We start from the raw sequence: 139976 nt of genomic DNA, 5'->3' as shown, positions 1-139976 counted from the left end.
CTCGATTTGTAGACCAGGCTGGCCTCGAACTAACAGAGATCCACCTGCCTCTGCCTCCTGAGCACTGGGATTAAAGGTGTGTGCCAACACACCTGGTAATAAATGATTTTTAAATTGTTCTTTTGATGCCAGGCTCCAGGCACTTCAAATCCACTGCCTGAGAGGAGAATACCACCATTCAGCTCCCTTTCCTCCACCTGTTCATGGCACTCTGGAGGTCTAATTAGAAAGCTACATGGAACAAGGGAACATGTATGTATTCATTCTCCTGAACCACTCTGGCTTGTCTGGAGTCAGAGAGTAATACTAGAACAGACAAACACAGTTGATTTCATGGTTGAGAGCATGAACTCTAAAACTACAAGGATCCAGGTTCAAGTACCAACTTAATCACATAATAGCTGTGTGACCTTGGCCATGTTACTCAGCCTTTTTAATCCTATTTCCTCATCCACAAAATGGAGATGATAAGCCTTTTCCTTATAGGGTTAGAAAAGGATTGCCTGGGAGAATACCTAATGGCCCAGCTAAGGTCAGTGACACTTACGTCACCCTATCACAAGGGTTTGTTTACACTACAGTGGGAGTCCCGCCCTGCTCCATAGTACTTTGGGCTTGCAGCAAAGAAAGGAATCAGTTTCCTTCTTCCCAGGATCTCAGGTCCTCTCCTTCAACGGGAGGCCAAGACCAAGAAAGAAGCCCAGGCCCCACCTTGTCCTGGCCAAGAAAAGACAGTTGGGGGGTTGCTTGTTTTTCCCAGGGTACAGCCCTGTGTGAAGGGGCCCAATGCTGGAGCCAGGCTTCCAGACTAGCCGGGTTCCCAAGAAGGCAAAGGAACCCTGCACTGAGCTCAACCGTTTTCTGCCGTTTATGGTTCCTGATTCTCCCTAGAAACTGGTAACAACAGTGACAGAAAAAGCCTGGAGCAAGAAATACAGGGTAGAAGCCAGGCATGGTGGTTCATGGCTGTTGATTCCAGCATTCTGGAGATTGTGGCAAAGGGAATTCAGAGTTTGAGGCCAACCTAAGCTGCCTAGGAAAACTGCCTCAACATTCCCCCTCCTGGAAAAAAAAAGGGGGGGGGATAAGAAAGGGAGAAGAGAAAAGAGAGCTTGAGGGTAAATACGGAATAGGTCAATCTTCATTCTTAACGACAAGGACCAAAAAGAGGACTAACGAAAGTCCAGTGGAAGTCTTGAGCTCATCCCGGGATAGCAGCCATGAGTCAAAGCTCCTTCTATAGCCCCTACCCAGGATACTTACACTTCCTCCATACACTCCGGAGGCTGTTTCAGGCGGTTCCCGCCGATGAGGTAGTTGTAAATCTCAGCATTTTCAATGCCAGCATATGGCGTCTGCCCACGAGTCATGATCTCCCACATGGTCACCCCGAAGGCCCACTGGTATAGAATCAGGGTTGGGGGAGAATGTTACCAGGTTTCCTGAGTTAAGCAGAGCCAGATTTTAGGATTCTGGGGTCTCATAACTCGGTAATCGAAGCTCAGAGAGCAGAGCTTTGCTGGCCCTTTCTGGGTCCTGCAGATCCACCCACACACTAATCCACCCTGCTCACCACATCGCTGTGCACAGTATACAGGTTGTCAGCCAAGCTCTCCAGGGCCAGCCATTTGACAGGTAATTTGGAGGCGCAACCCTGACGATAATAGTCCCCACTGTAGATTTTTCGGGAGAGTCCAAAGTCAGCCACACACACCGTCATGTCCTCTGCCAGCCTGCGAGGGGTGTTGAAAGACAGTCAGTCTTCCCCATGTTCACAGTCTTACTACAGCCAGGCTATCCCCATGCATAGGAGGTTCCATCCAAGGCAGGGGGTGACAGCAGCAAGTGCCAGGAGGTCCTGGCTATCTCACACCCACCAGGCCACCAGAATTCCTACATGCAATTCCGTGCTGCCAGGTCTCGGTGGATGAAGTTCCGGGAGCTCAGGTACTCCATGCCACAGGCAATGTCCACCATAAACCGGACCAGAGTCTGGAGGGGCAGGTTCTGGTAGGCAGACAGGGCAAGCTCAGGTTGGACCTTCCCACCCCTCGGGGACAATGAATGAAGTTCCCTGGCCAGAAAGCCTAAAGACTGTCTTAAGAATCCCTGGAAAGGGAACCAAGGGCCTTCCAAGGAAGCTTTGGCAAGCCTGAGAAAGAGCTAGAGAACCAAATGTCTTCTTCCTAAAAAGGTTTTTACCTGACCTAAAATTCCCAGCAGGGCTTCCAGAGGGCAAAGGAAGTCAGTTTAAACACTGTCGGGCTCTGAACCCTTCTCTTCTGATGGCTCCCTGAGTCCTGCCCACCAAGCCTCTTCTCGTGTGCACGCGCGCGGGTTCTTCTGTCCCTTTTCCAGGCATCACTCTCCCACCCATTGCCTCCCGGCCATCCCCACCGGAGGCACTCACCAACGGGTTCTCCCCAATTCGGGAGGCGAGCAGAAAGGCATGCAAGTCTCCATGCTTCATGAAAGGCAGGATGACCATGGGGATGGGGAGGCGGCCTTTAGCCCTGCTCCGGAGGCTCACCCCTGGGAGACAAGGGAGAGTCAAGAACTGGGCACAGAAGGCAGAAGGACAGCGGGATGCTGCCTCAGGCCTACCTGCTGGCTTCCATCCCTTGTGCCGTCCTCATCATCTTTCCCCACTGCACTTTGGCTCCTGCCTGGGTACCCACGAAGGGCTCCACCTGCTGCTCCTGGCTCCCGTACATGTCTCTGTCCCTCCTCCGCCCACATGAGCAGTTCTGAGCTAAGCTCCTCACAGCCAGATTTCAGACAGGACCTCACTCACTCACTACCTGCCTGCTCACTGGGTATCCAAACTGCTCTCCTCCAGGCTGCCCTCTCGCGCTGGTGGAGCGTATTTTTAGCCCTATTCTATATCTGCCTCCCCCGTTTGGGCTCACCAACAAGCTTGGCCACGTGTGGATGGTCAAACTCCTTCATGCAAGCTGCTTCTCTGAGGAACTCTTCTATGTCGCTTGAGGCAATGATGTCAGCTGGGAGAAAGGAAGGGGGAGGAAGGGAAACAAGATTCACTCCACATCCTCCCAAGACTCCCAGGACCGGTTCCTCAGAAGCCCCGGGCTTCACAGGGGAATGATGCTTTCCAGCATTTTCTCTGCCTGCTCATGTTCTCCTGTTCACTTTTTTTCTCGTTTGTTTGACAGTCCAGCCTGGATTCAAACTTGTGAGCCTCTGCCTTACCCCTCACAAGCACTGAAGTACCACTCCAGGCCTGAGTTTTTAGGCTTCTCTTTTAGGTCTCATTTCACAGTTCACGCTGGCTTGGAACTCACTACGTAGCCCAGGCTGGCCTCAAACTTCTAACGATCCCCTGCCTCTGCTGCTCCAGTGCAGAGATGACTGGCCGCTCCCTTTGGTTTGGACAGCCCCTGAGCTCCACCAAGCACAGCTGTCATCACCCAGGAGTGAACCGTGAGGACTGTCACCGGCAGAGAGCAAGGCGAGGGCACGACTCTCTGTGTGGGTTTACGCTTCTGAATTATTCACATGCTGCAGTCAGCATGCCTGCTGCTGGAGTGGAGCCTGCTCCAGGATCTGCTGCTCCCTTTACCCCTCCTCCCCAGCAGGCAACAAATCCCACTGTCCAACAACTCACCTTTCAGCATCTTCACAGCCACTTTCACGAAGGAGCCATCCTCCTGCTTCAGCTGGGCTTCCCGCACTGACCCAAACTCTCCTAGGCAGGAAACCAGTGGAGGGTGAGACACCTCAGGCTCCCTACGCCCTTCCCTTTCAGGTGACACTGCCTGGGTCATAAAATCATCACCTAAGGCTCTTAGAGGAGGCTGTTTTGGGGATGGCTCCCCGTCCGCCCTCCCTGCCTCTAGCCACCATTCCACGGAATACCCCCAAATCAGGCATCCATAGGTATATCTTGTTTATAGGAGCTGACCTAAATTCACACACCCTGGAAGGGACAGGAACAACACATTCAGAGAGGGCAGACTCACTCCAGTCCCCACAGAGCCCCCACACCTTTGCCCAACATCCGGCCGAGGGTGAACTGCTGCTCTGGGATAAGGACATCCTCCAGCTTGTCCTTTAATTCATCGCTGATGCCCAGGCTATCCACTGCGGGGAGGGGGTGAGAAAGGAGCAGGGCTGTAGTCAAACCCACACTCCAGCCTGCCATCTCCACCCAGCTCCCTGTCCTCAGCACAGAGCCTGGATCCCCACACTCCAGCCTGCCATCTCCACCCAGCTCCCTGTCCTCAGCACAGAGCCTGGATCCCCACACTCCAGCCTGCCATCTCCACCCAGCTCCCTGTCCTCAGCACAGAGCCTGGATCCCCACACTCCAGCCTGCCATCTCCACCCAGCTCCCTGTCCTCAGCACAGAGCCTGGATCCCCACATTGTGGTGATAAGCTCCACCAGGGAATTTGGTGTCTTTGCTGTTACTCTGGGACTTGTCAGGGTTCAGATGCTTTAGCTGGATTAATGAGTTGGTCAAAGGTAGGGTCACAAGATAGCCCTGCCCTTTCTCTTCTATGATGCCCCACCACTCACGTGTGGCCTCAATGCGTTCAGGCCTTTCTCGATTGAAAGACCGAGCTGCCCGGAAGTGTACAGCTGGCTCCCCTCGGGCCATGACACTGTCAAAGGCTTGCCTAAAGAGGAATCCAGAACTTCAGGTAAATCACAAGGCCTTGTGTTACCACCTACTTCATTCACTCTCCACGGTCCCACTTCCTTACCCGAACCGTGTCTCCTTCCGTCTCTTCCGAAGCAGGATGAGGGCCAAGGCAGCAGCAGTGATCAGGGCGGTGAGCACACCGAGGACCACGGGCACCCAGGATGCGCGGCTGTGGGGAGGGCCCTGCCTTCCTGTGGGAAGGAAAAGCAACGTCATGAGCCAGGATGACACCAGAGTGTCCTTTTAGAACTTCCCCAGGATGGCCACCTCACACAGCCTTGACAAAAGACTTCCTAAGTCAAGAAGTGAAAAAGATCCCAGAGTAAGATCCAAGAGTTTCTACCTGAGTTGTGACAGGCCCTGGCTGTGGTGACTTGCAGTGTGACCAAAGTAAAGGGAGGAAAACCAAGCCAGAAAGACCAACCCCAGTCTCCACTGCTGGGCTCTTTAATTTGGGGGCGGGGAGGGGGCCCATTGCCACCTGCCTCCTCTTAGAAAGCCTTGATCCCTACCCCACCAGCATGCCTTACCTGCATGGTCATGAGAAGACACTACCAGTGGCTGACTCCAGGGCCCATAGCCAACTGCATTGGAGACACACACACGCAAAATCAGGTCCTTCTGGGGATCCCAGCCGGTCAGATTGGCCCTGGTCCCTTCCACCATCAGCTCATCCTGCAGCCAGGAAAAGTCCCACCCCCACACTGAGTCTGGGGAAGCCTCCAGCTGGGGTAGGAGGGCAGAAAAAAGTTCAGCTAGGAATCTGGGAACCTTAGGGGCACAGTGAATGATAGGGGCTGTAGGACACAACCTCCTGAGAGTCACCACCACGTTCCTGCCCTGGAACACAAACAAGCCTCATCCCTACAGAAGGATGAGAGGAAGCAGAGCTGGGGCTGGGGACAAAGCTTTATCTGTGCTCCAGACCCTCCCCCTCATTTGTAGGGGCAGGCACAGGCTTCCTGCTTGGCATACAAAGTGGCCACCGGGCCATCCCAGCGCTAGAGACAAACCAATGAGACAGGGAGCTTGCCTTTCCAGAAGGTGGAGGGTGTTCCACCTCCAGCACAGCAAGGCAAGCAGAGGGGCTGTCTCCCCTTACCTGGGTTCCGTTTTCTTGGACCCAGGACAGCTTATAAGGTCCCAGGGGGCCTTCCCCAGGGTCCTCAGGGATCACTTCTTCCCATTCCAGGATAAGGCCTGAGTCGGTACGAATGGCATGGAGATTCTGGGGAGCTCTGGCTGGTGCTGTACCCAAAGAAAGTTGTTAGGATCCCTACCTTTCCTACCATCATTATCCCACACACACCAAGAGCTAAACAACTCAGAAAGTAGAAAGGCTTGCCTCCCAGCTGCTAACATCCCCCTGGGCTGGGGAGAGGGTAGCCTGGGCAGGACAGAAGCGGCCCAGCCCCCACATCTACAGCGTGGCTCTTCATCACCCTGGTACGGCTTGGCCCCTCCCCCACCAGCCTCTCTTAACAGAGGACTGCGAGCAAATTCCAAGGCAGTGTTCTTTGACTTGCTGTTGCACTTTCCCATAAAATGTTCACATGGCTCCTTCTCATCCTGCAGACCGCACTCAGGCCTCTGTCCCCCAGGCCTTTCCAACCCACAGCCCAGGGTTCTTATGAATGAACAAAATCATAAACACATTTAAACCACGAGTTCTCTTTTTTAACTAAATTCTGTGGTTCTCCAGTCGGAGCTTTATAGATGAAGGGTGGCCATCTCAAGGGGATTTTTTTTTTTTTAAAGAGATACTAGGGATTGAATCTAGGCCCTCCTGAATGCTAGGCCAAGGGATCCACCACAGAGCTGTATTCTAGCCCTCTTTAGAGGATTCTGCTTGCCCCTCCTCGAGTTCTCTGACCATACTGTCCCATGGTTTCCAGTTTGCTTATCTATCGGTTCCTCCCACAAGAGCTAGATACAAAGTGGTATGCAGTAGCATGTAGTAGGTGCTCAATAAGTGCTGACTGAATGAAGCCTTCCCTCCCTCTCCAGTCTCGCCCCTCTGGCTGCATTCCTTACCTAGGCCCTTTGTCTGAAAGGGCACCCAGTCAGCGTAGGGGGAAGGCCCCAAGGCGTTGGCACAGCGCACCCTAAGGCTGTAGTTGGTGGCGGGGGCCAAGTCCCGAAGCAGGCAGGTAAAAGGTGGTACAGGGACCACGACAGCCAGAACCTCCCAGTCTCCTGGGGCTAGTGCCACCTTCAGAAAAAACAAACCAGAAATGCACAAAACTGATGACAGAGGTAAGGTCTCCCAGGTGAGATGGAAGACAGGGTAGGTATGGCATGGGAGCTTGAACAAATGTCTCCTCTGTCTGTCAGCAAACACCTGCTCCAACTCGTCTCCACCACCAGACCAAACCAGGTTCAACCTCTTTACTTCACAGAAGCTGTTCCTGACCTGCTGTTCCTTGAGGAGTCCTACTTATTCTGAGACTGAGTACAGGCACAGTAGTAGACTGTTCACGGGCAAGGCCCTGAGTCCGATACCCAGCAAGGAGGAGTGGGGGTCAGGACAAGTGTCCCTTTTGGTGTTGTTTTTGAGACAGGGTCTCACCACATAGCTCTGGTTGTTTTGGAACTCACTCTGTAGACCAGGCTGGCCTCGACCTCAGAGATTAAAGGCGTGTACCACTACGCCAGGCTAGTGTTGTTACTTTCTTGATATCTCAGCAATTCTAAAAACTCTGCCTGCCTATTTGTACTTAGTGCTTAACTGTTTCAAAGTACCTGCCATTTTTACTTACTCACCCCAAAGCTCAGCACTTTTCAAGGTAAGAAAAATGGGGAGCACAGGGCTCCATGAACTAGCTTCTCATTTTACATTTTGGAGGCCCAGGACAAGAATACAAACAAAGGCCTATGTGAGTGCCTAGGGATACAGCTCAGTAGCCAAGTAGTCACTTAACACTCATTAGCCCTGAGTTCAATCCCTGGCATTCCTTCACACATATACACAATTCATATACAACATGGTTGAATCCTTAAACATTAAAAAATCACCCAATCCATCTGTTTACTTATTTATTTAGAGTGTTGGGGATCAAATGCAGGCCCTCATGTATGCTAAACAAGGGCCCTTTTACTGTACCACATCCCTAGCCTAGTTTCTTTCCCTTGTCATATTCCCTCTCTCTCTCCCTCCCCTTCCTCCGAGAAGGCCTCAAGTAGCTGAAGCCAGCCCTAAATTCATTCTGTAGCCAAGAATACCCTTGAGGCAGGCAGTGGTGGTGCATGCCTGTGATCCCAGCACTCAGGAGGCAGAGGCAGGCGGATCTCTGTGAGTTCCAGGCCCCTGGTCTACAAAGCAAGTTCCAGGACAGCCGGAGCTGTTACACAGAGTAACCCTGTATTGAAAAACCAAACCAAACCAAACAATAAAAAATAAAAAGAGAATATCCTTGAACCTCCCAAGTGCTGGGATCAGGAGTACAGTGTGGCATAATGCCTGATTTAGTTTAGGTGGTGCTAGGGAGGGGATGCAGGACTTCCTCCATGCTAGGCAAGCATTCTACCAACCGAGCTACATCTCCCGGCATTCCCCCACTCCCCACTACCTTTGGAGGGGGGGGCAGGGACAAGGTCTTACAAAGCCCAGGCTGGTCCTTGAACTCCTGACTGTGCCTCCCGAGAGCTAGGATTCTAGGTGTGTAACACCATGCCTGGCTCTACGTTGCTATCTTGACAAACAAATCTTCGAAACCACCTGGAAGGTTGGGTTCCCATTCATAATCCTCCAAATCCTTGAGTATGGTAGTACTGGAAGAGTTGGACCTCAGAAATGAGTCTACACCATGAGGGCCTTCCAACGCATGGTTATGCACAATGCTGGCTGCTCCCACCCACCTACTCCCGGTGGTTACCATTAGACACACACATCACAGCAAGGTCGACCTTTGGAAGGATGGGCCAGAGGAGAAGCCCACACACACCCTGGACTCAGGCCCAGGGCAGCCAGGGCAAGACATTCTGAATGTATAGAGTGTTATGTGGTAGTAAGGATGACCCAGATAAGCTTGTTCCCTTGGCCTTGCAGACTCTGCCCAGGGACAAAGGGCTGTGGCCAGGGTGAAGCCAGGGGAGAGCCCATCCTGGCTTGGGGACATAATTAGAAGAGTTTCAAAGGTTCTCACTAAAGGACAGGGAATACATAGTCACAGAGTGTTTGCCTAGCATGTACAAGGCCCTGGGTTTGTCCCCAGCACAGGAAAAATAAATAAACAAACAAACAATAATAATAAATAATAAATCCCCTTTGAGTAAATACAAAAGCAAGCAAGCCTGCCCTGGCTCTTAGTTGTGGTATCAACCCTGCCCACCTTTTCTAGTCAGCAGGGTTCAGGACCCCTTCTGGTCCTCTCATTCTCCTTCGGGACAGTAGCAGGACATGAGAGGGAAGAATATCAGATATGTTAAAACTCTTAGAGCTCGGCGGTATAGGGCTTGCCTAGTGAGAAGCCCAGGTTTGATCCCTAGCACTGAAAAGGAGGAATAAATTGAAAGAAAGAATAATCTTCCAGCTGGGCGGTGGTGGGCATGCCTATAAATCCACCACTCAGGAGGCAGGAGCAGATCTCTTGAGTTTGGGACCAGCCTAGTCTACAGAACTAGTTCCAAGACAGCCGAAGCTGTTACACAGAGAAACCCTGTGTCCAAAAACAAAAACAAAACAAATGAAGGAAGAAAAAAAAAAAAAGAGAGAGAGAAGAAAAGAATCTTCCAGATACCCAAGTCTGCTCTGGACCTGCTTTCTAGCATAAAGAAGGCCCGGGATCTGAGCCCCTCTGTTACAAAAGTAAAGGACAGAGAGACAAGAGCCTGGGTTCTTTCTACCAAGCAGCAGCATCTGAATAGTGCTTCAGACCCAGAGTCCCAGGCAAGCCTAGGAAGTGTGGCAGCACTGTCACACAGTGCTGCCTGACCGAGCAGTCGGTCAGAGAGAGCCTGTGTGGTCATCTCAGCCTACCTGCACTGTACAGGAATGGAGCAGAGCTAAACCATCAGCACCTGGCACCCAGGCCACACTAGCGTTGCGGCTGGAGATCGTTGTCATTGTGATGTTGAAGGGGGCTGCAGGCGGTGCTGTGGATGGAGACTTAGTGTCAGCGCCCAGTAAAAAGATTCGGAAGGGAAGCAGCACAGCAGTCAAGCCTTGGCTTTGTCCTAGGGCATGGAGCACCCCCTGAAGATGGCTACTCAGCATGTCCGAGGCACAGGGGTGCATAAACCAGCTTCCAGTAGAGCACTATTATTCATACCTGGGAGAGGGCCTAGGCTGGGCAGAAGCTGCCTACCCCAATCAAGGACACTGGACCAAAGAATAAGGTGGGGGAGGGGTGTTCTGGGGCAACAAAAGGTGAAACAGGCAACCGCCCAGCTTCTACAGATAAGTACCTTTGCATACTGGCTTCTCTCTTCCTCCCTCTCTCCTCCCCCTCTGCACCAACACTCTGGGTAGCCTTTGCCATCTGCTAGGCTGCTGCCCCCACCCCCTTCCCCTCCACGCCAGAGACAGAAACAAGGTTGAATAAAAGCCTTGACCACCTCCTGCTGGCTCCATCCTTCCCTCCCTCCCAGGGACTCTGCTTCGTGATGGGAAATCTGCTGTGACGTCAGGTTTCTATTCTTGTCTCTGCTGTAGCAGGGTCTCAGGTGCTCCCACTAGGCATGGGAGCTGCGCCAATTACCCCTCACCTGGAGACTCCTGCAGAGCGGACGCAAGCTGGCCAGCCAGCCAATTCTACCGCCGGACAGCTGGCTGAGACTGCCCCTGTCCCCCCCCCCCCCCGCACGCCCCGCCCACCCCCCATCCCAGCCTGTGTCCCCCTACCTTGAAGGCGAACAACAGCTGGTCGGGAAGTGGCCAAGCCTTTTATGTTGTGAGCTTCACAAGAAAACTCTGTGCGCTGAGTCACACCTGGGGCCAGAAAACCTTAGTCAGTCCCCCAAGCAGCAACCCCCACTGAGTGAGTTTAGGAAGAAGGGTCTTCAATTCAGGTTCTCCCCAGAACATCTTTGCAGTCCCTCCAGCCAAAGGAAGGGGTTGGGCAGCGGGGTATGATAGTACGGAACAAGGGCTTTGGAGTCTAAAAGGCTTGGGTGGTATTCTATTTCCCCATCTGTCGAATGGGAGAATTTTAAGAATCAGGTAATTGATTTTAAAGTGCACAGTACACAGTGAGAGCTCAGAGAAATGTTATAACCGTGCCTCCCACCTCAATCTCATCTCCCACAAACAGCACAGGGCGCCTCCCTTCTCTGGCAACTCCCTGATTGTGCATACCAGAGCCTTTTGTTTGTTCTGACCCGTCGCTGTCACATTTGGAGAGTCTGAGCTCCTCGTGCATGTGTCCTGTCTACCCAACCATCCTCAGTACTCCGGAGGCTGGAAAGGTGGCTTCTACCCTTTTGTTTTCCTTCGGTTCCCTCTGTGCCCAGCACAGTGTGGTGTATGCAGCAGTTCAGGAGTTCCACTGAGAGCTTATTATCACAGGGCTGGCTGCCTGAGGCACCTAACCACGCACATCTGGAGGAGAGCTGGAAGCTGCGAACCCAGCCTCCTCTCTGAACAGGTCCTGCCCTGGCACCGGCAGGTCCCTAGTCCCTCCATCAAGATTCAGACTCCTGGGGACTTCCCTTTCATGCATCTATTTTGCACAGTTCAAGCCTCAGCTGGGAAAAGTACACTTAGTTTCACAGATTGGCAAGTCTCACAAACATGCGATGTGTATGCCCAGGATCTTGAGGGTCTGGGAGAGCGTGCAGGTGTGACTGCTTGGGGTATAACTGCATATGGGATATGAACAGACTGGCAATTTTTCTAGAAAGGACCATCAAGGGAGGAGGCCCTGTATTTTTATGCTGGCCTCCCTCTTCCCTTTACCCTCCCCCATTTCCCTTTCTATAGCCTGAGCCGAGTCTTCTTCCAGTTTGCCAGACACTCCTCCCTAGCTCTGCGTGGGCTGGTTTCTGGCTCCTTCCCTGGGGAGGGGGGAGGATGGGTACCCCTGATCTCACACAATTCCTCTCTCAGGGCCAGCTGTGCAAGGACCAGGCTGCCGTGGGTGAGGGAAGGAGGCCCCAGCACCCTCTTTAAGCACACACAGCAGGATCACACCTAATCAGCCCCCCTAGCCAGCACAGCACACCTGACTAATGAGCTTAGCAGTGGCATGGCTCACGCACCCTGACACTGGCGTTTGCTCTGGACGCCCAAGCCACAAACTCAGATTTCTGCAGATCCCAACTCTATAGTGTTCCCTCCAGCTCTCTCTTCTCACAGCTCCCTCCTGAGGCTGCTCACCTGTCACGTTTAAAATAGAGGGAGAGGGGGCAGGTCCCCCAACCTTAGTGGGTCCTCTCCACCAGAAAATGGTTACAGGTTCCGGAGGACCCACGGCCTCACAAGACAGTTGAAAAGGGGCATTGGGTGGCACCGCCAGATCTTTTGGTTCCACCGTGAAGAATGGCACACCTAGGGAGAAAAAAAGGAGGGGGAGTTAGCCCTGCCACCTCTCAGCTTCCTACTGCTCAAATCACAAGTTCATTTCCATTTGAAGTACTCTGTATGGCCAGCACCACAGGACCCTTAGGAATGGGTCAGCCGCAAACGGGCACCAGGTGTGGGGAGGGGGCAGCGTGGGCTTTGTTTCCATCCTCTTCCTTCTCTGCTGCCCGCTTAGGCAAGGCAGACTCTGCTGCCAGCCCCCACAGTCCCTTCCAGACCCGCTCTGACAGCCCTTCAGTGTACTGGAGAGGCCGGGGTGCGGAGGTGGGGGAGGTGCACCCCGGGAGGGGGAGTGGGTGGGAGCTTTAGCAGAGTTCTGCTGGCAGGCCCCGGCTCCCGTTCAGGGCCCTTTGTTACTTTCTTAGTCACTTTGTTCTCCAGGGCTGAACAGCTCTGAGCTCCAGCAGCTGTGGAGCCTCCTCCCCCTCCCCCACCCCCTCCCCCTTTCGGTCCTTCCCCTCCCCCAACCCCTCCCCCTTTCCGTAGGTCCTCTTGGCAGAACAAGGTCCAGCTTCTGATGAATGCTTGACAGTTTGTTGCTCAGAAGGCTGAAACAGACTGGACGTCAGAGATTGTGGGGCCTAGTGGCCTCCTTGGTTCTTAGACATCCAGACTCCAGCAGGTATGGTCCCTGAGGTCTGGATGCGCCTAGAGTAAGGTTCTCAACATGTGGATCACGACCCCTTTGGCAACGATTAATATCCATAGCAAAATCACAGTTACGAAGTAGCTGTTGTACCCGTGTATGTCTAGACCTTCACAGTAGCCATGAAAACAATTTTATGGTCGGGGGTCACCACAACATGAGGAACTGTACTAAAGGGGCGAAGCGTTAGGAAGGTTGAGAACCACTGGCCTAGAGCCTAGGTCACAGGAGACAGTAAGGCAGTCCAGCTTGCCCCGAGTTCTCTTCTGTAAAGGTACAGTTCTTATCCAGCTCCAGCCTCCTCACCTTCCACGGTGAGCCATACTGACTGAGAGGTCTTGGTTTCTTCCCCATCCTTCACTTGGCACCAGTACAGGCCGGCATCAGACCGCTCCACTGACTTCAGGCTGTGGAGACAGGAGATCAGGCTTACTTCTCAGAGTCAAGAGAGGTAATCCCAGCACCCTAGAGGCGGAGGCAAGTGGACTGTGAGTTTGAGGCTAGACTTGTCTATATACAGAGAGTGATCTCCGAGCCATCCAGTGCCACATGAGACCCTGACATTAAAAAAGAAAAAAGAAAAAAAGAGGGGCAGCAGCTCTGCTGGGCAAACTTAAAGGGCTTAGCGTGGCCAGTTTCTAGAAAGTTCCACAGTTTGCCAAATTTTAAAACCACAGACCTCTAGACACCAGCACAGCCTCAGCTCCCAGGCCCTTATGAAATGGGCACAGGCTGTCTGTCCCCGGCTGTCATCCCACACCACAGTCCTGCACCTGAGGAAGCCAATCCAGTACTGCTCGCTTATCGAGAGGGACACCTGGCTTGCATTCTGGACCACAGCCCCGTCCTTCATCCAGTGTATGTCAGGGTCCTCCATCCCCTCCACACTGCAGTTCATCTTGACTGGCTGCCCCTGAGACACTGTCATCTTCGCTGGGGCTCCCATGAGCTTCAGGCCTGAGGGAAAGACAACGCATCAGTCTGATTGAGATAGCCCATGTCTCTGGGAACATCCCCCCTTCTCTTCTAGAAAGCAGTTTCCATGCTAGAGGGCTCATTCTCAGCCGGTGCCAAGGAGCAGAGACAGGCTTCTATGAGAAGGAAGGCGGCCTGAACCCAGGCTGGGAGAAAGGGCACGACAAGACCTCCAGGTTTCTGTCAATGCCCAGTTCCTTTAGCACTAAGGACCTCTTCCCCATAGCTCCCTATTGCCCAATCACCAGAAGGCAAACTGAGCTGAAACAGTGGAGACTTGTCATCTCCTGGAGCCGGTACTGCCCTGGGAATGACGCCTCTTCCCAACCAGTGCAACAGGCTGCCAGCTCTCTGCCCGGGGTGTCAGTCAAGCCCCGAGCTGCTGCCAGTACCCCTGCACCCCACCCTGCCAAATGAAGGGAGGCCGAGGGAGGAAAGGAGGGAGTGCTCCCCTGAAGTGGGGAGCATATGGTAACAAAACCACGTCAGATCAAACACATGGCAGCCTTCCTGGCAGCCGCCTGCTCTATTAATACCTGAATGTGTGCAGGGGCGGGTGCTAGGAAAATGGGAGGCAGAAGGGAGGGGTGGGGCCCGAAGCAGGAGCCTAAGACCCCCCCCCCCTCCCCAGCTACTGTGGCATAACAAGGCCCACCTATTGGAATCTTACCCTCCTCAGGCAAGGGTGGGGACACACACACACCTACACACACCCTCCTCGAATATTTTTAAACTGATGGGCAGGTGAAGTATCTGCATAAATGAAATCCGGACCTGTTTCTTCCAGCGCTTTACTGTGTAACCCTAGGTAAATTCCTGGGCTCTCTGAGCACCAGATACGCCCCTCGAAGCCCGTAAATACTTTCCACCCTCTCTCTTCCTATTCCCCTCCTTGAGAGACTGATATAGCAAAGAACTCAGTTTTGAGAAACGCCAGGTGGATGGCTGCTGCCCTGCCCCATCTCTACCCTACTCCGTTCACCCACACGGAACAAGGAGGAATAGCCTCACTCACACCCCTTCTACACCCAGTAGTTCCAGATGTGTGCAGCGTGAACTTGCGAACAAAGGTGCTGCCCTCCTGCCTCGGCGAAGTGTCTCAGTGGCTATGTGGCAACATAAAGCTAATCCTCACAAGGACCAGTAACCTTCATCCAGCCCAAGCTCTTCGACATTCGGGTTTCCGGGAGCGCGAAGGGCCACAGGAACTAGAGTACGGCCAGAGGTATTCTAGAATCCGGCCCCTTCACAGCCCTGGGTGCTCAAACCCAGACCCTGTAGTTTCCGAGTGGGACCTTCGGGGGTGTGCGGAAGGCAGAATGGGTCCTCGGGACTGGGGAGAAGGGAGCGAACTAACTAGGAAGATAGAGGCGGGAAAACACAGTCCTAAGCACCCCCGGCTGCCCACACCCCCCACTCTCTTCCCTTGCACCGAGCCAGCCCCGGGCGCGAGAAAGTTGGGGGCGGGGGGGCCGCGGCCGGAGGTCTGGCAGCCAACCCCCGCTGCGCCCTAGCCTCGGCCTTCCAGCCCCGGCCACCGACCCCAACCTCTGGCCGGCCCAGGCCCGGGTCTGCCCCGCTGCCGTCCCTGGGCTGCGCCGCTCAGCCGTGCCGCTCAGCAGCCCCCCCCCCCCCCGTTTCCCGCCGCCTCCCGGGCCACCCCCTTACCTGCGGCCGCCGACTCGGGGAGCAGCAGAGAGGCCAGCCCCGCCAGCAGCAGCGGCGGCGGGAGCCCCGGCCGCCCCATGCTCCGCCTCAGCGCCATCGGCGGCGACGCCGCACCATGCCGGGCCCGGCCCGCGAGCGCCGAGAGGAGGGCGGCGGAGGAGGGGCGGGAGGCCCGCGGGAGGGGCGGGGGGCGGCGCTCGGTCGGGGCGTCCCGGACCCGCGGCCGCCGCGAGCCGCGGCCACCGCCGTCAGCAGCGAGGAGTCCCCGGGGCCGCGGCTGGGCCACCGCGCTCCTTCCACAGCCGCCGCCGCCGCCGCCGCCGCCGCCGCTGATTCATGTTCTTCTGCGAGCCGCCGCCTCCTCCCGGCCCGCCCTCCGCGGAGCTCGTGCCGCCCCCCCCTCCCCCCGCGCAGCCCCGGTGGCGCGAGCCCAGCGCTAACCTCGGCCGCGGCCACCCGACCTCCCCGCCCACCTCCAGACGGCGCAGCCGGACCCGCGCCCCGGCCACCGCACGGCCGCCGCGGAGGACCTGCCCGGCTCCCTGGACAGGCACCCGGCCACGCCCCTCCTTTCCCCCAAATACTTTCCAGTCTCCAGCGTGGCGCCCCGATCCTGTCCTCAGAGCCCCCGCTGGAAGCCCCTGCCACACCCCAACACTGTTCTAGACCCGGACCTCAGAATCCCGCACAGCCCTCTCAGAACGTAAAGCACCTACTAGACACCGAAACCCTCATGTGCCCCCCGGACGGCTGTGACAGCTCCCCACCAAGATCTGCGAGCATCCCTGTTCCAAAGGGTTGAGTTTTTCACCCCATTTTTTCTTTATTCCTTCTCCGTAGCCTACCTTTTATCGCCAAGTATTCTCCTATCAGAAAGACCATTTTCTTTTTCTCCTACCCACCTTCCTAGGGTGTTTTCCAATGTGTTGTAGGTCTAGAGTTTTCCAAGATCTGTTTTTCTTTTTCTCCTACTCACCTTCCTAGGGTGTTTTCCAATTTGTTGTAGGGCTAGAGTTTTCCAAGATCTGTATAGGAATTGTCAACTCTCCATTCCCACTGCCACCCTACACAGGCCAAAGCCAAAACACCGTGTATTTGGGGGCTGTCATTCTTCCTAATTGCTTCCTCTTTCTACCTCCCACTTTCTAGGACGTAGTGTGAACACGGGCGTTGTCTTCATAGTAGCCAGTGAAACATCTGCTATTATTGATAGACCACCTTGCGCACAGTCGACACCCATAGAAAAATAGGCAGATCCTTGTTAAAGGAGTGAATAATTGCCTGCTCCACCACTAGTAATCACTGGAGGTGGCCCTGCCCACAGTCATCCCGTCAGGAAGATGCAGAGCTGGTTCCAATTCACACCTGCCTGCTTGTCCTCATCTCTGCTTGCCCCCTGGAGGCCAACGCACAAGGCCCTTTGCAGAGGTCCGGGGATGGGGAGAAGGAATTAACCAGTGAGACGTCCCATGCGGCACTCTCGCTGGATCTTTCCAGGGAATCCTCCTTCTCAGCAGCAGGAGCCTCCCTCTCCCTCCACTTGGCCCTATCCTTGCTTGTTTATTAATTATCTTAATGATAACAGCAGTGCTGGCGGCGGCCTCAGACCCAGCTGGGGGCGCCCCCAGGCGGCAGCCCAAGAAGATCTGTCAACAGTTGGAGAGCAGGGGCCTGACTTCCGCTGAGCTCTCTGCCAATTTTCTTGGAAACTCTTAGATGGCTCCAGGACCCTTTCCTGGAGGAGAAAAGAAAAGGAAAAAAGAAAGCCCACACAAACCAGCTCTTTCCAGAATCCATTGCTTTGGAAGTTGGAGTGGAAGCCAGAATGGCTGGGCTGCTGACACCTTCATTACCCCTCACTTCTCAAGAGGGGACTTCTCCAGGAAGAGGGACTCTCTTTATTTCTGCTGACATTGGAAAGAGTCTTCCCGGAGGATGTTAACCTAGAGGCAAACTCAGCTCTACCTCATTCCTGACCTGATACAGAATTCTAGCCCAAGGGTTTACACTTTGTTAACAGTCAAACTGGCTTTTTCGGCAAGTCATGGATGTGGCTTTATTCTCCACTTATAGAAATTTTTCATCCTAGCCGCAAGCCTCAGACATTACAATCGTGCCAAGGAGCACACTTTCCCTGAAGGTCAGGGAGCCCTGGCTCTGTGCTTTCTCCCTAATTTCACTCCAAGGTCCCTCCTGGCTCTCGGTACTTCTACTTACAGGGCCAAAGTGGCAGGGAGAAACCTGTGGGATTCTGGTCTGCTTTTTCATCTCCTATACAAGGGTGGCTAGTTCCTGAGTTCTCACAACCCACTCAGCCTGCCCCGCATCCCCCACCCCCACCCCAGCATAGCGTAGGAATGTGCTTCTAGGGGTATGTGAGCAGGTGTGAATTTTGTGGGAAGAGATGTGTAGGTGGGTGAGAGGGTGTGCATTGTGATGTATGAGGGAGGGTGTGCATTTGTGCAAATTCTAAATGTGACTGACGCTTTGTGGGTGGATGGGGAGAAAGTGTGTTCGTGTGTGTGTGTGTGTGTGTGTGTGTGTGTGTGTGTGTGTGTGTATGTGAGACTGGAGGAAGAAGGCTGCCTGGGCAAATGTATGCCTGCAAAAGTTCCCTTCCCCCTGTAAATGCATTGCTTGGAGGGAAACTAATCAAATCAACAGGAAATGTATTTGACCTAACAGAAGCAGCTGTCCCTGGAGTTCCTGTCCTCAGGACAGAACCAGAGCCAGCTCTACGTGTCTCAGGGGAGGAACATGCTATTGCAAGGGTAAAGGAATAGCATGGAAGAGAGGAAGGGGCAGTGGCAGCCTCATATTGTGGGCAGGTTGAAGTTGGATCACAGCATCTCCTTACTCTGCTGAATGGTAAAAATTGGGAGTAGTGAAGTGCCGCAGTGGTCAGGCACACGTGTTCCTCTAGCAGCAGACCCCCTGGTTTGATTCCCAGATCCCACATGATGGCTCACAACCATCTATAAGTCTAGTTCCAGGGGATCTGACATCCTCTTCTGACTTCCTCTGGCACCTGGCACACTCATGATGCACATACATACGTGCAGCAACACTCATACACAAACCACTGCCCACAGTAGCAGGACACTTGATGCCAATTTCCAGGATCCCCGGAAGCAGCTACTTCAGCTTCAGACTTGAGGCCTCTCTCCCCACAGGGAAAAGGAACCAGTCTGGCGGTGGTGGCGCATGCCTTTAATCCCAGCACTCGGGAGGCAGACGTAAGCGGATCTCTGTGAGTTTGAGGCCAGCCTGGGCTACAAAGTGAGTTCCAGGAAAGGCGCAAAGCTACACATAGAAACCCTGTCTCAAAAAGCCAAAAAAAAAAAAAAAAGAAAGAAAAGGAAAAGGAACCAAGGTGAGATGTGGGCGGGGCATGACAGTCTCCTTGACTTGTACCCATCGACCAGTTCTTTCCTAACCACTGGCTCATGAGTGTTGGCAGGCCCCACTCAAGGAATGAGGAAGACCACAGACTATGGTCTTTATCTCTTCACAGGCAAACAATGTTTGCTTTGGGGATTAATAGGAAAAATAATGCCTATAGTTGAATTCCAAGGGTGCTGGAAACTGTTGCTATGCCTACCAAATGCTAAACAGGAGATCATGCCACTCCTTGCCCCACAGAAGATGAAGCAGAAAGGTATTCCCCAGAGGAGACTACACTTTCCCTAAGAATCACAGGAGAAATCTCAAATGATCGGTTTTCTCCCCAAAACAGATTTAGAAATAAGAAGAAAAAAGGTAAGCTTAGGGTTTCTGAAAGTGCAGATGGGTCCAAACTGGAAGAAGAGAGGAGAGATGACTCAGTGTGGTTAAGAGTACTTGCAGAGGCCCCAGATTGGTTCCCAGCACCCGCATTGTAGCTCATAACTCCCTGGAGACACCCTCTTCTTGCCTGCTTGGGCACCAAGTATGCATGTAGTGCATGCACATACATACAGGCAAACACTTATACATATAAGAAATAAAAATAAATGTTTTGAAAACAATTTCAACTGTGGAGGGGAGCCCTTGAGATTCTGGAAGAATTGCATGTTCAATTGTGTGTCTTATTAGTCCTTTAAAAAATATTAGTGTGTGTATGTATATAATATGGGGGGGGGGCTCTTGGACACAGCCTGTGTGGCCATCAGAGCAGGACTTTGTGGGACTGGTTGTTTTTTTTTTACCACATTTACTTGAGTTCTGGGGATCAAACTCAAGTTTCCAGGCTTGCCAGCCAAGCACATTTATCCACTGGGCCATCTTTCTGGCCCCTTGATTCTCTTTAATTGTGGCCTGGTAGGTGAGGTTTTTTTCATCTTTAGTTATTTACTCTATTTATTCACTTATTTGGGGGGTTTGTTTGTGTGTGCAGGTTCCTGTGTTCACATGTGTACACATGTATGTAGGCCAACCTCAAATGTTATTCCTCAGGTACCATCCACCTCCTGGACCCCCTTTTGAGACATCATCTCACTGTGCAGCCCTGCCTTACCTGGAACTCATGATGTAGACTAGGCTAGCTTCAAACTCTGAGATCCACCTCCCTCTACCTCTGAAGTGCTAGGATTAAAGGCATGCACCATGCCCAGAGTAAATGACTCAGTAGATCAGATTTGCTAGTTAGCAAGGGATATGTTTGTCTCTGCTTTCCCAGCAATGGGCTTAAAAGTCTGTTCACGGTGGTGGTGCACATCCTTAATCCCAGCACTTGGGAGGCAGAGGCAAGTGGATCTCTGTGAGTTTGAGGCGAGTCTGATCTACAGAGCAAGTTCTAGGACAGCTAAGGCTACATGGAGGAGAAATCCTGTCTGGCAAGGGGAGGGGTCTGTTCACTGTTGTGCCTAGCTTTTCAACATGGGTTATCAACTGTTCCTGCTGCCAGGACTTTGCTCCCTGATCATGGAGTTTAAGCCCAAATAAACACTTTCTTTTGTAGGTTGCTTTTGTGATGGCATGTTGTCACAGCAATAGAAAGGTAACTAACATAAACAAACAAAGCTAGTCTGGATATTAAACAACTATAATTCCAGCACTGGGAAGGTAGACACAGGAAGATTGCCACATGTCCAAAGCTAGCCTGGTCTAGATGAAAACTTCAAGGCAGCCAAGGTGACAAAGACCCCGTTTCAAAAAAATCCCAAACTAGTGGGCTGGAAGGATAGCTCAGTGGTTAAAAAACACTAACTGCTCTTCCTGAGGACTTGGAGTCAATTCCCAGCACTCACATGAGGGCTCACAAACATCTGCAACTCCAGTCTCGGGGGATTCTTCTGATCTCTGTAGACCCTGCACACACCTAGTACATGGAGAGACATACAGGCAAAATGCTCATACATAAAAGTCAAAACAAATAAAAAGTCCTATAGCCCAAATTGAGCCCTTTGATATATGCCTGTATTTCCAGCTACTCTTGGAGCTAGGCAAGTAATTCACTTAAGCCTAAGTTCAGTATCAGCCTTAACAACAGCCTGAGCAACAAAGACCTTGTCTCAAAAAACAAAACCAAAAACCTAGAACCTAAGTCTAATCCTGAAAGAAACGTCAGAACAATCCTAAATGGAAGTGATAACATGGCTGCTCCTCAGTATGGTTGGAAAAGGTAGATTGTAGAGAGTTCAGCCAGAGGCCTCTGGAAGGGTCCAGACTGAACCACGTCATGAGAGGAGATGGGGCGGGGATGTTAGGGGAGGAAGAGAAGAGAGAGAGAAGAGAGCCAAGAGGGCAAAGAGGAAGCCAGTCAGGAGCCAAGAGAGCACAAGGCCAAAATGGTTGGATTATATAGGAGTCAGAAGCTGGGGAGGGAAGGCCAGCCCCGGCTGGAGAGGTTTAGGGTAGGGGGCACAGTAAGAAGTGTTGGGAGGAGCCACAGGTACTGAATTAGACTTGTCCCTGGTTTCTTTGGGACCTGTCAAATCCTAAGAAACATTCTACAATATTCCCTACCAGTACTACTCTAAACTGCAAAAAAGCTAACAAAACCCATAAAATATCTAGAAAATTCAACTGGGGATGCGGCTCAGTAGTAAAAAGCATATTTATTATGCTCCAAACCCTGGGTTCAATTCTCAGCAATCCCAACTCCCAAAATACTTAAGAAATTGTTAGTTAGCAGAGCAGTGGTGGTGCATACCTTTAATTCCAACACTCAGGAAGCAGAGGCAGATGGATATTTTTGAGTTTAAGGCCAGCCTGGTCTACAGAGCTAGTTACAGGACAGCCAGGGCTACTCAGAGAAAACTTGTCACAAAAAAACAAAACAAACAAACAAAACCAAACCACAAAAGAGCACACACTGCTCTTCCAGAGGAAGAGTTCAAGTCCCAGCAACCACATCAAGCAGCTTCACAGCTACCTGGAACTCTAGCTGCAGGAGTATCTAACACCTCTGGCCTCTAAAGGCAGCATCACTGACATGCACGTACCTCCAAAGACAGGCACACATATACAGAAATAAAATAATAACAAAAGGCCACCAGTGGGTTAGTGGCTCATAATCCCAACACTCTGGAGTCTGAGGCAAGGGGATTTCCAAGAATTTGAGGCTAAACAACTTAGTAAGTTTCACGGGAGCCTGGGCTGCCCTGTCTTAATGAAGCAGCAACAGTAACGGACACAAATAAGGACCACATATTCAGTTTAAGATAGCTCCTTAGGTAATTTTAAATCTACAAAAGATTCTCCTTTCTCTCCTAGACACGCAGTTAACAAAAGAAACTGGCCACTGGTTTATTCCCATATTTTTTATCCATAATTGAATTTAGCTAATTGTATTGGGTCATTGTATATTATGTTCCTGTACTGCTATTATTTCGTACTGCTAGGTCCTAATGCTTGGCTGTATTCCAATTTTTTTTTAAACTTTTTATTGACTCTTTGTGTATTTCACATCATGCATCTGATCCCACTCATTTACCATCCCCTCGATTCTGCCCTCTGTCCTTGCGACCTCCCCACAAAACAAAATTTAAAAGTAAAACCAAACCAACAGACAAACCAAACAAACAAACAAAATCTCAGCGTGGAAGCTGTAGTGTGGACCAGTGAGTCACACAGTATATCCCTTAGTCCATATATCTTTTCTTGTAAATGTTCACTGCAATGAGTCATTGATCTGGTTCAAGGCCTCTGGCTTCTGCTACACCATCGATACCGGGCCTTCACTGGGGCTCCTCTTGGATGTCCTGTTGTTGCCCTGTGTCATGGAGATCCTGCAGCTTTGGATCTGCAGATCCAGCCCCTTCACATGCTCCAGCAGTTTATAGATGAGGTGGGTGTTGAGGTGAGTTTTGTTTTGTTTTTCAAGACAGGTTTTCTCTATGTGTAACCCTGGCTGTCCTGAAACTCGCTCTGTAGACCAGGCTGGTCTTGAACTCACAGAGATCCACCTGCTTCCTGAGTGCTGGGATTGAAGGCATGTGTCACCACCGCCCGGCTCTATTCTGATTTTTTGGGACAGGGATTCTTAGATGTTTGGTACTTCCAAGCCATCATCACATCAAAAGAGGAGTTGTGTGCCACTGTCTCACCTTTATGATGCTGAGGCTTGTCAGTAAAGGCTGGGAGTGGTGGCTCCCAACACTGGGGGGTGGAGGCAAGAGGATCGGAAAATTCAAGGTCATCCTTGGTTTCACAGTAAATTCAAGGCCAGCCTGAGCTTTACATTAGACCTTGTGAAGATTAAAAAACAAACTGACCGGGGTGTAGTTAGCTGATAGACTTGTTATGTACATTGGTATTTTGCCTGCATGTATATATTTGTATGAGGGCATCAGATCTTCTGGAACAGGAGTTATAGACAGTTGTGAGCTGCCATGTCAGTGCTGGGAATTGAACCCGGGTCCTCTGCAAGAGCTGCAGTGCTCTTAACCACTGAGCCGTCTCTCCAGTCTCTGGATCCGTTATCTCACTGAGCTATGGTTTCCTCCTCTCTTTCATTCTGCAGTCTCTGTGCCAGTCCCTTCCCCCACCTCCAGAACTTCCTATTAGGTCTCGTACTGTTTGAAATCTGAAGGCTGGCTAAATCCTAGTAGCCGAAGTTCACAGTGTGGAGAATCTGTGAAGGGTTACACAGATTTGAGGTCACTCTTGACCATCAGCACTACCTGAAAAACTTGTTAGGAGTACAAACTCTAGGTCCCATTAGAGGTCTAGTGAGTCAGAAGCTCTGAGGGTGAGTGAGGCTAATCAATGTGTGTTATTGTTTTCGTTTGGGTTTGTTGTTGTTGTTTATTTGAGACAGGGTTTCTCTGTGTAACAGTCCTGGCTGTCCTAGAACTCACTTGTAGACCAGGCTGGCCTCAAACTCACTGAGATCCACCTGCCTCTGCCTCCTGAGTGCTGGGATTAAAGGTGTGTGCCACCACTGCCTGGCAACAGGACTTTTTATTTTTTATTTTTTTATTTTTTTTTTGTTTTTCGAGACAGGGTTTCTCTGTTTAGCTTTGCGCCTTTCCTGGAACTCACTTGGCAGTCCAGGCTGGCCTCGAACTCACAGAGATCCACCTGGCTCTGCCTCCCCCGAGTGCTGGAATTAAAGGCGTGCGCCACCACCTCCTGGCTCAGGACTTTTTATTTTATGAAAACAGAGCCTTGGGCTAGAGATGGGCTCACCAGTTAAGAGCACTTTTGCACTTGCAAAGGACTTAGGTGTGGCTTCTAGCACTCACATAGGGAGTTACAGCTGTCTGTAACTCCAGTTCCAGGATATCCAATACCCTCTTGACACCCTCTTTTTAATTCCTGGGGCTTTGGGCACACAAGTGGTAAATATACACACATGCAAGCAAAACACTTATACACTTATACGATTAAATGAATACATATAAAAACATTATTTTAAAGAGCACCTGTTGCTCTTCCAGAGACCTGGGTTTGATTCCCAGCACCCACATGGTGGCTCACAACCATCTGTAACTACAGTTCCAGGGAATCTGACTCTCTCTTCTGGCTTCTCGGGGCACCAGGCATGCACATGGTACACAAATATACATACAGGCAAAAAAATTGTATATTTAAAAGATTTTCGTCTTGTTTTGAGACAGGGTTTCTCTGGGTAGCCCTGGCTGTCCTGGAACTCACTCTGTAAACCAGGCTGGCCTCGAACTCACAGAGATCCACCTGCCTCTGCCTCCTGAGTGCTGGGACTAAAGGCGTGAGCCACCACTGCCCGGCTTAAAAGGAAATAAATAAATCTAAAAATAAAATACAGGGTTTCAAAAACAGGTGGTGGTAACTTATGTCTTTAATCCGAGCATTCTGGAGGCAGAGGCAGGCGGATGTTCTGCATAGTGAGTTCCAGGACAGCCAAGGCTACACAGAGAAATTCTGTCTCAAAAAACCAAAAAGATAAAATAAAAACAACAACAACACATACAGGTCACACTTTGTAGCCGAGGTAGACCTTGAATCTGTCATCCTCCACTATCAATCCCCCAGGTACTGGGATTACACAAACCTTCCATGTCAGGAGGCTGAAAGAACTTCTCTCGTGAAAAGGTAACCAGTAATTGTTGCAGCCTGCTATGTAAGTGATCAGAGCAGGTGCTTAGATTTCAGACCATCCAAGTTCAGTTCAGTGAGCAGACCTGATGCGTAAAGGTTTTACTGTTGACCCTGGCTAGACCTTAAAGGGGAAAGACTTTTTGGGAGGGGGTGGCAGGGGAAGGGGGTTGAATTCCCAAGAAGGGAGACTGGCATGAACAAAGGCAAGATGCTTAGGAAGCGGGTAACCTTGATGACAAGGTCCTTTTCTTTCCGGTCTTCTCTCCAACACCCCAATTCTTACAGCGCTCTCTGGGTGTGTTGCATTCTTTGTGTTCCTCTCACGGTTGGTTACCTTCTGGCTGTCAGCACACTAGGGAGGTCACGTTAGCGTGTGTGCAGGCTTTTGTATGCTGACTGCGAGCACTGGCGCTGGAAAATAGGATGCAGTTAAGCACGGTGGTGAGTGCAGAAGGACATCTGTGCCAGCATTTGCCTCTGCCAGCAGTGCTGTGTGTGTGGAAAGGCCTGGGTGCAGTACACCAAACGCGCGTGTTCCAAGTGTCTGTACAGAGATTAGATGCCGCAGGCTTCGCTGCTTGGGGCTCAGGTTCAACGCGGGACAGGGAGCCTTAGAGCGCCAGCGGCCAAGCCAGATCGCCGCAGGCCAGGCTGCTCGGCGGAAGCTGAACTTTAGCGGCGGCGGAAGTGCGGCTCCGCACGGGCAAGATGGCGGCGCCCAGGGTTTCGTCGTTGGAGTAGGTGGCTGGCTGCAGAGACCCGCTTCAAGTGGCTCAGGCGGAGAACCCAGGAGCAAGGTGTCAGATTATTTGTCATAACCTGCTTGGGAGTCTTTGCACAGCAGTGGCTGAGACCCCTGTGTTACACAGACCCGGGGCACAGCCCTTCATTTTCGGTGGCTGACGGGTGTGACCCAAGATGCTTGGCTAGAGTCTTAGGCGCAGTCTCCGGACAGGTTGTGTCGTCAAAGTAAAGGCTGCGGTGTAAGAAGCAATTCGAAAACCCAGTAAATCCATGGTTAGTTTTTCCTTCGCTTCCGAGTTAATTTGTAGGAACTATCCTTATTGTGATTCAGGGTGTAACGTGTAGCACAAATTGATTTTACACAAATCTCTCCTGGAGATTGTGGGGGAGTACATTGGCTTCTTTCCGTAGCACGGAACTAGCTATTTTCATTCACCGGGGTTTATATAACAGGTACTGTGGTAGGCACGTTTCGTGCAATAATCTTTTGCTGTTGTTGTTTTGAAAGGTTTCATTTATCCCAGGCTGACCTGAAACTCCTGATCCTCCTGCCTCCACTTCCCAAATGCTAGGATTACCGGTGTCCCAGCCCTGTGCATTTTACAGTTGAAACTGAATTTGGAATAGCGTAAATAATTTGCCTAATTTTACTCTAATAAGTAGTGGAGCTGGTATTTGATTTCTGACTTACTGATTTCTAACACTACTGCTAAACTACCCACAACAGCCGTGTGTGTGTGTGTGTGTGTGTGTGTGTGTGTGTGTGTGTTTACTGCACAATGAAACCAAGGCCTTATGCATACTAGGCAAGCACTATGTTACTGACCTACACCACACACACACACACACACACACACACACAGTGTCTCCTAGCCTAGTAGCCTAGTCTAGCTCTTTTTTTTTTTTTTCCCTGAGATGGTCTCACACTGTCATCCAGGTAGTCCTAGAGCTAACTATGTAGACCTGGAGAGCTGTGATTATAGCTGTGAACATTTATAGACTTTTGTACACCACTCAGCCCAGAGAAAACTCAAAAAGTTTTTTAGGGGTAATATTATTTGGTTTTGTTTTTTCCTTTTTTGGGACAAGGTTTTGTTATATTATCGCACAAACCGTCCTAAAGCTCTCAATCCTGCTTTAACCTCCTGAGTGCTGGGGTTATAGGCATAGCCAATCACAGATGACTTTTGGTACTATCCTTTAAGTTACACACTCACGTGATTGTTTTGACATTTCTGTCCCCTTTAGCCCTTGTGTTAGGGATGTTTTCTATACTGGCCTCATAACTATAGTTATCACATCTGATCCTGCATAGCATTGGACGAAGAGTAAAGGGAATACATTATTGTTCGGCAGTGTTAGGATCTGATCTACCTGGCTAGTATCTCCTTGCTTCTTATTGCCCTTAGCTGTTAGAAAATGGCTAGCATACTGGGCTCTCCCATGTGCCGTATTTTTACATTTATTTTTATTACATTATCTCTTTAATGTATTTTGTGGCAATAGGCACACATGCCAGTGTACTTGTGGAGATCAGGGAACAGCTTGCAGGAGTTGGTTCTCTCTTTAGACTGTGTGGGCTGGGGATTGAATTCAGGTTGCCAGGCTTGGCAGCAAGTGCCTTTCTTTGCTGGTTGAGCCATTGAGCATTTGTTGATTTATTTGTTTATTTTCTTTCTTTCTTTTTTTTTTTTTTTTTTTTAAAGATTTATTTATTATGTATACAGTGTTCTGCCTGCATATATGGCTGCAGACCAGAAGAGGGCACCAGATCTCATTACAGATGGTTGTGAGCCACCATGTGGTTGCTGGGAATTGAACTCAGGACCTTTGGAAGAGCAGTCAATATGCTTAACCGCTGAGCTATCTCTCCAGCCCCTATTTGTTTATTTTCTTTGACAAATTCTCTCTGTGTAGACCAAACGAACCTCAAATTCATAGAGATCCACCAGCCTTTGCCTCCCTAAAGGCACGTGCCACTACACCTGGTGAATTTAACTTTTTTTTTTTTTTTTTTTTGAGCTGAGGATCGAACCCAGGGCCTTGTGCTTGCTAAGCAAGCACTCTACCACTGAGCTAAATCCCCAACCCCGAATTTATCTTTTTAAAGTACACAATTCAGTGGCTTTTTAGTACATATGTAAGATTGCTACCAATATCATCTAATTTGAGAATATTTTGAGAATTTTGTCACCCACAGATTGTATATAACCTAAATTGGCTATATATCCTTTTTGGTTGTTGTTTTGGGTTTTTTGTTTGTTTGTTTGTTTTGGTTTTTGGTTTTTTTTGAGACAGGGTTTCTCTGTGTAGCTTTACGCCTTTTCCTGGATCTCGCTCTGTAGACCAGGCTGGCCTCGAACTCACAAAGATCCTCCTGCCTCTGCCTCCTGAGTGCTGGGATTAAAGGCGTGCGCCACCACCGCCTGGCTGTTTTGGGTTTTTTTGAGACAGGGTTTTACTATGTAGCCTTGGCTGTCTTGGAACTCACTAGGTAGACCAGGCTGGCCTCAAACTCACAGAAACCCACCTACCTCTTCCTCCCAAGTGGTGCACCACCACGCCCACTCTTGTTTGTTTTTTGATACAGGGTTTCATGTATCTCAGGCTGGCTTTTGAACTACTTACTGTGTAGGCAAGGATAACCTTGAACTCTTTACCCTCTTGGCTTCACTCCCAAGTGCTGGGGTTCCAGGTGTGTGCTGCCACCCTTGTCTTGCCTGTAAATAATTTTACTGGATTGTTGGCCGGGGGGTGCTGATGGAGGAGGAAATAGCGATGAGGAGTGGGTTCACATGAACTCATGAAAACCCGAAGATGACCTGTGCTCAGTTATGAAGGCTGTTGTTTTATTGCTTTCAGGGGTGAGTGAGAGTGAGTCTCCACTCCAAGAAAGCCGTACTGGAAGGAGTCATACAAAGGGTAGAGCTTGAGAGCCATGATGCTGTCCAGACCGAAGCCTGGGGAGTCTGAGGTGGACCTACTGCGCTTCCAGAGTCAGTTCCTCAAGGCTGGTGCAGCTCCAGCAGTGCAGCTGGTGAAAGGAAGTCGGAGACGTGGTGATGCTCATCCGGAGCAGCTTCCGCTCCGGGACCACCGGGATGTGGTGACCCTGGACAGTGAGTGCCTGCAGGCATGGGCGTGAGGAGAGAGGGGTCAGCCTGAGGGCCCGCTTCTACCCTGAGGTGGCTGAATTCTGCTCCAGCTGTAACCTCTGTTGCTGAAATTTTGTTTTATTTTTGTTTTTTAGTATTCTATTTTGTTTGTGAGAAAGGGTCTCACTCTGGGGCTCGAGCTTATTTAGAGCTCAGTATTTAGTACAAACTGACTTTGAACTTGTGGCAATCTTCTGCCTAAGGTTGCAGATACTGGGAGACCAGCTGTGCACCACACGCAGCTCTGCAGCTCTACAGCTCCATTATATAGATGAAGAAACTGAGGTTCAGAGAGGTTAATGTCATACCCAAGATAGCACAGCTTGAGCCAGGGCCCAGAGTAGCTGTCTTGTTATTTGCGGCTGCCTCCAACCCAGATATCTTCTTAGAAAAGTGTGAATATACTCAATATCTGGGTTCTTTCTTTCAGATCTCCCGGATTTGCCCCCATCTCTGGTGCCCGCTCCTGCAAAGAGAGCTAGAGCCAGCCCTGGCCACCCGCTGCCGCAGGATGAAGACCCTGAGGAGAGGCTGAGTAGGCATGACCAGCACATCACCGCTGTCTTGTCTAAAATTATTGTATGTGTTAGCCCAGCTGGGTGGGCAGGGCATCCCGTTTGGGGAAGAAAGGGGTTTATGAGCAGAGGGTGCTGCAGAAAGGTAGACTTTTCCACTCTGCAGTCAGGGTTAGGGCTAGGTTAGAACTACCTAGAGCAGATCCAGCGTAGGTTCCTGAACCCCTGGAGTGAGGGTCCTGGGGCCAGTGGAATAGGGTTCAGCCTGGAGAAACCTGTGCGTCTTCATTCCTTTGTGTTTTGTTGCCACAGGAACGAGATACAAGTTCAGTCGCTGTGACTCTGCCCGTGCCCAGTGGTGTGGCTTTCCCCCCTGTGTTCCATCGCTCCCAGGAGAGACAGGTGAGCAAGGGCACCTTAGGTGGGTCCAAGTTAGGGTTTCTATTGCTGCAGCAAAACACCATGATCAAAGCAGCCTGGGGATGAAAGGGTTTATTTTAATTACCTTTCCATATCATAGTTCATCAGTGAAGGAAGTCAGGACAGGAATGTAAACAGGCAGGAACCCAGACGCAGAAGCTGTTGCAGAGGCCATGGAGGAGTGCTGCTTACTGGCTTGCTCCTTATGTCTTGCTCAGTTTGCTTTCTTATAGATCCCAAGTCCACCAGCCCAGGGATGACACTACCCACAATGGGCTGGGCCCTCCCCTATTAGTCACTGATTAAGAAAATGCCCTATGGATAGATTTTTTTTTTTTAAGATTTCTTTATTTAATGTGCACTGGTGTTTTGCCTGCATATACTCTGTGTGAAGGTGTCAGATCCTCTAGAACTGGAGTTACAGACAGTTGTGAGCTGCCATGTGGGTGCTCTTAACCCTGAGCCATCTCTCCTGCCCGCTACAGATGGATCTTATGGAAGCATTTTCTCAATTGAGGTTCCCTCCTTTCAGATGGCTCTAGCTTGTGTCCCTTGGCAAATACTATCCAGCACAGGTAGTGCTTGGAGAGTGAGTGAGTCTCAGGATAAATCTTCTGTAGGTACTTGGGGAAAGCTCTTTTTTATTTTAAAACTAAGCTGGATGTGGTGGTACACACCTTTGGCCCCAGCACTCTGGAGGCAGAGGGAGCCGGATCTCTGTGAGTTGAAGGCCAGCCTGATCTATAGAGCATGTTCTAGGACAGCCAGGGCTACACAGAGAAACACTGTCTCAAAACAAATGTTTTTTTAAAGTATGTGTATGGATGGATGAGCATGTGCACACAAGTGCTGGTGTCCACAGAAGTGAGTTATCAGCTCTTCTAAGCTGCCTGAGGAGGGTGCTGGGGATTGAACTTGAGGCTTCTGGAAGAATGGCGAGTGCTCTTAACTGCAGAGCCGTCTCTCCAATCCTCTTAAAAATTTCACTTTTGTCTGTACGGGTGTTTTGCCAGCATGCATGTATGTAAGTACACCACATTCAAGCCTGGTGCCCATGGAGATCAGAAGAGGGTTTTGAACCCATGGAACCGAAGTTAATGGATGGTTGTGAGCCACTTTGTGGGTGCTGCACTCAAGCCCTCTACAAGAGCAGCAAGTGCTGCTAACCACTGAGCCATCTGTTCAGCCACACCCCACTTTTTTCTCTCTCTCTCTTTTTGGAGACAGTTTCAGTAGGAGGCTGGCCTCAGACTCACAGGAATTTTTTTTCCCTCAACCTTCCTAAGTGTTGGAATCACATGGTTTCTTTTGCAGTGCTGGGAACTGAATGCAGTGTACTTCCTGCTGCTGGGCAGACAGTGCACCCTGATCTCTGTCCACTGTCCAAGTCCTGCTTCCTTCCTTTTTCTGTTGGCGTGAGAGTGTACATGAGTGTCTGGTGTGTATGCACACGTTTGTATGTGTGAACTCTGGAGGTCGGAGGACCACCTCAGGCGTCTTTCCCTGCCTTCTAATCTTCGTTGTTCCCAGCTTTGCATGTCAGACTAGATGGCCTTTGGGCTTGTTTTGTGTTTTGAGACAGGGTCTCTATGTAGTTTTGGCTGACCTGGAACTCACTGGATAGACCAGACTGGCCTTGAACTCACAGAGATCCTCCTGCCTCTGCCTCCCAAGTACCGGGATTAAAGGTGTTCACCACCATACCCAGCCTTAGATGGCCTTTGAATTTCCAGGGATTCTTTTGTCTCTATTCCCCATCTTGCTTTAGAAGTACTGGGATTGCCGGGCGGTGGTGGCGCACGCCTTTAATCCCAGCACTCGGGAGGCAGAGCCAGGCGGATCTCTGTGAGTTCGAGGCCAGCCTGGGCTACCAAGTGAGTTCCAGGAAAGGCGCAAAGCTACACAGAGAAACCCTGTCTCGAAAAACCAAAAAAAAAAAAAAAAAAAAAAAAGAAGTACTGGGATTACAGATGTGTGCTAATTGTGCCCAGTTTTACATGGGTTATGGGGAGTTCAAATTCAGGTCTTCCTGTTTACAGAGCAAATACTGTTTTTTGAGACAGAGTTTCCCTGTGTAGCTTTGCGCCTTTCCTGGAACTCACTCTGTAGCCCAGGTTGGCCTCGAACTCACAGAGACCCGCCTGACTCTGCCTCCCGAGTGCTGGGATTAAAGGCGTGCGCCACCACTGCCTGGCCAGAGCAAATACTTTCACTTAGTGTGTGTGTGTGTGTGTGTGTGTGTGTGTGTGTGTGTGTGTATGTGTGTGTTTGTATGTGTGGTGTGTTCATACCTGGGTATAGAGATCAGAAGAGAACTTGTGGGAGTCAGTTGTGTCCTTCCAACCTGTGGGTCCCTGGATCAAACCCACGTGGTCAGGCTTCAGGTCCCCTTACCAGCTTAGCCATCTTGCTGTTCCTCCTTTTTCTTTTGACACAAGGTCTCACCTCTCAGTCTGGCTTCAGACTTGCTGTGTAGCAGAGGATGTCTTGAACTCCTGCTCTTTCTGCCTGTACCTCCAGAGCGCTGGCTTTTAGATGTGTACCACCATATCCCAGAAGTTCTACTTTTTCTGAGAAAGTTTCTTTCCTCTTTTTTTTTTTTTTTTTTTAAATTTATTTATTTATTATGTATACAGTGTTCTGCCTGCATGTGTCCCTGCGCTCCAGAAGAGGGTGCCAGATCTTACTATAGATGGTTGTGAACCACCATGTGGGTGCTGGGAATTGAACTCAGGACCTCTGGAGGAATGGGCAGTGCCCTTCACCTCTAAGCCATCTCTCCAGCCCCAGTTTCTTTCCTCTTTGTTCCAAAGCCTTGGTTAAGGAGCTAAGGAAGAGCAGGTAATTAATATCAACAGCTTAGGTTTTTCTCTTTGTCTTGTAGGGGAAATCGGCAGCATCGGGTAAGAGGAGCATCTTTGCCCAAGAGATTGCAGCCAGGAGGGTGACTGAAAACAGGGTCCCAGCAGCTGGGGAAGTCGTCCCCAGCCTAGACCCACCAGAGGGTGAGTGCTGCTGAAATGCTTGCATTTGGTCTTTTTTGTCCCTTATAAATATACTTTGTATTTCTGCCTGTGGTGGGATGGGGCAGAGGTAGGTCTGATGGATTCCAGTCTGAGCTCGCCTGTAATGGAGGATGACTTTAAAATTGTGCCCCTCCTGCTTCCCATGGCCACCATGCCCAGTTTATACGGTTCAAGGGGTCAAACGCAGGGCTTCGTGTATTAGTAAGGATGTGCATGTTAGCAGCAGAGCCCCAGCCCCAGCCTCTCAAATGTACGTTTATTTGTTCTTTCTTTCCTTCTGTCTTTTTTTGCAGAGGTCCAGGTTCAGTTCTGAGCACCTACATGGTGACTCACCACTATTCATAACTCCAGTTCTAGACTAAATAAATCTTTTTTTTTTTTAAAGATTTATTTATTTATTATGTACATAGAAGAGGGTGGCAGATTTCATTACAGATGGTTGTGAGCCACCATGTGGGTGCTGGGAATTGAACTCAGGACCTCTGGAAGAGCAGTCGGTGCTCTTAACCTCTGAGCCATCTCTCCAGCGCATAGACTAAATAAATCTTAAAAATAAAGAAAAGAATTATTTTTATTAGGTGTTTTGTTTTTTGTTGTTGTTTTGGGGTCTTTGTTTGTTTGTTGTAGTTTTTCTTTGAATAAGCCTGGCTATCCTGGAACTTACTTTGCAGACCAGGCAGGCTGGCTTCTTCTTTTTTTTTTTTTTTTTTTTTTTTTAACAGATCCTGCCTCAAGTTTATTTGTAAAAACAGCATGGGGTCCTGATCATCTGCAAATAGTGTGTAGGTGTGTCACACCAGTCCATCTGTCTGGCAGACAGAAGCCTTTTCTATGGGGCCTTCACAGGGGCCTGGGCACCTTTGGGAGCCTGAGCTGGAGCTGAGGCCTCTGCCTTGGTTTGAGCCTTGGGCTTTGGCTGGCAGAGCCTACGACCCTTGGCCATGTAGCTTCTAATCCATTTCCTGAGCTTGGGGTGAGCGATGAAAGCGAGACGGCTGAGCCTGCGGCTGGGGCCCTTTGGCATCTTGGGCTTAACCGCCTTGGGCTTCACAAGGGCCTTGGTGGCCTCTGCACGCGCACTCACTGCCTTTGCACACGCACTCACTGCCTGTGCGTTATTGGCCTGCATCTTCTTCAGGCCTTTCTTGTTGTGCTTCTTGGCAAAGCGCATGTTCCTCAGGAACTGAACTTGGGGTCCACCCCCTTAAGAGATTCGTATCTTTGTGGCCGGGGTTTCTTGATACCATTTCTGTGCCATTTTCGAGATTGGTTGTGTGTGGTGTGGTTCTTGGACTTGGCCATGTCGGAACAGTAACCCGCGCCTCCCGAAGCGCCTGGGACCGGAAGAGAAAGAGCGCAGGCTGGCTTCTAATTCACTAAGATCTGCTTGCTTCTGCCTCTCAAATGCTGGGATTGAAAGGATGTGCCACCACCACCTGGCAAGAATTTTTTTAAATAAAGAAAGAATAACTAACAGCTGGGTGTGGTGGTCCACACCGTTAGTCCCAGCACTCAGGAAGCAGAGGCAGGTGGATCTCTGAGTTTGAGGGTAGCCTGTTCTACAACTCCTTCAAGCATACTTTTAATTGATTTCATATAGAAACTACTAAGGGAGGGCGAGTAATTAATTCTGCCTCTAATCCTTGAGTGCTACATCATCTACAGTATTAAAAACCCAGGCACTGGGGCTGGAGAGATGGCTCATTGGTGAAGAGTGAGTATTGGGGGTGGGTGGGTTAGAAGTGTCTGATAGAGACTGTAAAAGCTATTGACCAAGTTTTCATTAATGATTGAATTCCTAGTGGAAGAGCCTGAGGTAAAGTGGTGATAGGTGGCTATGTCAGGATCTGATGGCTCGGAGGGAAGTCTTCCCATATAAGTCTTAAGTGAGGAATGAATGAGAAGCTACCACCTTGCCTCTCCAGAAGGCCTGGACTGCTGTGTGGTTTCCATTTTGTGTCCAGTGGGACTAGCTGCCTTACTGAAGAGACCAGAGGGTCCAGGGAGAGCCAGGAGGGCAGAGTAATAAAACTGTACACTTCTTTCAGGTGCTGTGCCCTCTGAGCCACCCTCCTCCAGGGACAAAGGCAGCCAGTTTCTAGGGGGCAGCCATGACTTCCACAGATCGAATCTGGTCACAGGGAAGGGGCTGAGGAGCCAGGCGGCTGAGCAGGAAGTCCAGACCATCCACGAAGAGAATGTCGCAAGACTGCAGGCCATGGATCCTGAGGAGATCCTGAAGGAGCAGCAGCAGTTACTGGCTCAACTTGGTATGGGTGCTAGGTCTTCTCGCTGGGGCCAAGCTAAGGAAGAGCTGTCCATTGTTGGGGAAGGCCTTCTGTGAGGGCCAGGCACTTCGCTGTGTGTTTGCTTGTTTATTTTGGTAGTTGGAATTGAACCCTGGTCCTTACATATTCTAGGCAAATGCCATACCACTGAACTGTACCGCCAGCTCCTAAAGGAGGGAAGCAGTGAGCCCCTAAAGTATGTACAAGTATAGGTCAGACGTGTTTCGAATACTTACTTACTTAGTGGCATTGGAAACTGATGTGCTGTATGATGAATACTTTCGTGCATTTCTTCTGTTTTGTCCTTAAACTATTCCTCTACCCCTGGGATAGATACGGTATTAACTTAATTTTACTAATGGAAAAAAAAAAAAAAAGCTGGGCAGTGGGACTGCACACCTTTAATGTCAGCATTCACGAGGCAGAAGCAAGTGGATCTCTGAGTTCGAGGCCAGCCTGGTCTACAGAGTTCCAGGGCAGCCCAGGCTACACAGAGAAACTCTGTCTCAAAACCAAAAGCATCCGTGACTCTGCTGCTCAGGGTGCCACAGGCCTTTAACCCCAGCGCTTGTGAGGTGGAGGGAGGAGGACCAGAGTTCATGCCCAGCTCCATGGCTAGTTTGAGGCCTGCTGTCTCAGTGAGACCCTTCCGCTTCACCTACAGAAAACGTGAAGCTTCTGAGATGGCTCAGTGGGTAAGGGTGCTTGCTGAGCAAGCCGGATGACCAGGGTTTGATTCCTGGAACCCTGTGAAGGTGGAAGAGAGAACTGATCCCACTAAGTTGTCCTCTGACCCCACATGTGCACCATGGCACAGACAACCTCCCCATATCTCCTGTGACAACTTAAAACAAAGAATTCCTCAAAAGGGGAAAAATATGAGCCTCAGAAATATAGGAAATTCTCCACAGGTCACATAGATGGTGAGGACTGCAGAATGGATTGACTGGGGGGACGTAGGGGAGTGCTGCAGTTGAAACCCGAGTCTTGCACATGCCAGGCAAGGTGCTTTATACGTCTGGTCCTGTGGATTGGATTAAGACACAAATACAGGATTAAGTATAAGATTTAGTGCTTCTCACTGGTCTAGCCCCCAGCCCCATTATGTGACTGTTCTGCCTGTTGTAGATCACGCTGTGCTTTATTACAGCCATACTTCATCACCTGGTGTAACTACAGTATTCCTGTTGTACATGATAGGGTGGTGTGCTGCACCTTTCTCCTAGTCAGTCCTGTTCCCCACTGTATATTGAGCACTTACGTAACATATGTTCAGTTTTAGTAAATGTATGTGCAAACTGACTGAGAAAAAAATGAAAGAAATGGGCTCTATTCAACATCCTGTAAACCACAGCTACTTCAGACTTGACCTGGTGGCAAGCTGAGGCTCAGGCATGGGAACCGGGACCAAAGGACTGGAGAGCAGGGGCTATGGGGGATAGTCAGGCCCCAGGGGCTGTACAGGTGTGGGCTGGCAAGGTCATTAGAGAGCCACAGGAGAGTGCGGGGGTCCTGGGCTGTGGGGGGAAGCAGTTTGTCTTGTCCTTGGCACCCAGAGCTGGGAGACTTTAAGCAGGTGTCAGGTGTGCAGGAGGCTCAGGAGTACCCACCCTGCTTCTTACTCTCTCCACCTTTACCCTAGACCCCAGCTTGGTTGCCTTCTTGAGATCTCATGGCAATGCCTTGGAGCAAGCAGGAACAAAGGCCACCAAGGAGCAGAGCCCAGGAAGTCCCACAGTTCCTGTCACTAAAGAAGAGCCCATCGTGTCAACTTCTGCCAGTGAGTCCAGGAAGGAGGACAAGCTGGAGCTGAGAGCCCCAGGTGTGGAGGAGAGATAACATCTTTTGATGGATAAGAGCAGAGAGGAAAGGGGGCCAGTGATGGTGCACACCTTTAATCCCAGCACTCGAGAGGCAGAGCCAGCTGGATCTCTGTGAGTTCGAGGCCAGCCTGGTCTACAAAATGAGTTCTAGGACAGTCAAGGCTACCAACGAAACCCTGTCTTGAAAAACCAAAAAAAAAAAAAAGCCAGGTGGTGGTGGCCCATGCCTTTAATCCCAGCACTCGGGAGGCAGAGGCAGGCGGATCTCTGTGAGTTCGAGGCCAGCCTGGGCTACCAAGTGAGTCCCAGGAAAGGCACAAAGCTACACAGAGAAACCCTGTCTCAAAAAACAAAACAAAACAAAACAAAAAAGAACAAAAGAAAAAGAGTAGAGAGCAAAAAGGAGAATAGCCAGGTGTGGTGGCGCACGTCTTTAATTCCAGCACCCTGGAGAGGCAGAAGCAGGGGGATATCTATGAGTTTGTGGCCAGCCCGATGTCTCCATATCAAGTCCCGGGACATCCAAGGCTACAAAAGAGGGGAGTGGGCTGACAAGATGGCTCAGAGAATAAAGGTGCTTGCCACCAAGCCTGACAGCCTGAGGTAGATCCCTGGAGCCTACATGGTGGAAGAGAAAAGCAGCTCCCAACACACATGTTGTAACACACATACACACCTACCCCTCATACACAAAATAAATAAACGTAAAAAAAGAAAAAATAGTAGAAAAACCCTGCTTTCTCCTTGGCCTGGCTGGTGGGGAAGAGGATGCTCCTCTGCCCTGGGAGGTGGAATGTTGATCTTCATTAGTGCCTGTAAATTGGCACGGATAGTCCTCCTCTGCTGGGGCACGTCTTCCTGCGTACACTTCTGCTTACTTGTCCTGTTTCCCCTACTCCTCCCCACACCTGAAGAGGCAGCGAGAAGTCACCCGAGAGGCTGTGACTGCGGCTCCCTCCCATCTTCCCGCCCTTGCTGCGGATGCACAGCTCCTGCTTCATCCTCTTCCCTCAGTGTTGCAGGGCTGGTAGGGCCAGGGTGAGGGGAGAAGAAGCTGATGCAGGACCTCAGACATGCCAGACCAGAAGCAGAGGCCAGTGGACACACTTATTTCCCAGAAACAAGATTATTCCATTAGGGATTAACAAAAGAGAAAATTGAATTATGACCCGGAACCTCCTGCTCCTGGAGGACTGCTGGACCAGCCAGGCAGGCTGAGTGGGGGTGGGGGGGGAAGCTGAAGGATGTGGTATCCTGTGCCACTGGAGCAGCATAGCAGCCACCTCTTCTTTGTCCCTGTCCCTGTCCTTCAGCAGTCTGGAACCAGAGAGTGGACTGCTGTACCTCCCTTGTCCTGTGGTGTCCTGTCTTCCTCTTCTGTTCCTCCTCCTCTTCCTTTTCTCCTCTTTCTCCTTCGAACAAGTCTTTGGGGCCAGCAAGGGGCTGGAGCCAGGACTGCCTGTGTCTGCTGTAGTTGAATCATTCACCCAGTTCCCAGGGGTTCCAGCCCCCAAGCATACCATTTAGCCGTAGCTGGGGTAGAAGCTGCTCGATTCAGTGCAGAGGGCCTGTGGCAGCTGCTCACTGGGGAATCTTGCAGACCAGTGAGCCAAGCCCCTTGAGGAACACTGTGCTTCTCTCTCCCTAGCACTGAAGCTGCCCATGACCCCCCACAAAGAGTGGCTCCACATGGACACTGTTGAGCTGGAGAAGCTCCACTGGACCCAGGACCTGCCCCCGCTCCGGCGGCAGCAGACACAGGAGGTGAGGGGAGCCAGGTGGGATGGGGCTGCTGCTCTTCTGCCCAGAACTGGGCCTTGAGAAATAGCTCTTCTGTGCCCTCAGCTTCTCTCCTATCTCCTGCCTGGCCCTAAGGAAATGAGCCTCATTTCCAGTCAGAGTCCTAAAATGCCTGAGATTGAGGTGGTTGAGTATTGAGAAGTTGCTGCTGTTTCAAGCCCAAGTCTTTTTCTTTTTCTTAGAGAATGCAGGCCCGATTCAGCCTTCAAGGAGAGCTCCTGGCGCCCGATGTGGATCTGCCCACCCATCTGGGCCTGCACCACCATGGAGAAGAGGCAGAGGTAAGGTCTGGGGCCCAAAGAAGACTGGCAAGTGTTTAACAACTGCAGCAAAGGAGCTCTGGTCTGCCTTTGACCTGTGTGCCCTGTTCCAGCTCATGGACTTCTATCACAGTTTCTTAGAGTCAAAATGCTGTTCCTTCTCTGGCATTTTGCTCTGTTCTGAACTCAAAGCCAGGCCTTGCATGCTTTCCCTTAGGCCATTCCATCTCTCATGGGGCTGCCATCCTGTTTTCCTCTGGCCTAAGTCAAGCCACCCCTTACCTTGGAACGTTTCCCAGCTCTCCTTAGCTCACAAAATGAGGTCCTAGTTCCTCAGCTTGGCAGGACAGTCTGTAGGTCCTCCAGCTCTGCCTCCTTTACTCCTGCTCTACCACTCTGCTGATGCTGCCACATGATAGCCATTTTCACAGCCTAACAGGGCTCACTCCAAGGAATGTCCATACCCTTAGTCCATGCTGGGCCATTGAAGCCGTACCTACCTACTGAGACAGATTCCTTTTCCATACCTGTCTTCTGATTGGAAATTAAACATCAGCTACGGCTGCTCTTTCAGAGGTCCTGAGTTCAATTCCCAGCACCCATGTAGTGGCTCACAACCATCTGTAACTGTAGTCTCATGGGATCAGATGACCTCTGCTGGTGTACAGATAGATGTACGAGTAGACAAAACATCCATATACATAAAATAAACAAATCTTTAAGAACAAAAGCAAACATCAGCTACTGTATCCCCGTTTGCTTTATGCTACCGTTGCTGTGTGCATGTCCTGTATTCTTTGTCAGCCTGAGGCTCCAAGGAGAGCAAGGACTAGATATCATTTGCTTAGCTGCCTTTTCCTTGACACCCTCCTGGGTATTTAGGGGACACTACCCTGTGTCTCGATTCCTTCTGACTTTTTGTCCCTGCACCAGAGAGCAGGGTACTCTCTACAGGAGCTGTTCCACCTGACCCGTAGCCAGGTGTCCCAGCAGAGAGCACTGGCGTTACATGTGTTGTCCCAGATCATCGGCAGGGTAAGTGGACTGCTGGCCTGGTCCTCCCTAGTCCCACCCCATCCCTTACCCCTGATCGTAGACTTTCTTTTCACCGTGGGTCAGTCTAGGAATGGGTCAGCAAAGGGCCTATACCACTTCTGCATTTCATCAGAGTCTCATCCCCCAACCCCAAGGCCCAGGCTGGGGAGTTTGGAGACCGCCTAGTGGGCAGTATCTTGCGCCTCCTCTTGGATGCTGGTTTCCTCTTCCTGCTGCGCTTCTCTCTGGATGACAGGGTAGACGGGGTCATCGCAGCAGCTGTCCGGGCTCTTCGTACTCTGCTAGTAGCTCCTGGAGATGAGGTGTGTCAGGGATGGGAGCGGGTTCGGAGGTAGCAGGGTTCTGCTCTGCATCCCAGGTATGCCCTTTGCCAAGGCTGTACAGGCAGAATGGAGAATAGGGAGCAGGTGGCAGCCTCTTCTCAATGCCACAAGCCTGGGAGCCTTGCCTCTGCTATGTGTGTCGGGAGGGAGAATTTTGCTCTACCCTGGAACCATCCCGGAACTGTTTCTTGCCTGTCCCTCTCTTCCCACCTCTGCCCCATCCTCTGCAGGAGCTCCTTGACAGCACCTTCTCTTGGTATCATGGAGCTTCGGCGTTCCCTCTGATGCCCAGCCAGGAGGACAAAGAGGATGAAGGTGAGGAGGAAGAACCCACAACAGAAAAGGCAAAGAAGAAGACCCCTGAGGAAGAAAGCCGCCCTCCACCCGACCTGGCCAGACACGATGTCATCAAGGTAGAGGGCAATCTGCATTGCGGTCCTTGACCTAGCGGGCAGGTTTGTTGGGCAGGAGGGGTCATCAAGACCTGCACCTCCACCTCATGTGGCAATGGTTTCTTTCTCTGAGTCCTAGGGGCTCCTGGCTACCAACCTGCTCCCTCGGCTGCGCTATGTGCTGGAGGTGACCTGCCCAGGACCCTCTGTGGTCCTTGACATCCTGGCTGTGCTTACCCGCGTGGCCCGGCATTCCCTGGAGTCAGCTATGAGGGTGAGACGATAGGAGGGCACTGAATGGACAGACAACCCATGGGCTTGTTCTTCTCTATTTTATGGTTTGTTATTGTTATTTTTGTTGCTGTTGTTGTTTTGAGATAGGGTCTTATTATAGCAAGGGCTGGCCTAGAGCTCATGATATAACTCATGCTCGCCTGGAACTTGTGGACATCCTTCCTCAGCATCTGGGTACTAAGATTATAGGCGTGAGCCCATGGTCTGTGCCCAGCTGATGAACTTCATCTTGATCCTCTTTGCCTCCCTTTTCCTCCTGTCTCCTGTAGGTCCTGGAGTGCCCTCGGCTAATAGACACCATAGTTCAAGAGTTCCTGCCTACCAGTTGGTCCCCCATGGGGGTGGGGCCTACTTCCAGTCTATACAAAGTGCCCTGTGCTGCTGCCATGAAACTGCTAAGAGTCCTGGCTTCAGCTGGGAGGAATATTGCTGCCCGGCTGGTAAGCAGGACACAGGGCAAAAGATGAAGGGCAAAGACCAGCCTCGTTTGGGCTGGATTAAGCATGATCCATGAATTGATAGCTACCTCACTCCACCTTCCCCTTCCTCCCTGGTCCAGTTGCTTAGAAATTCAAGAGAAAGGAGCAGCAGGCAGGAGCCTGGGCACCTGGGTCTGCTGGACCTATTCCGGTGTCATAATGTGGGGAGGGTTCTCTGACACCAACCTGGTCTAGTGTTGCTGCATGCAGCAGGCACTCGTCACCTGTAGCCAAGCAGAAAAGGTACCTAGCAAAAGCTGTCTAAAGAGAAGGAAAGGGCGCTGGCCAGTGAGAGGGCTCAGCAGGTAAAGGCACTTGCTGCCAAGTCTGAGACCTGAGGCCAGTCTCCAGAACCCACACGGAAGAGGAGAGAAATGACTGGGCACGTTTCCTCTGACCTCCGTATGCATGCTGTGACATGTGAGCACCTGTAGCCCCAAATAAACATTAAAAAAAAGAGATGAAGGAGGGGGCTGAGGTTCTTTCACCGCCCAGAGCCATAGGCCCCGTGGCGTCACAGACTTAGAGAGGGAGCAGCTTGAGCCCATTTCCAAGAGAGAACCCGATACTCGGTGGATAATCCTGACACCACACCCTCTGCTCATCTCCAGTTGAGCAGCCTTGACGTCAGGAGCCGTCTGTGCCGATTTGTAGCTGAAGCGCCACAGGAACTGGCCTTGCCCCCTGAGGAAGCAGAGACGCTGAGCACTGAAGCCCTCCGTCTGTGGGCCGTGGTCGCTTCCTACGGCCAGGGTGGTGACCTTTACAGGTGAGGAGAGGCAAGAGGTAGGCCTCTCGTAGGGCCCTGCTGTTGGTGCGTTTTGAGTCTTACCTGTGACTTCCTTCAGCTTTGTTCAAGGTCCCAAGGAAGGGAGGCCGAGGGTGATGAGGGGATTTGTGCTGACTGATGGTTTGGGAGTCCCTGCTAGGGAAGAGAATGAACTGCAGTCTTTGACAAAAGCTTTAGTGTATTGGTGAAGTCAGATGCCAGTTCCCTTTTGGGGGCAACCATGAAGGGCTGCAGCCTTCCCAGTTTTCAGGACCCAGCCTTGCACGGTGTCTCCGTCCTGGGGCTTTCTCCCTCCTGATCCTCTGTCACCAGATTGAAGCTCCTGGCAGGGCTGTGCTTTGTGGCCTCATCTTGGTGTCTTCATACAGTGAAGGCCAGTTGTTCTTCCGCAGGGAGCTGTACCCAGTGCTCATGCGGGCCTTGCAGACACTGCCTACAGAGCTCAGTACCCATCCCCCACGGCCACTGTCCATGCAACGGATGGCCTCTCTGCTCACTCTGCTTACCCAGCTGACCCTGGCAGCTAGCAGCACACATCCTGAATCCACCAGGTAGGCAGCTCTGTCTGAGCCTGCCAGCAGGCATGCCCAGCAGCAACCCCAGGACAAATGGGAATGCTCCTCTAGAGGGAACAAGGCGGCCAGATCCTTACCTTGGTCCCTTTTGGCACTCCGACAGTGGCTCTGCTGAGGCCTATGTGTCCGCCATCCCTTCTTCAATCACCTGGACACAGGTATCTGGACTTCAGCCACTGGTCGAGCCATGTCTAAAGCAGGCCCTGAAGTTCCTGCCCAGACCTGATGTCTGGAATGCCCTGGGCCCAGTGCCCAGTGCCTGCCTGCTGTTCCTGAGTGCCTACTATCAGGCCTGGAGCCAGCAGGTGAGTGCAGCCTGCCCGCCTTGTTCTGCATGCCCCACGTCCTCCTGTCCGACTCTTCCCCACTCGTCCTCTGTCGGCACCTCTCCCCCCCTTTCTGTGGCTGGGGTAGGCATGTGTAATGTGGCAGGTCCTGAGAGTGGAAGGCTGGCACCCAGAGCCTCACACATGCTAGGCAGTTGCTTCTCCACTGAGCCCACCCTCTCCTTTTCTCTTCTCCCTGTCTCTTCCTACCTCTGTTTCCCAGGAACCTTGTTGGTGGGACCAGAGAACCCTGAGCAGCAGCTCAGCCTCTGTCTTTTCTTCTCATGTTCCCCTAGATGTTGTGTACTAGAGCAAGCTCAGGGCTGTCTGTCCTTCAGAAAGGTCGGGCTGTGGCCCTTAGCATGAGGGCACTGGTCTAGGTCTCCAGGCCTAGGAAAACGGGTGTTTGGGCCATCAGCTCAGGGACCCTCTTAGCATGAGGACACTGGTCTAGGTCTCCAGGCCTAGGTAAATGGGTGTTTGGGCCGTCAGCTCAGGGACCCTCTCGCTCCTCCAGGTGAGCTTGTGCCCAGAGGATTGGCTTCAGGACATGGAGCGCTTGTTGGACGAGTTCTTGCTACCGTTGCTGAATCAGGCTTCTCTGGGCCATTTGTGGGATTCCTTGAGGTATGTTCTGTGGGCAGCTGGGGGAATGTGGGGAGGAGGCACTCCCTCTCCTGGGGGTCTCCTGGCTCTGTCTTCCCAGTCCATCCCAGGATGTGGCCCCTTTCGGGCCTGAAAGAAGCCCAGATTCCCACGGGGAGAACCCTGCTCTGCACAGCCAGGTCCCCACTTGCACCCCCAGACCAGAATCTCCTCAGCATCTACATTCTCCTCCAGGCACTGCTCCGCGCTCTGCAATCCGCTGTCCTGTGCTCCTGCTCCTGAAGCTCTCCCCAGCCTGGTGTCACTGGGCTGTGCAGGAGGTTGTCCCCCTCTCAGTGTGGCTGGCTCAGCCTCACCCTTCCCATTCCTCACTGCTCTCCTCTCTCTTCTCAACACTCTGGTCCGGATCCACAGGGGGCTTTGTGGACAGGTAAACCTTGGGTGCCTATTTAGAGGCCAGGTATGGGGCCAAGATAGCAGGGGGAGGAAAGGGGGGAGGGGCCAGAAGAAGGGAGGGGGAGGGGGCAGAAGGGAGGGGGAGGGGATCAGAAGAAGGGAGGGGGAGGGGGTCAGAAGAAGGAAGGGGAGGGGCCAGAAGAAGGGAGGGGGAGGGGCCAGAAGAAAGGAGGGGGAGGGGCCAGAAGAAGGAAGGGGGAGGGGATCAGAAGAAGGGAGGGGGAGGGGCCAGAAGAAGGAAGGGGGAGGGGATCAGAAGAAGGAAGGGGGAGGGGCCAGAAGAAGGAAGGGGGAGGGGCCAGAAGAAGGAAGGGGGAGGGGCCAGAAGAAGGAAGGGGGAGGGGCCAGAAGAAGGAAGGGGGAGGGGCCAGAAGAAGGGAGGGGGAGGGGCCAGAAGAAGGAAGGGGGAGGGGATCAGAAGAAGGGAGGGGGAGGGGGCCAGGAGAAGGGAGGGGGAGGGATCAGAAGAAGGGAGGGGGAGGGGGCCAGGAGAAGGGAGGGGGAGAGGATCAGAAGAAGGGAGGGGGAGGGGGCCAGGAGAAGGGAGGGGAGGGGACCAGGAGAAAGGAGTCCTTATTTTTCTGAGTGGCTGGGAGGGGCAGCAATCCGGGAGCCCTAGAACACATTAGAGTCAATTTCCAGATCTGAACAAACTTGTTTCTTCAGCTGGCTGCTGTGTTGGCTACCCCGGGACTCCAGAACTACTTTCTCCAGTGTGTGGCTCCTGGGCCTGCACCACAGCTCACACCCTTCTCTGCCTGGGCCCTGCGCCATGAGTACCACCTGCAGTACCTGGTGCTCTCCTTGGCCCAAAAAGTGGTGGGTTCCTGTCTGCAGAGTCAATTCCACACTTATCCCCCTGCCTCTGTTGCCGGGGCTGTTTCTGTAGGCCGTGCCCTTCCTACTGAGGCCGTAGTCCCTGGTTCATGTCCTCCGTCTTCCTGTCCACTTCCTCACTCTTTGCACGCTCCATGCCGCCCTCCCTGCACTGACTAATTACCGTCTTCCTCCCCAGGCACCACTGCAGCCAGAGCCAGCCGCCAGGACTGCCCTCCACCATGCTATGGCCTTGGCCCTGCTGAGCCGGCTGCTGCCTGGAAGTGAATACCTCGCCCAAGAGCTGTTGCTGAGCTGTGTGTTCCGGCTGGAGTTCCTGCCGTGAGTCCAGGGGTTTCAGGCATCCGTGTTTGGCACTTTTGGATACTGCTTAATTTTGTTACCCAAACAGCATCTTGGAGCCAAGAAACCTAGGTTTTAGTTTCTTTCTTTCAGGTATTATACTTAATTTGTATAAGTAAAGTGAAGATGAGGCTATTCATCTTCGTCCCACCCAAGAATGATAAGACTTTACAGTGTGACAGTGACTAAGAAATGGTGCATAAGCTGGGGATGCCGCCGAACACTAGACGCCTGTGGCATGTGCAAGGCTCTGATTCAAGTGGGGACTGGGTATGGGGATGCACACCTGTCATCCCAGCACTTGGGAGATAGCAGCAAGAAAATCAGGAGTTCAAGGCCAGCCTTGGCTACCTGTCAAGTTCTAGGTCAGCTACATGAGAAAGAGACTGTCTCAAAAGTAAATAAATAAATAAACAAGAGCTGGTTGGAACACCAGAATGAGGCTGTCTCATAAATAAATAAGTAACTAGGAGTTGGCTAGAACACACCTCAGTCCCAGCACAGCTCGAGATCAAGCCCAGAACCTTAAGTCAACTTGCCTCTGTCCCATTTCCTAACTGCTATGCAACATTGTGGTGTGAGGGACTATCAGGGGAGCAGAAAGGCACAGGACTGAATCTGGGAACCCTGGAGAGCTGATGCAGCTGTCTAGATGCTATGGTCCCAGCCCTCAGTTTTGGCTTTTGTGTCCTGTTACAGGGAAAATGCGTCAGGTGGTCCAGAAGCAGCTGACTTCTCTGATGGACTGTCCTTAGGGAACAGTGGGGACCCTCAGTGTAGACGAGGGGCCCTCCTAGTTCAAGCTTGCCAGGATCTCCCGAGCATCCGCAGCTGCTACCTGGCCCATTGTTCACCAGCCCGAGCCAGCCTGCTGACCTCCCAGGCCTTATACCGTGGGGAGCTACTGCGAGTCTCAAGCCTGCTACTGCCTGTGCCCAAGGAGCCACTGCTGCCCACCGACTGGCCCTTCCAGCCGCTGATACGTCTCTACCATCAGGCTTCAGATACTCCCTCTGGGCTTCCCGCGGCTGACTCTGTAGGCATCGCCATGCGGGTCCTACAGTGGGTGCTGGTTCTAGAGAGCTGGCGTCCTGAGGCCCTCTGGGCTGTGCCTCCTGCTGCCCGCCTGGCACGGCTCATGTGTGTGTTCCTGGCGGACAGCGAGCTATTCCGAGAGACTCCTGTGCAGCATCTGGTGGCAGCTCTTTTAGCGCGGCTCTGTCAGCCCCAAGTCCTGCCAAGCCTCAACCTGGACTGCCCGCTCCCTGGCCTGACGTCTTTTCCCGACCTCTATGCCAGCTTCTTAGACCACTTTGAGGCCGTCTCCTTTGGGGACCACTTGTTTGGGGCTCTGGTCCTCCTCCCTCTGCAGCGCCGATTCAGTGTCACCTTGCGCCTTGCTCTCTTTGGGGAGCACGTGGGAGTCCTGCGAGCCCTGGGCCTGCCACTGACTCAGGTATGTGCTCAGCCTTTCAGGGTCTGCCTAGGACCCCCGTACTGGACCCTTGGGGCAGTCCTGAGTAGTGCGGAGCTTTGGGGGGCCTCGGTTCCTCATTTTACCTCTTGGGGGCTGTGAGGGCGTCAGGATGGTAGAGAATAGAAGGGACTCTTTCCCTTCCGTGGTGTTCTGTTCCCTAGAATCTGGCAGACAGAGAGTAGGTATTCATATTAACAAGGTTTGGCTTCTGCTTATAAACTCCTGCAGTCTAGATGAAGGATATGCTGAGACCAGAATCAGAACCATTGTTCTTAATTACTCAGATTCTTGGCTTGGTAAGTCGGAATTCAGAGAATTTTTAAAACGATCAGAGTGGATTTGCCATAAGGAAAAGGTGTTATGGGGGAGATAGGTTTGACCTGGGGTGGAAGTCTGGGGAGAGTTTGACTCTTTTGAGAAATTTCTGTGGAGCACTTACTGGAAATAAGGCTAAGAAACAAAGTCCTAAAGGGTGGTCAAGCTCACGCTGGGCATGGTGGTGCACGCCTTTAATCCCACACTCAGGAGGCAGAGGCAGGCAGAGCTCTGTGGTTCCAGGACAGCCAAGGCTGTTACACAGAGAAACCCTGTCTCCAAAAACCAAATAAGTAAGTAAATAAATAAGTAATGATAAATAAATAATAAAAAAATTTTAGAGCCAGATGTGGTAGTGCACGCCTTTAATCTCAGCACTTGGGAGGCAGAGGCAGGTGGATCTCAGTGAGTTCAAGGCCAGCCTGGTCTACAAAAAATCGAGCTCCAGACAACTAGGAATGTTACAGAGAAATCCTGTCTGGGGAAAAAACAAAACAAACAAACAAACAAAAAACACTTAAGAAATCAATACTGTGTGTGTGCTGGAAATGGAACCCAGGGCTTTATGAATCCCAGGAAGGTGCTCGGGCTCTAAGCCACACCCCAGCACTGGTCTTTGCTCTTTAGCTTTCATCCATGTACTAAAGAAGGGAAATGTCCTTCTAGGGCCTGCTCTCTGCCCTTAGGATTTGGTTACTTGTGACCAGCCGTCACTCAGTGTCCACTGATGCTCATGTCTGCCCTCGCCCTCAGCATATCCTTTCCCTCCATCGCAGCTGCCTGTGCCCTTGGAGTGCTACACAGAGCCTGCTGAAGACAGCCTGGCCCTCCTGCAGCTCTACTTCCGGGCCCTGGTTACCGGCGCACTCCGCCCACATTGGTGCCCTGTCCTCTACACTGTAGTCGTGGCTCACATCAATAGTTTCATCTTCTCTCAAGACCCAAAGAGCTCAGTGAGTCACATCCCAGTGTTCAGAGGGAGGGGGAGCAGGTGGGCCAGTTGGGGAGGAGGTGAGTGTTAAGCAAGGCCAGTGCTGGGTACCAGTCCTTGGCTAAGTCCCACATCCCCCTCTTATGCTGCTAGGATGAGCTGAAGGCTGCCCGAAGGAGTATGCTTCAGAAAACGTGGCTGCTGGCAGATGAGGTAGGGTTGTGGGGATTAGGAAGGTGAAAGATACGGGCTGGGCTGGGGCTTAAGGAACCAAACCTCAACAGACTCACCACCCACTTCATGGTTTTCCCCTCTCTACAGGGTCTGCGGCAGCATCTCCTCCGCTATAAGCTTCCCAACTCCAGCCTCCCGGAGGGCTTTGAGCTGTATTCCCAGTTACCTCGCCTGAGACAGCAGTACCTTCAGACATTGCCCACAGAGGTGCTCCAGAATGGAGGATTCAAGACGTAGTGCACTAGGCACCAGCTAGAGATGGATATATTCTCCTGGGGCTTGCCAGCGGAAGTCTGCTCTTACAGAAGAGCATCAGTCCATAAGGGAAAGTGGGGGACTTGCCTTCCTGAGAGCACATTGTTTGAGCCATTTTTAGAACAGAAGGAACTCTTATTACATCCGGATACTGGAGCTGAGGATCTGGGGCCTCTGAGGGCTTTGCTAGGAGTGGAGGGTGACCTGTTTACCCCACTGTGGGCGCAGAACAGTCTGAGTCCCCTCTCCTTACCCACTTCCAGTCCTTACCAGACATGGGTGTATGATTGCTCTGCTGCCCGTTGAAATAAATTCTTTTCTAGTCTAGCTGGTCTGGACTGGTTTTTTTCGTGTTCAGAGTTGGTAGCAAGGATGGATTATCTCTAGAGAGGTGGGAGAAAAACATCCCAATGGGAGGTAGAAACAGTCTCCATCTGCAGGTGGCAGAGATGTGTTTCCTAGAGGTTTGTGATAGTGACAATGGTCTTGGGAGTGGGTGTGGTCCTGGAGAACTCTGTGCAGGCCCCTGGAAGTACAGGGGTCAGTGAGGCCAAATGTCAGCCTGATGTAGTACTTTCCAATATGCCATTCTCTGTGGGCTTTTTTTTTTTTTTTAAGTTTATGTGTATGTATCTGTATGTATGTATGTATGCCATGTGTGCGGGTACCCACAGAGGCCAGAAGATAATGTTGGCTCCCCCTGGAGCTGTAGTTATAGGTGTGAGCTGCCTGCTGTGGGTACTGGGAACCAAACCCAAGTGCACTTAACCACGGAGCCGTCACCAGCCCCACACCGTGGACTTCCCTTAGTAGGACTATGGTGGGAGGAGTGGATCAAAACATAAATTGACTTAGTTCATTTTATTTACTTATTTTTTTTATTTTATTTATTATTTATTTATTTTTTTTTGGTTTTTTAAGACAGGGTTTCTCTGTGTAGCTTTGCGCCTTTCCTGGGACTCACTTGGTAGCCCAGGCTGGCCTCGAACTCACAGAGATCTGCCTGGCTCTGCCTCCCGAGCGCTGGGATTAAAGGCGTGCGCCACCACCGCCCGGCTTACTTATTTTTTTAAACAAGTGTACACCACTGCCCTCAGCCTTTTAAGTTACATTTTATCCATCGTGTGTGTGTGTGTGTGTGTGTGTGTGTGTGTGTGTGTGTGTGTCTGTGTCTGTGTGTTTTAAGGGGTGAGGGTCTGAGAAGCACTTAGAAGAGTGAGTTCTCCCTCCACCGTGTGGGTCCCAGGGATCTAGTTGAGGTCATCAGGTTGGCAGTAAACACCCTTTCACTGGCCCTGTTTTAACGTTTCAATGGTCACCATTTCACTGCCTGGTCCTGTATTTTATTTTATATAGAGTCTCTTGTGACTCAGGTTGGCTTTGAACTCCATATATAGCATAGAATGGCTTTGAACTAATCCCCCTTCCTTTATCTCCAAAGTGCTGGGATTATGGGCATGTGTCATCACACTGCTTGCTTTTTGTTTTCAAGGGTTTTTGGCTTTTTGTTGTTTGGTTGGTTGGTTGGTTTTTTTGAGACAGGGTTTCTCTGTAGTCCTGGCTGTCCTGGAACTCACTCTGTAGACCAGGCTGGCCTCATAGAGATCCACCTGCCTCTGCCTCCCGAGTGCTTAGATTAAAGATGTGTGCCACCACACCCAGCTCAGAATTTACTAAGTAGTTAGTTACCTACTAGGCACAACTTCAGTTTTCCTCTGCAGATGGTTGAAGGAAATCCTTTGCAAAAATTTATTCTTGTAGGGAGGTTTCGTTTGTTTGTCTTTTGTTTCCAGACAAAGTGTTACTCTCCCTCAGGATGGTCTGGAACTCATAGCAATCCTCCCTCCTCGGCCTTCTAAGTGCTAGAATTACAGGCATGAGCCACCATGCTTGGCTTAACATTAGCATTTTGAACCAAAGATAGAGAATACAATACACAAGACAATTTGAAGGCTTAATTCCAGTGGCCCTCTCAGTAAGTGGTTGTTGTGTGACTTCCAGAAGTTTCCTAGCACGTGATTGGCAGATGTGGACGGTGGCTGTGCTACTCTGTATTGCCTGGGGTGCTAGCGCTTGGGTCCTCTGACACCTTTTGTTAAAAATTTGATTTGCTTTCTGAGAGGAGGTCTCATGTAGCCCAGGCTGGCACCTAGTTTGACAGCAGAGGATAACTTTGAGCATTGGGTCCTCTACACCTGGCAGATCCTGGATTAGAAGTGTGAGCTACCCTGCTGGAGTTCTCAGATACCTTGTCCAGTCATGGCAGTAACAAGTTGTGCACGGGGCAATGGAACTGTGTGTAACAAACCCAGAAAGTCACGTCTGGAGGTGTCAGGGGTGATAACCATAGCAATGCCTTACTGGGGACAGTTTAAAGAGTTCTTTCTGCAAGGCATTGTGGCTTATGCCATTAATCCCAGCACTCAAGAGGCAGGTGGCTCTTTGGAGGCCAACCTGGTTCTACATACTTCCCATGTGTGATCATTCACACACACCAATACTGCCACCAATAAAGCCATTCACTCTGTTCCTATCCTGAAAACCACAGAAGCCACTGCCTAGGATGTGGCTAGCTGCCATCCAGGCTGCTGTCCCAAAAGAATAGAATAGTTCCAACTTTTACTCCTACCACGAACTCACCCTAATTGTTAGGGTGGCCAGAGGACGAGCCAGTGGCTCCTGACTGAGAGCTCCGCCCAGAAGCTTGGGGACCTCACTGCCCACATGCCCCGCCTTTTCCTCCTCTTGCTCCCCAACCCCCATGTGGGCGTAGTCAGGCCAGCTCCAGGTCCGCAGGGTGGAGGGGAGGGCTCCAAGACTACCTCCTTAGCTGGAACCTCGGACGATGGGCTGCTCCTGCCGGCTGCTGCTGTGGCTGGGAGCTGCCGGTGAGTACCGTCTGGTGGTCAGGGTACCAGCCAACCAGACACACCTCGATTCAGGGCTGCGTCAGAGACAGACCAGGTCTCTATGGTTCCTTCTAAGGCAGCCTCGAACCAAAGCTCTCTAGTCTGTGCCTTAGAGTGCAGCCAGAGAAGCGCGGAGCGCATACAAATCTAAGAATCGGGTGGGCCCCTGGCACTACCTGGGACCAGTCTAAATGGAGGAAAGGGGTGGGGTGCTATACCACCAGGCGCGGTTCAGCCCCCAAGTCACTCAGTGAGAACTCTGGAATGGAGAATCTGGTATATGCAGACACCTTGCGGGGCTCGGGCGACCTGGTTGGGTGGTAGGTCTCTGGCTTCAGGCTCTGGTGTGTGCCAGCCGGGTGGCATTAGGGGTGTGGCTGCAAGCAGGATACTGTTGAGTGGCCGTCCATCTCTTATGTCTCTCCACATTCTGCACCTTCTAACCTCTCTTCCTCCCTGTCACCTTTCAGGAACTATTCTCTGCTCCAACACGGAGTTCCAGGCACCTTTGCTAACATCCTCGCCCTTGCCAGTCTCCAATTTCCAGGAGCAGAAAGTCACCCCCACGCCCAGTAGACTGGAGCCAGCTTCCCTCCCAAATCCTCTAGGTGAGTTACAGGCTCCTCCCTTTTCGCTCACCATCACCTAAGTCTGGACAGGAACTCCCCTCTTTCCTTCTCCCTTGCACCTAGGCGCACGGGGGCCTTGGGTGTTCAGCACCTGTGGCGCCAGCGGCCGGCGGGGGCCCACACAGACACAGTGCGACGGGGCATACACAGGAAGCAGCGTGGCGGTGACGGTGGGAGCTGCTGGGCCGCTGCAAGGCGTGCAGCTGTGGCGGGCGCCAGACACGGGCCAGTACCTGTAAGTGCCTGGCAAGGGCGAGCGTGGCAATCCCTGCTAGCCTACGGTTCTACAGTCCGGGGAAGCAGGACCCAAAGCACCATCACTTTTTGTCTTAAAGTATTCCTCAGCGATGCCTAGTGTCAGTCACTTGGATGGCTTGTCCTTCCAGCGAGAAGTGTAGCAACGGGTCCCGAGTTAGCGGGTGTAGCAGGGATCCTGTTACCATGGACAGGACGGCCGCCTCATCAGCAGTGGCTCCAAACGGGGCTCGACCCTTCCCGCCATCTCCATTAACACTCCTGAAATACGCGTGGAACCTAACTGCAAACCCAGTCTGCCCATCCCTTCACAGTCGGCCGCACGAAGCCACGTAGTTTCCCGACCGCGGCTTTCCGACCTCCCGCCGCAGCCTGGCCCAGGACGGAGGCGCCAAACCCTGCGTCCTCTTCCCGCAGGATCTCCGCCTACGGAGCCGCGGGCGGCAAAGGCGCCAGAAACCACCTGTCCCGGGCGCACGGCATCTTCCTCTCGGCGGTCTTCTTCCTCAGTCGAGGGGAGCCGTTGTACATCCTTGTGGGGCAGCAGGGCGAGGACGCCTGTCCTGGAGTAAGCGGAGCCAGTGGGAAAGGGGCGCCCGGGCGGAGGGCTGGGGAGGGCGTCCTTGTTGCCTGGACAGCAGTACGGGGAGGAGGGGTCCCTGGTCACGCAGATTTCCACCTTGGTGCCGCTCAGGGGAGCCCTGAGAGCCAGCTCGTCTGTCTGGGAGAGTCGTGGGCCACTGGAGAGCATGCGGCAACGGATGGGACCGTAAGGGTCCCAGGCTGGAGACGCTGGGCCGGCGGGGGCGGGGGTGGCGGGGGTGCCACCTACATCTTCCGGGTAGGTGCACGGGGGTGGGGTGGGGAGGGTGCTGGTCGCCTCGACCCCTCGCTGGGCGTTAGGGTCCCAGGCTCCTCTCTCTGTCTGGGTTCCTGGGGGGTCCCTCAGTCCACGGGCGCGGCCCTTGACCGGCCACTGACCCCGTAGCTGCGCGCGGGGGAGCCAGAGCCGCTGCTGGTGGCGGCGGGAGGCGGCGGGAGGGGCTACTGGAGGCGACCGGACCGAGGCCGGACTCAGGCGGCCCCCGAGAAACTGGAGAACCGCGCGGCGGCGCCTGGGAGCAGCGGGAGAGGAGGCGCGGCAGGTGAGCGCGCCGGCCGGCGGGGAGGGGCTGGCCGCTCGCAGCGCCACTACTAGCCGGCCGCTGTCGCTTCGCAGGTGGAGGAGGCGGCTGGACGTCGCTGGCCCCCTCTCCGCAGGCGGGACGCTCCCTGCGGGAAGGGGCCGAGGGCGGCGAGGGCTGCGCGGAGGCCTGGGCCACGCTCCGCTGGGCCGCGGCTGGAGGCTTCGGGGGCGGCGGCGGGGCCTGCTCGGCGGGCGGCGGCGGCGGTGGCTACCGGGGTAGGTGGGTGATGTGTGGGTACAGCCTAAGAGCCTGGCCTGAGCCTTCCGGAGGATGGATGGGGAATGCTCCACTCTCCCCTGTGCCAAGCCCCAGTAGGTGCTCTTAGAAAGGAGGTTAGACCTGGGCGTGGTGGCACACTCCCGCATGTGCGTGCGTGGTGGAGGCAGAAGGAGTTCAAGCTAAGTAGCAACAGAGAGAGTTTGAGGACAGGCCGGACTACAGGCTGGTTTTGTCTTTTACAAAGGGCCAAATTAGCCAGGCTTGGTGGCACATTCCTTTAATCCTAGTACTTGGGAAGCAGAAACAGACAGATCTATGTAAATTCCAGGTCATCCAGGGTCCCACGGAGAAACCCTGACTTAAAAACAAAAAAGAGGGGTTGGGGATTTAGCTCAGTGGTAGAGCACTTGCTTAGCAAGTGCAAGGCCCTGGGTTCGATCCTCAGCTCAAAAAAAAAAAAAAAAAAAAAAAAAGCAAGTTAAAAAAAAATAGGAAAAAAAAACAACAAAAAAGAAGGGGCTTGGGGATTTAGCTCAGTGGTAGAGCACTTGCCTAGCAAGCGCAAGGTTCAGTCCTCAGCTCTGGGGGTTGGGGGGTTGGGGGGATGGGGGGATGGGGGGTGGGGGGATGGGGGGAGCCCAATTCAACTGCAAATCAAACCAAATCCTTACTCTGTCAAAATGGAAGAAATTTAGGGCCGGCCTTCCTTGTTAGCAAGCTGAGCCGGGAAGGGGAAGGGCCTAGATGGGTTAATGCGGCAGTTCTCAAACTGTGGTTATCACAGAAGTTGTTAGAAATACAAATTCAGGGGGCTGGAGAGATGGCTCAGAGGTTAAGAGCACTGGCTGCCCTTCCAGAGGTCCTGAGTTCAATTCCCAGCAACCACATGGTGTCTCACAACCATCTGTAATGAGATCTGGTGCCCTCTTCTGGCTGTGCAAACAGAACACTGTGTACATAATAAAGAAAGTTAAAAAAAAAAAAAGTAGGTGGCTGAATTAAAAAAGAAAGAAAGAAATACAAATTCAGGGTTGGAAGCTGGGATGATGGTGGTCAAATATTAAAAATAAATTTTATTAGATGGAAGGAGTAAATTTAAGTTATCTTTAGTTAAATATGGCACAATTAATAACAATGTTTTTGGTTCTGTCAGTATAGGGGATAAAACACTGCCTGTAGATCAAACCCAGGGCCTTGGAATGCTAGAGAAGTGCTCTACCACTAGGCTACCTCTCTAGTCCCAATAACAAAATGGCTGAGAGTAGATTTGAGTTATTCTTACTATAAAAAATAAATGGTACATATGTTGACTGGTTTAAGTGATTGTACAATGCATGCACATTTCAAAGTATCATATTGTATACAATATATACACAACTTTTATTTCTTATTTAAAAATTAATTACTATGTTTAATTTTAAAGAGAAATGCACGGCCAGTCTCCAGAATCTATGACTCCAGGGGAGGGTGTTGGGCATCTGTTAATTGGTCCTAATGGTCCAGTGTTTGGGGACATTGATGTAAAGAAGTGGAACCCCTGGTCTATCAGGACTGGACAGTTCATAAATACTTTACAGCACATCTTTGTTCACACAGAAATGGAATTTGTGGGCTGAATTTCTCAGCTGAATATGTGGGTCTGCAGGGCTCACACAAAGGGTGTCCCAGCCAGGCTATGCTGGATCTTTGGGTTTCAGCAGAACAGCCAAACCCAGCTTCTGTAGCCGCTCTGCACCTGTAAGGCAGTGTCGTTGTAGAGAAGGCTATACAGGATTTACAATGGGAGATGTTAGCTGTCCTGCTGTTCATAAGCCAGCTTCCCAACTGCAAGGCAGCTGCGTGCTCCCCCTCTGCCCCTCTCCCCCTTTTTGTAGTTAACCCACTATCACTCTCAATTTCAAGGTGGTGATACTTCAGAGTCTGACATCCTCTGGGCTGACGGGGAAGATGGCATATCCTTTGTACACCCCAGCAGCGAGCTCTACCTGCAGCCTTTGGCAGGTATTTGCCCCGACTCCCCACCTCTCAGCCTGGCCAGCCATCCTTCTCGATCCCTGGACCCATAACCATAGGTACCATCTGCTCTGAGCTGAGATACCCAGTTCACAAATGGCACAGGAACATTTGAGAAGTATCTGTGAGCTGTGACTCTAGTACAGGTATTGTAGACTGCTAGTCAAGTGTCCTTACTATGAATTCTTTCCAAACACCTCAGGGCTCAAAGGTTCCAGATGATGTAATGTACAGGCTTGACTGAGGTCCCTAGGCTGGGCCACCAAGATGGCTCAGCTGGTAAAACCCTTGCCTCATGAGCCTGATGACCTGAGTTTGTTGCTCACATTCCATGGTGGAAGGAGAAAACTGAATTCTGACATCCACAAGCATGTGCATGCATGCCTCTCTCTGTCTCTGAATAAAATCAATCAATGGAAGAAAAAAAGTCCCCAGGCTCTGTCATCACCCTGTGTGTTGGTGTGGTTGGTACTGCTGCTTACCCTAAACTCCTGAGCAAGAATTAACCAAGTGGCCAGAAGGTCCCGTATGTCCCATCCCCGCCCTACCATATCTACTCTTTGGCTCACAGTCACAGAGGGCCATGGGGAGGTGGAGATCCGAAAGCACCCCAACTGCAGTCACTGCTCTTTCAAAGACTGCCAGTGGCAGGCAGAGCTCCAGATGGCTGAATGCATCTGCCCAGAGGGCATGGAGCTGGCTGTGGATAATGTCACTTGCATGGGTATGTCTCATCCTTGCCCTCAGTCTGACTGCTGGGTCACAGGCTGGTAGGAGCAGTGGGGCACTGGGAAAGACAATGTAAAGGCCTGCTGTGTGCCAGGCACTGTATGGAGCACCGGGTAGAGGGTTGGAAATGTGTCAGGTACATTCCGCTGTCAAGAACATGTAGGCCAGTGTGGGAGGCAAGATGGATATTTAGATATAGATCTGTATCTAAAAATGGCAGTTGCTATGGAAGGTATCAAAGAGTTAAGGGGTTCTCGGGAGGGAGAGTTGCTTTTGTCTAGGTGGGTGGCATCATGGAAAAGTAAACACTGAGCTGAGTCTTGAAGCATGGGTAAGATTTAAGGGTACCCAGACATGGTAGCACACATCTGTAATCCCAGCAGTGGGGTAGGCTAAAGCAGAATTGAGAGTCTGAGGCTAGCCTGCATCATACTGGGAGACCCTGTCTCAAAAACAAACAAACAAAACTCCCACAAAACAAATTAAAAAATAAAATACTTGAGGGTAGAGGGACAATGGAGCCTCCTGCTGCCTGCTGGAGATGACTGTGTTTCTCCCTAGACCTGCCAACCACCGCAAGCCCTCTGATTCTGATGGGAGCCATAGTGGCAGCCTTGACATTGAGCCTCCTTATGATGTGTGGAGTCCTAATTCTAGGTATGGGCATCTAGCGGGTGTGGCTGGTGCAGGCTGGCCCTTCTTTGCTAGGCTGTGATGGGTTTCTTTGTGGTTCCAGGGCAAGTGTAGCTGACTCCAGGGTGCTTACTCCCACAGAAAATGATAGACTCCCCCAGACTTTTAGGAGTAGAAGCTAGGGAGTCATGGGGAAAATGTGTATTTGAAAAGACTTTTAGAAAGGTGTTCTGGGCACGGGGAAGCAGAGGGGGCCTAGTGGGTGCGGACAGAGGGTATGCCTCTGATCTTCTTACCCCCAGTGAACCAGAAGAAGTGGCAGAACCTGTGGGGGACCAGGCTGCCAGGCCCTGAGCTTGAGCTGAGCAAGCTTCGAACCTCTGCCATCAGGACAGCCCCTAATCCCTACTACTGCCAGGTGGGGCTCAGCCCTGCCCAGTCCTGGCCTCTGCCCCCAGGGCTCACTGAGGTTTCCCCGGCCAACGTCACTCTACTTAGGTAAGTTCTCTTGCTCCTTCTGATCATACGCACCCTGAACCCCCTTCTCCATCCTTCTTCCTGTCATGGTGTGTTATGAATCCCAGACAGCCTGCAACTCAAATCCCTTATAAGAGGAGATGGAAACCCCACAAGCTCCAAAAGGCAGAGTAACGTGTAAAGGGTCAGCTTTTGGCTCAGTTCAGAGACCTGGGAACGGAACATGACTGCCTGGAACCCACAGGATGCCCTTTTCCAGGAGGGGCTGCTAGCATGAGAGGCCTTATCCCACATTAGAATCCTGACTCGAGCCCCACCTGCCCCGCCCCACCTGCCCCGCCCCACCTGCCCTTTCTTCTGCGTGTCAGCATTATCTTTGCAAGCTTGTGCCTGAGAACATCCATGAGCCAGAGAGCTCAGCTAGGGTCACCTGGACACGGTGTGGGAACTGCAGAGATGAAGGGGCAACTCCCTCTGTAGACCTTGTCTGGACCACCCACTCCCTTGTTTTCTTCTAGAGCCCTTGGCCATGGTGCCTTTGGGGAGGTGTATGAGGGACTAGTGATTGGTCTTCCTGGGGACCCCAGCCCTCTGCAGGTGGCTATCAAGGTAAGAAGGGGTAGGGCCTCTGGCTGGGGTAGACACCATGGAAGGATGGACTGGAGCCCTTGTTAATCACCCTCCTAAAGCACCCAGCCAAAGCTCAGGAGTGTTCTACTTTCCCTTCCCAGACGCTGCCAGAGCTCTGCTCCCGACAGGATGAACTGGACTTTCTCATGGAGGCTCTCATCATCAGGTGCCCCTGAGGGCAGGCAAGAGGGTGTGGTGGGAGGCAGGACCTGCCTACAGGAATGGCCTCTTCTCTCTTTAGGGCTGAGAGGCAGCATTCTAGGGCACAGAGGTTTTCTGTAGTTTAATGGGGTCTAGAACATGCTCATCTCTCCACTGGTGACGGGGTATGCGCACCATTCCCACCCAGCAAGTTCAGCCATCAGAACATCGTTCGCTGTGTGGGCCTCAGCTTCCAGGCTGCCCCTCGACTTATTCTGCTGGAGCTGATGTCTGGTGGGGATATGAAGAGTTTTCTGAGACATAGCAGACCACACCCGGTAAGACCCTTCTCTGAGCTTCTGAGACCCTGACCATTTGTCCTAAGACCAGAATCAACTTATGTGCCTTCTGCCCAATCCAGGGCCAGCCATCACTTCTGGCCATGCAGGACCTGTTGCAGCTGGCCCAGGATATCGCCCAGGGATGCCACTACCTGGAGGAAAACCACTTCATCCACAGGTTGGAAGCAGTCCTGACTCAGGAGACCCTCAGCCCCATTTGTCCCTTCAAGGAACACCCCCCATATCCAACTTTTAAAGAAACGTATCAGGAAGAACCAGAGCAACTGAGTTCTCACAGTAGTTGTTTGGTCTCTTCTACAGAGACATTGCCGCCCGTAACTGTCTGCTGAGCTGCACCGGCCCCGGCCGAGTGGCTAAGATTGGAGACTTTGGAATGGCAAGAGACATCTACCGGTAAGCAGGAACTGGGGAGGTGGGTACGCTGTTGCTCCGAAGAGACTCGCCTGACAGCATTTGAGAAACTCATCACTCTCTCTCCTTCCTATAGGGCCAGTTATTACCGTAAGGGGGGCCGGGCCTTGCTCCCCGTCAAGTGGATGCCCCCAGAAGCTCTCCTGGAGGGCATTTTCACATCCAAGACAGACTCCTGGTGATAGCATGGCCCTCCTGCATTCCCCTCCTCTGCCCTGAGGCCAGTCCTAACCTTTCAGGCCACCTCATATGAGAGCAGAGGAGGCTATATTTGATGGGTTTCATTTGTTCCTCCCACCTATGGTACAGGTCTTTCGGGGTACTGCTCTGGGAGATCTTCTCACTGGGTTATATGCCCTACCCTGGGCATACCAACCAGGAGGTCCTAGACTTCATTGTCACAGGGAGCCGGATGGACCCTCCTAGGAACTGCCCTGGGCCAGTGTGAGTTAACAGTGCTGCCCAGGGAGGGAGATCCCTCAAGATTTTAGGAGGCATAAACTCCTGCCTCTCTCTAGGTACAGGATCATGACCCAGTGTTGGCAGCATCAACCTGAGCTCCGCCCTGACTTTGCCAGCATCTTGGAGCGCCTTCAATACTGCACTCAGGTGTGCCTCTGCCCCCCAACTCTTGAATATCCCTCTGATCCCCTCCAACTATCCTGGTTCTGTAGGACAGGAAGAAAGCCTGTTCCCTGTTCCCTCACTCTCCCTTTATAGGATCCTGATGTGCTGAATTCACCCCTGCCGGTGGAACCAGGGCCCATTCTAGAGGAGGAAGGGGCTTCTGGGCTGGGGAACAGGTCCTTGGAGGGTCTTAGATCCCCACAGGCCCTGGAGCTGAGTTCAGAGAACTTGAAAAGCTGGGGAGGAGGCCTTCTTGGCTCTTGGCTGCCCTCTGGCCTCAAGGCCCTCAAATCCAGATGCTTCCGACCTCAGAACATTTGGAACCCCACCTATGGCTCTTGGACCCCAAGGGACCCCAAGGATGGAGATTCAGGCGCTGACTTCAGCAATGGCTTGTCCTCGCATTCCTTCCCAGGCATCTAGATGGCTTGTTAGTCCAGTAGCCTCTGCCCCTGCAGTCTATGCAGTCTACGACCATGCGGTCAGATATGTGTCAGGGCTGTCTGTCCTGGCAGCCTGGCCTTTCCACACTGGAAACCAGTCCAAACCCTCTTGGGGAAGGGCCTGGGCACTCTGTCTTTGGAGCCAGAGATCACACACCCACCCACTGCAGGACTCGGTTGGGAATCCCACATTGTCCTCTCCCATAAGCATCTTTCATCTGGCCCATCCCCAGTGCTACAGATGTTTCTAATAATAATTAAAAACAAAACCACAACAACAAAAAAACTCTTCTCATTCTCCACTTCTCTGAGTGAACCTGAAAGAGTCTGGAACTAAGGAAGAGAGGACCAGAGGAGAAGAGGATGAGGCTTGAGTCACAGAAGCTGTGTCTTTGAGTTTTATTAGGAAGGGTGTCCACTGTAGTGTAGGAGGGTAGACCAGTAAGTCTACACACTTAGGAAATAAAATTCTGGATCTGGCCCTCTAGGGAGGTGCAAAGCCACTTGAGAAGAGCTGGGCTGAGGGAGAAGCCCATTGTTCCCTTCCCCTCCTGTAAACTAGTGTCATTCGGCTCTGGGAAACAGGCTTGTGTGGAGGCCAACTCCTGGTATTGGTAGGATACCCCCTTAGTGGATGGCGCCTGGTCCTGCAGGACCATGTGAACTGCCCGCCCAGCGGGGTTCCAGTCTCTTGCCGGCATGCATGGTGGGGATGCAGCCACAGGTCCACATCTGTCTGACCAGCCGGCCCAAGTGGGGGGACAAGGGCCCGGCCTCATCTCTCAGCCAGGCTGGCCAAGATGCCAATGAGATTGTCCAGCCCCAGCAAATAGCCGTCCTCACGGTTGCCCTCCTCCCAGGGCCTCCGATGATCCAGGATCTGGCCATCGGGGAGGGGCGTGGTCTTGCCAAAATCGATGAGCCAGACACCAGCGCGATGGCAATGGTCATGCACGAAGAGGAGTGAGCTGCCAATCACCTGCCGACCCCCATGGCAGTCAGGCCACCTGCTTCTCCCAGAGAGCACCCCCTTCCCATTCTCTGATTTCATAAAGCACAAACCCAGCCCCCGAGCCCACCCACCTCTTACCTCGTGCCTTCTAAAGAAATCCGAGATCTCCAGGGTGTCCCGGATCTGCTGTAGGCGGTTCAGATACCTCCTCTGGAAGGGTTAGTGTGGACAAATTAATTTCACACCAAGGGACATTGAGAAGTACCATGCATTTCAGCTTGCCAAATTCCTGTGCTGAGGAAGACACAACCCGCCCCCACCCCCAAACGTGGCTCACACAGGAGAGGAGGAAAAACAATTCTAGTACAATAAGGGAAGTGCTACCACGGGGGTGGGGGTGGGGGGTGGCACAGGTAAGGACGTTAGAAAGAATAACCGGGAGGCACCCTTGTAAACAGGTGCCCCCAAACCTCAGGGTTCTGGGAACCTCCTCTCACCAGCACTTCAGCATCTCCTTGCATGAACTCCTCAAAGACACGAGTCACCTGCTCGCGGCTTCGTGTAGTTTTGAAGTCAGTGCTGCACGATCCGTCGGCTTTCTGAAGGAGGTGGGCAAGGAGTGTCAGGGACCCGGGCCCATCTGAGGGGAGAGAGGATCATGCAAAGGGCAGTGGTACCTCCCTGGGGCCTTAACGTCTGGGGACCAAGAGACGGCCACCAGAGGGCGCCTCCTGGTGGCAGGTGAGGCAGGAGGTCAGGAAAGGAAGGACACGCCAGCGCTGAAGTCCGGGCAGAAGAAAAGCAGTACGAAGCCAGGGAAGCCTGACCCACCTTGATGCCCTCGATGCGGAAGCCGAGCGTAGTGCTGGAGCTGATGCCTTCGCGCCACTGCATGTAGCGTGGTTTGGTGACCGCGCGCTGTGCATGCTCCTCCTCAGTAGGCGCCTCAGGGTCCACCGCCAGCATCTTCTTGTACATGTCCTTCCGCAGCTTGGGCCTCTCTCGGGCTTTGGTCAGCTCCTCCTCCAGGTAGGTTCTGTGAGGTGCAGGTAGGGGCCAGAGCACGAAGCGTGCATACAGGGACCCCCGTGTGAGCTTTTATCCCAGCTCCTTGGTCCCCCCACCACCACCGATTCTGCCCGACCCAGAGAGGGGACACAAACCTGACACCCATCTTGCAGTCAAGCACGCAGGGCCCATCAAAGCCATCGAGCAGGTCCTGTAACTGCAGGTAGCTCTCACCATCCCGCTCCACCACACCGTGGAAGGCAGGAACACACCCGCGCAGCACATCAGCCATCAGCCGCACCAAGCAGTAGTGCTCTGGCTCTGAGCTACGCTTCAGAATCAGGCCGCTGGTGCCTGCAGCTTTGAAACTCCCTGCAGAAGGGCACCGGTTAGAACTGCCCAGCTCTTTCCTGTCACAACCACCTCACCCACCTGCACTGATGCTCACCTGTGTGCCCTGCTAACTGCACCCAGGAGTAGCGCTTTTTGAAAGGACTTATGACCGGCAGATTGACCATGGTACGAATCTTCTGCCAGTGGCTTTTCTGAAAGCAACAAGTCCAGGTCAGCATCTCTGTAGCATGTGAGCCCTTCCCCGCTAGTGTAAGAATTCACCCTGACTCCACCCCACGAGAAGCAGTTTGAGGTCTTTCATCCAAGCATTCACTACTCACCCACCTACCCAAAGAAAATGGATTGTGAGCCAGTGTGGCAGGTACTGAGACAGGCAGAGAAAAGGTCATTCTAGCGTCTCTAATTGTCTGAAAGGAGCCCGAGATTTAGTATCAGAAGGTTCAGTGCCGAAACCAGCTCTGCCACTGAGTGGGCAGGTAACCGAATTGCTCTGTGAGGTTTTTGAACTTTGTGAATATCAGAATCACTTGGAGGCCACCCTTGATGCTGAGTCTGAGGTCTACCACAGGGACACCTTGAGTAAGCCAGGGATGGAACTACAAATCTGCATTTCTACCAAGGCCTCAGGGGGCCTGAAAAAATGCTTCTGTGTATTGTTTGGTTTTTCATCTGTGCAATGGGGAAACAATTACTCTTTCTGGGCTGTTGAAATGAGTATAGCTTGAGTTTGACACTCCTCATCCGATTCCTTGACATGGGGAGAATTGAGCCAAATTTAGGTACTGGATTTCCTCACTTGGGACCTAATTTTCTCACTTAGGGAGGCAGACCAATCACAATCAACCCTTTACACAGGACCAGGGAAGGGAGGACAGCCTGCCAGGGCTTATGAACAGGCTCCTTAGGACCCTCTAGATACCCTTGAATCCCATGTGCTTCTTACTACCTGACAAAGCCAAAAGCCCAAGGCATCCTTGGTTGTGATCTGGATCGAGAAACCTAAGGCTTGAAGATGAGATGCAAAGCTGAAGGCCTGTCTGTGGTATTGTATTCCCCCAAATATTGTGCATGCTAATAAACTTATCTGGGGTCAGAGACAGAGCAGCCACAATATTAAATATAAAGGAAAGGCAGTGGTAGCACACGCCTTTAATCCTAGCATTCCAGAAGCAGAAATCCATGTGTTCAAGGATACAGACAGGCATGGTGACTCATCACGCCTTTAATCCCAGAAAGTGAGCATTTAATCCCAGGAAGTGATGGTAGAAAGCAGAAAGGTATATAAGGCGTGAGGACCAGAAACTAGAAGCATTTGGCTGGTTAAGCAGCAATTCAGCTGAGACCCATTCTGGATGAGGACTCAGAGGCCTCCAGTCTGAGGAGACAAGACCAGCTGAGGATCCGGCGAGGTGAGGTAGCTGTGGCTTGTTCTGTCTCTCTGATCTACCAGCATTGACCCCAATAACTGGCCTCAGGTTTGATTTTATTAATAAGAACTTTTAAGATTCATGCTACACCTGTCCTCTTAAATAAAACTGCAGGTTAATGGAGGTGTCTGTTATCTCCGGCCTCAAGGCCATTACTCTGGCTTCCACTCAATCCTGACAGCATCTCACACCCTGGACCATTCTACCTCTTACCCTCAACTCAGCAGTCCTGTATCTGCTCTTTGAAGGGCAGGGATTTGCTCATGTATGTCTTGTTTGAAGCCTTGTCCCACAGATGCTTGCCTTGTAGAGGAATTACTAGAACCCAGGAACCGGCCTCCTTGCCAAAATGGAGTGCTAAGAAATGAGGAGGGAGCTTACTGACTAAAAAGCCTTGCCTGTGAGGAAGAGGTGGGGTTGGGAGGGAGCAGTCGTTTCCAGTCCTGGCTTCCTTCACTTTCTAGCTCAGCGAGTTCAAGCAGAGCTATCATCTGTGTGGGCCTGTTTCCTCTGGGAGGATGTAGCGGCTGCCCTAACACGAGCCACCATTTACTGACTGCCTACTGCACACCAGGCACCTTCTCCTCCCTCCCACGGTCATCATTGCTCTCACTTTCCCAACATGGCACACTAGGGCGTGATCACATGTCCAATCCCCAGGGATCTGGGGGTGTAGCCAGAAGCAGCCCACTAGAAACATGACATCTTTCAAAACTCCTTTTATAAATCTTTAAATACATACAAGGTTTGCATTTTGCTGCATAATAAGTCCAAGTTTTATTATAAAACTCCCTTCCTCCCAAATCCTCAAGTAAAATTCCAGGAAGGTGATGGATGTAGCATGTGTATTTAGCAGAAGCATCCTAAAACTCTTCTCTCACATTCAACTTGAGAATCATGATGATCATGATGCCCATACAGCATGAATATGAACTGCTATCAGTCCCATTACACAAGGAAATGCAAGCTCAGAGAAGTCAGCATCCTCATGCCGTTTCTGGACTCCCAGGCTCTGGCTTATGCTCTCTATCAGCCCAACTTCCTACCGTGGTCCAATCATTCTAGCAGTTTTTATATTTTCCTTCTGGGGGTCTAATGGGATACCACATGACAGGCCACTTTTACAAGGTGAAACAATTTACAGCTTTTAGGGTGTTGTGAAGGTTCTGATCTCTGAGACAGACCCGAGGCCTCCCACTACTGTCTTCATCAAAGGATGAGTTTAGTGGTGAAAGGCTCGGGTGGTTTGAGAAGCCTAATAGACGTTTTGGGGAAGCCAGGAGGTGGTGGCGCATGCCTTTAATCCCAGCACTCAGGAGGCAGAGGCAGGAAGATCTTTGGGTTCAACAACAACAGCCTGGGCTACAGTGAGTTCCAGAACAGCCAAGGCTACACAGAGAAACCCTGTCTCAAAGAAAAAAAAAAGTGGTGGGGAAGAGTGGGGAGTGGGGAAAGAATGATTTTAATCAGGATACATCTAGTTCTGCAGTCATCCTGGTGGGAGGGCCAGCTGGGCTGTGTGAGGGAGGAGACTACACCATTCTTCCTTTTGGAGTCTTGTGGTTTCGGTGAAGGGGTTTGAAGGTGGAAGTGGGATGATTGGACACGGTGACATATGTCTGTGATCCCAGTTACTTGGGAGGCTGAGAAAGGAAGATTGTGTGAACCCAGAAGTTGGAGGCCAGCCTGAGAAACATTTGAGATAGATCTTTAAAAAATGTATATACCACCACTGGGGCGATTGGTAACAGTATGGTAACAGATGAATGGTAACAGTATCAACAAATCTCTTGCTGCTTTGGTTTTGCGAGTCCCAGAGGAGCAAACAGCAGCAGAGTAACTGCAGGTAACACAGGTGATTTCAGCCGAGCCTCCCAGCCGCCTCCTGAGGTTTCTCATAACCAGCTGTAGCTCCCTTGCCAATAACAGATATGGTCAAACATGGAACCAGCTGATTCAAGTGCCGTGGAGGTCAACCCACTACCATCTTCCCTCTCCTGCAGGGAACGTAATGCACTCACAAACAAGTGTATCCAGAAAGCCTGCTAGAGAATCATTCTTGGGGTGGTGGGTGGGTGAAGATTTTGGCTCATAAACAAGGCAGGGAAGATATGGCCCAGCCCTCCCTCCAGGAAGAGGCTGCTTCCACCAGCCAACACACAGCCACAGGCTGCCTGGATATTTGGAGCAAAGGCCAAGAAGCTTGTGTCTAGGACTCCCTGATGATGACACAGGAGGACCCTCTGATAATTCCTCACCCCTACGGATGAGCAGAAAGCGTGTCTCCATAGGTAGGGACTTGCTGTGTCCAGTCTCAGATCCTCCCTTGTCTAGGCTCTGTTTGGAAGCCTTGGGGATGTCTGTTCCTCCCATCAACCCAGACAGTCTATTTCCTGCCAGACCGCATCCTTACTCTGTCTTTAGCTCCCATCCTGGTCCCTGCTTCTATAACAGAGGTTCTCAACCTGTGGGTCTTGACCCCTTGTATGTGGGGGAGGGACAAACTAACCTTTCACAGAGGTCACCTAAGACCATCGGAAAACATAGATATTTACATTGCAATTCATAGCAGTAGCAAGATTAGAGTTTTGAAGTAGCAATGAAAATAATTTTATGGTTGAGGGTCACCACAACATGAGGAACTGTATTGAAGGATCGCGAAGCATTAGGAAGGTTGAGAACCACCGCTCTATACTCACGGATCCTGGCTGAAACTTCTGCCAGCCCAACCCCCACCCCCACCCCTCACCCCATGTTCCAATTGTCCTATCAAACTAGCACTCCCTGTGGTGATGGTGGGCAGAGCAAGCAATTTAAATTTACAAAATGATTTGCACTAAGGTATAAGTGACCCACGACTTCACCTTCCCATGGGCATTTGCTTTTTAAAAAGGAAGTCTGTTAACCTAAATTCTGCTCTATAATTAGTGGAAAATGATGTGTGGGGGTTCTGAGTCCAGGAGGGGACAGCATCCAGGTCTCCTTACCTAGCCTGAGTTATTGAGAGAATAAAACCACAGAAGAACCAAACGCCCTTTCTTCTGCTTGGGTCACCCCCACAATTGTCTGAGGAGACAGCCAAGGCCTCAGAGCCACGGCATCTGCCCTTGGAGGAGGTCTCCAGCTTCTCCCTTGGCTCACTCAGCTTTCCTGTTCCTGAATTTTCCTTCTATCAGAAGAAAGGCCGCTGGAGGGGTTAAAGCTGCCCAGCCCTACAAGCCCTGCTCTGAGCAGGCTGTACAGGCGCTGGGAATTAAAGGGAAGGTCAGAGAGCCTGGCTGAGGCAGGCCGAGCCTCCTAGGGCCTCGGGTTGGGTGTGAGATGATGGCTAGGAGGCAGCCCTCGAGTGCAGCCACCGGATCTTTCCCCAGGTGCATCCTTAACGGTCAGTGGGACCCGCTCTGCCTGGGGAAGCCCTTAAGGGCGGCCTGGGCGGGCATGCTGTGGGCCTGCTGTGAGGCAAAGTCCGCTCCCGGCCCTTCCACGCAGACGCAGGCAGCCTCTGTCAACAGCTCCAGGCTTATCTGCAGCTCGGGGCTGTTTGCCTTCGGGGAGGCCCCGCGGGCTGGGGGTTGGGAAAGCCTGGAAGACACAGCCTGGGAGTTTGAAAGGGCCCTGAGAGGCCATCTGGACCTGCTCCTGGAGGCTCCCCGAAGACGCCAAGGCTCAGGGTGGGAGAGGACGACGGAGACTTGCAGGGGATGGCTAACTTCAGCTAGTAGTCCTCGATGTCCTGACTCCTGCCTGGGCTACCTACACTGCACCCAGATTTGGACTGCGGGTCCTCCTCCTCCGCGCAGCCTCTCCCGGAGCGCTTAGATGGGTCCTCCCCGGCGGGACAGGGAAGCGGGTGTGCCTGCGTCCCAGCCCGGGTCCTCCGAGCTCACCGGTCGCGCCCTTCCCGGGGACCCGCCTCTCAGGTGTCAGAGATTTGAGCAGGGAGTGGCCGATCTACTGCCCTGGCTCTTGAGAGGTCCTCCCACTGCTCACAGGCCAAGGTCTTGGGGGAGCCTCGGCAGCATTCGCCTCAGTACCTAGCCTAGAGTCACCCCAAGAACGACCACCCGCCCGAGGGCACGCTGACTCAGGGCGAGGGGCGCAGCGGACTCGTGACTGAGCCCCCGCACCTACACCTGGCTACGGGAAGCGGGAGGAGGGACGGCAGCCTTGCTGTGAGCCCCCCCCCCCCGCTTTTCTCTTTTGTGTCACCCCCTCTCTGGGTATTGTAAGTCTCTGAGTCACAGCCGTACTTCGAGTCCTTATACAGCCCCCCTCCCTCGGTCCAACCCCTGTGTGCAGGGATGCGGGGTTCGGAAGGCGCAGGCCACACCTCAGCGCTCTTCTCAAGGCGTCTAGGCAACGCAGGTGCGCGTCTTACTCTCACTGGAAGTCGCCAGGACCCGGCCTTCCGGGCAGGGCTGGAGGGTACTGAAGCAGAGTGGGGCGTTCCCGGTCTCTCTTTCCACTCGAGAAACGCCTGCATGAAATGCATCTAGAGCAACGCTGCACAGTCCACGGGAAGTTAACGTAGGTATCTGGCCATGGTTAAAACAAGGGAGATTACTGAAGCGGGGTGATCCCAAGTTCAAGGCCTGAACCGGCTACCTGCTGTGTTTCATTCTAACTAGGCAATTTAGTAAGACGGTTTCAAAACAAAAGAGGGCTGGGGATGTAGCTCAGTGGTGGGTTGTTTGCCCACCGTGTTTGAGACCCTGGGTTCAATCTCCAGTACAGGGGCGGGAAGTGAGGGATGGCCCTGCTGTCCAAGGAGGACCACACCCCGAATAATAACTTCACTTCACACTAGCCGGTGTTATCTGAGGGCTAAATCGGCTGCGGAACATCCACACTACTAGAGGCAGAGACTAACAAGCTAATCATGTCTTCTTCTGTCAGCCTCAGTTTCCCTTCCTCACCACCCTTAGGAGCAGTAGGCCAGGGGGAGTAGAGGGGACGCACCAAGTGGATCTTGGTTCCGTTGGGTTCCAGAGCTCCCAGTCCCGCGCCCCTCCCTTCCCGCGTCCACGCCTCGTGCGCGCTCGGGGAGCAGACGGCAGCGGCTCCGGAGCAGAGCCAGGAGCTCCGCTCCACTCCCACTCAGGAGAGGGAAACCGTGGCAACGGCGGGGGTGGGGCCGCGGCACCGAGAGGGGGAGGAGAAAGAGGCAAGAGCTCACGCGCCCCTTTCTCTCCCTGGGCTCCTGGGGCAAGGCTACCCCCGCTCTGATCTCTCCAGCCCGACCTGACAGTTACCCAGGTATGCCCTGGTTCCCTCCCGGTGGGTCGCGTACTCCTCTCCCTCCTTTAGACGCCCAAGCGCTCAGCCACAATCTTCTGCCTAGCCCCCGAAAACCAGCCAAGGCGCGAGGTCGTCCCGGGGTCCCTCTCCGCCCCCCCATGTATCTCCCGATCAGTGAGGCTTGGACTCCCTGCGGGGGACGCGAGCCGGTCCCAGCAGAGCCGGGAGCCAAGTCCCCGGCGCGCAGCCCCCGCTGGCCCCGCCCCCGCGGCCCGTACCTGCCCCACGTCCTCGCTAGCTTCCAGCTGCACGTTGCCGCGGCTCCGGCTCTCGCTGTCGCTCAGTAGATCGTCCTCCGAGTCCTCGAGCAACGACGAGGAGCCGGTGGAGGAGACGGACGAGGTGGAGAGGCGGCGTGGCTGCTGCAGGTGCGAGCCAGCGGCCGGGAGCCAGTCTCCCTCCCGCTCTGGCGGCCCGGGGCTGGCCGGGGCCACGTCCTCCTCGGTTGTCACGGTGAGCTGCGGGATCACTGGGGCCGGGGCAGCCCGCGGGAGCCCGTTGGGCACTTGTCCCCCACGCCGTTTGGCCCCGCGGGCCCGGGGATCCCCTGCCGCTGCTGCGGCGGCGACCGCGGCGCAGCGCGCCTCGAAGAGCAGGCGCAGCTCCCCGACGCTCCGGCGTGGGGCCCGCTCCAGCCCAGGGCTGCAGGGTCCCGCGCCCCGTGGTCGCGCCATGCCCGTCGGGCGCCCGGGCAGGGTCATCTCCCTACACCGGAGCAGCAGCCGAGCCCACCAGCCCGCGGCGCGGCGGGGACTGGAGACGCTCAGCGCCCGGGGCTTGGGACTGCCCCGGGGCGGAGCCTCGGCAACGCCCGCCCGGCCCCGCCCCGGCCGCGCCCCCCGCCCACTCCTTTCACTTTCGGAGAAAGCGCGGGCCTCCCGCGGCCCTCGCCGCCGCCGCAGAAGGCCTGCGGTTCCCCCAGAGTCGCAGGGAAGGCTCGGGTCGGGTCCCCACCATCTCTCTCGACCTGCCCTCGAGGAGGTAGGAGGGAATGCTCCGCCTCTGAGCCCTCTGCCCTCTCCGGTTTTTGAAGGATTCCTTCAATGCGATCCTAGGGTCTTGACCTGCACGGGAAGGAGCTGCGCCTGCTCCTTCACACGCTTCCTCGTACTCTTTTCCTTGTTTCAGTCTTCCTGGTCAAAGGCTTCTGAGTCTCTGGGGCTTTTCTCTAGCCTAGGCCCCTTAATCCAGAGTTCAAGGCCATCAGCCATCCAAGGAAGCCACACCCCAAGGCATGCGCCCAACTGGAGATTCTGTGCCCAGGGTCGAGCTGAGACTGTTCCCTGCCCCCATCCCTCGAAGTTCCCCACTTCCCGGCAGGCAGAGAACAAGGTCAAGAGGCGGAGCCTGGCTCTCCAAGTATCCCAGCTACTTCTGGCCTGCATTTCCCCCGCCCTCTCCAGCCCCCCACTAGCTGGAGGTGCTAAGTTTCTCCTCCCCCTCCCCTCCCCTTCCTTTGGAGCTTTGTGGCTTCGAAAGAGTCCTTTCGCTTCTCTGAACTGCTGATTCTCCTTCTTAGAGGAGCTGTCAACCTCATAGGATTGCTGTGAGAGTAAAATTTAGAGATGGGGGTTGGATGCGTAGCTCAATGGTAGAGCATTGCCTAGCATGTGGCAAATGCTGGATTCTATGCCCAACACGAAAGAAAGGGGAAAAAGTGTGATGCTCTAATGTTGTAGTGGATAGCCAGTCTCTCGGGCCCACCACTTCTTAGATGGAAATTTAGGCACCCTTTTCATCCCTATTTGTAAACAAACGACAACTTCACCTGCCTAGAGTTGCAGCCCTGCAACTGGGGAGAGAGATGTGACAGAAGTTCAGACATGGCAAAGTCCTTGTCATCTCTTGGATAGGTCTGTGGATTTTGCATGCTGGTGTTCTGCGGAGCTGCAAGGCTACTGTGAGCAGAAGCCAGAATTTTCTGCCTTCCCCTAAATGCCAGAAGATTGAGGGTACCCTTCTTGCACACTTAGAGCCTGGGATTGCTGGTGCATCTCCAGGAGAAATGCCTCCAAGGCTGACAAAGGCACAGGGGTATGTGTGTGCCTTCCCTTTTCTCTCTTCAGCCAGAATTTAAAATGGGCAAGGGAAAGGGGAAATTAGTGTTCAGAGGAGGATGAGAACCTTTGGCAAAGAAAAAAGGATCCCAGGGGACTGCCAAAGGAAGAACAAGAGGGTGTGTGTGTGTGTGTGTGTGTGTGTGTGTGTGTGTGTGTGTGTGTGTGTAGGGAATGAAAGGACAAGAGAAAAGAAAAGACAAGTTTGAGTACTTGCCCCTTCCATGGAGGATCCGGACACCTTCTCTGGGGGCAGGTAGGGGGTCTGGATGTCTGAGCTGTAAGGCCTAGAGCTATGCCAGCTTGTAGCAGGGAATTCAGAGGCACAGTCCTCAGAGGGTAGACTGGGACCTGACAGAGAAGAGGGAGGAGAGAACATGCTGGGTACCTGTGTGCCAGGTAGTATGTGGCCAATGCTGGGGATATGAGTAGGCTGAGAGAAAACCCAGAAAAGTTCTTTTTCTTCTTTTATCATATACTCACCCAAGTCTTAGGTCCATCGTAGCACCAAACAATTGCCTTTTGTTGCATGTTGAATGCCTGCAGTACCTTATTTGGACTCATTAGGCAGAAGTAGGAGGATTAGGCGTTCAAGCCATCCACAGCTATAAATAAGTTGGCCAGCCTGGGCTACATGAAACCATTTTTTTCCACAATAACAACATAAATTGTTCTTTGCCATGCCTGTCCAGGTGTATTTTGTTGCATGGGTAAATACGATAGGGAATGGATGAACAGGGACATAGGAGCCTACAGGCGGAGTGCTGTTTAGGGCACTTGCTCAAACCCACAGCCGGGGAGTCCTAACTAGGCCCCTGATTTCTCTTCCTGTGGGTCACATTAAGTTTCTCTCTCCCTGCCTTCCTACTTCCCCTTCCCTGCATTTCTTGATATAAAGCCACACCCTGTAGTCCAGGCTGTACTGGAACTCACTGTGTGGACCAGGCTGGTCTCAAATGCACCGAGATCTGCCTGCCTCTGCCTCCTGAGAGTTGGAATTAAAGTCGTGTACCACCACCTCCTCTTGACTCGACCTTCTGAGGGCTGAGATCACCGGCGTGTACCACTACACCTAGCTTTCATCCTGTGTTCTTGAGGCATCTCAGTGTGTGGAGGAGACTACATCCTAAGATGCAGGAGTCCTGTCTCTGTGCCTGGCCCTCTGGACTCATGTATGAGGGCAGTCTTTCCTGGAGGGCGACAACCATGGGATACAAAATACGGGAAAGGGGACCCCGGAAATGGGATGAGCAAGGTGAGGGATGGGTGTGGGATGTCTAATTTCTCTCTAGCCTCCTCCACTCCAGGTGCTGAAGCAAAATTAACTGCTCATTACCCCCATCTCTATCAGCTCAGGTGCAATTTCTCAAGCTTCTTTAAATGAAACACACACACACATATAATATGTACATACATATATATATATAAATTAAATATATATATTAAGCCGGGTGTGATGGCCTTTAATCCCAGCACTTGGGAGGCAGAGGCAGGTGGATCTTTAGGCTATATAGAGAAACCTTCTCTCTCTCTCTCTCTCTCTCTCTCATATATATATATATATATATATATATATATATATATATAATTTTATTTATTTGGGTGTTTCACCTGCATGCCTCTCTGTGTGCCACATGAGTACCCAGTGCTCACAGAGACCAGAAGAGGGTGTCAGTTCCCCTGGGACTGGACTGTAACTCCAGAGTTACGGACAGTTGTGAACTACCATGTGGGTGCTGGGAATCAAACCTAGGTCCTCTGGATAAGGAATTCCACTGCTGAGCCATCTCTCCAGCTCCTCCAGCCTTCTAAGACAAGCAAGGGAAGAAAAGGGGGCAAGAAATCATGCGCTCTTGAATGAGGAACCCATTACCCTGAGACTCCAGGTCCTCTTCACCAGAGCCAGCTCAGTGATGGGGGGCGGGGCGTTGGGATGTCACTTTCCTCTGGACCAGGTGGGATGAATACAAAATCTCATTCTGGTAGCACATGCTCTGGGGGGATGGGCCTTCCGAGGGATGTTCTGACTGTAAGACTCCAGTGTTTTGTGGGAACACCTCGACTCACTCACAGAGCAAACAAGCACCTGTTGAGTAGCTGCAGTGAACCAGACATGGTGCTAGATGCAAAGGATATAGGAACAAATGGCCCCGTTACTGGGAATGATCGTCATTTCACATTTCTCGGGAAGAAAACCACAAAGGAGCCAACCAGAAAACTGGCCATAGGATGCTGCCGAGCTTCCTTTACTGTTTCCAATGGATTGTCAGTGGAGCCCCGAGAATCTTGGCCTCGGTTTCTTCACGTATTTCTAACATTCTCAAGTGGCCATTCTAATGTTTGGCTCTGCCCAGAGCGTTCTGGATAGAGGACTGGTGGGAACCAGGACCCAGTCTCAATTTTAGGGTGGGGAAGAGCAGGTCTCCTTCTGGAAAAGGAAATGTGCAAGGTGTCTTCTTGGACAGTCCCAACCTCTGACACTTCTTGGTGCTGGGTTTCATCTCTTCTCCAGCAATCTGCCCCACACCAATAGCTTAGTCTTTGTGACAATATTCTGGAATATTCAGTCATAATGATAGCAGGCCTGGGAATTAGCAGTTGGCTAGTCCTCCATAATATGTCACCCTTGTCTAAATGAACCAAAGTGTCACTATGTATGTGCTGTTACGACAATCTCTCCTCCTGACACATTCCAGAAGCAAGGTTTTGCAGTTGCTTTAGGAGTCTGTGTTCATTAAGTCTACACCTTCTCTTGAGGACAGGGAGCTGCAGGGCCTCTCCTAGTGGCCAGCTACTTGGAAGTGATGACCTCCGGGAGGGCCTGAGGACAGGGAGAAACTGAGGCTGACTGCTTAAAGCCCTACTCACACTAGGGATGTGCTGGGTCTGCCTACAGTAAGTGCTCATCGGGAACTTCCCTGCCTTTCCCAGTCGAAGGGGTAGGAGATACAGCTCTCAACTAAAACCCTGAACCTGCAGATGTGACCTCCTCTCAGGGGACCTAGTCCACAGAGCATCAGAGTAGGACTGGAAGCAGGGACCACGGGAAGCTGCCATTGGCTCACTGCATGTGAGTTTAGGTCACTGAGTCACCTGGCACTATGAAACAGGAGCAAGTTTGAGTGTCAATACCTCGTTCCGTTAAGATCCTGGGGAGCCTCCAGCTGCGGAGTGGTGGTGGGGGAGGGCGGGATTCGCGCATATGCAAGCACTCACAGGTGCAGGCCACGCCCATCCCAGTTGCTGCTCACCCTCCTGCTAGGGCTGCCAAGACCCGGGACCCACCAGATCCAGTACGACACATCCTCTTAGCCAGCCGGCGGGCTCCACTGTTCGCAGCCCGTTTCTAGAACCCAACGTACGGGAAGCCTGGGCTCCTGTTGCTGCGGGTGCCGCCGCTGGACGGTCATCCTGGCAGGATGTCAGTTTGATCCTTTCCCCTCCTTCCTTCTTCGTTTATCTGTGGTCCAGTAAGCGCTCCTCGAGGCTGGGTGCTCCCTGGTTGGGTTTAGCTCCCAATTCCACTGGTAAGTGCTGCGCTAGGGGGAGCTGGAAGGACACCCAGGGCAGAGGCGAGTCCCAGGAAGGCTTCCGCGGAGGTGACTTTTTCAGGTAGGGAGTTCCCCAGGGTAAGTCGGTGGAGATAAACTTGCACTTCTGGACCTGGCTTCGATGTAGTTATGGGAAGAATTGGAAATTTGTTGGGATTCTTTATATTTTTCTGGCTTGAGTTTCAATACTCTTGAGGGGTGTGTGTGTGGGCGAGTCTTTAGTGGAAGTGTATGTTGAAAGGCCGGAGAATGACATGGAAGGAGTGAGGCCCCTGGAAGATTCCCCACGTGAGATGAGATTGACTATGTAGTTGAAGATGACCTTGAATTTTTTTTTTTTTTTTTAATCCATCCAGCCTCCACCTGTTAGGATTGAACCTAGAGCCTTGTTGAATGCCTGACGAACACTGCCAATTTAGCTACCGCTGTTTTGGTGGTTGTTCTGGGATTAAAGACATGGGCCACCATGCCCAGCACATTATCCATCTAAAGATGGAGTACTGTGTCAGAGAAGTGGGTTATCCCTAGGGATTACGCGGTGGTGCTGGGTGATGGGCCCTGAACCAGCTGCTGCCTCTGGTCCTTGGCTGTCTGGGTACATAGCAGGCTGGAGTTCCTAGATGCACCTGCACTCCAGCGGCCGGGTGGTACCCCAGGCCAAGAATCTGCATTCCAGGTGCCATCCCCCGGACGCTGGGGCAGGCCTAGGCAGCCTTACAGCTGCAGGGGACCCTCTTACAAACGTTGCCCCTTGTAGTTCCTCAGCTCAAAGGAACCCAGTGCCAGCCTTCAATCTTTGAAAACACGCTAAACAAGTGAATAAGCTTGAACTGAGTTTAATGGCTTCCTGGCTCCTTAGAGCAGCTAGGCCATTCAAAGAACACTCTCCTCTCCTGGGAGAAGCTTACACACTTCTCTCCACCTGTACTGGAGGTTGTCTTCTTCAGCCAGGCAGCAATGGCTGCCACACAGCAACCAGATACTGAAAACAAAGTGGCTTGTCTACTCATTGTTTGTACCCAACAGTCAAGCAGTGAGTGGTAACATCTGGTAACTTGTGGGTCCCATCTTATCAACACCAGGCAGCCTGGCACCTGGCTTCTACCACCTCTGTTGAGGATGACTGTAGGTCTTTGCTGCTTACACAGTGGTAAGGAAATAAATATGACACCGCCTCAGCACTATGGGGAGCTCTCAGATCTCACCATGTAGGGCAAGATTGCTGCAAATCAGCTATACTCAGTCCCTGGCCTCCTGCTCCACACACTAGGCCAAGGAACTGTGCCTAGGCCATGAGAAAGCTGTTAGGACCAGGTTCTGGCTGGGGCTGGGCAGGACATTAGGCATCTGCGTGCTCCGTTAAATCATGCTGGAACTCATACTGGGCCAGGGAACTACCATTATGAGGATGCTGCTTAAGAGTTGAGGACAGCTGGGCAGTGGGGATGCACACCTTTAATCCCAGCACTTGGGAGGCAGAGGCAGGTGATCTCTTGAGTTCGAGGCCAGCCTGGTCTACAGATCGAGTTGCAGGACCGCCAGGGCTGCACAGAGAAACCCTGTCTCAAATACCAAACCTAGAACCAAAACCAAACAAGGAAGAGTTGAGGACAGCTACTGTCATTCTGGGGACGCAGAACCTCAAGTGCAGGGGGGACAAAGGAGTTGAGACTTTCAAACGGGGCTTTAAGGGTGCCACTTGGGATGCAAGCTATGTACTAAATCTGACCCCGTGTTAAAATGCCATCAAGTTTATTTACAAATATCTTTACAGTTTGAGTGACAAGTCAGGACTTCACAGAAAAATAACAAAAACCGACTTTCTCTGCCCCTGTCAGAAATCAGACACCAGATCTACAGACAGCTTGATCTAGGCATCTGGATACTGAGGGTCACTTCCCAGAATGCCTTGGGTGCTCCACCTTTCAACACTGCAGAGCTCCTCGGGTGGTGGACAAGCTGCTGAGGCTAGTTACCAGCATAAGACAGACTGACCCACCAGGAAGCCCTGTTGGTGGGACAAGGCTAAGGTCTCATGACTGGCTGAGATCCTGGCTCAGAGGTCCCACCTCAGCTGAGACTGCAGGTAGGTGCTGAATGTTGACTGGACTCGCCAGACAGGCGGTCAGGTGCCAGGCTACCTTTCGATCTTCTTTGGTGGGCTTTTCTCCCTGCCCTGTGCTTTGGTCTCGGCATGAGGGTTTCAGCAGCTGCAGGTGGGGTGTGGCAAAGGGGCTACAGTGTGTGGTGGTTTTAATAAAAATTTTATTACACAGCCATAATGTCATTGACACTTGTCCAAATCCAAATGATACTAGATACAGATCTACACGTGGGTCAGGATGACTCCACAGATTATATGGATTCTATGATTTTATGTCCTTTAAACAAGAAGAAAAAAGTCCAAGTCTGACATGATAGGAGAGGTCCCAGCAGCTCCAGGACTCTGTTAGAGTGCAGGTGTTCAACAGTCTGTGACTCCACATTTACACAACAGTCTAGAAAGCGCTTCAGTCGATGGACTCTTCAAGTATGTATGATTGCAAGGAGTCCACTACCGGTCCTTTGCCCAACTCCGTGCCACAGCTACAATGGCTGGCACAGAGCCACACTTCCAGATTCTACAGTCACAATACTTCTCCAAAACCATCTGTTGCTGCTTTTAAAAAAGTAAAAATGTAAACTAAGATAAAGCAACACCAAGGCTTTACTCAACCATCAGAACTATTAAGTCCATTTTTGTTTAAATACTACTTAATTCCATGATTTCCCATCATCCCTTCTTATACAGGAGTCAGTGAAGTACAGAGCCCTCATCGTCGTGTGGAATCAGCAGCTCTCAGCTGTTCCTTTAGCCTAGTGCTTGGAGGATATCATCAGCTGTACTTTGTTCTGAAAAGATTTGTTAAATGCCACTTTTATTTACAGTTGGAGCTTTACACCTGAGAATGATTATCAAGCAGTCAGCTTATCTCTTTTCAGACATTTCATAACGACATACACACCTCTTTGCTGGCTTCACCCGAGCTGCACAACAATATATATATGCTCACCATACGTATATATGCACACACAGACCCACACGGGCACGCACGCACGCACGCACCACTGCACATGCTGGTAACACTTGAAACCTACATCTTTTTGTGTTTGCTCTCCACATTCATGTTGAATTATTTCTTTAAAAAACAAAATAAAATGTTATTCTTGCCAAACATCAGAGTCAACTAGGAAGACAGGTAGGCACACTGGGAGGGGACAGGAAACGCTACGTTCAGTCAAGAAGCTATAAGGCTGTACCTGTGCAATGAGCAAGACTCTGGCTACCCTCCCTGGGACCTGCCACGAGCTTCCTGCCCACCTGCCAGGACACAGCCTGTGGGGCAAGGGGGCTAGAAGGGAGTTTCCTGTGGGGTGGGGTGGGGCAGTGCTGGGAAAAAGGGGAGGAAGTCACACAGCTACAGCAGTCAGGCCTGTTTAGTAAGAAGAATCACATTTAATCAGTTTCTTTCTTGCAGTTTCAGATGCTCAAGTACAGCTCAAAAAAAAATCTGAAACAGCTATAGACCCATGACAGACTGATACAAAGAGTACTGCATTTTAAAAAATGATAAAAAATCCACACACATACACATACACGCACCCACACACACACTCTCTCAATTAGACCCCCTCCCTCCCCATAAATGTACACTTTTTGGAAACTAAACTTTTTGAAAATCCCTCTTCCATGGACCCAGGAAGAAGGGAAAGATGATGAGAGGAAAGAGTTCGGCAGACGTCAGTTCCCGCTCTCTGCAAGGGTTAGGGGCCATGGTCAAGGTCGGGCCCAAGGCAGTCTGGAGGACACTGAAGTGCTGCCACTGTTGCCACCAGGGGTCCGGCAAGAACCCCAGCTCCCCGGAATACTGAATGTGCAGAGTGGCCAAACTGCTAGTTCAGAACCAAAGGTGGGTGGGGAGGGCAAACACAAATCTAAAGACATGGAACAGATCCACCTTGGGTGGGACCTGGGGGCTGGCGGGAGATGGTGCAGACAAGGGAGGTCTATACAGCAAATGGTTTATATTACAATGACTGGCAGTTTAGAGTCTCTTCCCAGTTCCACTGCTGCTCCAGCCCAAAGAGGGCAAATCAGAGGAAAAGAGGAAAGCGGGACTCTGATGGGCATGCAGGGTTGGAAGCAGCAGGCTGGGAGTGCTCAAATAAGCCCCCGTCGTTTCTTGTAGTCTTCTAAGTTCAGAGATCTCCTTGGAGCTCCGTCCTTGGCTGGTGGGGCCTTGGAGGTGATGGCCAAAGCTTTGGACTCTGGGAAAGAACAAATTGGCCAACTTAGGATCTGTACAGGCCTTCTGATCTTGGCTTCCCTTCTTCAGGGAGCCTTGCTGACTGGAGTCTGCTCTCAAGAAGGACCCGTGCCCTATCTGACCTTGGTTCTATGGACCCTGAGAAGAAGGTACCTCCTTTTCTTCCCTATAGTCAAGACTCAAAGCTGAGAGACCCACAAATCTATCTGGTCCTTAGTGCCGCTTCCAAGTCCCAACACACACACACCTGAGCTTGGAACCTGTAAGTCAATCTTCACATCAAAATCATGGACTTTGAACAAGTCTTCTGAGAGGTCACTGGCTGACTTAGAATTCAAATCTTTATCCTTTCCCTGACCCTGCAATGAGAAAAGGAAACAAATTATAAAACATAAACGCAAACAGAGAGGCTGGCGGGCTGGCTCAGTGGTTAAGAGCACTTTCAGAGGATCTGGATTCAGTTCCCAGCACCCACATGAAAGTTCGGAACCATCTGTAACTCCAGTTCCAGGGGATCAGGTGCCTTCTTCTGACCTCTGTGGACACCAGGTACATAAATGCAGGTAAAACTTTCATACAACGTAAGATAAATAATATACAAATAGATTTAAAGAAACAGCAGTCATGGATGGTCGAAGTGCTCACTCAAAATCATATGCTTTTTATAATAAGCCCACCCATCTTTTTTAATGTACACGTGTGCAACACCTATGTGGACGACGACCTTGTATGTGATCCTCAGAAATGCTACATATCTCCTTTCAGACAGGATCTCCCATTGGCCTTGATCTCATCAATTAGGCTAGGCTAGCGCCCAGCAAGTCCAGGAATCCTCCTTTGCCTCCTCAACACTGTGATTACAGATGTAAACCACTATCCTAAGCGTTTTTACATGGGTTCTGGGGATCAAACTCAAATCTTCATCTTTTGAGGGAAGAATTTACCAACTGAGCCATCTCATTGGCCTCCCACCCCTTTGACTGACACTTCTTTCTGTAATTGAGATGTATATAAAATCACACACACACACACACACACACACACACACACACACACACACACACACATTTACTTTGGTGAGTGGAACCCAGTGCCTTGAGCTTGCCAGGCACATTCTTTCCAACTCAGCTGTACTTTCTAGCTCTAAGGCCCCTTTCGGATTGTTTCTCTCAGTGAAACCAGGAGGGGCCATGAACAGTCTTCCCTTTTAGAGCCTTTCTAGGCTGCAATGTGGAAAGGAGATGGAAGAAAGACTTGTCTGTGGTATATGAATGGAAAAGGTGGGCTTGAGACAATAGGCCCCTTCAGACCCAAGATTCAAGGCATTCATGGGTTAGTCAGGGCAACTTCGGAAAATGAAAACTACTCGCTTCAATTTGGATGCATCAGCCTTCACCCTCTCCCCGCCCCCGCCAGGGAAACATAATGGGCATGCGCCACCCCAGTTCCCATGGGGCTCAGCATGCCGCACTAGGCAAGCACTCCACTGACTGAGCCACGCCCCCAGCTCCTGTTTATTTCCGGTTTCTCTGAAACAGTCTCATGACCTCAGGCCGGCCTTCAAGCTCTTGAACTCCTGGTCCCGCGTCTTCTCCTCCTGAGTAATCCAATTACAGGCATGTACCACCACATCTGTAATCTCAGCACTCGGAGGATGCAGAGGCAGAAGGGTCTCTGCAAGTTCAAGCCCAGCCAAGGCCACAGTAAGATGTTTCAGGGAAAAAAGAAACAAAACAAACAACTAAAGAAATGAGCCTCTCCTGGATTACCATTTTTGCCTTTACACTTACAACTGTCTGATCCTTGCTTGTCACCTGTTTCTTCTAATCACCCTGTAAGAGCCACAGGACACTGTTTTCTCTCTGAGGAAACGTGCTGCAGAAGTCCACAAAGTCGGTGGCCTGAACACAGTCAAGGCCTCAGTAAGCAGTAGTTTAGAATCGAAGACAATTCAGTACCAGTGAGTACACTTGTAAGTAGCTGAAGAAAGGCCCACAAGTCCAACCCACGTTCCTCCCTACACGAACAGCAGGCCTACACAAAGAAGGTGGCCTCTGAGGTCCTAGCCAGCAGCCTAGCTCCACAGCTGCAGGGAGGTACTATACTTGCCTTGCTCATTTCCTTTGGAGCATCTGGTAATACTCCAGAACCGTATTTTGCATTTAGCTGGGCCAAAATGGCAGCCTGAACAGCTGGGTCTCTGGACTGGGAGAGAAAATACATAAACTATTTTAAAGACTACTTAACATTCAGAGTCCCATGCCAAATTCTGTCCCATTTACTCCTACTAACATCACAAGTACTACTGGGCATCCATTAGCAGCTCAGTGGAGTTTCCCTCAAGTCAGCTGCAGAAAAGCACAATTAAAACCATCAAAACAGCCCATCTAGGTCCCCATACTAACCAACATATACAGGCTGTGCACCCTCTAGTATGAAAATCCAAAACTCATAATGCTTCAATATCTAAAATTTTATGCACCATCATGGTGCCATGTGTGGAAAATTCCACATCTGATCTCATTTATTGTCAAAAACAGGTACTAAAGGTATGGTTAAAAGTTACCTTCAGGTGATATATACACACATTTGAAACAAATGCATTTCTTCTGTAGACCTGGGTCTCATCCCCAAGATTTATCTCTATATAGACTGCAAATATTTCCAAGTTTAAATATGCCCAAGCTCTGGGATGTTTCTAGTGGCAAGCACTGTGGATCAGGGACTCTTTCTATGTTAACATCTGCTGCACATTTTCAGTGCACCCTGATACAGAGGGTTAACTCCCAGGTTTTCACTACCTGTATGCCCTATAGCAAGATAAAAAAGGAAGAATCCAGACCCAAGCTCAAGGCAAGCAAATCCCAGCTAGAAAAACATTATTTTTAACTTCTTTATTAATTTCCTAATGGAATTCATTTTATGTCCTAGAATCTAGGTCCCAACTAAAAACGTCCTCTTCAGGCACTCACATTGGACACGATGGTGGGTTTGCACTGCCTCCTAGTAAAGGGATCCATCTGCTGGTTTTTCATGTTGTGACTTTCAGCCTAAAACAGAAAATATGCATTAGATCTCCTCCTCCTCCTCTCTTTTGTCCTAAGCTTACATTATAAATAACATCTTTGCAAGGAACTAGGAAAAAAATCAAAAGCTGTCTGTCCTTTCAGTGATAAAGCACTTGCCTAGCACACATAAGGCCTGGGTTCAAGGCTGAGCTGCAGAATAGGAACAAAAACAAAACAACCCCCAACAACAGAACAGATGCTGGAGCAACAACCAAGTCCCAACAGAACAGGTACAGGAGCAAGAACCAAACCTCCCCCAGCAGAACAGATACAGGAGCAAGAACCAAACCTCCCCCAGCAGAACAGGTACAGGAGCAAGAACCAAACCTCCCCCAGCAGAACAGGTACAGGAGTAACAACCCTCCCCCAACAGAACAGATACAGGAATAACACCCCCCCTCCCCAACAGATACAGGCCCAAGAACCAAACCTCCCCCAGCAGAACAGATACAGGAGCAAGAACCAACTCCACCCACCCAACTAACAAATTAGACACAGGAGTAAGAACCAAACCCCCCAACCCAACAAAATAGATACAGAAGCACCAATGACAAAGATAAAAATGAATGTAAGGGCAGAACAGGCCAGAAAACCGTTAGTTTGTATCATACATTAAAAATGCTAGGGGCACATATGAAGCAGAGTGAATGCATGTTAAAGTATATCATTTCAATAATTTAAAACCACACATGGATAATATACAAAAAAATTTTTTGTTTAACCTAAATTCTTTTGTTATCTGTGGGGAGGCACATACCTGCCATGACTGTCTGTGTGGGGGTCAAAGGACAACTCTGTAGAGTTGGTTCTTCCACCTCTATGTGGGTTCTAGGGCTTGAACTCAGGGCACCAAGCTTGCATGGCAAGCATTTTTACCTGCTAAGCCATCTCACTAGTCCTAATTTTACTTTTTTGAAACAGAGTCTTATATAACCCAGACTGGCTTTGGACAATAAGCAGCTGAGGCTGGCCTTGAACTACTGACCCTCCTGCTGCCACCTCCCAAGTGCTGGTATTACAGGTGTGTGCCATCATGCTGGAATTCCTACCATTTTACTAGAGTTTTTTCAGTTTAAAACTCACCACCAGAGCCTTCTCAGACTCCACAATGTTCCACTCCCGATTCCGCTGGTTGATGTAGCTACAAAGTAAGAGGCGTCGTCAGTCAGTGGGCTGTGAGAGGGGTGGGGCAGCTTGGCACCTCGGCACCCCAGAGATCTGTGGGGTCTGTGCAGCACTGAATGTACAAGACTACAGGCCGGCCAAGGCCAGGGTCCTTACCAAAACAGGACCACTAACACACCTGATTGCAGATATGTTCTTGGTTCGCTGGCGGTCCAGGGCTTCTGCCCGCTCCTCCAGCTCATTTAGCTGGTCTTGGATTTGTTTAGCTTTGTCCTGATCTCCCAGGTCCTCAGCCATGGCCTGCACACAGAGAGACATGTGAGCTCTTGGCTGCTGCTGGCTCTCTATTAAATAGCTCATACAGCACAGGTAAGGCACCCCACACGATGAACCAATGAGAGGAAATGTGAAGAAATAGCGACAAAAGTACTTGACAAAGTCAAGGTGTCTTTTTGTTCCTAACAGTAGAACACCCACCTTCCCATTAGTTACCGGGCTCTGTGAGCCCAGACAGGAATGATGCACCATTAATTAACCTTAGAAAATAGGCCCACATGGCCCAACTTCCATAACCAGGTCCATCCTATCTCGATGGATGGAATGGAAACCACCTGCCAGAGTGGGGTTCACAGTAAAGCAGACATAGGACTAGGAAAAGATCAACTGCACTGACAGCAAGGAACACCCTGTTTTGCTTATCCCAGGGCCCACCATGGTCCCCCAATCCTGCTATCCCTGACTTGGGGCAGAGAACGGACATGAGTGTGATTTCTCCATCTTAACATGACAGGCACAGGGGTTCAAGCTTAAGTCCTACCTTCTCCTTTAGCAGCTGAGTCTTCTTCATGGCATAGTTTGGTGGAGCTTTTCTGAACCTTTCTTTCTCTTTTACGATCTGTAGCAGAGGAGACACCAGCAGTGAGGTATTCCTAAACTACTTTTGTAAGCGAGCCCATGGAGGTAAGCTGTAGTTAAAGGGGACTGCTCATCCTAAAGCAGTGCCACTCCCCAGAGGGGGGAGAAAACTCATTCCAAGGGACACTGTGCTGTTTCCGGGGTTACAGAGATTCTTCTGGGACAGTCTAAAGGAGCAGGCATCCATAAACAGCAGCAGAACAAAGGCCTGGTATTGTAAGGCTAGCCACTGTCCAAGAGAACAGAGATCCAAGAATTTGACCAAAATATTTTGGAGAAAGGAAGTTCTAGAAGAATCAAGCCTAGGGGAATACACATCCTAATAGACTTGAGTCTATGTAGTCTCATTGTAGATGAGAATGTATAGGGAAGGTTTGATGAAGTATAAATTATGAGGTAGCAATAATAAGCAACCCTTTAATTAATTTCACATATCACAGAAAATGTCAAGACAAGATAGATCTTCTCTAATCTGGTCTTAAACAACCCAGGCCCTGGGATTCAGGTTTCTTACCTCCTCAATGTCCTGATCATTGAATTTATAATTGAGAGCATCTTTTATAGATAATTCCTTTTTATTGATTTCATCTAGAGTGGGCAACTGCATGCCAGCAGAAAACATCTGTACCAAATGTGATAAGAAAGCTGTCAGTGAGGGCTTTAGGAAAGAACACGTTCACAAACAGCTGTCAGCAGTCTAGTTACTTACTGCTTCCTTCCACTTCATGAATTCACTTTCTGTGAATTCTTGGTTTGACACAAACTCCAGGCGGAACACTCGTTGGTCATTGCCATGCCTACACGAAAGAGAGACAACATCTCAGAGAATGTACACATTGACTGTAATGAGCTAAGCAACCCTATCAGACTGTGTATACTACCTGTGTCTGTGGGCCTTAATCCTGGCTACCCTCTGAATTGCCAAGGAGACATAAAAACTACCACGAAAGCACCAACTAGACCTACTAAGCCCAGGCACAAAATGAATCTACCAGGGGTCGTTTATACAGGTAGCCAGGACTTAGCTTACAAAACTAACAGTAGAAACCAAGGAGGCCTAGCAAGTGCTTCAGAAGTCTGTTCATCATAAACCCTCAGAGCCCATCAGGAAGCATCAGTATGCACTCTGCACAGTTCCTGGGATGAACTGAAGAGCAGTGTTTCTACTGACCATTGCTTGGCAAAGTTTGGGGACTCAATGCCATACCATACTCTTAGAGATTTCTCTGGACACTAGCCCAACAAGCTCTTTTTGATTTCTTCTTCTTAAAAAAACAAAACAAAACAAAAAACAACAAACTTTTTTAAATATATAAAAAAAAATTTTTTTAATGTATATGTGTATCTGTCCACAAGTATCTATGTCTGTGCCTGGGGAGGCCAGAAATAGTTATAGGTGGTCATGAGCCACCATGTGGGTGCTGGAAACTAAACCCAAGCTCTCTAAAAGCAGCAATCCCTCAAACAGCTCTTATTAAAACAAAACTATTAGATCTGTGTCCATGTGCATGTGTGCGTGCGCATGTGTACGTGCATGTGCTTACAACTGCAAGCGCCACAGAGAACAATTTGCAAGAGTCAGTTCCCTCCTCCCACATGGGTTCCAGGACTGAACTCAGGTCATCATCTTGGTGGCAAGTACCTTTATCCTCTGAGCCATTTTGCCCGCCCCCAAACTCTTTTCAAACAAACCAGGGAGGATGTGGATGAGGATTTGGGAGGGGAATGGAAAGAATGTGGTGACAGGAAATGGGCAAGGGGACAGCCATATCTGTTACTTGCTATCTGCTACATGATCCTGGCAAACTTCTGTTACACCTTCTGATATGGGGGGTCTTTAGAATTCTTAGGGTTCATGAGGGAAGGGGCAGGGATTTGTGTATTTGACATCACCTTTTTCCTAATGTCAAGAATAGCGCCACGGACAGAGTAGAGATTCAGTAAATGTGTGCCAAGTCAATGACATTGCCATTTCACTGAAGAGAAAAGTAAGTCTAGAAAGCTGACCTTACTTGGCAAAGGTGAGGCTAGTTGAGAGCCAGGACCAGAAGGAAGCAAGCTTCCTGACCTCACAGAAAACATCCCTGGCTCTGGCGGGGGTGGGGGTCTCATGGACCCCGTTACTGTTCTTCTGTACACCCCAACATATTGCATCCTTGCTACCTTCTAGGAAACACAGACCCAAGCTTTCCTCTGTGCATTGTGGGGACCATACTTAGTGCTCAATGTTACAAACATCATATTGGAGGCAATGGCAGGCCGAGAAGCAGTCTGTCTGCAAAGGCAGCTAATGCTGCCGCAGAAGGAACTCTTAAAACAGGCCGTGGTGACATGCCGCAGAAGGAACTCTTAAAACAGGCCGTGGTGACACAGTTATCCCAACCCTTGGAAGGCTGAGGCAGCATTATCCAGCTTGGGTTATACAGCAAGACCTTGTCTCAGAAAAGACGGGAAGAATGTGAGGAAGGATGTATTTCATTAGGTAACTAACTCCAGGTGGCCTGGAGTTCACCACGTACGCCAAGCTGGCCTTGACCTTGCAGTGATTCTCCTGATTCTGTCACTGGAGTACTGGGATTACAGGGGTCTGTCTTCATGCCTGCCTCAGGAAGGGCCTCTTACCGTAGCTGCAGCCCTTTGTTTGTTCTGGTACCACCCAGCTGGTAAACTTTGGCAGTTTCCACAACACCTGTGATCTCAGCCACCTAAGAAAAAAAACAGATAGCAGTAAAAAGCCTCTTCCAGAACTTTCCACACCATTCTTTTGTCTCTATCCAAACACAGAACTGTGAAAGAGGAGCCCACAGGGCCTGTCTCATGCTTAGAATTCAGATGGCTAAGGCTGCTGAGCCTTATCCTCAGGGTAAGCAAGGCAGGAGAAAAGGCAAATTAGTCTGGAGGCCCATTACAAAAACGTCAGAGGTCAGCTCTTTTTCTTCTTTCATTGTTGAGTGGTGAACATGCTAGGTAAGTGACTGACATTCCCAGCATCCCATCCCTGAAAACAAAAACAAAATTTACTCTACTCATTTATTCTGTGTGTGTGCACACGTGCAGGTCACAGAAGGCCAGAAGATGACTTGTGAGAATCAGTTCTCTCCTCCTGCGCTGGTCCAGGGATCAACCTCAGCGTCAGGTTTGGTGACAAGTGTCTTTGTGAACTAAACCATCTCACCCCCCATTCTGGAGATGAGAACAAGATGAATGTTCTTGCCAAGACATATGTGGAGCTCAGATGACAACCCACAGAGTGGGTTCTCTCTTTCCACCATGTGGGTTCTGGGGGTTGAATTCAGGTGGTTAGGCCTGGTGATCAATGTTCTCACTCACTGAGCCACTCCCCAAAGCCCCTCCCTGCTTTTTTTTTTTTTTTTTTTTTTTTTTTTTTTTTTTTAAAATGAGACAGGGTTTCACTATGTTGGCCAGGCTGTTCTTGAACTCAGGCTCAACTGAGCCTCCTGGCTGTTTCCCAAGCACCCAATCCAGGCCTCTAGCACTCAACTACATTTTGTGTGTGTGTGTGTGTGTGTGTGTGTGTGTGTGTGTGTGTGTGTGTGTTTGTTTTAAGAAAAGCTTGGGCTGGGCAGCAGTGGGACACACCTTTAATCCCAGCACTAAGGAGGCAAAGGCAGGCAGATCTCTGAGTTCCAGGCCAGCTTGATCTATGGATCAAGTTCCAGGACAGCCAGGGCTATACAGAGAAAATCTGTCTCAAAAAAAAAAAAACAACAAAAAAACAAAAAAACAAAAAAAAGAGAGGGGTGGGGGTTTGGGCCAGGGAGATGGATAGGAAGGCAAAACCACTAAGTGCAAAGCCTGATAACCCAAGTTCAATATCTAGAACCTATATATTAAGCTACATGTGAACTGGGCTGGGGGTGCACACCTTTAATCCCAGCACTTGGAGGCAGAGGCAGGTGGGTCTCTGAGTTTGAGGCCAGCCTGGTCTACAGAGCAGGTTCCAGGACAGCCAGGGCTACACAGAGAAACCCTGTCTCACCTCATCCCATCCCTCATAACAAGCCAGATATGGTGGTGCAAATATGGAGTCCCAGAACTTCCATGGGGAGATGAGAACAGCGACAGAAGAATCATCTGGCTCATGAGCTAGCTAGTCTTCTAGAGTACACAGGATGGCAGACACAAAAGACAGTACCTCAAAATAAGGTGAAAAGAAAGGACTGGCTTCCCAGAGTCTCTCAGACTCCAATAGATAGGCAGGCAGATAGATGATGGTAGGTAGGTAGGTAGATAGGCAGGCAGATAGATAGATAGATAGATAGATAGATAGTAGGTAGGTAGACAGATAGAGCAGGACTGGCAAGGTGGCTCAGTGGGTAAAGGGACTTGCTACTTGATGACTCAAGCCTGACAACCTCCCTGGAATGCACATGAACGTGAAAGGATAGAGCCAACTCCAACATGGTCCTCTGAATTCTACATACACACCACACACGTGTACCTTTCCAATGTACACCTTACACACAGTAATAATAAATGAAATAGTTTTTTTTTTTTTTTTTTTTGGTTGTTGTTATTTTGGGACAGGGATTCTCTGTGTAACAGCTCTGGCTGCCCTGGAACTTGCTCTGTAGACCAGGCTGGCCTCAAACTCAGAGATCCACCTGCCTCTGCCTCCCAAGTGCTGGGATTAAAGGCGTGCGCCACCAGCCTGGTGAAGTAATTATTTTTAAGATTTTAGAATTTATGTATGTGCATGTGAGTGGGTATGCCTGCCTGCGTGTTTGTGCTCATGTGGAGACCAGAAGGTCAGGTGTCCTCTGTCATTTTCTACCTTACTTTCTGAGATGACGTCTCTCACTGAATTGGAAGAATGACGCTCCAGCTGGACTACCAGTGAGCTCCTGGATCTGCCTGTCTTTGACTCTCAGCAGAGGTAACGTATACGGCCAAGACGAGCTTTTGTGTGGCTGCTGGGGACCTGAACTCAAGTCCTCCTGCCTATGCAAAAGCACTTTACTCAATGAACCATCTCCCCAGCCTGAAAACTGGTTCTTCAGATCAATTTTTTTTGTTTTGGTTTTTTAATTGATACACAGTCTTAAATGTAGTTCAGGCTGCCTTTGACCTCACTGTGGAGCCCAAGCTGACCTCAAACTTCCCAAGTTTGTCCTTCTCCCTCAGTCTCTGAGTGCGAGTACTACAGCCATGTGCTACCATGTCTGGCTTACTGAGTAACTTCTATAGTTCAAATGAGAAGTGTGGAAGTGAGTTCATGGTTACTAGTACTTAAACAAGCAAAGAGCTACATTAAATGACAACCGAAAACAAGGAAAACCAAACACAACAATCAATGGGACAAGCATGGCTATAACTTGGGAGGCTGAGGCCAGAGAATCAAGAGTTCACCAAGCCAGGCATGGTGGTGCATGCTTTCAATTCCAACAATCTACAGGTGAGACCCTTGTCTCCAAAGGGTAGGGGGCAGTTCGCTGGGCGATGGTGATACACACCTTTAGTCCCAGCATTTGGGAGGCAGAGGCAGGCAGATTTCTTGAGTTAGAGGCCAGCCTGGTCTACAGAGCGAGTTCTAGAACAGGCAGGGCCATACAGAGAAACCCTGTCTTGGCAGGGAGTAGGGTGGAGGTGGGGGGGGGGGAGGTGGGGGGGGGCCAGGGAGGGGGATGGGACTGTAAGGTCAGTGTTGAGCTACAGTAAAAAACCTAGTCTAAAAAATAAATAAGAACGGGCGGTAGTGGCACACGCCTTTAATCCCAGCACTTGGGAGGCAGAGGCAGGCGGATCTCTGTGAGTTTGAGGCCAGCCTGGGCTACAGAGTAAGTTCCAGGATAGGCACAAAGCTACACAGAGAAACCCTGTCTCGAGAGAAAAAAAAAAAAAAAAAAAAAAAAAAAAAAAAACTGTAAAAAAAAAGAAATAAATAAGAAAAAGAAAACAGCTCAGTTCTAGCATCCAAACCACAGCAACAGTGCTGTGAGAATTGGAGTCACCTTTTATCTCTTCCCTAAGTCTAGAGGTGACTTGGTATGTAACATGGCAACTTTTCATACAGAGAAAAATTTCATTCACTTATTTCTCAAATGAACAAAACTTCTATGTCTGAACAACTACCTCATGAATGTCCTTTATCCCTTTCATGGTGAAAGGGGAAGAGAAAATAATTCTCTCTTTTTTTTTTTTTTTTTTTTTTTTTTTTTTGGTTTTTCGAGACAGGGTTTCTCTGTGTAGCTTTGCGCCTTTCCTGGGACTCACTTGGTAGCCCAGGCTGGCCTCGAACTCACAGAGATCCGCCTGCCTCTGCCTCCCGAGTGCTGGGATTAAAGGCGTGCGCCACCACCGCCCGGCCGAAAATAATTCTCAATTCAAGCACACTGTTTCTCTGGGCTCCCAAGTACCTTTCAGTTAGTTGTGAATGATTCTCACTGCTGTATGAGCCACTCTCCTACAATCAGTTCCTCTTCTGCTAGTCTGGCTCCTAAAGGTCCCCCAAAGGCCCATGTGCTGAAAACTTAGTCTTTGGGTTGACAATATTGGGAGGTGGTAGAAACCACTGGGAGCTTCTGTTGGCTTGTTCTTAGTTTTCTTTTTTTGTTTTGTTTTCAAGACAGGGTTTCTCTGTGTAGTCCTCGCTGCCCTGGAACTCACTCTGTAGACCAGGGGGGCCTCGAACTCAGAGATCTGCCTGTCTCTGCCTCCCAAGTGTTGGGATTAAAGCCATACACTACTGCTCAGCCTCCCTCGGGGTCTTAATAACACTGGTGGGCCTAGAATTTCCTCTCTATACTCTACTGGCTTGTGGCAATTCTCCTGCCTCTGTCTCTCAAGTACTAGGATTATAAGTCTGTGCTACCATACTTGGCCTCTTCTGTTCCTGAGACAGGGTCTCACTCTGTAGCCCAGACTGGCTTCCAACTCACAGCAATCCTCAAACCAGCCTCCCAAGTGCCGGAATTACAGGCGTGGGCTACTTTTCTAGTTATAAGGGAAGCTGACTAACAGTCAAATGGTGGCAGAGGAATAACAGATTTGTTCTGCGGCTCCCACTCCCAAGAGACAATCATTAAATTTAAAATATGCAGAATTGTCCAAGGGAAGAATACCAACCCGGTATACTGGCTTGCTATTGTGGTTTCCAATGCCAATCCGCACAAAACAGCCTGTGACAGTTTTAGCAAAGAAGGGCATGTGACACCAGCGTTCCAGCTTATGCCTGGATAACCGAACTCGATTCAATTCCTCAGGTAAGGAGACTGGCTGTGATTTTGGAGGGATTTCTTCTTTCCTGTGAAGAAACAAAGAATAGTTAGTATTCACTGTAAAACCACCAGAAAGACAGACATCAATTTCTCAATACTTACAGCATTCCATCAACTTAGTAGGCGAAATAAAGGACCAGACAAGAACTATACTCTAATCTAAAGTTGTGTGCACTGTCCAGATTGGTGCTCCATTCCAGCAAAGAAGCTGAAGGCCAGTGTGAGGTGACATGCAGTCAGTTCCTATCTGCCAGGCCCAGGGAAAAGGACCAGGGGGGTGCAGCCAGGAGCCAGAGGCAGGGAAATGAATGCAGAATTCAGGATACCGAACCAAGCCAAAGATGCAACCCCACACCTAGACTAAGCTTCTCTTCCAAGAACCCTCCTGGGACAGCTAATCTTAGTCGTCTACTTAACACACCTGGGAAGAGGAATACAAAATTGGGGGATTGTCTTAATCAGAATGGTCTGTGGCCACAGTCTATGGGGTATTTTCTTGCTGATGATTGCTGTGGGAGGGCCCAGGCCACTGTGGGCAGTGCCATCTCTGGGCAGGTGGTCCTGGGTTATATGAGAAAGCTGGCTGGGCAAGAGCCAGACCGAGCAAGGCATAAGCAGCATTTTTCTGTTGGCTTCTGCTTCAAACTCTTGCCTTGGCTTCCCTTAATGATGGAACCTTTAATACGAAATAAACTCTTTGATCCCACCTATCCTGCTGAATGAAAATAGACACAGCTTACTCTTCTTCTTCGTCAGATGACGATGTTCGGGATGAGCGGTCTGATTTCTCACTGGACTTGTCATCATCTTCCTCCTCCTCATCATCAGAGTAGACTTCACTGGTTTTCAATGGCTGTTTTTTGGCAAGGAGCTCAGCTAGAACAAAAGAGGAAACAATCACTTATGTTCTCTCCACAAACAAGAAATCGACTCATCTTTCACCTCTGAAAAGAACTGGAACACAGAAAAAGACCTGAGCAGACAATCTACCCTTCTAGACTGGTCTGTGATAACCTGAGCCAAACTGAGGTAAACCACAGTTAAACATTCAGGCACCAAGATCAGGTCCTACAGACAGACAGACAATTTAAAAAAAAAAAAAAAAAAAGTCAGGAGGTTGTTATAAGGTGGTAGAAATGGTTACCAATCACACTGACTTCCCCAACCCTCCCTACATACTGGAGATTGAACCCAGGGACTCTTCCACGCTAGGCAAATGTTCTACCAGTGAGCTATACATACATTCAGGCCCCATCTTTCCGAAAAGGTTTCAATTACTTCATTTATGTATGTATGTCTGAGGAGGTCAGAGGACAACATGCAGGAGTCAGGTCTCCCCCTCCATCATGTGGGGTCTAGGAACTGAACTCAGGTTGTCAGTCTTGGGGCAAACGCCTTTGAGCTGATGAGCCATCTTACTGGTTCCCTTGTCTTTCACTGTACTCAAGATGCTTGAAGTTAGACAGCAAAGAATGAAGAGAACTCTTAATTACCTCTTGTGGGTTTTTCTCTCTCTTTTTAACCCATTATGTGCAGGTGTTCAAGGAGGACAAAAGGTGTCAGATCCCCTAGAGCCGGAGTTACGGCACTTGAGAATCTCCTGACACACGTGCTGGGAACTGAACTCATGGCTGATAGAAGAGCACCAAGCACTCTTAACCCATGCCACCAGCACTGTTTGACTCTTGATAAAATTTCACTATGCAGTCTAGGCTATCTCTGAACTCAAAATTCTCCTGGTCAGGCGGTAGTGCTACACCACCTTTAATCCCAGCACTCGAGAGACAGAGCCAGGTGTATCTCTGTGAGTTTGAGGCCAGCCTGGTCTACAGAGTGAGTTCCAGGACAGCCAGGGTTGCACAGAGAAACCCTCTCAGGAAAAAAACAAAAACAAAAACAAAACAAAACAAAACAAAACAAAACAAAAAACTCTCCTGCTTTAGTGTGGGATCACTAGCTTTCATCACCGTACTGGGCCATTATCATTACCTTTCTAGAGTTTAAGGAGAACTTTATTTTGAGTTTGCAGTACTATGTAAAAGCAGAAGAATGAAAGCAAACTCAATGTCCACAAATGGAGTACCACTCAATCACGCGTAACACCTCCATTTCGTTAAAGCTGTGAAAAATGAGTCAAAAAACATACAAAAAGGAGAGATGGGTTAGACATGGCTCATGATTAAGAATACCTACTGCTCTCCCAGAAGACCTGGATTCAGTTCCAGCACCCATATGAGGTGGTTCACAACCACCTCTAATTCTAGTTCCAGACGATCTAGTGCCCTATTCTGGCATCCTCAGACACCCCACTACACACACACAGACACACACACATATGCACAGACCCCACACACACATATAATTAAAAAAGGAAGAGACATCCCTACTTTCTGAGTGACAAAGTGAGTTTTCAAGGGCCAGCTGGCAAACAATGCAGGCCTCTGGTTCATGTACTGTTTCAACTACTTAACTGCTCAGCATGAAGGTGGTCCTGAACAGCATGCAAACATAAAGGAGTGTTGCTTTATTCTAAGGAAGTTTTTCCTCTTGGTGATGGAGACTGCCTTGTGAATGCTGTTGCTCCCCCTGGCTGGCAAGAGAATTAACTCACAAAAGATGGTAGTCTTCTAGCAGCTACATAAAGAAAGGAAGTAGAGCCTGGTGTAGTGGTTAGTACTTGTCTATACCCTCAGCTACTTAGAAAGCTGAATTCAGGGCCAGTGTGGGCAATTTAGTAAGACCTTGTCTCAAAACAAACACATTCAGGCTGAGGAAGTAGCTCAAAAGGTACTTGCCACCAAGCCTGACAACCTGAGTTTGATCCCCAGAATTCACAGGTGGAAGGAGTGAGCCAACTCTCCAAAGAGTCTTCTGAATTCCACATATATGGCATATATGTGCCCCCATATATACAAACATAAAATAAATAACAATTAAAAAAGTTCTAAGATACATACATGTAGGCGGGTTCTTTCTCTAGTAATTACAAAAAACCTAAACCACAACAAAAAATTTCCCCAAACCAGGAAAATCCTCCAGAATACAAAACTAACACAGCTACAAGGAAGAAAGGAAGGAAAGAAAACAGGCATGTATGTATGTGTGTATGTATAGTATGTATGTATAGGATGTATAGTATGTATGTATAGTATGTATGTATAGTATGTATGTGTGCATAGTATGTATGTATAGTATGCATGCATGTATGTATAGTGTGTATAGTATGTATGTATGTATGCTATGTATGTATAGTATGTATGTATGTATAGTATGCTACCTACTGATGGTTCATGGAAGACTGTAGGTGAGTCTGTCTTTATGTTTACAAAAAAGAAGAAAGGAAATAAATACACAGAGAAACAGGGGTCTGATATATTTTAGAGTGGCTTTGAACTTGCCATGTGGCCAATGATAATCTCAGACTTCTAATTCTACTGCTTCAACTACCCCAGCCAAATGCTAGGATTAGAGGTGTGCCATCATGCCTGGTTAGTACTTACTGGAGATCAAACTCAGGGCTTTGTGCATTGCTAGCAAAGCTCCTACCAACTGAGTGGTACCCCATCCCCTTGGTATATTTACATACATATGAAACGTTTAAGTGATGCTCACTATGGGAGGGGGCAAGGCATCAAGTAGAAGGATGTGGAAGCTGAACTTCCTTTAATATACCTTGTGTGACATTACGAAATACATCTTCATTCCCTTTCCTGGCACACAACTCCTAAAATCCATGGCATCTTCAAAGTGATAGTGTCTTTTAGTATGCTAATGAGTTGACTGGTGGCTGCAAGCCCATAGGTAGCTTCAGGACAGGGTGTGCTCCCTGGAAAGACCAAGGCAGTATTAGAGAGCTGAGACTGAGAGGCTCTAAGGGGGAAAGGGGCTGAAGGTTAAGCAGAACCAATGGCCAATGATTTACTCAACTTTCCTATGTAATGAAGCCTCAAAAACAAAACACAAAAACCTTCCATAGTATAGGATATGGAAAGCTGGGTAGCTGAACCAGTGAAAGTTCCTGGAGAGTGGCCTGTCCACAAAGAAAGGGGAGTTTTCCTTGAAAATGTTCCACCCTATGAATCGCTTCAGCTGAATCCTTTGTAATAGCCTTTATAATAAACGGATAATCTAACTAGGCCTGATGGTACATACCTATAATCCTAGCACCCGGGAGGTAGAGACACAAGGATTACAAATTCAAAGTCAACTACGACTGCATAAAATTCTAGGCCAGACTAAGCTATATAAGACCTTGTCTCAAACAAAAACACAAACAAACCAATAAACCTAAGTAAGCCCGAATCCTGTGCAACATTGTAGCAAATTAACTGAATTCAAAGGGAAGCAGGATGAGGTCCATAGCTCAGCAGCACAGATAATAGAACCTGGACATCCATGGGAGGACTGAGCTCTCAACCTGTGGATAGACAGTGGCCGCTCAGCACTTGAACTCAGTCACAGACACTCAGTTGTTATCTGGTATAGAATCAGTTGCTAGTTTGCAGTGGAAGAAACTCTCATACTAGAGATCACAGAAGTCTGCTCTTGATTGTTGTTCAATAAGCACATAAGAAACTAAGTTTGGGGACTGGAGAGATGGGTCAGTGGTTAAGAGAACTGGTTGCTCTGCACAGGACTCTGGTTCAGTTCCCACATAGTAGATCACACCCACCTCTAGCTCTAGATCCAGGGGATCTAATGCCCACTTCTGACCTCCGTGGGCACCAGGCATGCACCAGGTGCAGATATGCATGCAGAAAAAAAATACTCATAAATATAAAATAAAGAAAAAAAGAAACCAAGTATGTGTTTGTTTTTTCTTCTTTATCTACTGATGTTTATTAGAAGATCTAAATTTGGAACCATGGACTTTATATTTTATATAGTCAAAAAACAAAGTAATAATTTAAAGGTTATTTCTAAACATCAAAAGCAAAATGAAACAAAATATTTACTTGATGAATAACCACACAGGGAGAAACTGTAATGAGTAACTTAAAAAAAAAAAAAATTGAATTTGATATGATGTAAGCTCATAAGCCCAGCACTTTTAGGGTGGTCTGGGTTAGGAAACTTTACCTCAAATCAACAGGGGAGAGTTGTGGTAATAGCTCTGCTGGTAAAGTACTTACCAAATGTCACAAAGACCCAAGTTCATGCTGTGGAATAATACTTTGTACACTGTGAAGGTTTGTTGCTCAGATTGGTTTAATGAAGAAGCTGACTGGCCAATAGCTGAACAAGATAAGGTTAGGCAGGAAAGCCAAACTGAGAATGCTGGGACAAAGAATGGCAGAGTCTGGAGTTACCAGCAGAGACAAAGAGAAACCAGATGGGCATGGCATACTGACAAAGGTACCGAGCCATGTGGCTAGGCATAAGTAAGAAATATGGGTTCACTTAAATTGTAAGAGTTGCTAGGCAGTGGTGGCACATGCCTTTAATACCAGCATTCAGGAGGCAGAGCCAGGCGGATCTCTGTGAGTTCGAGGCCAGCCTGGTCTACAGAGTGAGATCCAGGACAGATACCAAAGCTACATAGAGAAACCCTGTCTCGAAAAGAAAAAAAAAAAAAAGAAAAGAAAAGAAAAAGTAAGAGTTAGCTAGTAATAAGCCTGAGCTATTGGCTGAGCATAAACAATTAATATTAAGTTTCTGAGTAATTGTTTGGGAGTGGCCATGGCACAGGAAAACTCTGCCTACAAACTCAGGTCCCAGACCCTACATACAAAACTGGGTGTAGGGTCACATACCTATAATCCCAGCATAGGGAAGACAGAGACAGGCAGATCCCTGTTAGTCTGAAGAGCCAAAGTATCAAGCTCTAGATTAATCGAGAGACCCATCTTGATAACAAACTAGAGAGAAACTGAGGAGGACACCTGATGTCAACCTCTGGCTTCCATCTGTTAGAGGAGTGAGAGTGAGTGTGTGTGTGTGTGTGTGTGTGTGTGTGTGTGTGAGAGAGAGAGAGAGAGAGAGAGTGTGTGTGTGTGTGTGTGTATGTGTGAGAGAGAGAGAGAGAAAGAGTGTGTGTAGTGTGAATAGTGTATGTGGTGTGTGTGCCTGAGTATATGGAGGTATATCACATGCATGCAGCAGTCCTCAGAGGTCAGAAGAAGGTATTGGATCCCCTAAAACCAGAGTTACAGGTGGTTATGAGCCACTATATAGGACATAGGAATCAAGAAGAAGTCCTCTAGAAGAATGGCCAGTGCTCCTAGTGCTGAGTCAGCTCTCCATTCCTTGATCAACTTTGTTTGTTTTTCTTTTTGTTTTAAAGGGTAACAATACCATAAATGGGCAAATGTGTCTTCAACAATGGGTGTTGGGAAAACTCAATAACAATATAAAAAAGAAAATATATTAATTGGCCCCTTTATGTCATATATTAAAATTAACTGAAGATGGATTAAAGACCTAAATGTAAGAACTAAAAACTATAAAACTCTTTGAAGAAATCACTGGTGAACTAAACTGGATCTGGCAAAGATTTCTGGGATATGACATCAAAAACTCATACAAACAAAAGAAAGAGACATCAGCTGGGTATGGTGGTATATGTCTTTAATCTCAGCATTTGTGAGACAGAGGCAGGCTGACCTCTTGTGAGTCTGAGGCCAGCCTGCCTACATAGTGAGTTTCAGGACAGCTACAACTACAAAGAGAGACCCTGCTTTAAAAAGAAAAAAGAAAAAAGAAAGAAAAAGTAAAAAGAAAAACTCCCAGCTCTTGGGAGGCAGAGGCAGGCGGATCTCTGTGAGTTCGAGGCCAACCTGATCTACAAACAGAGTTCCAGGACAGACAGAGCTACACAAAGAAACCCAGTCTCAAAAAACAAAAACAAACAAACAAACAAAAGTATGATGAGATACATAGAAATTTTCTTTTTTTCTTTCTTTCTTTTTTTTTCCCTCTTATTTTGAGATAAGGGTCTTGCTATGTTACCCAACCTAGTTTCAAACTCCAAATTCCTGGGCTCAAGCCATTATCCTACACCAGCTTTTCAAGTTGTTAGAAAGACAGGTATGTTGCCACCATACCTAGCTTCTTGGATTTTCTCTCTCTTTCTTTTTTTTTTTTTTTTTCAAGAAAGGGTTTCTATGTGTACCTCTGACTATCTTGGAACTCACTCTGTACACCAGGTTGGCCTCGAATTCAAAGAGATCTGTCTGCCTCTGCCTTCCAAGTACACTATCACACCCAAATCATTTCTTTGATTTTTAAAAAATTATTATTTTATTTAATATGCATAGCTATTTTGTCTACATGTATATCTATGTACCATGTGCATGCCTTGCCAGAAGAGGGCACCAGACTCCTTGGAAGTGGTGTTACAATGGTTGTATGCAATTCACGTGGGTGTTGTGAACTGAACACCCTGGAAGAGCAGCCAGTGCTCTTAACTGCTAGGCCATCTCTTCAGCCCTATGCCTAGCTTCTTGATGTGATCTTTAAATAACAAACAAACAAATGAACCAAAATCCTAGCTAAAAAGGCACCAAATTGGAAGAAATAATCAGTAGAATGAATATCCTTCTGTCCAGACAGTAGTCTCTCTAACTTTCTCAGCAAAAAAGTCTGTTAAAAGAAATGGCTAAGGCCGGGTGGTGGTGGTGCACGCCTTTAAATCCCAGCACTCAGGAGGCGGAGGCAGGTGAATCTCTGTGAATTCAAGGCCAACCTGGTCTACTGAGCAAGTTCTAGGACAGCCAAGGTTACACTAAGAAACCCTGTCTCAAAAAACCATAGAAAGAGAGAAAGAGAGAGAGAGAAATGGCTAACTCCAAATCTAAACAGGAAGAAAGTGTATAGACAGGAGGGGTTAGGGCACTCCAAGGTTCCATTCCCAGCATCCTACCTCTCCTAAATGACTAAAGGTGTAGGTTGTGGTCAATGACAGAACACTTGCCTAAGACGTACAAAGTCCTAGTCCAATCATGGCTTGGGCAGGAAAAGAGAAAGAAAAGGGTGTTGTGCAGGATTATCCTTGGAGCCAAGCAAAAGCCATCTTGGGGAGTTCAGCTAAGCCCCCTTGTGAAAGGATTGCCCTAGCTGGGCTTGTTGACTATGTACACCCCCCTCAGGGAGGGGTGGAGAGAGAGGGTCACAAGACCCTCCCCAGAATATCCCAGCAGATCCCTACCACCTGTTGTATGTAACTCTGCTATAATTGCATGAGGCTGCAGGGGAGGGGGGTTAGAGTATGGGGTGGGGGACTAGAAGAGTGGGGCTGCTCCATCTATTCACGGAAGCCCTCATCTCTGCTGGAGATGGCTTTTCGAGGAAGGAACACTCACATCTCTGTAAGAAATACCTCACCCATTATGATGGCTATTTTTGGTTGTTAACTTGACTACATCTGAAATTAAAACAGAAAAATGGCTGGGCACACCTGTGAGAGATTTTTCTTTTTTCTTTTTCTTTTTTTTTTTTGCTTAATTGGATCATTTGAAGTGAGAAGATCCACTTCTAATCTGGATCTGTGAGGTGGGAAGACCTGCCTCCAATCTGGGCCATACCTTCTGCTGGAGCCTATATAAAAGGTCATGGAAGAGGGAAGCTCTCTCTTTTTGCCTGCTTCCTCCCACCCTTGTTAGCAAGTCCATTCCTCCACTGGCACTAGAGCCTACTTCTTTTGGATTCCGGTGTATATTGAAGACCAGCTGAGACATTCAGCCTCATGGACTGACTGAACAATTACTGGATTCTTGAACCTTCCATACATAGGCAGTCATTGCTGATCCAGCCATTATTAGTTAGACCACAGCCTGCAAGTCATTCTAATAAATCCCCTATATCTATATAATATATTATTTATATAATATATATATATATATGAGAGAGAGAGAGAGAGAGAGAGAGAATCATTCTGTAAGTTCTGTTACTCCTAGAGAACCCTAACTAATACAACCATGTCTAAGGAAGCCCAATAAACCACTGATTCTCCAGAGTGAACTCTGGTGGGATCATGCCTCCTTGGGACCTTGAAGGGAGGAGTAGATGTTGCTTAGTCTCTTCCTGGGAAGGAATTTTACCAACAAAGGGAAAGGGAAAGAAGGGTTTGGAGAAAGGAGTACTAGGGTCTTGTCAAGGGTCCATAATTGGTTGACTAATTGAATATGAAGAATAACAGCTGTACCAGATTAAAACAAAACATGGATAAGTTCACACAGATATTAAAAATAATTCCCACAACTGGTACATGTTTAGAGAATAAAACTGCTGAATGCCCAGTCCTAAATGGGGGTGGGGTGGGGTGGGTAATCTATATCATACTCTCTCCTACAAGTCTTAGGGGATCTCTGCTGAAGAGGGAGCCAAACACTGAGGATACATTGCATCATGAGGGATTCAATGCTTTTTAAAAAAGATTTATAGCCAGGCAGTGGTGGCACATACCTTTAATCCTAGCATTCCATAGGCAGAGGTAGGAGGATCTCTGAGTTTGAGGCCAGCCTGATCTACAGAGTGAGTTTCAGGACAGCCAGGGCTACACAAAGAAACCCTGTCTCAAAAAACCAAAACCAATCCCCCTGGGAAAGATTTATTTATTTGCATGTGTGTCTATGTACATGTATGTGAGTGGGTGCATGCTCCTGCTTGTGTGCAGAGGCCAAGAGGTCATTAGATTCCTCACAACTGGAGTTTTAGGCATTTGCAAGATGCTTAGCTTGTTAAGTGGGTGCTGGGATCCAAACTATAGTTCTTCATGATTGTACAGGATGCACTCTTAACCACTGAGGCATCTACCCAGCCCTGCTACTCCAGGTGCATGTCTGCGTGTGCATGCATGTGTTTATGGTATAGAACTTAATGTGCAGAGGCTGGAGAGATGGCTCAGCAGTTAAGAACACTTGCTGCTCTCGAAGGGGACCTGGGCTCCCAGCACCCACAGAGTAGCCTGCAACTGTCTGTACCTCCGGTTTCAGGGGAGCTGATGCCGTTATGGCTTCCCACAGTATTGCACACATGTGGTACAAATATCCACACAGGCAAAACAGACATATAATTTTGAAATAAATTTTAAAAATTACATTTAAATTTAAAAAAAAAAAAAGAAGAAGTTTAACAGTGGCAAATGTGGAAGGCACAGGCAGGCAGATCTTTGCTAAGGGCAGCCTGGTCTACACAGCAAGTTCCAGGCCAGCCAGGGCTACATATTGAAACCTTATCTCAAAAACAAAAAACAGGGGCTGGAGAGATGGCTCAGCAGTTAAGAGCACTAGCTGCTCTTCCAGAGATCCTGAGTTCAATTCCCAGCAACCACATGGTGGCTCACAACCATCTGTAATGAGAACTGGTGCCCTCTTCTGGTGGGCATGAAGACAGAGCATCCATGTACATAAAATATATAAATAAATCTTAAAAAAAAAAAAAGTTAGGTTCAAATGAGATATATGAGACTGAGCCTAATGGTACCAGCACTCAGAAGGTAGAGGTAGGAGGATCAGAAGTTCAAGGTTATCCTTAGCTACATGGTGAGTTCGAGGCCAGCATGGGCTATGAGACAATGTTTTCAGATAAACAAAACAAAACAAACATGAGCCCTGGAGGTGGCTTAGTAGAGAGGGCCTGGCTAACATTCACGAAGCCCTGACTTCTATCTCTAGCACCCACAACAACACCCGGCCTGCTTGTCTATAAGAGACGTTGACTTATTTACAGTTAAAATATGGTGATGTTGGCATTCACTTCACGAGGAAATATAGATTAACAAGAAAGACTATGAAATAAGTAGAGACTGGATAATGGGAACAGAGATGATCGTTATACTACTGCCATTATGTCTGGAAGCTTCCATAAAATATAGAGCTAAAAAAAGGAAAACAAGTCAATACTCATTTCTCCACTTACCTGTTCTGTTCTTCCGTTTTTCTCTCTCTGCTTTTAGCTCCTCCATGGCTTGAGATTTCTTATCTAGTTTCTCATCCCGTTTGGAACGCCGCTCTTTATTGTGGGAAGTTACCTGCAGAGGTATGTATGGGTGGCTTTTTTACTCAGTGTTGCTAAGATTCTCTATGTCAACAACCAACACTTTCAACCCTGTGAATTACTAATTGTACAAACTTAAAAACCTATCTGAGCATAGTGGCATATGAATTTAGTCCCAGAACTCAGGAGGTAGAGGCCAGTCTGGTCTACAGAGTGAGTTCCAGGACAGCCAGGGCTACATTGTAAGACTCTGTCTTGAAAATAACAAAACAAGGGGTTGGGGATTTAGCTCAGTGGTAGAGCGCTTGCCTAGCAAGCGCAAGGCCCTGGGTTCGGTCCTCAGCTCTGGAAAAAAAAAAAAAAAGAAAATAACAAAACAAAACAAAAAACTGTCTAAGCGAGGGGATTCTGTGGACAAAGAGGTGTAGAAGTAAATCTAGCCCTCTTTTTACTTGCCTAATAGATAGTAAATTTAAAAATGATCATGCTGGGTGTGGTGGTGAACTCCTGTAAGTCCCAGCACTCAGGAGTTTAGCCTCGTCTATGTATCAAGTTTCAGGATAGCCAAGGCTACGCAGTGAGACTGTCTCAAAACAGAAAAAAAAAAAAAAAAAAAAATAATGAATTATCAGAGTGAACTCTTCCTGGAAGACATTCTATGTTATGATCTAATATCTCGATATGTTATTTCAAATGCAGAGGGGTAACACATGTCTCAGTGAACATAATCAAGCTGGTTATTTGGGAAAGGAAGTTTATCAACTTACCCTTCAGGGATGCTCACACTCTAGTGGGCTCCTATTTAGCTAGACTTGAGTGAACAAGTCCAAAGGAGTTTATGGTGTAGGCAACAGTGAAATGGTGTTCAGAGACTAATGAGACCCAGGGTGAGGCTGCTGAAATAATCTGCACAACCAACCTAGGCTACCAGTGCCATCTCCTGCATAATGCTCACCACAGCCTCAGCCCACTTGTGGATGACCTCTTACCTGAGATTCTTGAATCTGAGTCAGCTTTTTCTTCTCTTGTTCTTCTTCCTGCTTTTTCTTTTTTTCTTTCTTTTCTTTCTTTTTAGCTGTTTTTAGTTTTTTCTTAATTTCAAACCTGGTTAAAAGATATTTAGTTTTTAAAAAGTAATAAAATATATGTGAAGGCTGGTTTCTACTTGGCTAGGAGACGGGAGGTAAGCAAGGAAAGGAGAACACTTTTGGAACGTGAGAGTCTCAGACACCCACAGAAAAATCATTTCTTGGCTTCCCGAAAGAAACTCCAATGTACCGTAAGTACATTAAAATTGTCGCCTGTGCAGCTAGAGAGAGGGCCCAGTGATTTAGAGCACTGTCTACTCATCCAGTGGACCCAGGCTCGATTACCAGGACCCACATGGCAGCTCACAATTGTCTGTAGCTCCAGGAGTCTGATGCCCTCTTCTGGCTTCCGTGGGCACCATGCCTGTGGTACACAGACAGGCAAAACACTCATACATATAAAAATAAACTTTAAAGAACAAGGGGGGTGGGAGGAGGGAGGACGGAAGAATCCGTGGCTGATATGTAAAATTAAATTAATTATAAATTAAAAATATTTAAAAACAAACAAACAAAGTCTTCAAAAGCATAAAGTTGGAATGGCCTTAAGGGAAAATATTCAGATCAGAATTCAAGGTTATCCTCAGCTATATAGTGAGTTTGAGGCCAGCTTGGGATACATGAAACTCGGTTTCAATAAAGAAAATAATTGTGTATCAACAAAAATGCAGAATACACCCAAATTAACTGAAAATAGGCACTCAAATATTTGAATATCAACTTTTATAATAGCACTATTCATAACAGAAAAAGGCAGGAACAACTTTAACGGCAACTGAATAAATTCACAAACCACAGTATACACTTAGAATGGAATGCTACTCAGCTCTAACAAGGACTGAAGTGCTAACAGATATTACATGGATTAACTTAAAACCATGCTAAGTGAAGCTGAGCACAGGCACACATGTGTCCCACCAAGGAGTGAGTACTGAGGTGGAGCAACTATTTGAGCTCAGAGTACCAGGACAATATAGCAAGTGTCTGTCTCTAGAGGATGGACAGATGGCTCCTCAATGCTTAGCAGCACAGGCTGAGCTTCTGGAGGGCCTGGGATAGCTTCTCAGAACTCACCTGTGGCTCCCAGTTCCAGGTGCTCTGGGGCCCTCTTCTAGCCTCTGCAGGCACCAGGCACACACTGTGCACAGACACACATGGAAGCAAAACACCCACACACAAAGTAAAATAAAAAAAAAAAAAAACGATTAAAAAAAGGCTGGGCGGTGGTGGTGCACACCTTTAGTCCCAGCACTCAGGAGGCAGAGGCAGGCGGATCCCTGTGAGTTCAAGGTCACCATGTTCTACAGAGTGAGTTCCAGGACACAGAGAATAGTTGCACAGAGAAACCCTGAAACCCTGTCACTAAACACCAAAACAAACAAACACACTACAACCCAAACCAAAAAACAAAATTAAAGTTAAAAAAAAAAAAAGATGAAGAGAATTTTCCGAGCGGCTATGCTGTGTTGCTCCAGAACTAAACCTATAAGCTACAGAACACTGTGTTTCCGAGCGGCTATGCTGTGTTGCTCCAGAACTAAATGCACAAGCTACAGAACACTGTGTTTCCGAATAGTTATGTCATCAACTTCCAACATCCTTCTAGTTGCTAAAAAATGTCACTGAATGTCAACTGCTCCTTAAAGAGGAAAAAATTTAAACAACGGGCTCAGTGATAGCATACTTCCCTAGCATGAAAAAGCTCCCTGGGTTGATCCCCAGCTCCTCCCTTCCCCTAAAAAGATAAAACTCACTGTGTGTGATGACACATGCTTTTAGTCACAGTATTCAGGAGGCAGAAGCACGTGGATCTCTGAGTTAGAAGCCAGCCTGGTCTACACAGCAGGTTCTAGGCTATCCAGAGATACACAGTGAGACCCTGTTTCAAAAATAAATCAATAAAAACAAAAAGATAAAACTAATATATGAAGTTTGTGACAAATTACCCTTAAAGTTTGTGATATTGGAATTTTTTGTCAAACTCTTATGCTCTCCACAGTTCAGAATCTAAACTTTAGAAGTCCCCCTTCCTCATCCACAACTCCTGTGCAGTACTCCTCGTCCTGGTTTTTGTAATACAGGTTACCTTGCAGGCATTCACACCCAACGAATGCCCACCACTTTCTGCTGACGGTAAGCCAAACATTCTCGTCTAGGATAACTCATCATACTTAATATGCTCTCCAGAGGGACAAACAGGCTCCCTGAGGCAATGGAACTAATTGCCCAGGTGCTTCAATTTTTTTTTTTTAAGATTTATTTATTTATTTATTATGTATACAGTGTTCTGTTTGCGTGTATCCCTGCAGGCCAGAAGAGGGAGCCAGATCTCATTACAGATGGTTGTGAGCCACCATATGGGTGCTGGGAATTGAACTCAGGACCTCAGGAAGAACAGCCAGTGTTCTTTACCTCAGAGCCATCTCTCCAGCCCCATTCAATTTTCTTCTCAAGATACTAGGCAGACAGTAAAGGAAGCTAGTTCTGGGCACTCTGTTACCCAAAACAAAAGCCAAGTTTACTTTGACCTTTTTGGGAGATGAGAAAGAACTTTTGCCACTTAAAATATAGCAAATCCCCAGAAACCTGAAGCAGCCTGAGTAAACAGGTCAGCTTGCACAGCAGTGCTTGGTGACTGAGCCTGGGCCTTGGGAAAACCATGCAAGCAATTTACACTGAGCCAATCACCAGCCCAACATTTCAGCCTTTTGTTTTATTTAGCACAGTTTCATTCTGGAGCCCCAGCCTGGCCTTAAGCCTACCTACAGCAATACTCCAGCAGCCTTGGCTTCCTAGGTGCTGGAATTACAGGCCAGTGCTACCACAGTTGGCCCACATTACTTTTGCTAATTAACTGACATCTAAATTCAAGAGCTGGAGAGATGGCTCAGTGATTGAAAGACCTGCTGCACAACCACGAGGTATCGAGTTCTGATTCCCACATCCACATAACAAACCAGGCAGCCTACACATGCCTGTAAGTCCAGCTCTAAGGGGGAGGAGACAGGATCATCACTGGAGCTTGCTGGCTTCGAGGTTAGCCAAGCAAACTAGAGTCCCAGGTTCAAGGATAGATCCTGACTTAAATGAATGGGCAGAATACAAGAAGACACCTGACACCCTCTTCTGACCTTCATGTGCACACACAGACATGAGTAACTACATACATGTTATACACATAACAAATACATACACACAAAAAATACAAAAACCAAGACAAGATTCTGACTTTCTCAATAATTTTTGTCTGGTAGAAATTAAATAATATACTTATTTTTTATTTTAAAAAAATTAACCACACTGGGTGGTGGTAGCACATGCCTTTAATCCCAGCACTCAGTAGGCAGAGGCCAGTCTGGCTTATAAACTGAGTTCCAGGGCAGCCAGGGATACAAAGCGAAACCTTGTCTTGAAAAACCATAAATAAGTTTTAAAAATTAATTAATTTTATTTATTTTGTGTGTTTTGTTTGCTTGTTTGTTTGAGACATGGTCTTATTACGTAGCTCTGGCTGTTCTGGAACTCACTATATAGACCACGCTGCCTCAAACTCAGAGATCCGCCTGCCTCTACTTCCTAAGTGCTGGAATTAATGTGCCATTATGCCCAGCAAAAACTTGTCTTAAAATAAAAATGAAAAAGCAGGGCACAGCTCAGTAACAGAAATCTTGTTTAGCATGCCGAGGCCCTGGGTTCCATCACCAGAACCACAGACTAGTGAAAAGCCTACTGACTAACACACACCAGTGAAGCTGACGGCACCGAGGAACAATAAATGTGACCCTAAGTACACTAATTGGTTTACATTATACTAGCACTCAGATTTCCAACTGTCCACTCCTATGAACAGACTCTCTTCAGTCTAGTAAGGGACTGCATCTCAGCCCACAGGAGCGGAAACACTCAAAGCTGAAAATGCATTTACTACACCACCCTACCAAACATCATAGCCTAGCCTGACTCAAGTATGTTAAAAATCTTTTAAAATTTTTAATTTTGATTTTTATTTATTTTGTGGTGGGGAGAATGTACACATGCCTTGACAAACTGTGGAGGTCAGAGAACAACTTTTGGGAGTCAGTTCTCTCCTTCCATCACATGGCATCTGGGGATCAAACTCAGGCCATCAGGCTTGGCAGCCACTGCTTTGACCCACTGAGCCCTCTTGCCAGCCCTCCAAATCTTCATTATTATAGTTTGGCTAAACTATCTTTCACAAAGCCTCCAGGGAAGTGTTTGGTATCTCATGGAACCTATCAAAAACTGTAATGAGAAACAGAATAATTATGTGGTTACAGCCTCACACCACACTGCACAAGACACACCGAGCACACGGGTGGAGACGGCCTACCTTCTTTTCAACACCTCCCTCTTCTCTATGCGGTTGAAGAGCTCCTGCTCTCTCTCCTTCTCCGTCATCTGCTCTAGCCGGGCCCTGTCTTCCTCGTCTCCCATAAGATCCTCTCCATAGCCATCGTGGAACTCTTCATCTTCTGATGAGGAGTCTGAATCGGAACTCGAAGAGGAGCTGTTGCTGTCAGAATCTGACACTTCACCTGCAACAAAGACCAACATAAGATCACACTACATTATGGTGACCCCAGTGTGACACTGGCCACCCCTGGCTCTCCCAGATGAAATGGCACACAGCCATTTCCACTCACTTAGGGTGTCTCCTTGATCCACCTTTGGTAAATGCAAACAGATTAGGGAAATTTAGGCTGGAAAAATAAACCACCACATTGTTTTTGCTTTTTGAGACAGGGTTTTGCTCTGTAGCACAAGACGTCTTCAAACTCCTCCTGCTTCAGCCTCCTGAGTTCTGGATTTATAGGCCTGTGCCATCTACCACACCCATCTTTCAACTCAACTTTGTTACTTTGAAAAAATTACAAGACCTATAAAAACAACCTGTAGACTAGCTCTGCATGGTGATGCAAAACTTTAATCCCAGCACCCAGAAGGCAGAGGCCAGCCTGGTCTACAGAGCTAGTTCCAGGACTTGAAAAACTAAAATAAACAAACAGAAAGACTAGTTTGACTTCCGTACTCTATTTAAGATTCACTTGTTAACACTGCCTACGAAACTTTACACATCTCTCCAGTATCCTTTAATGAGGATTAGCCTTTATATTTCTTAATTTTTAATTAACTAATTTTTTGTTACATTTACTTATTTAGTGTGTGTATGTGCGTGCATATGTCAGAGCTCATGAGGACACTCTTTGGAGTCAGTGATCTCCTACCATCTGGGGTCCCAGGGATCAAACTCAGTCCTGGGTTTGATGGCAAGCATCTTGACCCACTGAGCCATCTAGCAAGCCCAATTAATTTTGTTTTGAGCTGGAGGCTCACTGTGTTGTCCAGGCTGGCCCCCAAATCCTGAGTTCATGTGATTGTACTGCCTCAGCCTCCAGAGCAGCTGAGACTATACATCACCAAGCTTGGATCAGTCTCGGTCTTTCAATGCCATTACAGTTTTCCAGAATTAAAGCCTGCTCTATTGTTTAACAGATTTCTGTGAGGTATGATGAAAACATTTACTCTGTGAAGCCTATTCTGTGACTGTGAAGATTGTCCACTTGACAGAAGTCACACAGAAGACAAGCCTCAGGCACGCATGCCTACGAGGGGATATCCTGACTAGGTTAATTAAGTGGGAAAACCAACTCTAAAAGTGAGTGGCATCATTTCCTGGATTTAAGCCCTGGATGCACAAAACAAAGAAAGGGAGCTGTGTGGCAGCATTCATCTCTCTCGGCTTCCTGATGGCAGATGTAAGGTGACCAGCTACCTCAGGCTCCTGCCACCATGCCTTTCCTGCCATAATGGGCTATTTCCCAAAATTTATAAGCCAAAATAAGCACTATCTCCCTTATTTTACTACAGCAACAGGGAAGTTAACCCTGACCTCACTGTGCGGCCCTGCTGGTCTGGACTCTATGCAGACTAGGCCGTCCTGCCTCTGCCCCACAAGTGTTAAAATTGGGAGTGTGTACCATATCTTGCCTGCCTCCGTAGAGTCTGCACCAGTAAAAAAGCCAATGAAAGGGGGAACGCCTTGTCTTGGGCATCTCAGTCTTTATACCCACGAGTGAATACACCTGCATTCTTTAAAAATTATTATTTTAATAAATTTTTATTTTTACTTTATGTGCATTGGTGTTTTGTCGATATGCATGTCTGTGTGAGATTTTGGAGTTACAGACAGTTGTGAGCTGCCATGTAGGTGCTGGGAACTGAACCCAGTCCTCTGGAAGAGCAGTCACTGCTCCTAACTGCTGAACTATCTTTCCAGCCCTATTTTTTTCTTTCCCTCTGTTTTGTTGTACTTTTTTTAATTTTAATTTTAATTTTTTTGAGACAGGGTTTCTCTGTATAATGACCAGCCCCATTTTTATTTATATTTTTAATTATATGAATGTATCTATGTATGTGTGTGGGTCTTTACATGAGTGCAGTGCCTTCAGAGGCCAGAGGATCAAATCTTCTCAGAGCTGGAGTCACAGGTGCTTATGGTTTACTGTGACCCGAACTCGGGTCTTCTGTAAGAGTGTACATGCTCTTAACCACTGAGCCATCTCTCCACCTCAGCCTGTATTCTTCATAAATTAGTAATTCATTCGAATGGTAACTGCCACAAGTAGCTGACAGACAACTGAATGTGAGTAGTGCAACTGAGAAACCAAATTTTGAATATGAGTTGTATTTCATTTATGTTTAAATAGCAACAGTTGGTTTAATTAACAGCAACTTGGTTTCAATGGGTTTGTTCTGTCAAGAAAGAATTTAGGCTATGAACTTGAACTTGGTAAGCATATTCCAAAAGTGATTGATGTCCTTTGCTGTTCCACCTCCAAAGTGCTGGGGACCAAACTCAGGACTTTGAGCATGATAGACAAGTGGGCTGCCCTCCCACCAGCTACAGTCCAACCCCTTTAAAACAGGTCACCTTCACCCCTCTTCCTCCTATGCTAGGCCTAGTGCTGCTGTAGTTTTTCTGTCCCCTAGGCAACTCTACTCTCCCTTCCCTTGTAGCATCACAGCAGGAGGACCTAACATCTGTCCGTGGCTACTGGCAGTGCTAACTTGGATTATTAGTCGGTTAGATACTAGTCTCAGATTTCTCTGTATAAGGGCTAGTATGTACTATGCAATGCTTTTAGACAGCATAAACATCTTGTTCCTCACAAACTCAAACCCATCCAGTGGATTTTAATAATTCTCCATTCTTTTTTACTTTACTTCTCTCAGACTCAGAAGTTTGAGACAGGAGGATTACCAGTTCAAGGCTGACCTGGACTACCCAGAGAGTACAAGGCTAACCTGAACTACATAGAAAGTACAAGGCCAGTTTGACCTAAATGGCAAAAAAACCAAAAACAACAATAACACAAAAAAGATAACATATATTACTAATGGATATTAAATTATCAGTTATACCAGAATTTGCTTGATTCAATTTGCATTCATAGACATGGGCTTAAAACCAGGTTAGGCCATTTTTTTGGAGGGGGAGTGGGGGCAAGAAAATATAAAGTTTACCATTCTAGTCCTGGAACAAGTTCAGCTGTCAAAGTAATCTCGACAAATTCCTAAACTGTCTTCATGGAAGAGTATTTTCTAAGGGATTTGTTATCTGTTTCAAAGATTTCCCTTCTCAGTCAGACCATGCATTACCCAGAAAAGGGAAGAGAAGGTCCTAAGACTGAGGAGACCAATGCAGGGGAGCTATGGTCAGACTGCAGCAGCCTCACCAGCCCTCAGGTATCACAGACCCACGGTCACTGAAAACTACGAGTCCCCACTCTAACAGCAGAGGCCCAGCGGTCACCCAGGCTCCTCCGCCCCTCCTCAGCCTCCTCCTGGGCTGGGTGCTGAGCTCACCTTCCTCAGGAGCTGAGCTCTCAGCTGAACTGTCTTTGTCTGAACTGCCTGAGGAGGCAGTTTTGTTGGCTTGCTTCTTCATGGTTCCTTTCTTCTCTATTTTTCTGGCTTTTCCTTTCTTCTTATTTTTATTGCTCCCAAATGTCCACTATAAGGAGGGGAAAAAAGGAAAATTGAAACAGGACTAGGCACTTTAATGAGGTGATACATGCTTATAATACCAGTACTCTTGAAGGGGAGGCAGGAGGATTCTGAGTTTGAAGCTAGCCTGGGGCTGCATAGTGAGACTGTGTTTTTAAAAACACACACAAAAATGAGAGAAAACAACTTTTCCTGTTTTCTGTGGTTCAGATGGCGTAGTTGCTGAGGGCTGGCATGCTGGGTTAGAGTACACAGGACGGCTGAGCACTCAGGTGGGTCTCAGGAAGGCAGGGAACTTCCGGCAGGAAAAAAAATACAAAAAGCACAGGGAGAACTTTCTGGCAACTCCAAGGAAGCAGTAAGTAAAGTCAGATTGTTGAGTCTGAGTAGGAATCTCATTTACAAATCTGGGCTGTGAGGCTACAAGAGATAGCTCAACAGTTAAGGGCACGTATTGTGATTGCAGGGGATCTGATTCAGTCAGACGGGCACTGAGTCATACTGCTTTTAAGTGCAGAACTAGATCTGGAACAGTGAGAGAACTCACAAAATACATTGTGGTAACAATGTCTCCTGTGATATTTATTTTCCGGTGGGTAGTGTACATGTACATGTGGATGTGAATGCACACGATGCTTGTGCATGTACAAGCTAGAGGTCAATGTCAAGTATCTTCCCCTTACTGCCCTCTACTTCAGTGATTGAGACAGGGTCTCTCACTGAGCCTGGAGCTCACTGATAGGCCAGACTGGCTGGAAGTGAGCTCCAAGGATCCACCTGTCTCCACTGCCCGCAGTGGTAGGGTTATGCAGCACTATGACACCCAGCTTCCAAGTGGGTGCTGGGGATCTGAACTCCTGTCCTCATGCCTGCATGGCAGGCACTTTACCACTGCAATGTTATAAAGAAGGGGGTGGTGGGGTGAAGAGACGACTCAGAAGGTAAGAGCACTCACTGGCTGCTCTTTTAGGGGACCTAGGTTCAGTTCCCAGCACCCACAGTCATCTGTTAACTCCAATTCCAGGGAATTCAATGCCCTTTTCTGACCTCCATGGCACCAGGCATACATATATGTTGCACAGACATATATATGCAAGCAAAACACCCATACACATTTAAAAAAAAAAAAAAGGTAATCCGGATGACACTGTAACAATGTTTCATTAGATCATAAAAAAAAAAAAAGTCCATGAGATCCTAGACTTCTGAACTTAAAGAACCTGCAATTTGGGTCATTAAAACAACAGGTAGCACACGTTTGTACTTCCAGCCCAAAGTCTTTTGACATTTTAAGCTGCTACTCTAGAATGACTTTAGGGAAAAGCACTTGAGAAATGTGCACTAAATATGGAGACCCTTTCATCCTCACAGACTGTTCAATTTTGTAAACTAAAATTTCTACATCTACTACTTAAGGAAAGCCCAGCGTCTCTGCTCCTACCCTAACAGGATGAGAACCCTAGCTCATGAGGATCAGTTCATAAGCTGGGTGGTGTTTATTCTTGTTTTGGTAATTCTGGGGAGGCAGCCCACAGAAGCTATACCCACACTCTTACTTCACCTGGAGAAAGTATTGTTGAAGACTCTTTGTTTTGTTTTTGGAGACTAAGTCTTCCTACATAGCACAGTTGAACTCAAACTGGTAATCCTCCTGAGTGTTGGTATTATAGGTATAATATAAAACTGTATATTCTGAAATAAAATATTATGTGAGTGAATAGTGACTTGTATAGGTGAATTTACTTTCTAAACCATTACATTTCAATACCTAGATCACCATCTAGAAAGAAATTGTAATTTTATCTTAAATCTGAAGTTTCAGGCATTTCTAGTTTTAAATGCCTAAGAAAATTAAGTCAGTTTAAAAGAATTCAAAACAGTCCACAATGTTCAATTTTTTTTTAAGTTAGCTGAGCTAAAAATTCATCCATTTTCTATGCAGACAGTATTAAGAGTCAATAATGTATATTGTTCCAATGGTTCTTGTGACAAGAAATGGCACAAACATACATATAGTACTTTCATTTATGTCTCAGTTAGGAAAATGGCCTCAATCTACCTTTTCCAAACAGTGTCTGGCACTCTGGACTCCTCAACGGAAATAGGAGATGGTTCAGAGAAAAAGACTGAGCTACCAGGGTCACATGAGTCAGAGTAGCTAGGTCTATTTTTGCCTCCAGATGTGGGTTTCTAATGTGCAACAGAGCCAAACTCTGGACTCCCAGGGGAGGTGGCTGACTGGAGCAAAAACTACCTAAATGTGAAACCCAAGCGGGAAAGAACTATGAAGTCACCTGGCTTCCTCATCCTTCCGCTCTTTCTCCGCCTGAGTCTGAGCCCAGGAGCTGCCTCTCATCTGCTGCATATGATGCTCACCAGTTTATGTGGAGGACAAAAACAAGGGTAAAAAACTGAAGAAATTTAAATGTTGATTTACAAAGAGGCTAAACCTGAATGTGAAAAGAACGTTGGTTGTTTTTCCAACAATTTCCAAAAGATGACAAAGCTGCTCCCCTCATGAGGCTCACTCAATGAGATCTATGACACCAAAGGAAAACAAGCAATAATGCAATATGTGATCCTTTAGGGGAACTAAAATATGACACCTAAAAATACGCTTCTGAGGCCAGCGAAATGGTTCAGTAAGGGCACTTGCTGCCAGGCTTGACAACCTGAGTTCAATCTCAAGAACCTACATGATGAGGAGAGAACCAACTTCTGAAAGTTGTCCTCTGACCTCTCTACATGCTATGACTTGTGCGTGCCCACATGAATGCACACACAAAATTCATAAAAACTTTTAAGAAGCAGATTTTTGGCTGAAGGAGTACTCAGTGGTGAGACACAGACTGTCACATGCAATGCTCTTTGATCAGTCTCTAGCATCAGAGTGGGAAGCATCACCTGTATTTCTACACCCAAAAATAAAGACTTAAAATCTGACAACTTTTGGGAGGACTCAAAGGGTTCCAATAATCGAAGATTTTTTTTTAACCCCTGTAGATCACATTTGCAATATTTTACATTAAAATCTATAAATCAGATATTCCTACATTTTTTTGCCATAAGCACATATAGTTAAATATTTGTGCAATACTTATACTCCTAAAATACAGACTCTAATAAAGTACAAATGAAGATAGTCAAGACTTTGGCCATTGAGCTAGAGACTGCTTACCTATCCCTTCAAAACCTTGACTGAGACGGAGGTTATTGACAGTGTTCCACAGTAAATGGAGTGAGGGAGAAACAGGGCAGAATTAGCCAGGCAGCAGTGGCACACGCCTCTAATCCCAGCACTTGGGAGGCAGAGCCAGGTGGATTTCTGTGAGTTCGAGGCCAGCCTGGTCTACAGAGCGAGATCCAGGACAGGAACCAAAACTACACAGAGAAACCCTGTCCCAAAAAAACCAAAACAACAACAACAATAACAAAAAAAAAAAAAAAAAGAAAAAGAAAAAGAAAGAAAGAAAGCAACAGGACAGAACTGATGTTCTGATGTTTTCTTCCTTGAGGATTTGTTTTGGGGATTGAGGCAGTAGTGAAGGGAAGCTCTGTTGATAACTTTCGAGTCCAAATGATCTCTAAGACCCTCTCAGCATTATGAGACTTTATATGAACTGGGTGTTTTATCAGGATGGCTCTCTGTATTTGTTATTCTAGATACTAACAGCCACAAAAGAGATATCTGAGAAGGCATGATTTCTGAACTTCGGTGTTGTTTACTTTTTTCCCTAAAGATTAAAAGGATTAGAGGAATTGAAGAGTAAATGCAAGCTTATGATAGTGTAAAGCCCCTCCATGGTCTGCATCTGAACTCTGAGTACAGAGGCCAGAACATCTCCCAGTGAGAGCTACTCATGAACTACCAGGGAAAGGAGCAGGATTGGTCTGTCAGTCAGGACTCTCATACATACTGACATCCAGCTGCTCTCCTAAGCAAACTGTATATAAGCCTCACATAACACCAGGCAAGTGACTATATAATTACATAGCAAAGAAAGCCCAAACTAAAGGCTAGAGGGAAGACATTTCCTTTTTTTGTTTGTTTGTTTTTTTGTTTTACGAGACAGGGTTTCTCTGTGTAGCTTTGTGCCTTTCCTGGAACTCACTCTGTAGCCCAGGCTGGCTTCAAACTCAGAGATCTGCCTGCCTCTGCCTCCCGAGTGCTGGGACTAAAGGTATGCGCCACCATCGTCCAGCATGGGAAGACATTTCTTATTTAATAAAACAGACTACAGGCTGACTCTCACTGAGGTATCAGCTTAACGGGCAGCAGTTAGATAACAAATCGGAAGTTGTGTATTATAGCACCCCATATCATCCTGAGGGTGCGTGGATGTTACAAGCAGCCTGGGACCCATTTCCTTCTAAACAGTCCAAGGATGGGATGGAACACAGGATGAAGTGGTTGTTTCAGACTTGGCTAGCCTCGAGATACTGAGCACTGTGAATATTCCGGAGGCAGGAGAACAAAGACACTTCAAGACTTCAGACAGCATCTCTAAGAGGCAGCAATACCTACATGCCCAGGTCTTGGGACCCAGAGAAGAAACCACTCTGGCTCTTTGAGCTAATTGTTTTTTATTTGTCCCCTTGAGCCAGGGACTCACGTAGCCCAGACTGGCCTCAAATACACTATAGAGCCAAGAATGAGCTTGAATGTCTGGTCCTCTGCCTCATCTCCCAGCACAGAGATTATAGGCATGGGTCTCCATGCTGGTACTGAAATTTTTTATGTGAAACAAAAACATTTCAAGTAAATAGTGTTCAAGAATAATAGCTAGGCTAGTAACAAACAGTGCTGGAACTGGGTCAAAAGAACTGGAAAAGAGCTAAGCCTTTAACCTGAGACTGTTTTCTTATCTGTAAAATACAAATAACACATTGACTTGACTGCTTACTATGCGTAACATGAGACTAAAAGGAGACAGAATAAGAAAGGTGGTTTCAATCTCATTATAAACCATGTTCTAGCTGTGTGTAGAGCTCAGTGGGCAGAGTGCCAACTTAGCACACAGGGAGCCCTGGTTTTGATCTCCAGCAGATCCTAACTGGAGACATGAAGATCAGAGGTTCAACTCAGACTGGAGAGATGGCTCATCCGTTAAGAGTACACACTAGCCGGGTGGTGATGGCACATGCCTTGAATCCCAGCACTCAGGAGGCAGGGACAGGTGGATGTCTGAGTTCAAGGCCAGCCTGGACTATAGAGCGAGTTCCAGGACAGCCAAGGCTACACAGAAACCCTGTACAAACTGCTCTTACACTCGTATCGGGTGGTCCACTGTTCTCTGTTAAGTCCAGTTCCAATGTCTCTAGCTTCTACCAGTACTGCACTCACATGCATAACACACACACACACACACACACACACACACACACACACACACACACACCAATTTTTTTTTAAAGTTTAAGTTCGGGCCTGGAGAGATGGCTCAGTGGTTAAGAGCACTAACTGCTCTTCCAGAGGACCTGGGTTCAAGTCCCAGCACCCACATGGCAGCTCACAACTGCCTGTAACTCCAAGAGCTGACACCCTCACACAGTCTATGTACATGCAGCAAAACACCAATGCAAATAAAATAAAAATAAATACATTATAAAAAAAAAAAGTTTAAGTTCATTTCTGGCTACAGAGTGAGTTTGAAGTCAACCACAGACATATTAGAACCTGGCTCAGAAAACAAAAAACAAACAAACAAACAACAACAAAAACAACAGCAGAGAGTGGTGGTGCCCGAATTTAATCCCAGCATTCAGGAGGCAGAGGCAGACAGGCTTCTGTGAATTTGAGGCCATCCTGGTCTACACGGCAAGTTCAAGGACAGTCAGAGAGACCCTGTCTCCAAAACAAAACAAAACAAAATCCTGTTCTACATAAATGAAATACACTATTTTATGTTGGGAAAAGAAAATCAGAACTTCCATTGAAGCTGTTTTTCTCTCTCCTTCCTTCCTTTTTTAAAAAAATTTTCTTCTTTTTTGAGATTTTTTTTTTTAAAGACTTACTTATTTTATGTATGAGTGCTCTATCCGCATGTACACCTTTATGCCAGAAGGCTAGAGACGGTTGTGAGCCACCACGTGGTTGCTGGGAACTGAACTCAGGTCCTCTGGAAGAGCAGGCAGTGCTCTTAACCACTGAGCCATCTCTCCAGCCCCTTTCCCTCCTTTCTCGTGCTGAAGTCAAAGCAATTGCCAGAGGGCTTCTATATTCACCGGTACAGATCCTGAGAGTGGGATTTGAGCTAGCCGGACTCCTGCAGCTGCCTGCCGCCTCCAGGCCCCCCCCAAAGACAGAAAGGAGTCAAACAGTAAATGCAGCTTATACCCAACAACAAAGGAGGCGAGTGCAGTGGCTCAGGCTAAAGGTGTTTGTTGCTCACCTGACAAACTTGAGTTTGACCCCTAGAACCCACATGGTGAACGGAAGCTGTCCTATGACTTCCATAAGGTATGCTGTGGCATGTGGACACACACACACTAAACAAACTAAACAAACAGATAAACATCATAATCTTTAAGAGAACATGAAGACTAGCTTAGCTTTCTCTTATTTCTATTGTATAATTAATCAATGTACAAAAGGTACAATTGTATTTTATAATCTGGTAATCACATAACTTACTAAAAGCATAAAGAATCCTTGCACTAAATCAGAAAAAAATTATAGTCTAGTTATAGAGACAAAATCACAAGTGGAACAGAAGTGATATAGAGCCATAAAAAATATAATTAAAACTGTTTGGCAGGAAGCAATGAAGGTCTTTATTGGACACATATACTAATTATTATCTATATGGTAAAACAAGAACAAAATGCTCTCAGCCATTTTTATTCAAAATTAAAAGTTGTATCTTGGGGTTGGGGATTTAGCTCAGTGGTAGAGCGCTTGCCTAGCAAGCACAAGGCCCTGGGTTCGGTCCTCAGCTCCGGGAGGGGGGGTATTGTATCTTTTTCAAAGCATTCTACTCTTTTGTAGTTGAGATAGGCTCTCTCTATGCATCCCAATCTGGCCTTGAACTCTTGACCCTCATGCCTTAGCATCCTGAATGCTGGGATTCTGTGTATGCACCATACACCTTGTTCTTTTCATTTTCTTCTACTAATACATGCATTAGAGACACCCAGAGACTACAGAGTGTAAGTAGTGGCATAACTAGGTCCAAGTGAAAAGCTTGAAAAACCAGGTTGGTTAAGAGAAAGAGAAGGCAGGAGCTTGAGGGGGTGAAACAGATAAACAGCAAGAAGAGGTGGGTCCGAAGAGGGGTATGGGCACAAACACCACTCCAAAAGACCGCTGCAAGTTCTGGGAGAGAAGATACAGCGGTGGCAGACGCTGAGCTGCAGAGCGGGGCCAAACGCTGACTTCTCCAAAATGCTGGAGACATGACACCTTCAAAACAGTAACCCTCTCTAGGATGTCCAAATGCTGGTAATCCCAGCACCTGGAGGCGGAAGGAGAAGGATCACAAGTTCAAAGTCATTCTCTGCTACATACCAAATTTGGGGCCAGCCTGAACTATATGAGACCCTGCTTCAACAACTAATTAATCAATAACAATTTACAAGTCAAACATTAATAATTATTGTTCAGGCAGAAATTTCTGCTATTTCTTTACTTTGTTTAAATGTAGCTAATATTCAGTTCTGAACCAAAAAAAAAAAAAAAAAAAAGATTTTTTTTTTCCAGGCATTCAAAGAACTTTACTGAGGACAAGGAAGAATTCACATTTCCTTCTTATCTAGTTGGTAGTTGTTTCTAAAAAAGGATTCTGAATGTGTCTCACATAGAATTCATGAACTTTTGATTTTGTTATATTTTTAAGATTTATTTATTTTTATTTTATGTGTATTAGTATTTTTCCTGTGTGTATGTATGTGTACCACGTGAATGCCTGGTACCCATGGATGTCAGGAGAGAGCATCAAAAATCTCCTAGAACTGGAGTTAGGGACGTAAGCAAACTGACATGTGGGTGCTGGGAACCAAACCCAGATCCTCTGCAAGGGCAGCAAGTGTATCCCCCTGTCCCCATAAGGTTTCTCTGTGTAGCTTTGGCTGTCCTGAAACTCACTCTGTAGACCAGGCTGGCCTTGAACTCACAGAGATCCACCTGCCTTTCACTCCCCTTCCCAGTGCTGAGATTAAAGGTGTCCACCATCACCACCCAGCTTTAGCAAGTGCTCTTAAGCACTGGGCCAGGACCTCAAGCATGGCAAGCATGCACTCTGTGAGCTACACCCTCAGCCCAGCATTATGACCTTCAGCCACTGAAGTCTTTCCAGTTTCTGAGGCTTGGTCCATATGAAACAGAAAGAGCCTTGCTTATTTTTATGTGTGTCACAAGAATCATTTACCCCAAATAACACATCAGTATATTTACTAAACCTAAGGTTTCCCCTTTAAAAAATACTACACATAAAATATCCACTTATTCCCTCACTTGTTGGATCTTACACTTACTGTCTAGTATATATATTCTTCTAAATGGGAAACTGTCATGGAGTTTTCTCCAATCCCCCTGCCCCCTATATCGATTAAGTAGCTATTATCTTGCTCTAAAATCAGAGAGCTTTTCTCCTTGTGACAAACTACTCATTAACTTCTCCACCTGGCCCCTGCAAGACAGGGTCTCATGTAGCTAGACAGGCCTTGAACTTGATCTGTAGATAAAAATGTCCTGAACTGATCATGTTGCCTCCACCTCCCAAGTGCTGGATCAGGGTTGTGCCCCCTGCCTGGCTCCCATTCACCTTCTAAATGAGCTGTTCCTGGTTTGCAGCTCAGTGAGTAAAGGCACATGCTACCAAGCCTGATGACCCGAGTTCAATTCCTGAAACCCACATGGAGGAAATAAAGAACCGACTCCTCCTGTAAGCTGTCCTCTGACCTCTACATGTGCATCATGGTAAGGGTGCCCACACCCATACGCTACCACTCACTCGCACACAGAACAGTGAATAAAAATTTAAAAGGTTAAAATTAACTGTTCTCATCAATTTTCTGTCCTAGAAAACCTAAGGGGACCAAAAAATATCAGTGTATATTCATGACTAAGGACAACAGCAACCAGGTACAGTGGCTCACACTTACAATCCCAGCACTTGGGAGATGGAGGCAGGAGGATGCTGCATACTGAGACCCTGTCTCAGACCAATGAACAAAGAAACATAAAGACAAAGGAGTATATTTGAAAGAATTCCAGCAAAGCTTCTGGTACATGTATGTTCCAGCTGACTGAGGATGGCCACTTCAACAACCAAAAAATTTTAAAAGGCTGATTTGTAAGTAGCAAAGATGTAAAAATCAAAGCAGAAATAATATAACACAGTACTGTTTTCCCCCCAGGCATATGCATGGATGGATATTCACTACGGCAGAAAAAAAGACAATAAGCCCCTATCACAAATCTCGTATTTCATGGATTCTTCAGGAATCCCCTAACCAACCTAGTTCTGGATCATGGCACTACCACTGAGTCCTCTAGTGCCAAAGTAGTAGAATGAAAAATGGGGAAAAGAAAACCAAACAAAACCCTCTATGTTACCTTCCAACTGTCCAAAGTAGTAAAACATTTGCTCTAACTCTGAAGTGCTCTGTACTAGGCTAGATGAAAAGATGATCGTTCAGCTCACACAGGAGTTGCTATTCCCTGTCAGACGGGGCTACAATAAGCTTGTGGGCCTGCGGGCAGCAGCAGGAGTTAACTTTGTACAGGGTGCTGGAGAGATGGCTAAGGGGTTAAGAACGCTTGGCTTCTCTTACAGAGTGCTGGTGCTCATTCCTAGCACCCACATCAGGCAGTTCATAACTACCTGTAACTCCAGCTTAAGGGGATCTAATGCCCTCTTCTGGACCCTTCAGGCACTTGCACTCTCTTGCACATACCCATATATAGATATACAATTAAAAATAAACCTTGAAAAGAATAGCCTTAGAGGGGAAAAAGCTACTCCCAACTCCTTCCCACGGGAGACAGGGCACAACCTAACAAGAAAGCTTTTCCTCCCTGAAGTACACTAACCCTGAGGAGTGGCAGGACGCAGAGTGACGGCTTGGTTTTTGTTTGGGTGTTTCTTCTTCGAGACAGGATCTTGATATACAGTCCTAGCTAGTTTCATATTCAAGATGCTTGGCTAAGGTAAAGAACCCAGGACATTGGACCTATTCTAACACAGCTGTGAGCTCTACTGCTGTGGAGCTAACATACTCTACCTTTCTAGCAGAAGCAGTCAGGAAGGATGGGGGGGTTGTGGTGGTACAAGCCTCTAACCCAAAACATTTAGGAGGTAGAGATAGGAGGCTCAGGAGGTTAAGGCCAGCCACAGCTACAAAGTGAGTTCCTGGCCAATCAAGGCTACAGAGGAAGACCCCATCTCAAAACAAATACTAACTGTACTGTTTATGCATTAAAAAAAAAAAAAAAAAAAAAAAGCTCAAAATCAAATTAGTTCATAGGCCTCACAAATTTTTTAATAGGTCATGTAATTTTATTGAGGCAAATTACAGTCCCTACACTGGAAAAAGAATAAACATTTACTACCTTTTACTGTGAGAAGCAAGTTTAGGCTTACTGAATTATTTAAGACTAAAAGAATATTACTACAATCAATCAGAATGCAAACATTCTCAATTTACATACAACGGGAACTGGTAAATACTGTTCAGATGTTAATTAAACATCATTTTATTAAATAAACATTCTTAAATCTGTTGAAAATATTCTCCTAGACTGTAGAACAAGAGATTGAACAGAGGGCAATGTCTCTCTCCAGGAAATAACTAAGGTGAAAAGTTCTTTAAGTCAAATGAGAAACCTACCCTGCCCATCTTCCACCCATGGTCTGGGTCTCTCAGGGCTTTGCTTCTGTCGTTGGACACTTGAGAAAACTGCCCTGGTTTAGACAATGAACAGCTGTTTGATTTGTAATCAATCTTCCCAAAGAAAGCTTTGTGTCTCACAGTATTGACCAATAAAATAAATATGGCATCTATGTTTTTTCTGTATTACCTTTCTCCTGAGACTGGTATAACCCAAGCTGGCCTTGAACTCTTGATCCTACTACTTCAACTTTCTGAATGCTGAGATTATAGGCATGTGCCACATGCCTGACTTAGAATTTGTTTTCTAACATAAAAGTGGCATTTAAAAGATGACTTTTTTTTTCTTTTCTTTTTTTTTTTTTTGGTTTTTCGAGACAGGGTTTCTCTGTGTAGCTTTGCGCCCCTTTCCTGGGACTCACTTGGTAGTCCAGGCTGGCCTCGAACTCACAGAGATCCGCCTGGCTCTGCCTCCCGAGTGCTGGGATTAAAGGCGTGCGCCACCACCGCCCGGCTAAAAGATGACTTTTTTAAAAAGGTAACTTATGTTTGGGCCTTCCACAATACAAAATGGCCACCATGTAAGGCGTATAATTCAAAGCTTTGCTCATACAATTTATTTTCCCTACTAAGTTCTTGTAGGTCTTGGGTTATAGGTCTTAGTTTAAGGAAGCAAGGTTATCAGGCATCATCAAGTCAGGAATCTTCATCGAATGCTTGCCAATCACACAGGCCTAGCTCCTCCACACCCACCTCATCGTCACTGTCCGACGTCTCTGAGTCTGACGAGGCTGCAGGCTGACTCACAGGAGGCTCCTTCTCCTCAGAGTCACTGCGCTTCCGCTTTGCCAGGGACAAGAGCTCCTAATTGGGCAGAAACAGTCACATCAGTCGTGCTCAATAGAAAAGTGCCTGCCTTGATCACTTCATGCCTATGCTTTCAACTGAGTACACATCCATGAGCACTGGGCATATGAGCAGACACAGACAGAAGACCAGTATTCATGGTACAAAACCAAAGCTTCACCATCTGCCCCCTCTTGAGGGAATGAAACAAATAGGAAATGGAACTGCAGCTACTTCAGACTTTCAGATTCCTCTCTACACGGCTGAATACTAACACCGATAATGAATAGTCAGAGCTATGTTTGCAAAGGTAATCTGCTTCGTGTTCAAAGGGCAGACAGCCAATACTCCAAGGATCTTTTATTGTAGTTCATGGTAAATTTAGCATTTGTGGCTATTCTATCTAATAAGCTTACCAACTATAAGTTTCTGAGATCATTTTATATTTTGAAAATGTAAATCAGAAAAAAAGGAGGTATCTCCTATCCAGGGTCACACAATAAGAAGTAAATGTGATGGCCAGAATTCTGTTATGACAATACCAACACTCCCGTTCACTATCTCTACCCTGTCCTGGTGGTTTAAATACAAGAGTGGTGGTGGTGGCTGTCCACTGTCACATGGTTTCCCATTACTTCTCCCACATTCTCTGTCCGCTTATTCAAAAACATGGCAAAGGGTCACTCGCTCTACTCTCCGCAGTAACAATACCCGCTGATGATTAAGACTGTTCTTACTCGATGCCAGGCACTTTTCTCAGCATCTGACACTTGCTCTTCACAACAACCCACAATATGCATTATCACATTATTTAAAGAGAGAGAAGCACCCGGAGGCCTGGTGAGATGGCTCAGTGCTTGCTTCAAAAGTCTGATGACCTGAGTTTGGTCCTCAGAACCCGCACTAAAGTGGAAGGGAAGAACAGACTCCAAGAAGCTGTCCTCTGGCTTCTGCACACGTCAGCCCATACACTCGCATCACACACCCATGTACATCATACATACACACAACTTTACACACACATTTTTTTAAAATCTATTTTTATTTTATGTGCATTGATGTTTTCCCTGCATGCATGTCTGTCTGTGTGAGGGTGTTGGATCCACTGGAACAGGAGTTACAGAGAGTTGTAAGCTACCATGCAGGTGATAGGAATTGCACCCAGGACCTCTGGTAGAGCAGCCAGTGCTCTCAACTACTAAGGCACCTCTCTAGCACTTACATAGACATTTTTAAAAGCAGCATGTGGAGCAGAAGAGGTTAAACAACGTTTCTAAGCTGTATAATATACTTAGTAACAGCTAGTACATGACAGTACAGGACTCGAACCTGGCCATAGAATCCTGGCTCCTAACACAGTCATGCTTTACTAGTCGAAACCTCTTCCTACTGTGCCAAAGAAAGTGCAGTTAATCGATACTGGCAGTAGATCCTTGACGAGTGGTGTGCCATCCCCGAGAAGTGGAGTGCAGGGCGGCCTGCAGAGCAGAAGACTGGTATAAAGCTTGTTTCCCTCTGCCCGTCTCCTTCTATTTTAGGAGCACTGTCCTTCCTTGCCAGGATGAGAAAATGACCTCCTGAGATTAACAGCTGACATGCTTCTTCTTCAGAAGCAGTCATGAGATGTCTGTCACTCTTCTTACGTCACTGGAGAATGATTATACCATATTCTGAAAAGGCTACAAGTCACAAGGACATCCCTCTTTTGACCAGAAGTAACTCCTATACCAAATGCATAGTCTACTATGACGATATTTATGCTTAATGGTTTAAAAATAATAGCTGGGTGTGGTGATGCACACCTTTAGTCCCAGCACTCAGGAGGCAGAGGTAGGCAGATCTCTATGAGATCGAGGCCAACCTGGTATACAAAGTAAGTTCCAAGGCAGTTAGGGTTACACAGAGAAACCCTGTCTTTAAAAAAAAAAAAAAAAAAAAAAAAAAAAAACCAACCAACCAAACAACAACAAAACACGCACACACACCACACACACCCCAAGATATCATTCAAATAGATGGCTCTAAGAAATTAGTAAATACATATGTTTAACACTACCAAAATCAAGATACAGAACCCCAGCATCCCTCCAAATTTCTTCTTCCTTTCCCAGCAACCATGGTCATGTTTTCCATCCCTACAGGTTTGCCCATTTAGAGACTGTTACAAGAACAGAATCACATGGTCTACAGCCTCTTTTGAGTGTGGCTTCTTACTTTTCATTGTATTTTTTTTTTTTTTTTTTTTTTTTGGTTTTTCGAGACAGGGTTTCTCTGTGTAGCTTTGCGCCTTTCCTGGAACTTGCTTTGGATACCAGGCTGGCCTCGAACTCAGAGATCCGCCTGGCTCTGCCTCCCGAGTGCTGGGACTAAAGGCGTGCGCCACCAATTATTATTTTTTTGTGGCAGCAAGTATCTTTAAGTGCCCAGCCATTTCACTGGCGTGAATATGGCTTCTTTCATTTAGCATTACACATCTGACATTCATCCATGTTGCAACATGTAACAGTAGTCTCTCCTTTTTAAAAAAGATTTTAAGCCGGGTACGGTGGCGCACGCCTTTAATCCCAGCACTCGGGAGACAGAGCCAGGCGGATCTCTGTGAGTTCGAGGCCAGCCTGGGCTACCAAGTGAGTTCCAGAAGAGGCGCAAAGCTACACAGAGAAACCCTGTCTCGAGAAAAAAAAAAAAAATTAGATTTTATATATATATGTATGTATGTATGTATGTATGAATGAGTGTTTTGCCTGCATGTATGTATGCCAAATGGGTGCCTAAGGAGATCAAAAGAGGACACTGGATTCCCTTGAACTGGAGTTACAGATAACTAGATAGTTACAGATACCATGTAGGTACTGGGAACAGAATCTAGGTCCTCTGCAAGAGCAACAAATGCTCTTAATCACTGAGCCATCTCTCCAGCCCCACCCCCATTTTATTATTTTAAATTATGTGTGTATGTGTGTGTGTGGGGGGGGGGGGTTATGTACATGTGAGTGCAAGTGCCTGTGGAGTCCGGAAGAGGACAGTATCAGATTCCCTGAAGTTATAGGCAGCTATTAGTTGCCTGACATGGGTTCTGGGAACTGAACTTGGGTCCTTTGCAAAAGCAGTAAGCGTTCTTAACCCCTGAGCCATCTCTCCAGCCCAAGTTTGTCCATTTTTAATACTAAACTTCATTCCGCTATATGAATGTATCTTAGTGTATATCACCTACCAGATGAAAATCACTTGGACTGTTTTCATTTGTGGAACAATTTCATGCTCACAGTTTCTATTTATTTGGGATAAAAATAGGATTGTATGTGAATTTGATGGTGGCCTTTGCTATTACACTTTGCCCTATGTTACCTTAATGCAAACTTATAAACAAACTTTTTCTTACATTTATTTGTGTTTGTGTGCATGCACAGTGAGGCTGTGGAAGTCAAAGGACAACCCGTGGAAGTCAGTTCTCTCCTTCCACCAGAACCTTTCACCTAGGTCTCAGGGACTGAATTCAGGTTGTCAAGCTTGGAAACAGGCACCTGTACCTGCTAAGCAATCTTGAATCTCTTTGAGGACTGTAGAATTTGGTTTTAACACATACTCATTAGAACACGTATTTGGCCGGGCGGTGGTGGCGCATGCCTTTAATCCCAGCACTCGGGAGGCAGAGCCAGGTGGATCTCTGTGAGTTCGAGGCCAGCCTGATCTACAAAGCAAGTTCCAGGAAAGGCGCAAAGCTACACAGAGAAACCCTGTCTCGAAAAACCAAAAAAAAAAAAACAAAACAAAACAAAACAAAACCAAAAAAAACAACAACAACAACAAAAAACATGTATTTGGATACACTCTTGCTCTGGTTTGAATATGCTTTGTTCCCCTAACTCCTGTAGTAGTTTGTTTTTGTTTTGCAATAAAGCCTCATTATGTGGCCCTGGCTGGCCTGAAACACAGAGATCTGACTGCCTAGTGCTGGGACTAAAAGCATGTGCTACAACACCCAGCTTCTTGCAGTAGTTTAATCCACAGAGAATTACTTGATGGTATTAAGAGGAAAGGAGGTTGACTTAGCTTTGGTGTGCAGAAGTGGGCCTTAAGGAAGTTACAACTTCATGACTGACTCCTGACAGCTTTGTAAGCAGACAGACACATGGACTATTCATGTCTCTCACCATGATGTCATCCAGCCGGAGTCTGTACCATGCTGTTGGCTTCCAGCCTCCAAAACTGTGAGCTAGGTACACCCTTTCTCCCTAAGAAGTAACCTAATTCATTACAGTAATGAAATTTTGACTACAGCTTGCAATCAAGTCCTTTCCTAAAACGGTAGCTATTACATTCAGTAGATATTCATTAAAAGTTACTGAAACTGGGCTGGCAGGGTGGCTCAGCAGGTCAAAGAAAACAGTCACAAGCCTGAAAACCTGCATTCAATCCCTAGAACCCAGAGAGTGAAAGGACAGAACCAACTACCTCAAGTTGTCCTCTGACTTCCATACACCCATGCACTTAAAAGTGCACACACTGCTGGGTGACACACACCTTCACTCTCAGCACTCAGAAGGCAAAGGCGGGCGGATCTCTGTGAGTTCGAGGACAGCCAGAGCTGTTAGATAGAGAAACTCTGTTTTGAAAAACCAAATGGATAGACAGACCGACAGATAGATGGATAGATAGAAATGTGCATTCACATGCTTTTGCATGCTTGCGAATGCACACGCGCGTGTACACGTACACACACGTGTACACACATACACACACACACACTCTTATCTGGCACAATAAATCTGTAACTTCAGTGCTTGGAAGACAAAAAAAATTAAACTGACACAAGCTTGAGGTCAGCCTAGGACTGAAAGGATTTCCAGACCCTCCTGGGGTAGAGAGCAAGACCCTATAGCAAAAAAATAAAAACAAACAAAAAACAAGAGGTACCACTTTATACTAAAAACCCAACAAAATCCATTACCAAATGTATCTGATAAGCACACTTTCACTTTGTGTAGCATATTAGCTGTACAACAATAGTGTGGCGACAACAATGACCTTAATACTGTGAAAACTGACCTCTCCACTTCTGGAGCTCAACCTAGAAAGCTACTCAGGGAACTCCTGATCAAACCACTCCATGGCTTAACCCTTTATATCCTAATGAGGGCTCCTAGGTAGATAGCTAGAACAATGTGCCAATGAAAAGTCTCCACAATATTGCACACAATAGGATTTTTATTTGTTCACATGTGTATGCACACACTCGTGCATGTGTGCATGAGGGGGACAGAAGAGGGTGTCAGATCCCCTGGAGCTGAAATTACAAGTGGCTGTTAGCCACCTGACAGGGGTACTGGGAGCCACACTTGGGTCTTCTGGAAGAGCTACAAATACTCTTAACTGCTTAGCCATCTCCCCACCCACGACATGAAGAGATGTTTAAGGGTGATTTATTTAATATCTTTTTTCCCCCCTAAGGCTCAGGACTGAACCCAGGGCCTTGCGCTTACTAGGCAAGCGCTCTACCACTGAGCTAAATCCCCAACCCCCTGTATTTTTTTTTTTAAAGTGGTCTATGGGGCTAGAGAGATGGATCAGAGGTTAAGAGAGCACTGGCTGCTCTTCTAGAGGTCCTGAGTTCAATTCCCAGCAACCACATGGCAGCTCACAACCATCTGTAATGAGATCTGGTGCCCTCTTCTGGCGCGCAGATAGAACATTATATACATAATAAATAAATCTTTTTTTTTTTTTTTTTTTCCTTTTTTTGGTTTTTCGAGACAGGATTTCTCTGTTTTGGCCCCTGTCCTGGAGCTTGCTCTATAGACCAGGCTGGCCTCAAACTCACAGAGATCCACCTGGCTCTGCCTCCCAAGTGCTGGGATTAAATGCGTGCTCCACCGCTGCCCGGCCTATAATAAATAAATCTTAAAAAAAAAAAAAAAGTGGTCCACACACAAGGAACAAACCTATCTGCCTTTTACCTATAACCCACTCCACAATTCCACACTGGCTGGTCACAGTTCTTACGGCCAGTGATCTCTTTCACTACCATCCCTGTATTTTATCTCATCTAGTGAAAACCTTCACATTTATCTTGACATGTCTTAAGAAAAATGCTGTGTGAGGTGACACCATGATCTATCATATTTAAGCTAAACCAAAGATGTGCTTAATGTATCAGTGCCCAATCTACTACAGGTCTAGCTGTGAAGAGATGCCGTGTCTAGCTTGTATAGCAGTTTCAATCACACTGTTCAAAGGCCACATTTAAGTAGAGAGTACAAACTGAGACCTAAAATAAAGCAAGAGACTGGACTGATAACATAAACCTATAATCCGAGATACTGGAGCGATTGTGGCAGGACAATCTTAAATCCAAGGACTCCTGAGCTACAGAGAGTTTAAGGGCAGCCTAAGAAATTCAGTAAAACTCTGTCTCAAAATTTTAAAAGGGCCAGGTGCCAGCTGTGGTGGCACACATTTTTAGTCCCAGTCCTTGGGAGGTAGAGGCAGGTAGATTCTTTGTCCTCAGAGTGAGTTCCAGGCCAGTGAGGGCTACATAGTGAAATCCTGCCTTAAAAAGAAAAAGAGGCTGGGGAGATAGCTTAGCCATTAAGAGCATTGGTTCAATCCCCAGCACCCACATGGCAGCTCACAACTGTCTGTAACTCCAGTTCCAGGAGATCCAACACCCTCACACAGACATACATGCAGGCAAAACACCAATGCACATGAAATAAAAATAAAAAATTTAAAAAGAAAAAGGAAGAGAAAGGGGTGGGGCTATAGCTCAGTGGTAGAGCATCTGTCTAAATGTGCAAGATACTTGGGCAGGATCTTCAGTATAAAAAAAAAACAGAAAGAATAAAAGGCTCATATGAATAAAATTCTTCAAGTTTCATATCTAATTAGCATGCTAAGCTTTTTTTCTTAACTCTATAAACATAACTAATGCCCAACAGCTAGGTATTATTTGTCCATTACTATCCGGATTTTTTAGCATTACAACTCCTGCACTCATAGAAACACCTCAATCCAGACAAACTAGAATGGTTGGTTACCTTGCTACCAGCACCTATTATGTTCCAAACATAGGGCAAGTAGATAACAGCAAAGAAAAGCTACAAATGTCCTCCTTACTTCATAGACTTTAAGGGCAAGAGCAAGAGACAGGCAAAAAGATAAATCAGCGGGAACACAGTTAAGCACTAAGAAGGAAACATGTCGAGCACACAGGGAGCCTGTCAGCAGCAAGGAGAGCAGGAGAGGGCTCTCTGAAGGTCGAGATTAGAAACATTCCGAGGAAAGGAAGACATATGGGGTTCCCAACAGAGGCCTCCTCCCAAACAGCTAAGGCCATGAAGCTGATAATGCTGGCTCAAAGAACTGAAAGAGAAACTATCACTGATGTCTAAGCAAGTAAGGGGGAGGGGGTGAGATAAGGTGGGTCAGAGGAAGAAGAAACTATCAGTGGATTGCAAAGCAGGGTCAGAAGCAGAGATTTTATTTGAGGACAGCAAGAAACCACCAAATGATCTGAAGTAGAGGAGTAACCTAGCCACTAAGGGTTTTAGAGAAGCACTTGGGGCCAGCGTGGAAGTGTAGAGCAGTCAGTCTGAGAATCATTCCATCTTGAGCAGAGAAATGGCGGCCTGACAAAGTAAGCAGCCACAGGGATGGAGAGAACTGGGAAGGCCTGAAGAGGTGCTAAGGAAGAACAATCCACAGAATGTTGTACTTAAGATGTTTGTTGGTGTTCTCTCTTTCACAGAGACATCACTGGCAAAGAAATGTGATTCAAACATTGGGCACTGGCTGTTTATTAAGAGTAAGGAAGAGGGGGCTGGAGAAATAAATGGCTCAGTGGTCAAGAGCACTGACTTTTTTCCAGAGGTCCTGAGTTCAATTCCCAGCAACCACCTCACAACCACCTGTAATGAGATCTGGTGCCCTCTTCTGGCCTGCAGGGACACAGGCAGGCAGAACACTGTATACGTAATAAATACATATTTTAAAAAAAGAGTAAGGAAGGGATGGGCTGGAGAGATGATTCAGTGGTTAAGAGCACTGGCTGCTCTTCCAGAGGTCCTGAGTTCTATTCCTAGCAACCACATGACAGCTCACAATAGAGCACTCATATACATAAAGCACATAAATAAATAAATCTTAAAAAAAAAAAAAAAAAAGAGTAAGGAAGGGGAAGTGGGATGTGGTGATTCTATAGCTCAGCAGGTAAAGGTGCTGTAGCCAAGCCTGACAACCACAATCCATCACTAGGACTGTGGTGGAAAGAGCGAGCTGATTCCCAAAAGTTGTCCTCTAACCTTTGCAGGCATACAAAAAATGGATATTCTTTATCTTAGATGGGTCTACTAGATAGAGATTTTCTAGGATCTCTGTTAAGCAAGTATCCTTCTGTAAATGTTCCTCATAAAACTTGAGAAATTTAAAAGTTATGCTTTTCACTGATATTGATTCATGTTAGCCAGAGGTAGATTTTGAAGGCTATATTGAACTTGTGAGTGACAGTGTTAACTTGTGAAGTGTTAAGATTAATTCTGTGTGTGTGTGTGTGTGTGTGTCTGTCTGAGTGCCTGTGTGTTCATTCCTAGGTGTGCTAGGCAGGCACTCTACTACTGATCTCTATCTCCAAAACCCATGGCAGCTTTGATATCAAAGCTTTTTTTCATTTTTTTTTTTATTATTAAGACATTTTCTATTCATTTTACATACCAACCACAGATTCCCCTCTCCTCTCTCCTCCTGCCCCCAGCCTTCCCTTTGATATCAAAGCGTTTAAGAAAAATAACTCGCCGGGCAGTGGTGGCATACGCCTTTAGTCCCAGCACTCAGGAGGCAGAGCCAGGCGGATCTCTGTGAGTTCGAGGCCAGGCTGGGCTACAGAGTGAGTTCCAGGAAAGGCACAAAGCTACACAGAGAAACCCTGCCTGAGGCAGGCAAACTATCCTAAGTTTCAGGCCAGCTTAGCTACAAGTGAGACACTTTCTCTCTACAAAGAAAGAAGAAAAAGGGAAGAAAGAAAAGTATAAAACATCTTAGTATGAATATATCTGAACAAGCTTTGAGAAAGGCAAAGCAAAAAGAAAGGAAGGAAGGAAGGAAGGAAGGAAGGAAGGAAGGAAGGAAGGAAGGAAAAAGAAAAGAAAGGAAAAGAAAGAAAGAGTCTCGTTATGTAGTCCTGTCTGGCCTTGAACTCTTGTTCCTCCTGCTTCAGGTTCCTGAGTGCTAGGGTTACAGATGTGCACTTCCATGTCAGGTTGGGGCTGAGTAAAGCACCAATGACAAGAATCCTGCAGTTTAAAAATGGGAAAGGAATAAGATGACCAAAATAAAAAAACAGGGACACTATCAGGTTACATGCAAAAAGAAAATCCTCTAAGGCTTGGAAGTGTAGCTCAGTGGCAGAGCATGTTCCCAGCATATATGATACCTTGGGTCTAATCTCCAGTGGTATTTTCATGAGTGTGTGCACACAAAACACACACCCCATACACACACCTTCCCAAGAAGAAAGAATTACTGACTCAAGAAAAAGAATCTCTAGGGCTGGAAAGACGGCTCAGTGGTTAAGGGCACTGGCTCTTCCAGGGGACCTGGGTTCAATTCCCAGCAACCACATGGTAGCTCATCACCATCTGGAACTCCAGTTCCAGGGAATCCAACACCCTCTTCAGTCCTCACAGGCATCAGGCATGAATGTGGTATACAAACATACATACAGGTAAACTACCCATATACATAAAATTTTTAGAAATTAAAAAAAAAAAAGCACCCCTAGTAGCTGGGTATGCAGCTCAGCAGTAAAACATGTATTTAGAATACATGATATACTGGGTTCAACGCCAGCACAGCAACAAAATACAAAAGCCATCCCACCAATGAAATCATATTGGAGCTTTAAATGAGCTAGCAGCTTTGCCACTTTAAACATCTGTCAAGTTCTCTGGGTTGCATGTATGCCCTTCACTGGGGTACACTAGAGGAGACAGCAGCTATTTCTCTCCCCAGCTAGTTACATTTCTTACTGACAAAGATGAACTTGCATACATGAACACGAATCATAACTGACCAGCCTGTACCTGTTACAAACACAGAATCCAGGGCTTTAGTCTCTGAGGGTCTGGGTTAGTAGACCGGAGGTAGGAACTATGCCCCTCAAGCCCCCAGTCTTTTTTTTTATCTTCATCACATGTGCCTTTTTAAACTGGTACATATGCATCATACATAGTGTTGGGTTTTAGAGTCAACCTACATTTTAAATAAACAACCCAGGTGGCTTCTGACACAGACGGTCCTTCTTCTAAACACCAAGGAAAGGTCATCCACGAGCAGCTTACCCACCGCCCCTTCGGTAAGTACTCATTTGGAGGTGCTACAGAAATTCCGACATAATGGCTTAGATTCCCACCTGAAAACTCCGGGTAAAGGCCTCCTTACTAACTGTGCACTGCTCTCCTACTAGACACTGGCAGATCTGTCATGGTTTGTTCTTTCCACAAGGACCATGAACTAGCCAAGCCCAATGTCAAACTTCCAATGAAAACTCAGCATTAGTCAGGAAAGACCTGGGATGCACTGGCTATGTTCTTCTGCAGACTCCTTAACATCTTAAAATCAGGCTGACTATAAATTTCTTCTAAAAGCCTTTGGTAAGGCCATCCAGAAGACAAAGATCTTTCTCTTGGATTTCTTTGATAGCCTGGCTCAGTGCCAAACAGACAAAACAAACAACAACAAAAACGAACGAAAGGCACAGGTGCCCCTGTTAGGATGTACAAGGAAAGGGACCTCTGATCCAGTTCCCATCTGATAGCAAACATGCCAACAAGTAGCTTAAGGGGAGGTAGAATTGCTCCTAAAATATTTTTGGTACCACATACAAATTTCACTTTCTTTTTTCAAATAGATATTTAGAATTAGATCTAAAGTTGGAACCTCCTTCACTTACTACTTTGAAAATACATTTTTTTCAGATTTATTTATTTTTATTTTGTGTTTATGAGTGTTTTGCCTGTATGTTTCTTTATTCGTCATCCGTGCGCTTGGCACCTGTGGAGGTCAGAAGAGCGATCTGATCCCCTAGAACTAGAAGTACAGATGGTTGTGAGCCACCATATGGGTGCTGGCAACTGAACCCAGGTCCTCTGCAAGAACAGTATGCTTCTTTTACTGGGCCATCTCTCCAGCCCCTGGAAATGCTCTTTGTGGATCAGGTAAAATATCTCTACCACCAACGGATGCATCCACCCAATCATTCATCAGAATTCCGTGGGAAAATCATTAAGGTCAGAATAATTGACCGTTTAATTCATTCGTAAGAAGGCTTTACCAAACACCCTAAACAATCTTTCTAATTGATTTGATAACTTTCTCTATTTAGTGTATCTTAAAAACATGAGTTTGCGGGGGGGTGGGGGGGGTGGGGTGGGGGGGGTGGTGGCACACGCCTTTAATCCCAGCACTCGGGAGGCAGAGGCAGACAGATCTCTGTGAGTTCGAGGCCAGCCTGGTCTACAGAGTGATCCAGGAAAGGTGCAAAACTACACAGAGAAACCCTGTCTCGAAACACCCCCCCCCAAAAAAAACAAAAACAAAAACAAAAACATGAGTTTTAGCAACATGGAAACTGGCCATGAAACAGGGTATGGCCATGGCTCAAGCTTGTAATCCCACACTCTGAAGGCTAAGGCAGGAGGACTGCAAGTTCAAACCCAGCACATACCACATAGCAAGACCCTATCTCAAAAACAACCCAAGATCTAGAGAGACGGCTCAGCTCTTACAAGAACTTGCTGCTCTTGCAGAAGACTTGGGTTTGGTTTCCAGCACCCACATGACAGCTCACAACTGTTTGTAACTCCAGTTCCAGGGAATCTGGTTCCCTCACACAGACACACATGCAGGCAAAACACCAATGCACACAATATATATACAAACAAATATAAACAATAAGTTAAAAGCCACATTATTTTCATTTTGCAATATGAAAAACTAAAAGACTATATATACTAGCCTTATGTAATAGAAACAGTATACTTGTAAATGTCTAGGTTAAATTCCATTTCTACTACTTGCTAGAGAATTACTTAGCTCCTTTAATCTCATTTTCTTCATATGTAAAGTGGGAAAAATATGTTCAACTTCACCATGATTTGAAAGTGTGACCATGTAAACAGAGCACTTAATCAAGGTACTTATCTAATTTATTTCAGATATAATGTGAGATTACATCTACACTCCACAAAATAGAGGGGCAGTCTAAACATTTATCAATAAAATTTTTATAGACAGCAATACATTTTTGGTAGATTTTTAGGAGTCTTTCAATGAAAATGCCTTCGATTTATTCACTCAATTCCTACCCCTGAACAGGGTTTCCTGTCCTTGGATAGTCCTTTACTGGCCCCATTACTTTCCCACCTCCCTACCACTTTTACAAGTTTTGTTTGTCTTTTGTTTTGTTTTTGCCAGGTGTGGTGACCCATGCCTGTAACCCCTGCACTCAAGAGGCCAAGACAGACAACTGGCTTAGTCCAAAAACAGACTAAGCTGTAGTCTGAGACCCTGTATCAAACAAGAAAAACTGTTGTGTAAGTGGGTCTTCTTTAGAACCTTTCCAGCCCTTCCCTCTTAAAAGCCCTCCCTTTTCAAGCCCTAATTAATCCTGAGACCTCTGCTCTATTACTAAAAATTCCCAAGAAGGTTTTTATACAACAACTTTGTAGTTTATACCAACACTATTATAAACATTTGATCCATGCAATTGCCCAATTCAATACACAAGGCTGATGTTATACCCCTTTTTTACAGTGGAGACCAAAGGTACACGACTAGAAAGCAATTAGGGCTCAGAATTTCAGATTCCGAACTTAGTAATCTACTATTTATAAATTTATAAAGCTATTGCATCTTGCATACTCTTCTTTTATGTCACTTACTCATGAAACATGGAGGAAACTATCTTTGTATCTCCTGATACCATCAAAGTACTGCTACAAGAACAGCTTCCTCTCTGTAGTGTTTTCTAGAGCACACAAGCAAAGCGGACTACTAAGACACTAAGGCCACGAGTTACTTTCAATACTTGCTCCCCGATCTTCAAGTGAAAAAGAATTCCGGGCTGCTGCATAAAAAAGGCTAAGAGCTTGTGCCACAGTTCCTCTATGCTGCCCCACAGTTCACAACTTTCAGTTATCTGTCCTCTTTCCTCCTCCCAAAAGTTTTTTTGGGGTCTGACATCCCAACTGGAACCCATTTCGACGGTAAATGACCCTAGTCTCCAAAGAGACCACAGCTAAGTCTTCCTCCTCAAACACGGCGGAAGCTCTTTTCGGGACATTTATGGGTGTCCCTCCTCTGTCCACACGCCTGGTCTGAAAAACTTCATCTTCCAGAGTCCACACCTTCTAGACTATTTTTTCCCTCCCACAGCCCCATGCTCACCCTTGCACCTCCTCCAAAATCTCCCAGCCATTGGGGTTGGCGAGCGATACTTCCTATCTCGCCCGGCCCGGATCTCCCGGCCTGCAGTCAGGACGCCCTGATCCGGCTCAAGCGGACAGCGGCCCCCTTCAGTACCCCAAACCCCGAGGCCCATCAGCCCCGATCCCTGCCCCGCCTCCCGGCCCAAGGCGCCAAGTCCTTGGGGCTCCGTCTCCAGGCCTGGCCCGGGCTTCCAGGGCCTAAGACTCAGCGGGGAGACAGGAAGGGGCTGCAGCAGCGGGCCGGACACCGGGCGGGCCGGGCGCTCGGGCCGGGCGGCTCCCAGCTCCCGTGGCCAGAACTCAGCCCTCCCGCTCCGCCGGCCCGCGCCTCCGCGGCCTGCCCTCACCTGATCCAGGTTCTCGTCGCTGCCGCTGTCTTCCGTATCCGAGTCGATTACGACACGGCCTTTCCGCTTCTTTACCATGGTGGTCCCCCGGCCCCCACGCCGGACGCCGCCGGGACTCCCCTCTTGCCCGCCTGCCAGTGGGACCGCCACTGCCGCCACCGCCGCCGCCGCCGCCGCTCGACCCACACAAAGGCGACCGCGCATGCGCGCTCCGCTCCGCCCCTGGCCCCGCCCCCCGCCGGGCGCACGCCGTTCGCCGAGCCCTGGAGCCCCGCCCCGCCCCACCCCCGACGCAGCGCGAGGGGAGGGGCTGCGCTCCCGCTGGTTCCGGGCGGGAGTTAAGTCCGTCTCTTTCCGCCGGCCGGAAGCTGATACGGTGTCGGAGCTGAGGGTTGCCCAGGGGTTCTCTGCTTGAAGCTGGTTTGAGCCGCCGGACCAGGGTCCACTCTAAGGAAGCTCATGCATCTCCAGCCTTGGAAGGCGACTTCAGGAGCCACCAGTGTGGACGACAGTCGCCTGGAACTCGCTGAGGTTATGGGTGGAAGAACTGGAGCCTCCCTGCCTGAGCCGTATTAGTAACAGCCGAACTGCGACCCAAAGAATTCGGGAAGAGTATTCCAAGCGAGAGCATCGTGGGAAGAAGTCCAGCGATAATAAAATTACTTGGGGGAACTCAAATTCATTGTAGGAAAGCAGCAGGTGTCGGGGGTGTGGGATGAGTTGAGAAGACGAAGCCCAGGAGGAAAGCAGCTTCTAATGAGCTATATTAAGGAGTATCAGACCCACTTAGGTTGTCCTGTCTTGGTAAGGGACGACGATGTCTTCGACACCGAAAGAGACCAAGAATAGAGAAGAAGATGGATTCTGGATTATTTGCTAGGTAGTATCCCTAGGATTTGAGATTGGTGCTCCGAAGGGGCAGAGGTTGCAGATTTTGGTTTAGGAAGGTGAAGGCAAGCTAGCCCTTTTTGAGAGAGGTTTGGAGGTGAGGAGAAAATGCTTTATCCCTTTATTGAATTTGAAATCATCTAACAAAAGATCAGCGCCTGGCGGCGTAGGCGCACACCTTTAATCCCAGCAGAGCCAGATGGATCTCTGTGAGTTTGAGGCCAGCCTGGTCTACAGAGTGAGATCCAGGACAGGCACCAAAACTACACAGAGAAACCCTGTCTCAAAAAACAAAAACTAAACAAAACAAAAAAGATCAGCACCAGAAAGGTGTATGTGTACATACATGTATATATATAAACATATACATCAGGATTTGTATTTTAGGGAGTATATACATAATAATTTGAGACTGTTCTCCAGTCTTCTTGGAGCCCACTAGTTCATTCATTCTGATAGTGAACTTTGGAATCTAAGGCTTCCTTGGCTGGGTTGATGAGCTCTCACTCTTGTGCTCTCTATCTCACTTTGACTCTGTAAGTTGATTTTTCTCAACTCAACTACCATACACATCAAAGATCCCTGCCAAGTGTGCAGTTATAAACCCATAATTCCAGCTACTTGGGAGGTTAAGATAGGAGGAACATAAGGAACACAGGCCTGCCTAAGGCTGCATAATGGGTCCAAGGCTAGCCTGAACAGCTTACTAAGACCCTTTCTCAATAAATAAAGTGCTGGAGGATGTAGCTCAGTGGCAGAGTGCTTAGAAGCATATGTAAGGCCCCAGGCTCAATCTCCAGTATTAAAACCAACAATAACAAATGTGCATGCTTCAAAACAGTAATAACCCTAGCAGAAGGATCACATATTTGAAGGTAGCTTAGGCTATATAGCAAGACCTAGTTTATAGATGTCTGTGTGTGTGTGTGTGTGTGTGTGTGTGTGTGTGTGTGTATATATATAATGTGTATATTTATAAAACATGTATATATAAAAATGTGTATATATATATACACACACACACACATATATATGCATACATACACACACAATGCCATCCCTAGAGAGAAAACACTGTCTACTGTTAGCTACTTGAAAAGAAGTTTTGGATTAGGATGAAGGAAACTAAGTAAAACCCAGGTACCACTTGAGTAAAGTGAAGAGATTTCCCTAACAGTAATACCTACACACCTACTCCCCAGCATATTCGAAGTCCATGGCCAAGATCACACAAAACGACCACAAAAGCTGAGTTTCTAGGTATCCTTAAGTCTGGTGCCCTCTGATAAGGCTTCTTTAAATGTATTCATCACAGGACTGCAAAAAACCCATAATCAGTGAATTTTAAAGGTGGTCTTTGAGTGAAATCTGATGAATTTTGAACCACTTACAAGGATCCTCTAAGGATTCAGGGACAAGTTACTCCTTAGTGAGACTAATTGGTGTCTACATTAAGGGAATAATTGTGCCGCTCTCTAAATCCCTTCTGAATGTTTTCCAAAATGTTTATTGAAAGCTTCCAGTCAGCAAAATGAGGATTGAACTTGCTCCCCTGCCTCTGTCTTTTGATTTCTTAGAAGCTTTAAATGAGGTTTGGAGGTGAGGAGAAAATGCTTTATCCCTGTATTGAATTTGAAATCATCTGACAAAAGATCAGCGCCAGGCGGCGTAGGCACATGCCTTTAATCTCAGCACGTCTTTAATCCCAGCACGCCTTTAATCCCAGTTAATATATAAAAAGGTGTTCAGAGTACTTTCTGAAAAAGAGCCAACACTGAGTACATGTCCGTTATAATTGTTCCACTTTGGGAGTAGCAGGGTATAGTGGTGCAGACCTGTAATCCCAGCATTTGGGAAGTGGAGGCAGAAAGA

At 48.4% G+C, this 139976-nt stretch overlaps 5 protein-coding genes and 1 pseudogene across 9 annotated transcripts in view; 2 read left to right on the top strand and 4 right to left on the bottom strand.

The window, feature by feature from the left end:
• Window positions 1-15598, bottom strand: part of Tyro3 (TYRO3 protein tyrosine kinase) — a 19438-nt gene extending 3840 nt beyond the window's left edge. The window contains exons 1-18 of the mRNA XM_059261174.1: window positions 15474-15598; window positions 13604-13787; window positions 13137-13237; window positions 11981-12151; window positions 10508-10594; window positions 9644-9759; window positions 6700-6877; window positions 5768-5913; window positions 5196-5340; window positions 4727-4856; window positions 4539-4639; window positions 4006-4101; window positions 3626-3706; window positions 2910-3002; window positions 2411-2532; window positions 1898-2007; window positions 1574-1733; window positions 1264-1400 (exon numbers count right to left, since the gene is read on the bottom strand). Of these exons, the coding sequence (XP_059117157.1) occupies window positions 1264-1400; window positions 1574-1733; window positions 1898-2007; window positions 2411-2532; window positions 2910-3002; window positions 3626-3706; window positions 4006-4101; window positions 4539-4639; window positions 4727-4856; window positions 5196-5340; window positions 5768-5913; window positions 6700-6877; window positions 9644-9759; window positions 10508-10594; window positions 11981-12151; window positions 13137-13237; window positions 13604-13787; window positions 15474-15570 (2255 nt within the window). The 5' untranslated portion in view covers window positions 15571-15598. The remainder of the gene's footprint in view (window positions 1-1263; window positions 1401-1573; window positions 1734-1897; window positions 2008-2410; window positions 2533-2909; window positions 3003-3625; window positions 3707-4005; window positions 4102-4538; window positions 4640-4726; window positions 4857-5195; window positions 5341-5767; window positions 5914-6699; window positions 6878-9643; window positions 9760-10507; window positions 10595-11980; window positions 12152-13136; window positions 13238-13603; window positions 13788-15473) is intronic.
• Window positions 15599-25663: 10065 nt separating this feature from the next.
• Rpap1 (RNA polymerase II associated protein 1) lies at window positions 25664-49023 on the top strand. 3 transcript variants are annotated; one of them, XM_059261172.1, is made up of 25 exons: window positions 25664-25774; window positions 28584-28840; window positions 29307-29455; window positions 29704-29793; window positions 32696-32816; window positions 34886-35107; window positions 36768-36947; window positions 38597-38712; window positions 38931-39029; window positions 39942-40043; window positions 40199-40366; window positions 40618-40800; window positions 40919-41053; window positions 41343-41513; window positions 42164-42321; window positions 42735-42893; window positions 43021-43222; window positions 43761-43870; window positions 44084-44279; window positions 44972-45124; window positions 45321-45463; window positions 46184-46940; window positions 48053-48229; window positions 48361-48420; window positions 48529-49023. In XM_059261172.1, exons 2-25 carry the CDS (start codon window positions 28660-28662, stop codon window positions 48676-48678), a joined length of 4182 nt encoding a protein of 1393 aa, XP_059117155.1. In that variant the 5' UTR covers window positions 25664-25774; window positions 28584-28659; the 3' UTR covers window positions 48679-49023. The 3 variants fall into 3 exon arrangements, with proteins under 3 accessions (XP_059117155.1, XP_059117156.1, XP_059117154.1); XM_059261173.1 differs by having other exon boundaries at window positions 25671-25994; window positions 36768-36905; XM_059261171.1 differs by having other exon boundaries at window positions 25671-25994.
• On the bottom strand, window positions 33666-34186 carry LOC131909513 (large ribosomal subunit protein eL29-like; annotated as a pseudogene).
• A 2518-nt stretch (window positions 49024-51541) lies between the features above and the next one.
• Window positions 51542-60393, top strand: Ltk (leukocyte receptor tyrosine kinase). 2 transcript variants are annotated; one of them, XM_059259535.1, is made up of 20 exons: window positions 51542-51584; window positions 52076-52213; window positions 52298-52469; window positions 52907-53057; window positions 53184-53330; window positions 53478-53634; window positions 53709-53891; window positions 55798-55896; window positions 56480-56632; window positions 57199-57294; window positions 57573-57768; window positions 58266-58356; window positions 58479-58543; window positions 58727-58856; window positions 58940-59037; window positions 59181-59273; window positions 59368-59469; window positions 59601-59735; window positions 59810-59900; window positions 60012-60393. In XM_059259535.1, exons 1-20 carry the CDS (start codon window positions 51542-51544, stop codon window positions 60339-60341), a joined length of 2670 nt encoding a protein of 889 aa, XP_059115518.1. In that variant the 3' UTR covers window positions 60342-60393. The 2 variants fall into 2 exon arrangements, with proteins under 2 accessions (XP_059115518.1, XP_059115519.1); XM_059259536.1 differs by lacking the exon at window positions 53709-53891.
• Window positions 60394-60745: 352 nt separating this feature from the next.
• On the bottom strand, window positions 60746-70101 carry Itpka (inositol-trisphosphate 3-kinase A). Of its 2 annotated transcripts, none has more exons than XM_059261169.1 (7): window positions 69619-70101; window positions 62770-62866; window positions 62477-62693; window positions 62145-62349; window positions 61811-61912; window positions 61452-61523; window positions 60746-61340 (listed from the first exon to the last, which is right to left on the bottom strand). In XM_059261169.1, exons 1-7 carry the CDS (start codon window positions 70099-70101, stop codon window positions 61137-61139), a joined length of 1380 nt encoding a protein of 459 aa, XP_059117152.1. In that variant the 3' UTR covers window positions 60746-61136. The 2 variants fall into 2 exon arrangements, with proteins under 2 accessions (XP_059117152.1, XP_059117153.1); XM_059261170.1 differs by lacking the exon at window positions 69619-70101 and adding an exon at window positions 68433-69097.
• A 6642-nt stretch (window positions 70102-76743) lies between these two features.
• Window positions 76744-137420, bottom strand: Rtf1 (RTF1 homolog, Paf1/RNA polymerase II complex component). Its single transcript, XM_059261168.1, has 18 exons — window positions 137217-137420; window positions 123296-123406; window positions 111572-111719; window positions 108036-108240; window positions 103586-103700; window positions 102519-102630; window positions 92402-92537; window positions 91510-91687; window positions 87046-87128; window positions 85133-85220; window positions 84938-85045; window positions 84326-84403; window positions 83687-83808; window positions 83467-83524; window positions 82288-82365; window positions 81425-81520; window positions 79563-79674; window positions 76744-79316 (listed from the first exon to the last, which is right to left on the bottom strand). Exons 1-18 carry the CDS (start codon window positions 137418-137420, stop codon window positions 79210-79212), a joined length of 2139 nt encoding a protein of 712 aa, XP_059117151.1. The 3' UTR covers window positions 76744-79209.
• Window positions 137421-139976: the final 2556 nt, after the last annotated feature.

This window comes from Peromyscus eremicus, chromosome 4 (genome assembly GCF_949786415.1).
Source record: "Peromyscus eremicus chromosome 4, PerEre_H2_v1, whole genome shotgun sequence".
Lineage (NCBI taxonomy): Eukaryota > Metazoa > Chordata > Mammalia > Rodentia > Cricetidae > Peromyscus > Peromyscus eremicus.
Note: the sequence above shows the minus strand (reverse complement) of the source record. Positions and strands in the feature narration are given on the sequence as shown.

What these genes read in the sequence shown, in the direction of transcription:
- Rpap1 (XM_059261172.1), top strand. Translation starts at nt 28,660, where the DNA reads ATGATGCTGTCCAGACCGAAGCCTGGGGAGTCTGAGGTGGACCTACTG. An exon ending in ATCGCTCCCAGGAGAGACAG is followed by an intron (nt 29,794 to 32,695) that starts GTGAGCAAGGGC and finishes TTTGTCTTGTAG; the next exon opens with GGGAAATCGGCAGCATCGGG. An exon ending in GCAGTTACTGGCTCAACTTG is followed by an intron (nt 35,108 to 36,767) that starts GTATGGGTGCTA and finishes CCTTTACCCTAG; the next exon opens with ACCCCAGCTTGGTTGCCTTC.
- Ltk (XM_059259535.1), top strand. Translation starts at nt 51,542, where the DNA reads ATGGGCTGCTCCTGCCGGCTGCTGCTGTGGCTGGGAGCTGCCG. An exon ending in TTCCCTCCCAAATCCTCTAG is followed by an intron (nt 52,214 to 52,297) that starts GTGAGTTACAGG and finishes CCTTGCACCTAG; the next exon opens with GCGCACGGGGGCCTTGGGTG. An exon ending in GACATAGCAGACCACACCCG is followed by an intron (nt 58,857 to 58,939) that starts GTAAGACCCTTC and finishes TGCCCAATCCAG; the next exon opens with GGCCAGCCATCACTTCTGGC.
- Itpka (XM_059261169.1), bottom strand. Translation starts at nt 70,101, where the DNA reads ATGACCCTGCCCGGGCGCCCGACGGGCATGGCGCGACCACGGGGCGCG. An exon ending in GACTGCAAGATGGGTGTCAG is followed by an intron (nt 62,350 to 62,476) that starts GTTTGTGTCCCC and finishes TGCACCTCACAG; the next exon opens with AACCTACCTGGAGGAGGAGC. An exon ending in AAGGAGATGCTGAAGTGCTG is followed by an intron (nt 61,524 to 61,810) that starts GTGAGAGGAGGT and finishes TAACCCTTCCAG; the next exon opens with AGGAGGTATCTGAACCGCCT.
- Rtf1 (XM_059261168.1), bottom strand. Translation starts at nt 137,420, where the DNA reads ATGCGCGGTCGCCTTTGTGTGGGTCGAGCGGCGGCGGCGGCGGCGGTG. An exon ending in ATAGCAAGCCAGTATACCGG is followed by an intron (nt 87,129 to 91,509) that starts GTTGGTATTCTT and finishes TTTTTTTCTTAG; the next exon opens with GTGGCTGAGATCACAGGTGT. An exon ending in CTCAGCTGCTAAAGGAGAAG is followed by an intron (nt 83,809 to 84,325) that starts GTAGGACTTAAG and finishes CTCTGTGTGCAG; the next exon opens with GCCATGGCTGAGGACCTGGG.